Source organism: Rhinolophus sinicus, chromosome 17 (genome assembly GCF_057876585.1).
Source record: "Rhinolophus sinicus isolate RSI-liver-muscle chromosome 17, RSI-T2T, whole genome shotgun sequence".
NCBI lineage: Eukaryota > Metazoa > Chordata > Mammalia > Chiroptera > Rhinolophidae > Rhinolophus > Rhinolophus sinicus.
This window is the reverse complement of record NC_142517.1, coordinates 2,778,748-2,879,720: the sequence shown is the minus strand read 5'-3', so window position 1 is coordinate 2,879,720 and position 100,973 is coordinate 2,778,748. Positions and strand designations below refer to the sequence as shown.

The 100,973-nt window shown below is 51.8% G+C and overlaps 2 protein-coding genes across 15 annotated transcripts; one reads left to right on the top strand and one right to left on the bottom strand.

Moving 5' to 3' along the window:
• Nucleotides 1–3,556: 3,556 nt before the first annotated feature.
• On the bottom strand, nucleotides 3,557–19,743 carry RSPH1 (radial spoke head component 1). 10 transcript variants are annotated; one of them, XM_074324862.2, is made up of 11 exons: nucleotides 19,545–19,633; nucleotides 19,062–19,309; nucleotides 18,516–18,715; nucleotides 18,075–18,188; nucleotides 17,867–17,972; nucleotides 13,644–13,734; nucleotides 13,008–13,146; nucleotides 9,662–9,733; nucleotides 6,369–6,543; nucleotides 5,286–5,441; nucleotides 3,557–3,751 (listed from the first exon to the last, which is right to left on the bottom strand). In XM_074324862.2, the coding sequence occupies exons 3-11, from the start codon at nucleotides 18,573–18,575 to the stop codon at nucleotides 3,699–3,701; spliced, it is 966 nt and encodes a 321-aa protein (XP_074180963.1). In that variant the 5' UTR covers nucleotides 18,576–18,715; nucleotides 19,062–19,309; nucleotides 19,545–19,633; the 3' UTR covers nucleotides 3,557–3,698. The 10 variants fall into 10 exon arrangements, with proteins under 10 accessions (XP_074180963.1, XP_074180974.1, XP_074180969.1 ...); XM_074324873.2 differs by having other exon boundaries at nucleotides 13,008–13,143; nucleotides 19,545–19,627; XM_074324868.2 differs by lacking the exon at nucleotides 19,062–19,309 and having other exon boundaries at nucleotides 19,545–19,680.
• On the top strand, nucleotides 19,515–88,291 carry SLC37A1 (solute carrier family 37 member 1). 5 transcript variants are annotated; one of them, XM_074324860.2, is made up of 23 exons: nucleotides 19,515–19,647; nucleotides 23,469–23,693; nucleotides 25,506–25,597; nucleotides 26,863–26,998; nucleotides 41,590–41,815; nucleotides 48,486–48,567; nucleotides 51,359–51,491; nucleotides 52,153–52,231; nucleotides 55,368–55,503; nucleotides 57,004–57,080; nucleotides 57,983–58,149; nucleotides 61,585–61,622; nucleotides 66,644–66,721; nucleotides 70,310–70,438; nucleotides 72,776–72,866; nucleotides 74,025–74,087; nucleotides 74,568–74,653; nucleotides 75,645–75,693; nucleotides 76,902–76,975; nucleotides 79,657–79,735; nucleotides 84,758–84,855; nucleotides 86,771–86,835; nucleotides 87,325–88,291. In XM_074324860.2, exons 5-23 carry the CDS (start codon nucleotides 41,760–41,762, stop codon nucleotides 87,338–87,340), a joined length of 1,596 nt encoding a protein of 531 aa, XP_074180961.2. In that variant the 5' UTR covers nucleotides 19,515–19,647; nucleotides 23,469–23,693; nucleotides 25,506–25,597; nucleotides 26,863–26,998; nucleotides 41,590–41,759; the 3' UTR covers nucleotides 87,341–88,291. The 5 variants fall into 5 exon arrangements, with proteins under 5 accessions (XP_074180961.2, XP_019601227.2, XP_019601225.2 ...); XM_019745666.3 differs by lacking the exons at nucleotides 19,515–19,647; nucleotides 23,469–23,693; nucleotides 25,506–25,597; nucleotides 26,863–26,998 and adding exons at nucleotides 37,198–37,421; nucleotides 38,130–38,305; XM_019745668.3 differs by lacking the exons at nucleotides 19,515–19,647; nucleotides 23,469–23,693; nucleotides 25,506–25,597; nucleotides 26,863–26,998 and adding an exon at nucleotides 37,184–37,421.
• Nucleotides 88,292–100,973: the final 12,682 nt, after the last annotated feature.

Below are 100,973 nucleotides of genomic sequence, written 5' to 3'. Positions count from 1 at the left end.
CCGTACACGACCTCTCCTGACTCATGTGGCGCTTATTTCAAACATTAAACAAAACTCTGACTCCCCAAAGGGAAAGGCAAGAACACGGGTCGCCCAGATGTCCTCCGGCTCCCAGCCCCGGGACGAACGAGGTCTGTTGACATTTGCTGCAAAGCTCCTCTGTCCCCCACCTCAAGTGCTTCTGGGAACCCCCCCCGGGGGGGCTCACAGTGCTCCAGAAGGAGGCCATTGGACACAGCCCCCGAGCGTCCCCCAGAGTCCATTGCCCTTTCCAGCCCCTTACACAAGAGGGCTCTGGTGGCTTCCCCAACCTGGGGGTGCAAGGCAAGCACCCAGCAGAGTCACCGCCCTCTGCTCCCAGAGCCTCCAGTGTTCTCAAAGCAGACCCAGGCTGGGGGCTCTCCTCCATCTGAGCCACTTTGTCACCTAGTCTCGGGCCTCACAGTCCTACAAACAGCTCTTACTGTTCCCGCCCACTTCTTCAGGGCCCCGAATCAGCCCAAGGAGCCGTGGTGGTGCAGGTGGGAAACAGAGACAACCTCCCCCACCCCCACTCTCCCTCCTGCCGATGCATCGAAAGCCTGTTGTCAGTGTTTGCAGATGCCAGCACCACAAACCTGGAACCTCAAGGAAATCAAACGACATTCTCGTGCCCTGAGAAGAGAATTCAGCCACGTGGCTGAGTTCATGAGTAAAGTTCAGACATCAACAGCGTTTGTTCATGCCAATGTCATCAGGAGATGTGATGACAGAAAATGTGCCATTTCATGGCAATGACAACAAAACACAAGATGCCTAGGAGTGCCATTACAGGAAGTCATGAGAACTTTCCCATCCCATTGGGGGGCACAGAAGAAGACTGGATGGCCGGACAGGCAGCCCATGTTCTCACGTAAAAAGATTCAACATCACAAAGATGACATCTCCCTAAATTAATCCACAAAGTGATCACCATTGAATTAAAATCTTGAGAAATATTCTTTAGGGAAAGATGAGTGGATTCTAAAGTGCATGTGGAAAAACAGACATCCAGGAATAACTAACAAATTCCAAAAAGAAGAACGGGATTATGACACGTTCTAGAGCTACAGCAATTAAAACAGTGTGGCAGTCGCTCTGGATTTTGGACAGAGGCGTCAGAGGTATAAATAGAAACACCAGGAATGGCCCTAAAATGTGTGGGTGTTCACGTGTGGTAAAGCAGGTGATGGAAGGGCTGGGGGAGTTAGATGGTTAAGTCAGTGGTGTTGGGATAATAGTGCCGCCATCTGGGGAATAAGTCAGAATCATTCTTCACTCGTTACACACACACACACACACACACACACACACACACACACACACACACACAATCAAAGATCTAAATGTAAAAAAAAAAAAATGAAATTGTGAAACTACTAGAAGACAGCATGTAAGAATTTCAAAAAATTATCGAGTGGTGGAAGTTCTTTGTAAGCATGACACAGAAACCCTGATCTATAAAAGGAGAAATAGGTACGTTCAACTAAAACAGGTTTAAGTCTGCATTTTACAAAGCACCATAAACAAAGTTTTGAAAGTAAAAGGTAGGTTTGCAAAGCAATGTGTACTCCTACACCCAGTCTAGCCCGCCTCCTCCAGGGAGCTCTCCCAGCTGTCCAGCCCACTGAGCAGTCTGCCTCTGAACCTCCAGGGCAGGTTTGTCTGAAGGACCCCATTGCTCTTAGGCACGTTCCGCCTTGGTCTGCTGTCACTTGTGTGTGTGGACACTGCCTCAGAGGGTTGCAAGAGTGACTATGTGCCAAGTTCACTCACCAGCCTGAGGCCCTTCCAAGACCCTGACATGTGGGCACACACTTACGGGCTTTTGTGTATTTTGCAGACGTGAAGTATTTTAACCATAATCCCCTAAGTGCTCTGTCTCTTTTCTCTCTGACTCATTCAGTCACGTGTCCTCGTGAGGAGTGGCACTAGACTGGGGGCATTTTTAGAATACATTCAAGGGAGCACTGTGTAAGTGGAATTATGAGTAGAGTTAGCGTTTGGGTTGGTTGAATATGTATGTGGTTTGCAGTAACTTCCACACGTAGCCCCCTTATTGCTAGCTGTTCTGGAAGAGCTTCCAGAAATACTCCTGCCATCCGTTTTGATAAGTTACCACCATTTGACAAACAGGTGTGGGGTCAAAGGTCAAATCTCAGCCTGGATTCCCCCCCCCCCCCGATCCAGCACCATAGTGAGTGGGGTGATTTCAATCCTCAGCCAAGTACGGTGTGGGGGCCCCTCCTCGCTGAAGCCCGATCAAGCAGACCATCTCAGCTCGGCAACCTGAGGCGACAACACATCCAATTTCTGATGGGACTCACGAGCAGGAGGACTTACCGGGATGCCTGTGTGCCCTGCACGTCCTGGAGTGGTTTTGTGAGCAGTGGAATGTCAGAGTGTGAAGATAAATGTTTTATGCCGCTCCACAATCAGTAAGCTAAATGATAAGCTAAAGGAACAATCGTAATCATCGTGTTCACCTCCCTGGAGAAAATATTTCAAAATTGTTGGCACAGGAGGAGGCAGGCAAAAGTAGGCTGGAAAAAATGTAGAGAAAGAAGTATAAGGAGCTGTGTTAGGCAGCGAGTTAATAGCAATATTCTGGTGCCTTTCTTCATGGTGTGCGGTTTGTGACTGTGTCACCTTTTTAGTTTGTCGTTTTTAAAAATTTCTTTCTTTATTCTAAATAGATGTTTGAATGTGATTTCCTATTCATGATGCTGTGTGCTTTTCCTTAAAGCAACCCAGAAACTGTGTATGTTCATCACATTTTGTTCTTCGAGAGGCCTCATGCTGAGAGACATAAAAACTGCATGCGCTGCATGACCCAGGGTTGGGCAGACCAGCCACGAAGGACAGTTGGGGGGAATTAAAGTCACTTGCCCTCTGAGTGACTCTGGGGACAGAGGAAGATGGGTAAAGCGGAGGTGGTGAGATGGGAGGCAAGGGCTGCTCCAGGAACTTGTGGCTTTTCAACGCTGGGGACTGAACTTGTGCGGGGGACAGAAGGGAGGGGCCGGGATGGGCCGGTACCCAAGAAATGTGAAGGTGTTCTAGGTGTTAGGTGAAGGTGTTGCCTCCAGCCCACTGGGAGGCCTGAAGAGTGAACACACAGGCCAAAGCCATGCCTGTGGGCAGCCCTGCCCCTCGGCCATCGGCAGAGACCCCCGTCAGGGAGCCCCGAAGTCCTCGCAGACATGCTAAAGCCATGGAAAGGGCCCGCCCTCCAAGGGCAGCTGCTGGTTTCTTACCGGAGCCTGGAGTATATTTATGAAGTTGTGTTTAAGGAGGATTGCACCCAGGAATTCCTGTTGTGGAGGTGTTTTCCTAGCTCTCTTGAGGGAGATTTGAGATGATGTACAGTATCTAATTACTCTGCAAGCTCAGTCAGAAGTCTGCTTCCAGCACCATCTTCTGTAGCGTTGCGGTTGTTTGACAGTTTTCTTTATCCGGCAAAACAGCACTGCAACACCAGAGCCTACAATAACCTGGTAATTTTTCATTTAAAGAACTTGCAGCAGACGCCATCTCGTAAACAAAGGAGAGCAAGACATTTATTTGCAACTGTAAACCATTTTAACAAACAGCGAAATAAGAAAGGTTAGTGGCTGATTAGTGTAACTGTAGCAGGAGAAGGCGTCTGGATGACACGGTCCCGTTCTCTGGGCCCCGACTCACTCTAGAGGATCGAACTGTCTAGTTTCATCTTCTTCAAAATTAATATTTTCTGGGAAGAGAAGGGATACATGAGTATATTTGATATTAATGTTTTTCTATTTTAAAATTCTTTATTTGCTAACAAATCTTTTGCAATAAATCATGGAAATATTAACATTTATCAGGCAAACATGGAATGTTAATTTTTATCTTATACAGACTTTTATAGTTTTTCTTTTGGTACCAGCAATAGACGAAGCAAGGGAAGGCCATCAGACAGGGACCTTGCCCGGCTCCCTACCCTTTCTACCTTCAGATTCTCCTCCTAGTCTGGGTGATACTGCTCTCCTGGTTTCGCCCATTCTGCCACCTCTCAGCCTTCTCAACTCACCTGGAGGTGCCCCCTGTCAGAAATACTTCCCAATGCTGCCCAGGTGAGTCCTGCACCTCTCCTGTGCCCAGTGGTCACACAGCAGGTACATGTGACTACATGGCAGTCAAGTCACTGATGTCCCGTGAGCTTTCTGTCGGTCCCACAGGGGACAGGACATGCCCAGAACTTCCTCGCACGGAGCACCTCTGTGCAGTTTAGGTGTTGCTGGGACGGGAGCCCACCCCGTCCTCACAGAACCCACGGCACTGTGCCTCTGAGGGGTCATCCTCGTCTGCATTATGAAAATGAGGGACGAAGGGAGGGCAGGAGGAGAGGTCACCAGCCGCCAACCAGTGAGGCCAGGTTTCGGGGCGCAGGCCCTCAATCCGAGGCCACACAGCGCTGGACGCACGATTCTTTGGTGTGTTACTACGTACTTAGGACCACACTGCTGACGAAAGCCCAACTCTGTGTGTGCTTAGAGCTTTTAGACAGAAAATGGTTTTACGTGATTCATTTCAGGTACTATTTTCAAAAGAAAGGGAAAAATACTTGCTCTTAGTTTACAGCAGAGACGAACTAAGCTGCACAGGGCCCCATGCCCAGGGACCTCATACGCCAAGTTGTTCCTGGACCACCGGTCACCTCTCCACCAAGGTGTCCGCTTCACATCAGATTCAGGAAATTGTTTGAAAGAAGGGAACCCTCTCTGAGCTTTCTGGCCACACCCTCAGCCTCAGGGAGAGGTTTTTAAAGATTCCAGGACCAGAAGCCCCAAGCAGACTTGAAGTCACACCTCTGTCCCAGGACCAGCAGAGGCAGAAGCTTCTCGATGAATGGTACATTTAAACTCACTTATAAAGGGCTGGTTCTGAACACTGCCAGCTCCTAACACACGCCTGTGATCGGCCACGGTAAACCATGTAATAAAATAAAACCATGCTATCCATTTCTGATGGGATTGTGCAGCCTGAGGCCTGCTCTCCTGGTAGAAATGGAGATTAGCAAAGGGCAGAGGGTGAGAGAGCACACAGGGCACCCACTGTCCTTGTCATCATGGGAGGTTTGCAGGGACAACATTCCTATGACATGAGTGCATAGATGGTCCTCTGAGACTTCCGCCCAGTCCCTCAGACCTGGCCCGAGGCTGGGCTACGTCAAAGGGCAGAGACCATCCCAGTGTGCGTGTGTGTCCTCCCTTCCCTCCTGTTCCCCCAGAGCTCAGGCTCACCCTGGTCTATGGTGTCATAGTGTAACTCCTCTGGAACGTTCTCACGGCTCTCCTGCCCGAAGACATCTCCTTCTTCCTCTCCAGGCCTCAGGAAATCCATCTCCCCCTCTGACACATCCATCAGAGGCTGGACCTCCTCCACAGACTCTTCCCCACCTGAGACGGAACCAAGGAAAATGGCGTTGGGTGGCCCGCGGCCTGTGTGGCAGTGGGAGGCCGCTTCCTCACCTGGGCGGTACCCACTCTCCCTCCTGCTGAAAGCAGCACCCCACTTCTCCCCCACTTCTCCCGCGGGGGGACCCCCCTCGGGGACCCTCCCCCACAGCTGGTCACCCAGCTCCATCCCAGGCCTGGCCAACAGAGTGTCCTGTCCCCAGTCTCAGCGTCTGGTTCAGGGATGGTGACTACTTCCCAAGGGCTCTGGCAGCCACACTGAGAAAGAGAAGCACTCTGTTGCCCAGGGCTCTTGCACTGATTGGGTGACAATCAAGGAAGTCAGTGAGGACTTGTGTCCAACGGGAGGAGAGCAGAGCCAGGGCCCATGAGAGCAGAGACCAGAGGCTGAGGCTGTCTGCGGCCTGAGGCTGTCCCCACCCTGCCCTCTCCAGTTGTGTGAGCCAATGAATTGGCAGTAGCGTTCCTTCACGGAGGCCACTGGAGCTGGCTTTTCAGCCACGTGCACGCAGTGTAGCCTCCTTCGACGTCCCAGGCAGTCTGACTACTCAGGACGACCACTGCGATACGCGTGGACGAGTGCTGTCCAGACCCTTCTTCAGGGAAGGGCTTGTCTGTCACCCAGCTGCTGTCAGCTGCCTTGCCCCGGGTCACGCCCACAGCCAATCACTGACCAAGGTGAGGGGATGCAAGGGACATGTTCGCTCCGGAGCTTCCCATGGAATCAGCCAAGTTTGCTAAGGGCTTAAGTCATGGTGATAACACCCTTTCCACGCTGGGAGGCTCGGACCCCAAAGGTTCCCCCTAATAGCACCCTGCACACGGAGGGACCCAGTGTTGCTTCCCAGGGAGCCGGGCCCACAGCCAGTGCACAGGCTGTGCAGGGCTGGGTCCCCACAGGCGCCTTACCCTCCACGGCAGCGCCCTCCACGGCCGGGGCCTCTTCGGAGCCTGGTCCCTCCGTGGGCGGCAGCTCCTCAGGGAGGGTCGGTGTCCACAAGGCCAATTCGGTGATTTTGGTAGCTCTCCATTTTGGAGTGACGGTTACTAATGTCTCCTCCTCCTCTTCCTCTTCTCCTCTTTCCTATTTCAAGTTTTAAGATGTGAATTTACCAACATGTGTGTGAAGTCCGTGTGGGATACTTAAAGTCAGGGGCGAAAGGGCCAGTCTTCAATTGCATTTGAGCATTTTTGTAACACGACTCCGTGATCAGATCAACTGCCAACTCTCCAGGGGATGAACTAATGACTGAAAGTGGACCTCAAAGGAACGCGGACGAGAAATGAAAAGTGCAGTGGAACGCTGTCCCTGCTGATTCCAGGACAGCATCCGACATGCACTTCCCAGCTGCGGGGACCGGCTAAGAAATGACCGAGATGAAACGCCCGTCTCCCTGGCTCAGCCACATTTTCCCCTGCTCTAAGATTCTTTACACATAAGGAAGCTGATATCAGCATAAGAAAAGGCCTAACCCCGTGCTAAGATGACCCTATAACATATCAGAGGGCATGGATACTAAAGCTCCAGTCCCGAGAATTACTGGGCAAAGAATGGGATTCCAGACCAGCTGCTTCCCAACGCTGCAGCCCACAGGAGGAAATCCCAGCTCATCACGACCCCCCCACCACCCGCCTCACCTGAAGCGAAAGTCACGTGCTTGGCCCTGTTACCAAAATTCACTAGAAATCTCTATTTTATCCCATTTCACTTTTTGAAATGTTTCTCACAATCCACTAAATGAATATTGTGACTTGTGAACAGGTTGCAACCCGTACTTTGAAAAGCATTGTTCTAGAGCTAGCTAACATCAGGACACTCTTCTATCAATTACTTTGGGCTTTGCCGGCCATCCGGTGTCTGCAGCAACCAGTGACCTTGCCGCTATAGTCGGAAACAGCCACAGGTGGTAGGTAAATGAATCAGCGTGGCTGGGCTCCAGTAAAACCTGTCTGCAGCAACAGGAGGGAGAACCGTGTAAAATGGTACAGCTGCTGTGAAAACATCTGTCGGTTCCTCAAAAAGCCAAACATAGAGTATCATATGACCCAGCAATTTCAATTCTAGGTATACGCCCAGAAAAACTGAAAACAGGGACTCAGCCAGATTCTTGTCACCAGTATCCACTGCAGCAATAGTCACAGTAGCCAAAAGGTGGAAACAACCCAAGTCCATCAGTGGAACATTATTCAGCCATAAAAAGAAGGAAATTCTGACACCTGCCACAGCATGGACAAACCTTGAAAACATTATACTAAGTGAAGCAATCCAGATGCAAAAGGACAGATACTGTATGATTCCTCTTATATAAAGTATCCAGGACGGGCAAATTCAGAGATAGAAAGTAGGTCAGACGGTGCCAGGGGCTGGGGTTGGGGGCGATGAGAGCAACTGTTTAATGGGGACAGAGTTTCAGTTTGGGAAGATGGAAAGGGACAGATGGTGGTGATGGTTGCTGAATATCGTGAATGTACTTAACGCCACTGGACTGGACACTTAAAAATGATTAAAATGGCAAATTTTATGTTATATGTATTTTACCACAATTGAACAAAAACAGAACAGGCTGTGGCCAGGTGTGGCCAGCGGGCTACAGTTCCCCACCCCTTCTCTACAGGGCACGTGTTCCCCTTATTGAGCCAAAGAGAACATCCGGGCTTTTCTGTTCCACCACAGTCTGAGCGTCACGCAATGGTGACCGTGCACAAAAGCTCTCAGGCCGTGTGTGTCAGTTCCTGGGTTTACTCCTGACTAGGGACAGTGCTGGGGGCTTCCATCAGTATTGGCCCCTTAGGTGTTATTCGTGTTCCTCGTACCTTCTTCTCATCGCCCTGAAACACTGACTTCCGGTAACTTTGTCCAGGAGAGCCTAAAACTTCCAAATACTTCATGTGTTTTACTTTTCATCACTGCACAAGTGAAAATATTAATAACAGCTCCATCACCAATAAGACCACGAAGGCTAGATTTGTTACTAGTGGCGGTGCGATGAACTTAGCAGACAGTTTCCTTCAGAGTCCCAGGGAGAACCCAGCAAAGGCACCAACTACGTCACTGTCACAGTTAACAAGAAAGCTGGTCGCCATGTGTTAAGTTCTTGACTACGATTGCAGGTGGTTACACACACACACGCTGGGTGTAGAACCGCGTGGGAAGATGACATGTCCCACGTGACTTCTGGGAACCCCCCTCACATTCAGACTAGACAACCCAGGATTCAGGAAGAATTGATGCCCAGGAAAGGGAGGGGCCTTATTTTTAGCAACAAAATCAAGCATTTTGGCCATTTCCTATTTTATGATTGACTGGGAGCATGACCTGACCACGACTCACGTCAGGGGAGCAAAACAAAGCGGAGCAAAGCAGGGGAAAGGTCGAGGGGACGGGTCATGTGAGCCCACGGGAGAGTCTGGTCACAGAGGGTGGACCTCTACTCGAAGACCGTGGGGAATCATGGGCTATTCTGTGGCCAAGTGACAGGAAGGAAGTGGAAAACCACAGGAAAAGAGGGGGGCCCAGGGCCTGCCAGGGCAATGGGGGAGCCCTGCGGTGGCGTCCTGGCGGGAGGTGTCCTGGGGGTGTGGGTGGTGCTGGGCAGGGGGGCCAAGGTATTTTACTAAATTGCCAATTATCTACAGGCCTTGGTCAGACAATAACGACAGGAATACAGACGCAGACATCCCTCCCCAACACCACACACACACACACACACACACACACACACACACACACACACATTTGAATGCCTAATGACAACACAACAGGGTAATTTTAATATTAACCAGGAATATCAATTTAGCACTAATATTAATGTTAAGTATTGTAAAGGAACAAAAAGAGAACATTATAAGAGGTGCAGCCATATTCCTGAAACACTGCGTTATTCAATGAATTTGGTGACAGCATGGTGACAGATTTCAGGTGCCACTTCTGGGACATAACTATTCAGAGCCATCCAGCTCAGTATTAGCTGCTTCCTCTGGACGAAAACTAGGTCGAAACTTCAACAATAACTATAAAATAACATCGTTTAATTCTGGCAATTGAGTTCCAGATCAGCACATGCAAGTGAAGAAATAAAATGAAAATGCAGAAGTCCCCAAGTGCTGGCGTAACTTCTCACCTTGCCAGTCCCTGGCATCCACGTCACTGAGCAGCTCTTTCGCCTACACGTGTAGGAAACCATCTACCTTCTGCCACTTACCACATCTGTAAGACGATACTCCCCGTGCTGCTCACATCCAATATCAAACACGTACTTCCCAGGGCCAAAAGGCTGCAACAGAAGGAAGACCAAGAAGCACGTCACCTTTGAGTGGCAACACCCAACAGAAGGTACAAAATGGTTTAGAAACGTCATCCCCATAAAAACCTACCCACATCATGTAACTGGGGGACGTCCAATATGGACCAAAGAATGCTTTTATGAACTAATGGCTAATGGAATTGCAAAGTGTAGGGCCTATTTTGGGTTTTTTGGGTTTTTTTTTTTTTCACTTTAACTACATTTTACCTCTTTACGAAAGTAACGTATTTGTTACAAAAATGTCACTAAGTCAACACCCTCCAGAAAACTAACTAGAGATAGAGCTATTAGTAACATTTTGATGTGGTCTCTGTAACCTTGTTTCTAGGACAGAAGTTTTTTAATAGAAATCTGATCGTAATCACACATGCTGACTCCTACTCTATTTTTACTTAGAAATATGGCACGAATGACTTCCCATGTTTACAAACATTCTTCCACAATACTGTTGTCAGCTTGGCGTTTTCTTTCATCTGAGAATTACAATCTATTTTACTCATTTACTATTGTTGATATTTGGCATGCTGACACTTTTCTTTGACAAAGACTTCTACAGCAAACACGTATGTTCTGGGTTAAAACTGTATGTACACTCGATATTTTCCTCAGGGTAAATTATCAGAAGTAGAATTTCTGGACAAAAGAAAAAAAAATACACACACACACACACACACACACACACACACACACAGAGGGTGCCAAAAATATGTACACACATTTTAAGAAAGGAAAAACTATTAAAATTATAATATTCAATATATACCGATAACAAAAGATGAATACAAGTCATGTTTAACTTCTGCAATAACAAGAGGTGCTCAAAGTGGTTCCCATCAGCGTAATTTTAATATAGTATTTTCCTTTCTTAAAATGTGTACACATTTGTGGGGCACCCTCTGTATATATAAATAAATATATAAATATAAATATATATGTATATATATATATATATATATATAGAGAGAGAGAGAGAGAGAGAGACACCAGAAGAAGCTTTACTAATTTTTATTCCCATGATAGCATTTTAAGAGTCCTCTTGTCCTCAAACCCTGTTTTTTCTGAGCATTAACATTTTGCTCCATCTTTACATTTTTATATATATATATAAATGAGACCTCATCATTTTAAGTCACATCTTTTAAGTTATTAGGCAGGTTGAATTTCTTTCAACATTTTGACCATTTAAATCACATTGACTGATATAAGTACTTCACATATTAAATGTGGCATATGTCCTAACTCCATTTGTCATGTATTTCTTAAATTTTCTTTATAGTATTTTCTAATCTGTGAGGGATTATTTTTATCAAGCAAAAATATCTTGGTTTTTCCTTTGTATCATATTTCTGTTCAGAAAGTTTATTTCCTCAAAGTTAATAAATATTCACCTATTTTTCTATCTGTGATTTTTTTCTTATTTGCATTTAAACCTTTAGTTCTAGAAAGTATCTTTATCTATATGCTGGAAGGCAAATTCTGATTTTATTTTTCTCCCAAATAGGTACCAAGTTGTCCCTGCCCCATTGCTTGACTTCTTCCCATCATTTCCTCATTAATTTGAAATGACACCGTTATTGCGTGCTAAATTATTACATGCACTTCCACCTGTCTCTAGACTTTCTGTTTCATGGATCTGTATATCTCTATTCCGGTAGCACGTGGTTTTAATTATTGCAGCTTTCTAGTATGTTTGAATAACTTGTCAGCAAGGACGTAAACAGGTCATTCCCTGAGGAAGAAAATCAAACCAGCAGTAAAAGTGTAAAGACACCGGACCTCACTAGGAACCAGGGAAGTGACTATTCAAACAATGACATGACATTTTTTTACCCATCAGATTTGCAAAAAGTGTTAAAGACCAATAATATCTAGTGTTGGTGAGAACATGTGAAAAGAGACTCTGATATTCTGCTAGCCAGGGTATATAAACTGGCATAGCTTTTTAGGACAATCGGCGGTATCAGCCATGATTTAAAATAGCAATATGTGTAGATTCAGCAATTCCGGTATCCAGCCTACGTAAGTGCTCCCAAGTGTACAAAAGGATGGAAGACGTCTCTGTGTGCATGTTTTTGTGTCCTGGTGTAGTGTGTCCTTATTTCTGTAATTAAACCCCCCACACTATAGTTCTATATAAGCTGTATGTGTAAGCACGTGCCTACACGATGCACAGGAAGACGTGGGGGGGGACACACTGCAGGGAGTAGGGAGGCTGGAGCTCGGGGTGGGGGGATTCGAGAGTCTACAGCTGGAATGTACTTGTGTAGTATTTGTATAACTTGAAAGTTTTTACCACTAGCAGAACGAAGCCTCCGCCTGGGCTCTCATTCTTCAGATCAGTCTGGGGTCTCGCTTTCATTGATTCCTCCAAGTTAACTTGTGTCAAATTCACTTTCCCGCCACCCACCTCGTCATGCCGAAAACTATCCCATGAGAATTTAACTGGGAATTATACATACAACGTGTGCATTTGAGGAGAGCATGCTGTTTTACCAAGACGGAAAGGAGAATCTGTAATTAGGGCATGAATTATACACATAAATGAAAACTGAGTTCTTAGAGGGGCCGAGCCTACTTCACTAAAGCAGTTAAGTGTTCCCTGTGCCAACTTCTAACACCTTTAATTCCCTCAGCAAACTCTTTCTTCAGGGAAAGTGTCTGCTAATCCCCTGACCAGGGCTGCAACAAATGCTGGGGTGGTAGGTTCTGAGTTAGTCGGGGTCTCTCTGAATCCTCCCAGGGCTTGGACAAGAAGGACATGGGAAGCCACCGAGTCCTCCCAACAGAGATGACCGACCGTGGGTACCGCAAACTGGGGGCCTCAGACCGGATGCCTCGCCCCGCCCCACACCTGGCCCGGGTGTGGTCTTCCTCCCCGGTGCCCGCCTCGCGCCCCCCAGGGGAAGGAAAGTCAGACCCCCACATCCCTTTCCAGACAAACAAGGACCATGTCTGATTCACCCGTGAGAAGGAGCACACACAACGGAGGTCAAGGCGCCCCCGTGTTAAGAGGACGTGACAGGCCACAGCTGGGAGAGAGGGACTTGACAGATGCAGAGAAACGGGCTCTCTGCCCTCTGTGGGTGTCCGGATGCTGAGAGGGCCAAGCCGCCCCATTTCCCGTATTCCGAGGGGATCGGAGGGTTTCCCTGAGTTTTTAGTGTTTTCTGTTCCCTGGACTACACAGCCCGGGGAGGAGGCGATCATGCGTCTCCCTGGCGAGCACCGCTTCCCCCGGACTTACGTGTTTGTTCACGAACTTGCCCTGGTACCTATGGTTCAGGTGGATGAGCTGGGCTGCGCCCTCCTGCTGTCCGTTCACCCAGGTCCCCACGTACTTGCTGCCGGTCTCCGCGTAGACATAGGTGCCTTGGCCGTGCCTGCTTAAGACAGGGAGCCAAGTGCATTTCCACGCAGCAGGGGAAACCTCCGCGTGTATAAGACAGGCATGTCCACTGAGGGTGGCCTAGGTCGATGCGGGCCCACAAGCCACTGGCTTCTATTGCCGCCCAATCAAAGCACGCCCCCTCTCGGTGTGCCCGGGCAGGGGCGGGCATCGCCTGCGGTGGCCGGGACCTTCCTGCAGACCAGCTGGTTCTCCCCGGGAAGAGGCAGCGCTCCTGGGAGCTGAGGCTCAGTCCCCCAGAAGGTTCTTCTGTGTCCTCACCCCCGGGGCGCAGGGGTAAAGGACCCCGTACCCTCCCGCTGGGGGTCGCCTCCGCCCGGTAGTGCGTCATCCAGCAGGCACATGGGAAAGCCGTGAGGATTTGAACTGCCTGGCAGAGCGGGTTTGTGCACTTTTGTCAGGATTTTGTTTCTCCATGAGACATCGTCATATTATTGCATGAATCAGTCTATAGGACTAAAGAGAGAACCGAACCTTTGGTGAGCAAGCCACTCTCCGGTGTAGGTGTCATTGTTGACGTAGTAGTACACGCCGTGGCCGTGCCTTAGGTCACTCGCCCACTCCCCTGGAAGGGACGACACAACAGCAAGCCCAGGTGAGAAGAAGGGAGGGTGCTTTTCACTGCTGTCTCTCTACTCTGACTTCCCTCTGGCCAGTCGGCAGGGAGTGGTGTGTGTATGGGGGCCACACTCTGCCATGTGTGTCGACAGCAGGTGTCACAGTGGGTCAGCAGCCCAGCGAGGACTCAGACCAGCGCTTGTCTGCCCTATGCCCGCGGTCCCAACGCCACATTTTTGCTTGCGTGTGTTTAGTGATCCAGCCACCACTTCCAGGCTTGATGGGTTGTCCTCAGCCACTTGCCAGCATTCCAGTCCATTCCCCACCTTTCCACCTGGCCCCAATGCACCTTTCCAGCCCAGCCACCCAGCACAGCCCCACCGCACACAGCTTCCTGCCAACGGACGTCGTGACTTTGCCAGCCAGGCCTCTGCGTGGACCCCTCCCTCACCGGACTGTCCTCACACACTCACCTCCACGCGGGGCCCTGCTCACTTCTTGCTGGCTTGATAAGAAATACTGAAATTGGCAAAGCTGTCATAAAATGCATAACATAACAGCGAGTTCATGAATGTTGTCAGTGAAGAGGTATAAACTAGCCATGCACTGAAAACCCAGGATGTCCTCAAATCTCACAGCTCACATATGAAAGAACCTTGATAGAAGTTCCCAAAGTTGACAACTACCCTAAAATTGGAACACTGTGTTGCCAATAAGTTGTTATGCTGAATGACACTTTTCTAGACAATGAAAAATAAAAATAGGAATTTCGATCAATTTGTTGATGAAGGAGAAAAGATAAAGTTCTCTACTTTCTCTATAGAAAATACGACAAAATTGTTGTCAACTAGAGAGACGTTCCATTACTAGCCAACAAAAGTAGGGGAAAGGCTTGTGTCAGACATGAATTTTTAAAAATTCATGTTATTTCCCCAGATTTTGTGATGTTTGTGGTATTTTCAATTTTTTATTTTTTTTGATTTCTCATTACAAATAAAAATCTACTTCTATATCGACTTTGTATTATTTTTCTTAAAGAGCGCCCCCAAACTTGCGTAAACTTCTGACTTATCCAAACACTGGATCTGCTTCTGCATGAAGATAAAGAATACGCAGCATGCTGAGAATATGTTAATTCTCCAAGAAATACGTGTTTACGTGGCTAAGCCCCAAAGTTTGTCCACAAAAGGGAACGTCTACATATTTCCTCCATCGGTGGGTCCTATGAGGGCCTGAGCACTTTGGGAGACAGACAAGCAGTTGTGCAGACAGCGGGGCCGCCAGGACCCCCACTCAGTCTGGGGACGGCAGACACACAGGCATCCACAGAGCTCAGAGTGAGGCAGCAGAAAAAGTGGGCAACAGCCCAGACAAAAGGCCTATTTACCACAAATTCATGGAGAGGAGGTGGCAGCCATTGGTAGCCATTGAGGAAGAGGACGGGGTTCCGTGGTGTGATGTGTGACGGACAACAGGAGCATGAGCCCCACACTGAGCGCGGTCACCGCTGGGCCTCGCCCAGCCGCGAGGGTATGCAGCGTGTGCGGGAGTCCTAGAGGACTTGTCTGGATTTCAGGGGGCAGTGATGTCCTGGTAAATTACCAGTTAAAAAAACAAGTAAGTCGGGGCAGCCAGTAGCTCAGTTGGTTAGAGTATGTTGCTACTAACACTAAGTTTGCCGGTTTGATCCCCGCATGGGCCACTTTGAGCTGCGCCCTCCTTTAAAAAAAAAAAAAGTAAGAAGCAGCCCTGATTTGTAGCACTTGCCAATTTCTGTGATATTAATATCCCCACTGTGGCCAGTGTCCAGTTCTGCATGGAGTTAGGGGACAGACACTGCAGGACTGGCTGTGAGCCATCGCGGGTGACGCCCGCACAGCCCTGGTGCAGACTTCGCTGAAACACATCAGTTGGTGTCTTCCCAACAAAAGACGATGATAAAACGATCACAGCCTCTTCTCTTGACCGCGGGAGCTGATCTCCAGCGTAGTGAGGCAAGAGCAATATATTAAGGAGTCTGTAAAAATTTTTTAAACGTGAAAGAAAAAAATTAAATTGCAAAAAGGCATTAAATTCCAAGCCGGTGAGGACTGGCAAGCAAACTCTGTTAGAAGTCCCAGTTTACTTAACAACTTGTTAGACTCTGCCCAGCAGATTACAATCCGATTATAACTCCTGTAATTACTATAATAATTATCATCAGGTTATTATCCAGGAAGCCGTGCAGAACTGAGGAAGGTACACAGGAGAGAGAAAGGTCACCTCCTGGAGCTGGCCGTCAACGGCCATGAGTCAGATTCTATCTTTTGAAGTAAGTGCCATTTAGAAACTTTATTACTGTTGCTTTAAATTTGCACCTAACTTTTTGTTTTCCAAATCTTTCTACCCCTAATCCTGTACTTTCTCATCATTCTCAATTTTGTCAACTGAAGTTTTTTTCAACTACGTTTATTTTCAACCTGCAGTTGGTGGGTTGGTTAGTTGGTTGGCGGCTGGGTTTGGGTTTTCCTCTGGGAGAGCACCTGTCAGTTACAAAGCTCTGCATATGTGACTCCATCCCATGTTCCTCCCCCTGGCTCTCCGGCTGGCTCTGGGGATTAAAGAACATTGTAAATTAAAAGCCCTAACAAGATGAAGGGGAACAAGATCCTCTCCCCGCATCTAAAACGTGGGTTGGTCACTGGTTTGCTGTGCTGCCCCTCCCCCACTGCTGGCTCAGAGAAACGTGGAAGAGAAGGGAGCTAGCATTTGTGGGGACCCACCAGCTGGGGGCTTTACATCGCCACCTCATGTGGGGTGTGTAATGACCGAAACACGGCTTTACAGACGCAGCACCCAACAACCAGAGAGGACAGGCACAGTGCCCAAGGCCACACAGCGGGACTGAGAAAGAAAACCCCATGTGTCTGGTTCCTCATGATGCTCTCTTCTCCACAAGCACCCCAACAGCCAGGCGTTCATGTCTTCCTCCAGCTCCTGCCATCTGAGAGCTTCCAGAAAAGCCAACTTCAAGTCCTCCCATCTCGTTTCTGCACAACTTCATTGTTAAACATGTTCCATTTGGCAGGCCACAGGGCCAGCATGGAGAGTGATGCTTCGCCGCGCCCCCCCCCCATAGCCCTCATTGGCCCTCCATCTCCCCACTCACCCCTCCAACCTCATCCCCACCCCCTAAGCACCCTTGCTTCCCTGCCTCTGCTCAGGTCGCCCACAAACCCAGGACCGTCCCTCAGCCACTCCCCTCCCCCCCGGCCCATCCCCCCCACCCCCCCCACCCCCCCACCCCACCGCAGCCTCCGCTTGCTCCTGGGCTTCTCAGTCAGACTGGGACACTGTGCTGCACCCTGTGCCTCCGTTGAGCCTGGGCACGCTGGGGACTCGCAGGGAACCACTGGGTGTCCCTTTTTGGAAATCTGATGAAAACTAGATAACTGTCTTCCCAGAAAAGAAGCCCAGGACGTAGAATTTTGCACACAGTTTCCGAAGGCTCACATCCACGGCCCACTTGTCTCTCTTCCCAGGTTCAGAACTTCCTTCTTCCCTTGTTGGGATTAGACTAACACTGTAGGCACACCAGGTGATTAGGTGCCTGGGGCAGCAGTAGGCTTCTTGGAAATAAGGGAACAAGAACCTTCCTGAGACATGACATTGGCATGGAAAGAACTGTGGCAGAGATCAGGACACCGTTTAACAAGGCAGACCGCCTCCCTTACAGGAGGCCATCAGTGGAGGCACCACCAGGTCTAAACAAACAGTGTGCTCATTAAAAAAGAGGCCCGTCAGAAACGGAAACAGCAAGACCAACGTCAAGGAGACAAACGCTACAGAGCATCTAACATCATGGGCGCAACCCACACCCGGAAGCCTGTGCTCGCCCAGCAGCCTCCCTCACATTTGCTGCTCAGTAACGCGGGTCACAGAAGACAAAGCGCTTGTCACAGGGACGTCACACTTCCCATGATCTCCAGGCTTTCTGGCGGCTGCATCAACCCTGTCAATGCTGGAGCAAGGGTTGTGTTGAGTGACTGACTCATCTGGAGAACTTTAAGCTTTCTCCTTTATCTCACTTTCCACAGGTACGTTCAGTCCCGAAAGAAGACCTATGTAACGCAAAAATCCACTTTGTGAGAACATTGTACCTTCGTATCTCGATCCATCTGGGTATATAAAAGTGCCTTGACCGTGCTTTTTGTTTTTAACATATTCTCCAATGTATCGAGCACCATTTTTAAATTTGTAGATCCCCTGAAACACATTGGTTATAGGATTCATATCATTCCTGAAGTTAATACTCACTAATAGACTATTAAATAGAGAAAACTACCCGCTCAAGTCACCCATTCTGACCTGGCCATGTCTTTTACCGTGTTCATAGTCCCCCTCGTATGTGTCCCCATTGGGCAGTCTCGCTTTCCCATGGCCATGCCTTTCACCTGCCTCGTTCCGATCCCCTTCGTATTCCTGGCAAAAGAAGTCAGGATAGTTACAGCTGCTAATTTTTAAGCGCCAACCATACACTAAGCTTCTTACAAATAGCATTCCATCGAATCCTCCCCATCCTCGGCCCAGGCTTACAGGTGACATAGGTAACCACACCTGGGCGACATATCCTTGGGCACTAAAAAGTTACACATCAGTGGAGCCATTTGAGGAGACAAACTAGAAAGCTTACTGGGCAGGTGTGGTAGGTTGGTTTTCCCCAGAAGCAGACCCTGAGCAATTGACTTTTTAAAAAAGGTGCTCCCTTAAAGGAGAAACCAGTAAGTGTAGGCAGGCAGGGAGACAGACATGAAAGTGGAGGCTGCTAAGTGTGAGCGACGTCCGGTGATGTCCCAGATTCGACCTCATGGCTCAGGGAATTCTGGAGTGTGGATCAATGCAGGGTGTCCTGCTGGTTAGCGCTAGCTGCTGGCTGCCTGGAACATGGAGGTCCCGGGCACTTCCGGCTCTCCCTGGTGGCCAGGTGGCTTCAATGCATAGAGGTGCTCCTGGAGTGGCAGAGCAGCAGGAAGAGGCTAGGCTGGGAGACCGAGTCACAGAGCAGTCACAACGGCATCTCTGCCGAGGTACTAGGTTTTCAGTTAATTCTGAAACTATCTCAACTCTGAACCCTGCATACACATAGAGGTGGAGGTTCCACCCTATCTGCCAGGAAATGGTCGCCTCTGACTCAGGGAGGTTAGTGTGGGCAGTGCGTAATGCCCACACCGAGCCCAGCTCACCTCACTGGCTGTGCATCCCCTTGCCTCCTCTCTGCTGTCTAAACCAGGGACTAATTCCAGCAGCCTGGGTCAGTCCCCAACAAGAGTGAAGAAAGCACATGGGATGACACACCTATATGGTAATACCTTCAGGAAGCCGTCATGGAAGCTGAGACTGCCTCAGTATTTCTTGAAGGCTCCCAGGAAGCAGCTTTCCTTCATCCATCAATCCTAAGGAGCCGAGCTCCATTACCGAAATGATTATATGGCATAATATAGTGTGGCAGCTGGGATGACCCAGCCATCCAGGAAAACTGCCCGAACGGAGCGTAACAGCGGGGAGGAGGATGCTTCCGAAGCCTTTGACTTGGAAATCTTTGCCTTTAATGGGAGGCGGGATGGGGAGGGGGCAGAGCGAGAAAGGATGCGGCAAGCCGACGTCATAACGTGTCACCTTTCACCACCAACTTCCAGGACGCAGCGCCCGCGGTGGCCGGCGTGGTCCTCGTCCCTGGCTGGGCCTCCGGGGTGAACTGTGACTCCCCCAACTCGGCAACCGGGGATCCGCCCGCCACCGCGCACCCGGGAAAGACCCTCCCTCACCCGGAGCTCTTACCCCAAGATCGTTCTCTCCCTCCTCCTCTAACTCCTCTGAGCCCAGGTCCGACATGGCCTCGCCCCAGCTTCGATGCCAGCCGCCGCCGACGAGTCTCTAGTGGGTAGGTACTCGCGGCCCGCCCCGCCGCGTCCGCCGTCGCCATGGAAACGCGGCCAGACCCGCCTCATTCCCCCAGGGGGCGGAGGGATGGGAAGGAGCCGGGAGGAGCCCCTGGCAGCCTACGAGTGCTGTCATAGCAACGGGACGCATCCACCAATCACCGCCCGGGAAGAGGAGGCGTGGCCTGGATGTGGGAGAGGCAGGAGGCTTAGGGAGGAGCCCTGGCAGCCTTCGTATGCTGTCATAGCAACGGGAAGGGGCGGAGGTGGGGCCTGGGACGGACTTGGTACCCAGCAGCTCTCCAACCAGGACGCCATGTAGATGGCCGCTAGAAACCCTTTAGTCGGCTGCTGAGTGATGCGTGAACGAGGAGCCACCTTTGTTTGGATCAGGGCCCTAAAGGGGAGGGGCGCAAAAAGAGAGTCAGGCCAGCCCTAGAGAGGGCTTCACCCCTGCGGGATGCTGGGCACTACCACTTCTGACCCCGCCCCTCGGCTTCTGCTGGTGGGGGGGGGGGGGCCTGCCTGCTCCTCCTCACCTTTCTGGGCTCTTCCAACCCTTCTGTCCATAGAGATGTGTCCGCCGAGATCTTTATTGGTGTTTGTAAACATTTCCTCCTTACTCAAGGAGGCAGCTCTGAACTCTTAGGAGATACGTGTCCACAGACAATGCATACACACACTACACATACACGCACACATTCACACTCATTTTCACCCACTAATGGGCCCCTCCTCCTGTCATCTGACAGTCTGTTCTAGACATCTGACACTGCCTACTCATCATCTTCCCAGTTCCTCTGTCATCACCCCCATCCAGGCCTTCTTACTCCCTCCGTAAATGCTGGCAATAGCCCCTAACTTGCCCCTCTGGCTCCAGCTTTTGGCCCTCTTAGCCACCTCACACTCGTCATCCACTTAGAAACCCGGGTGCAGACCTCTCATTCGCTGGCATTCAGTGTCTCCCTGTTCAAGGCCCCAGGCATCTTCTCAGCCTCATGGCCACCATCCCCTTCCTGTACTTGTTACATGCTTCACACAAAACCGAAGCACAGGCGCTGTCCCACTTCTATGCCTCTGCCCGCGCCATACCCTGCCCCTGAAATGCCTTCCTTGTCCCAGCTCTGCCTATCAAAAATCACAGCCATTCTTCAAAGACTGCTAGCGGCCACTTCCCAGAAAAGCTCCAAAGTCCTAAGGGCGCCCTCAGGAAGGGAGAGGAGAATGGGACTTGGAGAAGAAGGAAGGCCTTCAACTCTATGTATCATCTAGCCATCACCCATCTATCTCTATTTTAAAGGTCTGAGGATAACAACATGCAAATTTTAAATCTAAGGGGTGTATCTTATTAGTATATATTAACCACATTTCTCTGTATTTGTAATTTTTTACTCTGCATATTTGACACCTTCCTGCAGCTTCTATGGATCCTCCGAGTTAGATGGGCTGTCTGTCTCTTAACTCCCACAGTTCCTTGCATCACCTTCATCACACACGAGACAAGTTCTGTCTCAGGTCATCTGGGTGGTTCTCTGATGTCTGTATACTCAGTAGCCATGCCTTCCTCATCTCTGTCTCCCCTACAGAACCCAGAAAAGTGTTTACACACAGTATGCTGCTCAACCAAGCCAGCGAAATTCAGTCCATATGGGCCTTTGCATCCTTAGTGAGATGGAAATATGGTCGAGGCCTTTCTTTCTTTATGTCTTTTTTGAAGGAATCTATTTTGTGTGTGGAAATAAATAAATAAAAATCTAAATGAGAACAAGCAATGACTGTCAGCCACCATGATTGCATTTGGCAGAGAGTTGCAGGCAGAAGGGCGGGAAGGCTTCGTAGTGGACAAAGGGACAGCTCTGGGTGAGCCCTGGTTGGAGGCTGTGTCCTGAAGCTGTGGGCTGGTTAGCTGGGGGTGGGGGGCCTGTGTGATCAGTTAGTGTGCAAATTCAGCTTTCTCTGCTCCGTCCTAAGTTGGAACTTCAGACAAAAGTTAGAAAACTCTCAGTTATTAATCAGGTCCTGGCCACTGGAAGCCGGTTGTTACAGGGTTATTGTTTGTTCCCGGATCAGTTGGTGGCGATAGCAGACTGACTTCCTACAAGTCTGATTTACAGCAGGTTGGCTTTCTAGGATGGTTACTGGAGATAACAGGTTGGTTTCCTGGGCAGGTTGCTGCGGACTGTGCCTCAGAGTTCTGTTTTTATATAGGTCTGGCCATCGTACATGTGTATATCCAATTTCTAGTGTGTTTGTGCAAGTTATAAAATTAGATCTAAATATTGTTTGGTGCTTTTAATTGCTTTTGAGATTTAATACCTTCAACAATAAGCATAACCCAATCGTTTTATTTCTTTAAATCTAATATTTAAGTATTCAAAATAATTTATCTAAATGGAGGGAAAGCAGGTCTTAAAGTCAACATTGATTGGTGAAAACAATACTCACCTAGAGCCAGAATGGCCAAGTTTTAATTCTGGGTCCCCATGGCTTATTAGCTTTGGTCACCTCAGCAACCGGTAAGAAGCAGAGTTTGCCACCCAAAACATGCCTGTTTGGGATATTGACTACAGTGAGCTGGTTATTTTTAAGAAACAGAAGACACAGAAAGAAACTTGGATTCTCCCCCTTACCTCCCTAAAGGAATTCAAATAGACATACCTGTTTAAAGGAAGGGAGATCACTTTTGCATAATATGAACTAAATGTGGCAGACGGAGGAACCTGTAAAGTCTGTTTGTGAGTCTCCCCTCTGTGTCCCATTGTTTCTGGGTGGCCCGGCAGGAATTTGTGTACCAAATGTTTGCTCCTCCTTCTCTAACTGTGAATTGCCTACTCTCAGGTCCCATATTCTTAAGGAGCCCCCGTATGTACATATGTAATAAATTTGGTTATTTTCTCCTGTTAATCTGTTCCATGTTAATTTGGTTATTAGACCAGCCAGAACTTAAAAGGGTAGAGAGAAAATTATTTTTCCTCCCCCATATAACTCACCTGCCCTCTGAGTCTGTTTCCTATTCTGTAAACTGGGTAGAGTAAGCCTTACCAATCTTAAAGAGCTTCCACGGGGATCAAGGACGGTATTTTATTAATGTATTGTTATTTATTATGATAACAATGAAGATATTACAAAGAAATCACATATCATTAATAGCAAGTTCCCCTCACACCCACTCCAAGGTTCATTGTTTGTTGTTGCTGAGGGAGATGGGGGAGTGGCTGAAAAACGTAACAGAGTTTGATCCTGCTGGCAGCATTACGGTTGCCAAATCCACAAGGTGAATAATCCACAGATCCTCCTGAACACACATACCACGCAGAACTTCCCTCAGAAACAATTTCATAAAGGAAGGCTCAATCTTAACCAAATCTCAGGCCCAAACACATCACTTACTGAAGAAAGAAACAATTTACAAGCAAATTAAGACACAAGACCTTATAATCATATTTTTTTATTGGTTGCAAAGATAAAAAGACTATAAACACCAAAATTTAACAATTTTTCTTGGGGGGAAAAGTAAGGAGCTTGGAATAGTGGATCATTATTTCCTTCTTTAAACTTGGCATTTGCCACATTTACTATAATTGAGCATGTCTTTATATAATAAAACATCAAAAATATTTTCAATGTGAGAAATCTGGAATGGTAACCAGAACACGCAAATAAATGTTAGCTTTTTGCATATAAAAGCATCAGAAAAGTAACTTTCAAATTTGCTTTAAGGATGACAGTAACTAATGTCTGCTAAGTTTTGACCGTTTTGGTATGTTTTCAGTTTCATATGATTACCTTGCTACATGCTCACAGTCATTTCCCCTTCATACAGCTAAGGAAAGAGACGAAGTCACTGTTCAAGCTCATACAGCCAATGGGATTCAAACCAAGTCTTTTGACTCAAGAGCCCTCACTGTTCCTCACGACCCTCTCCTGCGCCCAGATCGCTGATGTAAAGGAATAATAACTCCAGTTTGCTGGAAGGGGCCGTACACCATCTACCGAGCAGAGAAGCTCTAGCTCAATAAGCCTTAGATCCAAAGGACCAGAAAGAGGCGTAAGCAAACGCTGTTCTAAATCACATCAGTAGCAGCTGGGTGCCCTAAAATTTACAATTTTTGTTATGTCCCACGTAAATTAGTCATAGTTTGTCCCCAAAAACCCTCTCAGTGAACCTACAGTAAATTCCCTGCACTCCAGGGTTAGCAATCGTCCAAATAAAGCAAGACGGGGTCACCAAAAGGACCACTCCCCAGCCTCCCACAGCAGCCACTGGGCCAGATCCCAACTGCGCTTCCAGAAGGAGGCTGCGCCCCAGCTCCCAGCTCAGGTCAGGCACAGAGCCTCACCCGCTCTTTCCCTCTGAGAGACCTGGGGAGTCCCAGCAAGACTCCATCAGGCCAAGTTGATTCCTTGCAGCTCCAGGCTGCCTGACCTCCTACCCCTGGGTGACCCGGAAGTGCTTGGTCATCACAGAGCAGTGCTTTCAAACTCTGAAGGCCCTCAAAACATTCGCTTATCTCATCTTCCTGCTTTCTTCCGGGGAATGAGAGGCAAAAAGGGGAGGATATCACCAGAAGGGTTTCTTCCCTGGAAACAAGGAGGAAATCCTCTCCCACCTCGTAAAAACGTGCACTTCCCATCATCCCCCAGCAGGGATTTCCCATCATCCCCCAGCAGGGATTTCCCATCATCCCCCAGGAGGGATTTCCCATCATCCCCCAGGAGGGATTTCCCATCATCCCCCAGCAGGGCCTCGCGCAGATGCCGCTGTTCATGGAGAAGGGCTGGTGCAGGCGGCAGGGCCCCAGGTGAGTGGGCAGGGTGCGTGCCCACGGTTCCGCCAAGGTCCGTTTCCCCAATGAGAAATTATTTTCTTGCCTTTCTTAACTATGAATGAGAGAGACCCACCTCCCTACCCACGCCTCTGACCCCCAGTACGAAACGAGTCAAGAAGCTCGGTGCTGGCCGGCCGTGGTGCGTCTGCGCAGAGGCCCTGGTGAGGGTGCCTCCTGCTTCTACGATGGGACCCCCCGGGTTCGGAGGTGCCCTGGAAGCCCTCCTGGGGTCCCCTTCCTGTGTGCCACACCTTTGTGCCACACCTCCAAGCTGCAGTCAGGGGCAGCCTGGCAGTTGCCATGGCGACGGCTGAAGGCCTGAGCCCGTCTCTTCTGCGCTTCCCAGGACAGTGCAGAGCAAGGGCCTTTAAGAACTTAGGGAGATCAGAAAAATGCAAACAGCGTGTTTTGTTTTGTTTTTTAAGTTTCTAGCAGCTGCTCAGATACAAAACAGGGACTTGCAACAAAATGAATTCAGGCCCATCTTTCCTGTGGAAATTTGAGATTGTTAAAATATTTGTATTCTTGCAAATTTAACTACTATGTATGTACATGTAATAGGTATATATATAACTAGATATCAAAAAGACAGGAATTACAACTTCTTTTTTAAAAAGTTTTTAGGGTAAAGGGGGTCAAATGTGATGGAAAGAGACTAAACTTTGGGTGATGAGCACACAATGCAGTGTACACATTATGTATTATAATGTTGTACACTTGAAACATAATCTTATTAACCAATATCACCCCGATAAATTTAATGAATTTTTGAAACAGAGTTTTTATGGCATCTAGTGGGTAGGAGTCAGAACCAAGGTTGGAATCCTAGTTCTGTTTACTTCTTTCTGAAGTCAACTTACCCATCTGTAAAATGGAAATCATAGTTAACTGGCGCTGTTGTGAGGTCTACATAAGATATTTATAATGAGCTTAGCCCAGCGCCTGGCGCTTAGTAACTGTTAGCTATTATTATTAATAATTGTACTGTTGTCACTCACATGGTAAGCTAACCACCTTTTGTCTATCAATAGGTCTGTGGGGAACTTTTGACAACGGTTTTGACTCATTTTCAATCGTTATTTCTTCCTGAAGAGGATCAAGCTGCCAAAGATGGTTCAGCCAGGTAACTGTTTGTGACAATCAGAAGTTAGTCTGTGATGAACAGATGATGTTTAATGCTCATGCTTTAAACATTAATACTAATACACATGAGGGTGGGAGGAGACTGAAGTTTCTAGACATATACAGACATGCAGATTCTTAAGTGTAAGTATTTTAACTGTTCAAGGTTATGTCTCTTATAAAAATGGCAACCAACAAGGAGGAAATAACCAGATACACACACACACACCAACCTGAGATATTTGGTTTAATGGAAGGATTGAGAATGCTGTGCTCAAGAGAGAAAAACAAATTCTTTTCCACCCAGGAAGTGGGATTCTTTAGTGATGTATCACACCAGTGGGGTGGACTGGCTGGTGGAGTCAGCCAGGGTGGAGATGAGCTGTCAGGAAATTGGGCAGACTTGAATTTCGTGTTGGACAGCAACCCAAGGGTAGAAACCATCTGTAGCTCACGTGTGCTCCCCTCTCCCACCACATAACACAGTGCCCAGCACATAGTAAGTGCTCAGTTAACGTATGCTCATGAAATTGAATGCTAGATACTATTTATGCAACACGTAAAAAAGAAAAAAAGTGCATGAATTTTTTATTCCTTTATTCTTCTGGTTTACGATCCTGTTTTTTTTATTCTTAAATCATTTTCCATTTTCCAGGGCGCTCTCAGTACATTATCTAAATAACTACAACAGAGTGTGCTGTGTCCTTAGGTCATATACTAGGGGGGGCTATGAGGAAATGAGGAAAAAAACTAAAGACCCATTTGGGATAAATTCAACATTAATCCATACTGTTAAAATAATTACCCAAACTATGATGCCTGATGGCTACATGTTAGTTCCCCATCCTAAAACGGATGTCACTTTCCCCTCCTAGTGCATATGTAAGGTGGGTTCTGCTTTAACATTGCACCTTCCAGAAATGGACCAGGTTCTCCAAGGAAGGGACGGGAGGCGGCTGCAAGCTGACGTGTGCCCTCTTTTCTCAGAATAAGGCTCGCCCTGCCCAACTTGCGGGAAGGTCATGAGGATCAAATGAGATAATGAGGATGTAAATGGTCTGGAAATGCCAGCTGCTATAGAAATGTACTGTATATATTTAACTCGGGTTTTTAAATCATGGTTATATAGTATTTGATGCATGTGGCAGTGATATAGCAAAGTAATGCAGTGGAACACCTGTGAGCCCACTCCCCGGAATACAGACATGAGTGAGCGAATGGAGTGACAGTGAACATCTGATGCATCGATCTCTGCCCTCATCTCAGGTCCAAGTCGAGAGTGCAGTCATACAGACTGAGGAGGTGCTGGGCCGGAGCGGAGCACTAACCACGTACCGCGTGGCCCTAGGACGGCTGCCGCCCGCTCGAGGCCAGTGAGGGACTCCCTGCCGCCTCAACTAGTGTAAGTCCTGTTCCTCCTTGCTAACTTGATGCGCACAGCAGCGTCTCCTGCTGCCTTTACTTTGTATTTCCTTGATTATTTGGAGCATAAGGGCCTTTCCCCACCCTCGCCCCCCACCCAGGTTTATTCTTCATCTACATTCACTACTAGTTACTTAGATCCTTTCCCCTCAGGGCACCCTCATCTCCCTGTGTACGTGGTTCCCCTGTTTTTCTCCCTGCTGAGCAAGTCTTCAACTCTGATACCTTCCCCGGGACACCTGTCCTAACTGCTTCGGGCCCCTTCTTACCATCCCTCTGGTTGTACTTCTGTCGCACTCCTTGCGCATTTGTGACTTGTGTTTCCAGGTTAACCTCCCTAAGCGCCCCCAGGGCTTTGGCCCCCACAGTCTTGCACAGAGCCTGACACTTAGTGAGGCTCACAGTACTGAAATTACTAAATGCCCTTGGCAAGTTAGGAAAATGCAATAAAGTAGAAAGAAGAAAGTGAAGCCCTGTCACCTCACCTCCAGACACAGCCGATGCTGGCATTTTGGTGTGAACCCTTCTAGGCTTTTCAAATGCATATGGACTTGTACTTGGTTTTATTTGTCACTTGCCACGACCACATACCCTTCATTATGTGGTAAACATGTGAAAACTTCTTCAAAAGTGTTTTAAAAGACTGAATAGTGTTTTACCTTAAAGATATACCAGAATTATCTTGACTCTAATCAAGGTTCGATAAAAGAGTGAATGGAAATGTTTAATACAGATTGGGGGGGGGGGCGCATTACTTAAGGATATTCTACTCCAGTATGTTATTAAGAAAACGCTGTTTCAGCTGTCTTTTCTGGGTACCTCATTCAGCGGTACTCTGGGAGGCCCACCTGAAGCCCTTCCCCAGCTCTGGCCCCTCCTCTTATGGCTCCGACATGCCTCTTGTTTGCCGTCTTTCTGTCCTCCCCAGGAGGCTCGAGCTGCTAGGACAAGCCCTTAGTGGTTGTGGACCAACTGCAGCTGGCAGGAGAGCTAAGTGAATCGTTTCCCTCCCTCCTTCCTGACAGCCAGGAAATTTTAAACCAGGCTGGTAGTGTTAGCTTTCCTGGGACTGGCACCTGCGCCATCTGAGCCCTGAGACCTGGCATGGAAAAGAACCAGGCTGGGATCTGCTTTGGGCCAGGCCAGGCCCCTGGCAACCCCCTCCAGGCAATGCCAGAACTCATCAGCGTAGTGCCATTATCTGTCGCACTGGGTACAGGGTCTCCGTGCAGGGACCCTTAAAGTGCCCCCATTGAACGAGAATGGAAATGTGAAAATAGACATTTATAAGCAAGGTCAGTTTGGTGAAAATAATCTCACTTCACCAGTTCATTCCTTTGATTAGTTCCCTTAGTACAGTCAGATGATAGTTTGTCAGCTGCAGATAGCTCAGATTTTATAGGCATATTTGGTTTAAAAACCTCTATTAACTTCCTGCCACCTAACCAAACCTTAACAGGATTTAGATTAGAGATGAGGGGGCAGGGAGTCAAACTCCGTTTTTAGAAGGAAACGGCAAATCAACAAGATAAGCTGACGAAAAGGCTCTCTTAGCCCAGCTCCCGACATGTCCGAGAATCATCACATGATCGGAATAACTTGCTGCGCTTCCCAGGGATTAGAGTAGCCCCAGCCTCTGTGCACTGACTCACAGTCTGAAGGACGTTTGTGACCCGTCACTCGACAGCACAGACTTATTGAGCACCTGCAACGTGCCAGCTTGATTCCAGATGATATGGGCTCACCAGTGCGCAAAGCAGGTAGAACTCTCTGCCCTCGTAGAGGCCACATCCTAACGCATTACCTCTTTCACCCTCACGTCAGTCCCAGGGAGGCACAGTGGGGAAACCAGTGCTCAGGAGAGTAAAGTGACATCCCAGGGTCCCCCACCAGTAAGTGTGGAATCAGGATTTGAACCCACGTCTTCAGATTCCAGATCCCAACCTTTTCTCCTAGACCGCTGTGCACTGTGGACTCGTGACTGGTGTTGAAAAAGGTGACTTTAAGGGACAGTAAAGAAAAAATGCCATAGCCAATAAATCACATCTATTACTGAGTTACACAAGTCTATTTTTAGAAAGGACCGAAAACAAATGGTTTCAACCACAGAAGTTAAACAGTTAGTGAACTAGAAAACATAGCTACTTGGCAGAGTCCTGGGCCCAGCCTACCTGTGGCCACAGTGAGTGCTGAGGTCATTAGGGGGCAGTGGCTTCGTGCACTGTCCGCCCCCTGGTGAGTATGGTGGATTCTGCTGCTTGGGCAAAGAGCCTCACCATGCGAGGCCAGACCTGCCCAGACTCCATGCTGGCTGAGAAAAGATGGGCACCATAGTAAGCAGACCACTAGGTTTGGTGCGAGAACATGAGCAGTGGCTGTTACCACCCACCAGGCTTATTAGTCCGCATATTGTTCCTAATAAAAGTACCTCGTCTTCAGAAATCATCAAATACAGGCCCAGAGGGAGCCTTAAGTACAGCCCCTCAACATAAGCCATATACTTGACCAAACCACGCCTGGGCTGGAGAGTGTTGAGCCTTGCAGAAAACCTTGTAAAACTTCCCGTCATGCTTACCACATTCATCTGCCAAGCTCCACTGAGGGAGTGACTCCTTGGGTGATGGGTCAGCTTCTATTTCCACGTTCCTGACCCGATAACTACCTGGAGGCTGAAAATGAAGGGGCATGTACAGCAGACGGACTCAGGCAGCACATGAGCCCGGAGGGGAGCTTGCCTGGCGGGGATGTAAGTCCCAGTTCAGTGCCAGCCCCTCCAGCAGCCCACAGCCAATTGGCTCCAGTTCCCTGCAAAGGCACTGGGAGGGGGGCCGTCTCAGGGACCATACGCCTTACCCACGTACACAGGAAAGGGAAGAAACATCTCTTCTAGGATCAGGGTCAAGGATCCAGAGCAAGGACATTGGCTCACCCTGTCTTCTGCAGGCAGTTGGCCAAGCCCACCCGTGTAAATGAGCCGTTTCCTCCATATGATTTCAGGACACTTGGAAATGTGTCCCAAACTCAGGTATCGCAGGGTCGACAATCCTACCACCAACAAGCCATTGCCTAAGCTAAGCATAGCCTTCTCTTTTTTTACATTAATTTTTATTTTATTTGACAATGCACACCGGTAGTTTAAAATCAAACAGTACTGAAAGACACAGTTCTGTCCCTTCGTTCCTCATCCTGCAGCCCAGAGGCCACTGCCTTCCACTCTTGGCCTCCCCCCAACCCCCACCCGGGCGCCCCTCCCTATTTCTAAAGACTGAGCACGCTGACTTTTTGGTGGGTTCAGACCTCTTGTTGTGGAGATGAGCCCTAGCTCTCTGACACCCCCTCCCACTCCTGACCCAGTGGGACCAGCTGATGTAGCCAGGGAGACTCTCTAATCCTCTCTAACTGTGTTCAAGGCACCTGCCTGGGCCCTTCCCTTCCCCACCCAGGAGGGGAGCCCTTGGGGGAGACGGAGCTCCCATACATGAGCCAGTCAGGCTGGTGCAGCCTGAGGAGCCAGCAGGCCTGGACAGCTCCTCTCTGGGCTTGCGCAGGACCCGGCAGGCCCACGCCTCACAATCGATGGGGCCCCAGCTCCCTGGCACATGGACTCCGGTCTGCCTGGAACGTGGGCCACGCTTCACAGCGGGATGCTCTTCATTCTGTTGTTACCAGCAGCATTGAACAGAGCTCTCCCGGCTCAGCGGTTAGCGCCCACACTGCTGCAACTCTTGCTTTTCTATCCGTGGAGAAAATTATCCACATTAAGCAAACAGGTTCTGATTTCACCTTTCCTTATCTCTCAAATAATGGGTGATGCGTTTGTGCTTTCCAAGCTTGAGGCATTTTCTCGGGCTCTGAGGCCCACGGTCCTCCAAGCTCCCGATAGGCAGGGCCTACCCTTGCGCCCACCTTGGCCCGGCTGGAGCTTCTGTCCTCTCCTGGACGGCCTCTTCGCCACACCTCGCGGTTTCCCCGGAGAGGCCGAGCTCCTGCACAGACGTCCTTTTCAAAACTCATTTCTCATCACAACCCTGGCTCCTAGCACAGGGCTTCTTTTGCACTTAGAAGGTTCTAGCTCTTAGAGCTTCTCTCACATGAATGACCAAGCTTTCCAGTAGGTGTCACATTGCCTCTTGCTTAAGAGCAGGGAAAAGGAGTGAGTCTTCACTGCAAGTTGGGCGGATGGCAAAGCCTCCCTTCCGGTGGGTTCTGCCCACCCGTTTGTCCAGCACCCACTTGGGCTCCCAGACACACACACCGTCACACAGATCGGCGCCAATAGAAATTCACTCGTTTCCTTCCAGCTCATCGCCTGGCAACAGCTGCTGTCCTCTCGTTAGGGTTCCCAGTGGTTACCCTCATTCCTCCAGATTTCCGCAAACACCAGAGGTCACTTCCTCCCTCTTCACTTTCAGCGACAGTCTTCACCTTCTGTGACAACGAGAACACAGATGAGAGCTCTCACCTGGGGCCTTCCGCCTCTAAAATGCCTCTGCCTAAGCACTGTCCCTTCTCCATCCTCAGCTCGTTTCTCCACACACGCTTTGGATCCCTTGTCTTTCTGCCTGTGAAGGGACATGTGTCCTTGAGTGAGAGCCTCTCTCCTGTACGTACCAACTCCTGTCCTCTCCTGCTTCTTCAGGACCTGGCCTCCTAGGAAAGACGGCTGCTTCCAGGTCTGGGGCAGGAACTGGGTGAGATGAGCTCAGAATAGCTTGTCACACTAGAAAGCAGTGACACTCAAAGGTGCCAGGGTCGTGTCAGAAGGACTCCAGACCCTGAGAAGAGGCTCCCACTGGCCAAAGGCAGGCAAATGAGATTCAGTAAGAAGCGTACTCAGTGGGTCACCACCCACCAGCTGTGACTCAGTCCCCAGTGCATGTAGCAAAACACACTGATGACTTTTGAAGAATACTAGAAAACCAACTCATTTCGAAAAGTGACAAAGGAAGGCATTATTCCGAATTTATCCTGCCTTTCCTGTACAAACTACCTCAGAGTAAACTAGATACATGACAAAGGGAAGTTTCTTGTTACAGAAGTACGCTGGTAAAGACGGGAGAGTGGAATTAGGCCACCACAATTTCCCTTCTGTGAGTTCTGACTTCTAAAGAATCAGTGAACTTAGAGAAGGAACACTCAGACCGCAGGACGAGATGCCCAGACGCTGTGTGCCTGCCTCGAACCTACCAAATCTGATCAGGTCTCTACACCTCACTGCCAACTTCAGGAAGTGCTGGGGGCAAAAGAACGTTTAGACCACAGCATGAAGGCGGAGTCTGCACAAGGCAGCGTGTAGAAAACAGACAAGTGACCTGCCTCCATAACAACAACGGCAACCAGCAGCTGGGGCAGAGAGAGACAGGCCGGGAAGTTTCCAGATGAGGAGACATGTCAAACAACACACCTGTGGACTGTCTGGATCCCCGTTTAAAACAAACAAAACCAAGAGCCAGAACACTTATAGGACAGTCAGGGAAGTGAGGACACAGGCTGGACACTTGATGCTGTCATGGATTGTTCTGGTTTGGCACAGCCATGACGATGGTTTTGTGGTTGTGTTTAAAACCATATCTTTTACAGATACAGATAAAACTTTACAGAAGAGATACTATGTCTGTCATGTGCTGCCAAATGATCCTGGGGCAGGAAGTGAAGTCAAAACAGAGGAAACAAAATCAGCCGTGTGTTGATAATTGATGCAGCTGGGTTATGGGTACATGCGTTTCACTGCAGCGTTCTCTCACCTGCTGCATAGGCTTGAAAATGCCCGTGTTTTACAAATACCCTTCTCCTTCCCAAGACCCTCTCCAGCTTTGGGCCCTGCTGTCTCTTCCCTTCCTGAAATGGTGCTCTGCTCCGTGCTGCCTCGTCTTCCTCACTCCCTACTCAATCCTCACCCACAGCAGTCTGCCCGCCCACCCCACCCGCATGGAAGTGTCAGCCATGAGCTTCTGGGTGAAGCCAGCAAACACTGACATCTTCGCAGCATCTGATTCTGTGGACCGCTCTCTCCCCTTCTGGAAACACTGCTTTCCTTGGGCTTCTGGGACAACACATTCTCCTGGCTTTTCCCACCAATCCATCCCTGGCTTCCAGCCCCTCCTCCCTGCCTGGCCCTGAAATGTTAGCACTCTGGGGTTCAGTCTAGTCTCCTGCCCAGGCAAGCTTTCTACTCCCTGGCTGTCAATTGCTGTCCATAGCAGGCCTCGCTCGCCGGCCTAGGATTCTTTCAGACTCCAGACCACACATCCAGCCCCGGTCAACAGCTCCACTGAGAGGCCCCCCAGGAACCCCACACTCAACAAGAGCAAGTAAAGTCCTCGCCTCAGCCCACCCCCCAGTCTGGTTGGCCTTTGCGTGTTCCCTCTCTCCATGAAGACGCCCCCATCCACTTAGCTACCCAAGCCGGGCGCCTGGGGGTCGTCCTGGCTCCTCCCTCTCCCTTGCCTCCTTTCTCTCACCTCCTAGACCTGTCTCCAGTCGGTGCTCCCCATGGCCGAAATCTCGGGCTGTATTGTCCTCCCCTCATCCCCTCTGCGCCCTCTCATTACCTGCACCATCTCTGACACCCAATCTGGCCTTCGGCTTCTGTTGTGACAACATGCTGTGTCCCCTCCCTTCTGTGCCCTTGGCCAGTTCCTCGTATGCTCCTGAGATGTCACTTGCCATGACCAGCTAGCCTGGGTCAGGTGACCCTCTCTTGCACCCCGTGTGTCTTCTGTTGTAACATGTAACACAGTGCTGGGCTTGCTGGCTACCTGTCTGCGGTCTTCACTTACGGGGAGGGCCACACCTGTCCTAGTGCCTCCTGGGGCCACAGTGTGGCCCCTGGGCCTCCACCTGTCTTGGGTTGGGTCAGGGGAGGGCAGGAGGAGAGGTGGGGTTGTTTACCTGCACCCCTTCCCTGCTGGGCTGTAATGTGAAGGCAGCTGCATTCCTACCAAAGCCCCTTCTGTCTAGCAGTGCCCTCTGCAGCCTGAGGCTTAGGGTGCTAATGACTTAACAACTTCCTGGTGTTGCCAGCCTGGAGTGCACTTTTGTTAATTTCCCTGCACCCTGCTAAAACTTACGCAGTGGCCCTTTATTGGGTTAAATAGTGCCCCACCCCCCAAAAGAAAACAAAAAAATCCATTTCTTTCCCAGAACTTGAGAATGTGATCGTCTTTGGAAATAGGGTAGTTAGTTGCAGATGTAATTAGTGAAGTTGAAGGCTTTTGGAGTAGAGTGCACCCCAAGTCCACTGTGACTGTGTCTCATGAGGGGGAGACATGGCTGGAGACACACCGATGGAAGACGATGTGAAGACACAGGAAGAAGGCCACGTGAGGACAGGCGGATTGGAGCGATGCACCGACAAGCCAACGAGCATCAGGATTGCCAGCAACACCAGTAGCTAAGGGAAGACTGTAGCGGGTTGTTCCCGGGGCCATCGGAGGGAGCGGGGCCGGCCAGCTTCTTGAGCTCAGGTTTCTGGCCTCCTGACCCGTCAATTGCCAGTGTTTTAAGCCACCTGGTTTGAAGGCCTTTGAGAGAGCAGCCCTAGGAAATGAATATAGCCCCTTCCTGACCTTCACATCAGTTTCCATTTGAGTGGACCACCTATTCCTGCCACCTGCGTCTTGCACTGTGAACTCTGCAAAGGCAAGGTCCCTTGTTGACTCCGCAAGGCATCCAGGCTGGCATAGGGCTGGCCTCTAGAGGCACCCAATGAATATTTGTTGGATAAGAGTGTGCGTGCCTCTGATTTCAGCTGTTCCTCTCTTACTGAAATAAAATCAAAACAAATCCAAAGCCAGCATGGAAGTTTGGTGTTGAAGCAGGGTCCCGCCCAGGCAGTGCGAGTCTGGGCATCTGGCCTCATCTCTCTGGAGCCCTGGCCGGATCTGAGTCAGCGGCAGCCCAAGGACACACCTCCCTGGGCCTGGCATGCTTGGTCGTGATTTAAAGTACTGGATGTGAAGTTTAGCTGGATTGGAAATGCATTCGACTCTCACAAGAAATTTCAATCTTACATGTCAGTGAAAGAAAAGGAAGGCTTGTTAGATTCTTTAAATATCATTTCAACTGTTGTAAAATTTGTGTGATTATGAAAAATGGCTTTAAAGTTATCATTAGTTGCAGGAACAAAGTGTCTCAATCTTGGCGTCCCAGTTGCCCTCTCTGGCCTGAACTTGTGTGCTATCGTTTCAAGCACAAAACTTGATGTGTTCATCAGAGCAATCAGTTTTTCACTTCAGAATGTGAGCTGTTTTATTTGGGAGTTTTACACAAATTTACTAGCTCCTCCAACACATTTTAAATGTTTCTTACAATCATATAAGAGATTAATATAAAATTAACATTTTATAGAAGATTAATATTTTTAAGCAAATATGATAAGTCCCTTCTGGTTTTCCCTAGGGTGCCATACAAAGATTATCATTTTCTCCGTGAAAAAATGTGAAAAATGTTGGGATACCCTGTACTGTCACACCACATCCATTCATGCAGTTTGCAAACGTGGATCAGTGCCCTCGGAGTGGTCATGACCTCGAGAAGGCCTCCAACCCATGTCTAGGGGCCAGGAGATGGGTTTAGAGATAACTAGTCCTAACTCATTGTGATATGTCAGGATCCGGAGGTGTCTGCCGCGCCCCAAAAATGCAGTGAAGACTGCCTGAGAGAACAGGGAAATATTTGACCTGGGCCCCCAAGTTTGAGCTCACTATGCCAGGCTGGGGTCAGGAGGACCAAGGCAGAAATACCAATGTAGGAGAAAGCACGCATCTTGGAAACCAGCAGCCATGGGCAGAAAGACGCACGGGTGGGTTAGGCCTTTAGAAGGGCGGTGTGAGACAGCCAGAGAGTGGGTTGCATGAGGGAGAGCTTGGAACTGGGGAGGCTGATGCCCCAGGTTAGTGAGAGAGGAGCCCTGAGCAGTTTCTGCAGGGCCCCAAAGGAGGGGGCTGGGGGCCGACTGGACTGGTTTGGGGCTCACCAGGAATGGAGTGTTAGGAAAGGGAGGAGAAGGAACCGGCAGACAGGAGGTCGGCAGAAAGAGACCACCCCAAAGGGAGAGAAGCCCAGAGGCCTGGACCAGCTCCCTTGCAGGATGAGGGGACCCCGCAGGTGTCCTGTGGCTGCACATTAGGGCCACAGTGAGGCTGGCAGCTTACCTTTCTGCATGGAGAACACTTCTCGAAAGCCTGAGAGGTGTACTTGATGCAACCCAATTCAGCAAACGGAAAAAGATGCCAAGGTGTTCTGGAAACACAACAGCCCCCGGGGCAAACTGTAGGGCCTGGCAGGGAGGGGGCAGCCTTCCCAGGCTGGCGTGAGGGGAGTGCTGGGCAGCGTAGGGCGTGGTGCCCGCCAGAGGCCCAGGTCACTGTCCGCACAGACATTTCTGGGCATCTATGGCCCGGCCTTGGATTGGTTTTAGCCTTAAGAATTGTTTAAACTAGGGGCAGCCTTCCTTCTGGAATTTCATTTGTCAAATGTACTTTCTGCTTCGTTTGGCTTTTCTTGAAAGGTGCTCTCCTGGGGGCTGGGCTCCTGGCTTGAGTTTGGATGCCGTGTGTCTACTATGAGGGTTCTGCAGGTTCTCCTAGGCCGGTCTCAATTCGGGCCTTTCTCCCAGGCTGCCCGAGGTCAAATTTGGGCCAGAAGTGAGCATGGGATTCAGAGAGCGATTGTTCCTGGTGACATGGGAACTGTCTGTGAGGGCACCAGCGATGCTGGGTGACTGGGCCAAGTGACGGGGCCAGGCTGGGCTTCCCCAGCACAGCCGTGTGAGCTGCGTGTGTCACGCGTGCACACAGGTGTGATAAAAGATGGTTCAACGTAGCCTCGTGGTCCCCATTGTCACCGAACAGAATGCTAGTTTCGTGATTCTCACCCTGGAGATGGGGCGGTAGGAAGGGAGGTGGGTGGCCGAAGCAGGCAGGCCCTCTTTAGCACTGGTCCTTCCTGGGGGACGCCTGGCTTTGTTCCTGTTGGTAAGACCTACCTCGAGGACAAAGGGCCCGTGGGGAGCTCGGGCGTGGCCTGTGGAGAACGTATCAGTAAATGCCGTGCGCCCGCTGGGCGGCAGGTGCAAGGCACAGGATGGCCGCGAAGAATCCTGAGCGGACCAATGACCGCGGCCTCAACAGCTGGCAGGCAGGCGGGCAGGCGGCGCCACTCCGCGCGGGGGCGCCCCCATGGCCGTTTGGGACCCTAGCGCGCTCCGGGGCCTGCGGGAGAACCGGGGAGCGGAGGAGCGGGAAGGGGAGGGGCCGAGCCGCCCGCCGGGCGCCCCGCGGCCACAGGAAAGTGAAAGGGCCGCGGGGCCTCCGCGCCGCCCCAGGAAGTCGAGAGCAGGAAGAGCCCACGGAGGCCCGGCCACCCGGCCAGGCTGCGTTGCGTGGGCCTGGGCGGCACAGGTGAGACGCGGGGACGGGGACTGGCGCTGGGAAGTGTCACAAGGACCCCTCCCCACCGCCCGCACCTGTGGGGAATCCGGACTCTGCTGGCGCAGCCTCGCGGCACCTGCCACCGTGAGCGACAGGCGGGGGCGCCCGCTGCCCGTGCTGGAGGGTACAGTGCCCGTCCGGGCCGGGTCCCTGCGCGCTGCTCCCCCTCCGCCCGTCTTTGTTTTTGTCTTTGGCCGGGGCCAGGCGGTGTCGAGCTCTCCCAGCTTTAGGGAAGTCTTCCGAATGAAGGGTCTAGAGCAGTAGCGGACGCCCCTGCCGGCGTCCGGCACCGGGTGGCACGGCATTCCCAGGAAGTGGAGGCAGGGGAGCGGGGCTGGGCTGGCAGCGCCCACTGGAGCCCGGGCAGGGACGAGCTGAGCTGTCCTGCCAGGTCCCCTCCCCACCCACCCCACCGGCCGTGACAGCCGGGGGTCTAGGGATCCCGCAGGAGGAGACCCGCGCACTGTCCGCCGCGTGATGTGGCTGTGGGCATGCCCGCCGGGTCCTCCTCCTCCGCGGATCAGTCGCTGGGGAGGAGCCAGCACAAAAAGCCACCCGGGAGGCTGGCACGTCAGCACCCTGGGCCTTCGGGTTGTTTGTCTGTTGAGCAGCTGGTTCCCGGAGCCCTTGAGCCTCCTAGCCAACGCGAGCGATGCCTGTGACCTTCTGTATTTGTAGGTCTTAAAGCCCAGGAAAGTCCACCAGTCGCCGGCCACCACCTTTGGGCTCGTTTTACCTCTAGCTGCCATCATCCTGCCCTCCCAGCCTCTTGCTGCTTATGCTGGTGACCGGGTGAACCATCAGGATTTGCATTTGAATGGAGTGCACTGGAGAGCCCCTTACCCCACCCCCAGGTTTGAATTTCTAAAGGTGGAATCCTAAGGCAATCTTTCCTTCAGTCTCCCAGAGCTCACTGCCTGGAAAGTGCCCGCCTGCCCTTGAACTTAAATTGTGTGAGGTGGTTTGAAAACGTGGGAAACTAGCTTAGATTCCTGCCCGGCCCGCCCTCACCCCCCGCCCGGGGCTCTGGCGTTAACCTCCTCTGAGATCAAGCTTGAAGTCCTGGCCTCCAGCCCCCGAGTTTCCCCCACAGTGTGTTGGAACTGCATTGGCAGGTGCTGGTTGGTGCAGACGCCTCTGAGGTCCTGATTGTTGGTGGTGCGGAGGGAGGACTCCCTTTCGTATTGAAGCCGAGGGGAAGAGAGAGTGGCCACTGGCATGCATCCTAAATATTGAATAGAGCCTTCAAAGCACTAGCCATAGAAAGCGGGTGTGTTTGTTTCCTGGAAAGGAAGTTGTTTCCTCTTTCTCAGAAGACATGCATTTCCCACCCACCTTTGCCTTGAAATAAGATCCACTTTTAAAACTTGGTCTTTAAGTAGATGATTTAAAATATGCCTGGGGCTGCTTTGATTATTTACAACAAATGCTTAGTTGTGCTTAGTTGTGGAAAGGCCCTTTCAGTAATACTCTGGCCATTACTTACTTTTGAGTCTCATTATTTTTGTCTCTGAAGAGTATGCGGAACTTTCTAGGCTGCACAGATCACCCTGTGTGGAGTTGGAGGGTGGGGCTCGAGAGTGCATATTTCCCTCGGGTCATTCTGTCATGGGTGACTAGGTTGGGCTGTGGCGGAAGGTTTTCTTAGAGATGCTCTGAAGGGCTGGTTCCCAAGTCGCCTCTCTGACAGTAGAATGAAACCCGATATTCTGACGCTTTTCCTTGTAGGTTCCAGGGGCGCCTATTAACAGACATTTAAAAAAAAAAAAGTATATCTTCTTATGTACTTGGGCTGTGTGCCCCGAACAAGGTTTAAACCACGTGATTTGATCCAGTTCTGCTGCCGTGTGTGGTGGGGGTGGGCGGGAGGAGGGGACAGAGGGAAACTGGACGAACCTGAATTGTCCCCGCAGCGTCCGCTTGCCAGGGGCCAGCCACTGACCTCATTGTTCTGCCCAGAAGTGAGCACGCTGCCTCTCCCAGGGTGGCCGTGGGCTCACGCGAGGCACGGAGTCCTCCCTGAGGACCTCAGAGGTCTGCACCAGCTCTCACGGGATGGTTTCCAAAGCACGGCCTGGCTTTGCAGGGGGAGGCCTCATTACACTGAGCTCCGAACATCCCACGTGTAAAATCACGATCTGTGCACGTCTTAATTGTACTTTGAGAATTTATAGCACTTGCTCTCACCTGTTTCACAGGCAGAAGAGCCCACACTGTTTTAAAAGAAAATTGAGTTTTCTTTCATGCTGATTTTCCAGTGCCTTCTGGATTTTTGCTGTTTCGGGTTTTGCCAGAATTGAATTGAGGTTGATTGATGGATTCCTTAGATGGCAGGAGACTATTTCCAGACAAGCTGAGAGAAGCAGTGTGTTCACTCAGGAAGATGTTGCATTCTGGCCTTCCGTTGTAAAAGTTAAACCAAATCCTTTACTCTGAAGTCATTGTCGCAGACTTGTTTCTTGAAGTATATTTAAGCCCAAACAGAAGTCCACTCATTTGGAGCAGAACTTTACTAACATTTTTTAAATATAGAGATTTGAGCAAAAACGATTTTGAAAAATTGTGGAAATTCATTCCCCACATCTCTTGAGCACTTGCTGTGTGCTGGGTTCTGACCCAGGGGATGGGACACAGCAGTCCCCTGCAGTCCCTTCCTCTCCTGAATTTACCGTGAGAATAACACCAGCGGCTGTTTACTGACCCTCTGCTAAGTGCCAGGCTGCTGCTGAGTGCTTTCCTCGGGTTCTCATTTCCTCCTATAACAGCCCTAAAACGTAGGTGTCATCCTCCCTGTTTTTTAGCTGCAGAAGGTGAGGGAGCCCAAGGTCAGCTGTGGGGCCAGGTGACGCTCCAGGAGAAATGAGCAGCTGAGGCTGTGTAATACAGTGAAGGCCCTGGTGGGCTCTGGAGCCAGGCTGGTGGGGACAGAGATGTCGCTCCGGCTGGAGCACAGGGGGCTTCTCCACTGCCTCCCTGAGACAAGATGGAGGGGGAGGGTTTCTGGGATCAGCGTTCACCAAAGATTTAAAATTTTTTTCCAAAAGTGGTATAAAGAAAAGTCATTGAAACAGCTCACTCTGGAGGGAGGACAGGAATGAAGTGGGGGAGGGAATCCCTTCTAATTGGGAAGACACGGGCACTTGTGAATAGAGTTTCAGCCCTCTACATCTGAACTATGTGCTGTGACGTCTGTTATCGCACGGAAGTTGTTTGAAGACATTAAATAAATGTCAGCTTCTTAAATCAAGATTAATGTTTACTCAAAAGTAGCTTTCTTTTTAAAAAGTGTATAACCTGTGAATTTTAAATAAGTGTAAGACAGGACAATCCACGGTCCTGTATACACTGGGAATGGTCTTATTTAACTCATTGGTCCAAAAGATTCCTGCTACCACGTGTAGAAGAACAACTGAAAAATAAGACAAGCTGTGACGTCGGCCTTGGGGCAGGAAAGCAGGCCTGTGTGCCAGGCCCCTTGCGGGGCTCAGGCCTCCCTGCCGATTCTTTCCTGTCTTGCTCCGCCTGTAGCCCTGACTTCACAATGGGGTCATTTCCCGTGGCCTCTGAAGTGACCACAGGAGATGAGAAATGAAGAAGCAGGTAGGCGCCGAAGTTCACTCCCACAGCATTCGATGCATTTCAGTTCAGTTGCACAGCCACAGTTACATGATTGATTTGATGACCTGCCATCTGGCCCAGGCCTACGTTCCTCTCTGTGACAGTGGCTCCAATGTGGCCTGGTCCTCGTGGATGGGCCTGAACACGTCTGGAGTCCCAGCTGCTTTGGAAGTTGAGCACATGCTGTGAGCACTGGGCACGCAGTAGTGCTTCGTGGGAACGGCAGTGTTAGTTCAGTCGTGTTGCGGGCAAGGGCGATGGCTTCCTCCGTGGAAGCCTTCCAGATGGAGAGGAGCTAAGTGGCTCTTTTCTACCTCATCAGAGCATCCTGTGCAAATCATTTCAGGGCTCTTTGAACAGATGCCCCCAGGGCAGACGCTCTCCTGCCACCTAGAGCCCCTCGTCAGGGAAGGCTTTGATCTGGGCTGGGTAGCAGCCATCCAGGGAGTTATTTCTGCCAGGGACTCCATGGCGCCATTATCAGAACACCTGAATTCTCAACTCCTCCTTCTTCTTGTAGAGAGCTGAGCCTCTGCGAGAAGGAAGAGAGGACTCCTGCTAGACCTAAGAGGACGTCTCGCTTTCCAGGCTGTGTGAGTCCAGGGGCAACAGAGGACCACTTGGAACCAGGTTTAACAGCCTCTATATGAAGGACGGATTCCGTGACTGGAGCGCACGGTCTGTGTGTAAATGGCTCCACTCCCCACTGGCATCCGCTTCCTGGTCTCATTCTCCCGGGATCAGTGGTAAGTCCCAGCAACTTTGGTCTCCGGGTGGTGCCACGTGCAGGTGGGGACCACCATGTGGCCAGCTGTCTCCCCAGCTTCACGGTAAAACACACATGGATACTGGCCTCCCCGGAACTGTTGGATTGCTTGTTGGAAGCTATGACCAGGAACACCGCCGAGTTGCCCTCTGTCTTTGGTTCTGGCAGTGACAGATAGTGTTTGGACCCTTCGTGGTCTTCAGTGGTTTCTGTAATAATCATGGTTCCCACCAAGAAATGACCGCTGACTACTGGAGGGATTATAAAATAGCTGTGGGTAAAATAAGTATATTCACTCGGAGCTCCAGTGAGTGGCCTCACTGGGGCAGATCTTCCAGAGAGGAAATGAAATACGCAGACCAGAGCAGCACTGTATTCCTGAGCAGCTCTGAGATTCCTTCTCACGTTGCTCATGAATCCCACGCTTCTGGGCAGAAGCGTGAGGGCAGAGTCTGGAGCCCAGCTCTCTGGCCTCTAACCCACACTCTCAGTGGTTTCTCTCCTTTGCTGATCTCGGTGGGGAAGGAAAAAGTTTTCCTCTACCCTCTTAGGTTCAGTAATTGGGGCATGCAAATTAAACTGATCACATATGTATGGAAGCTCACAGAAAAATGTGACTCAAAGGGGCTGTTAGAATTTGGGGCTTAGAGACCCTCTTAATGGAGTGGGGGGACTTGTGGGAAAACAGATGACTTTTTAGAAAAGTAGGTGCACCCTTAGGGGAATAGATGTGAGATATGATAGTGTTGTGACAGTGTCTGTTTAGGTACGGTGTGCACAATTCTCATTTCTGATAAGAAGAGTCCATCTCCCCTCATCGCTCCCAGGAAGAAAGTTACAACTGAGTTCTTTCGGGAGGCTCTGCTTTTGGGCAGAAAAGAAATTTCAGGAACTCAAATGCTTTCTGCTCAAAATAATTTTTATGCCATAGTGGCCTTTCCGGACCATCACATCAACCCACTTGTGGCCTCCACACCTTTGCAGCCTGTCGGGCCCCTGCTGGTTGGTAGAGCCCCCACCAGGTCTCAGGTGTGACCTCAGACGCCTCCTTCTTTCCAGAGCAGTCCCTCGTTCATTCATTTCAGGTCTACTGCTAATCTAGCCACAAGTGTTTAAACACTTACCTTGTATTTTGGGGGTGTTTAGCTTCTTTATTTTGATACAATTTTAAAACACAGAAGAAAATTATAAGAATGCTACACAGAACTGTATGTCACAAATTCTTTTTTTTTAAGGTTGAGACCTACAAAGGTAGAGCACTGCTTCTCAAACTGCCTTGTGTGTGAATCACCCCAAGAACTTGTTAAAATGCAGATTCTGACTCAGTAGTTTGGGCGGGCGCCTGAGAGTCTGCATTTCCCTGGTGATGCTGTCAGAGCATTGGCCACACTTTGGGAGGCCAGGCTATAGAGTGTTTTCCTTAATTCTGTTCCATCTCTGCCTCCAACTTGCTCTTTGGCCTTTAAGAGTTATATAACCTTTCTTAGCTGTGAGAGAAGAGATTGGCTTTAACATTCCTGCAAAGTTTGTTTTTCTGTCCAGCACACCTGCCTGTTTCTAGCAGCACTTTGATTTCCGTTTGGGAACTGACTTTCCTCCTTTGGGTGCAGTTGGGATAAGTAGGTGAGTCTCAGGACTTCCTGTCCCATCATGGCGGCTGACAGAGGCCTCGAGGTCCATTCCCATGAGCTTCCTGGACCGCGCAGGCCCAGCAGGAGGCAGGATGGGACCTCAGGCCATTTCCTGGTGTCTCCTGGGACTTTGCATCTTGAGTAGAGTGGGCCTAGGGCAGAGGGACTGTTACAATGCGCCTCGTCTTGCTGTGGGGCCTGGGCTCACCTGGCCGACAGCTTCTTATCATTGCGTCTCATTGGTTTCTCCAGGTGTGTGTGTGTGTGTGTGTGTGTGTGTGTGTGTGTGTACGTGTGTATATGTGTATGTATGTGTGCGTGTGTGTACGTGTGTGTACATGTGTGTGCGCGTGTGCATGTGTGTACATGTGTGTACGTATGTGTGCGTGTGTATGTGTGTGTGTACGTGTGCGTGTGTGTACGTATGTGTGCGTGTGTGTGCATGTGTGTACATGTGTACACATTTTTTTCCTGAACCATTTGAGTGTACGCTGCTGATCTCACGCCCTTCTATTTCTAAACACTTCAGTGTGCATTTCCTGTGAATAAGCTGTTCTCATGTAACTACACACAAGATGAAAGTCAGGAAATTTAACACTGATCCAGTGCTATTGTCTAATCCACGGTCCGTGTTCAAAACTGTGTCAGATGTCCAGTGTGTGCTAGCTTTGCCCTGGCCCAGGACCCAGTCCGAGATCAGATGTTGCACTTAGTTGTCCTGTGGGTTTAGTCTCCTTTCATCTGGAAATGTTTCTTGGCCTTTCTTTGTCTTTTCTGACCTTGATGTTTTTGAAGGGCATAAGCCATTTTTTTATAGACTGTCTTTTGTTTTGGGGGTGTCTAGTATTTCCTTGTGATTCGATTCTGATTATGCATTTTTGTCAGGAATATCCCAGAAGGGAGACCGCTTCTCACTGATGGTGAAGGAGTTACAAATATGGGGGTGGGGCTGAATGGACCGTGTGGTATTGGATTGGAACTAAAGAGATCAAGGACTGGAGGGCAAGCAGGGGGAAGGAGGTATGTATAGTTGTGTGTGGTATGTGACGTGTGTGTATGTTGTGTGTGCGTGTGTGTGCGTGCGTGTGCGTGCGTGCGTGTGTGTGTGTAAAATGCCCCATCCCTACCCACCACGAGGTCCTGGGAGCAACAACACCCCACAGCCGTGAGCACCCCTGTGCCGGTCAGGCTTCCTCGTTCCGTTTCTCGCTGAACAAACCCGGCATCTTCAGAGCCTGGGTTGATGTCAGCACCAGGGCAGGGAAAGTAGGAGCCTGGGACATCTGGTGCCAGAAAATAAGGACGTGCTTTAAAATGAGGGCTTCTCACTGTCCAAACCTGAGGTGATGGGAGATTTAAAATAAGCGATACCAGTAATGGATCATAGCCCGCTGGATAAATCAGAACCAAGGGAGTCCATGCGGCTGTAACTCAGTACGTGCCTGAGCAGGAGACAGGAGACAGCCCAGCTCCTCCCACAGCAGAGCGCCAGCTCGCCATCCTGTCACCATCAGCAGTGCCGCGTCATCAGGGGACACACACTTGGGGGAAAGTGGGAGGAGCCGGTTCCCTACGTCATCTCAGCGTTTCCAGCTGTTCCTTGGTGGTTCCTGATAGAGCAGCCTTCCTGGGGGTGATGTGGAGGTAACCCCTCAGCAGGGTGCTCCCTGGGGACTCGCATCGCAGCCACGTGGTGTCGTCGTCTCGGAGCTAAGGCTGTCTGTGGCTAACTTCTGTGCCAGCTCATACTGCTCAGAAACTGCCACCTAAAGCCTGTGTGTTTTCCTGATTCACATGTGACAGAGATGAACAGCACTCAAATGAGGAAATATTCTGCACGAGTCTCAGCTCGGAGCAGCTGCTGCTCACTGGGTAACATGCCACATTCGCGACCACTTCTGAGGAGGCCTCCAAGGAGCACATTGCCCCACGCTGTCGTTGCCGAGATGGAAACGTGGGGTTAGCCCAGGCGCCGCTGTTGTAGTGTGTAGTGGTAGACACAAGCAATGCAACAGGTAGACAGAACTGCCAAGAGGAAGTGGAACACTGACGAAGGAAAGGATTGGAAAATTCATTTGTAATTGTATTTGTTTAGTATTCAGAAGCCTAAATGTCACACAAAACGCCGCAAGTAGTGGGTGCTATTAGTTTGCTAGGGCTGCTGTAACAGAGTCTGCGTGTGTGAGCAGGGACTGGTTCTGACTGCTGGGGATGCCGGAGTCTGAGGTGGAGGTGTCGTAGGGCCGGGCTCCCACTGGGCTCCGGGGAAAGGCGCTTCCTGGCCTTCGCAGCCTCTGGTGCTCCCTGGCCGTCCTCGTCTGGCTGTGCCTCTGTCACATGGCCTGCCTCCCGGTCTGTCCCTGTGTCCTCACGTGGCCTTTACGAGGGCATCAGTCCCTGGATTTCGCATCTCATTGATTTGAGGTCGTGCGCGAGTTAAGTAGGACCGCAGCTTCCCTGGTCACGTCTAAATAAGGTCACATTCTGAGACTCGGAGATAGGTGTGAATGTGGGAGGGCAGTATTCTACCTGTGGGAGATGGATGAACGGACATAAGCCCCGTCTGAAATCCTGGCATCATAAGTGATAAAGGAAGAAAGAAAAGGAGAAGAGAATCACAAAGTGGGCAGAGGATTCGGGAAGGTCGTTTAGGACGTTAGAGCCTTGACCCGGGATAATCCCGCAGGAGTAAAAGGTCCTTAGACCATCCTGGCAACCTGTGGGCAGTCACCTTCCCCAAAGGGTGGGTGCATCAGGGTATTCCACTTCCGCACAAAACCGAGCTGACAATTCAGTGGAGCCCAGAAACATGTTGTACCCTCTGTGGCCCACGGTGCTCAGGGGGCATCCCCCAGCCAGGCAGTCCTGGGGCCACCTGTGCCCACTGGGGAGCGCCACTGCCCAACTGCTGGATAGAGGAGGGGGCCAGGCTGGGAGGGGGCCGGCCAGGGAGGGGGTGGAGGCCCAGGGAGGGGGGCAGGCAGGGAGGGGCGGAGACCCTGGGATGGCCACTAGATTCTGATAACCTGGACAGCCTCGAGCATCTAAGAAGGCAGGTATGTTAGGGCCCCCGGGCTCTGCAGACATAGTTTACGGAGGGTTATGTATTTCTGGGTTATTTATTCTATTTTATAAATGCTAATATATTTAATAAAAATAGAACATTTATAGAGTGGTCTATTTATGTGTGGGTACAGAGTAGAGAGCAGAACCAAGGGCCATTTAAGCAGAGCCACGTTCTCAAAATCTTCCTTAGCTGGGTAATTGCGACATTCAGATCCTCCTGGTCAATTGCACACCTGTCAGAGGTGGTATGTGGCGTTCTCGAGGGCTCCGCCTTCTCTTCAGCTGATTGGGAGCTGTGGGGGTAACTCAGTCTGAGAACTTTTTCAAAATACTCCCTTATGGAGATTGGAAAAAGGGGCCCTGTACCCACTGGGGGCAGTCAGGGCCCCCCACAGACTGCACTCGCCCTAGTCATTTATGTCCAGTGAGGATGTGAGTGACCAGCGAATCTCCCTGTGGGCTGGGAGTTTGGATATTGAGGGCTCACAGCGTTCCAGTGGCCTAGAAGCTTCCTGTGCCGGCAACTTACGGCGCATAGGAGCTTCTGTTCTCCACCTGACAGTTTTCAGAAACACCAGGACGGAGGCTGGACTTCATAACAAACCCACGGTACCTGCGTGACCTTTGTTCTTTGGCATAAATTACACACTCGTTTTTCTATGGGTTCACTTTTTTCCTATCTGGTCTTTGGCAGCTTGGAAAACAGAGTCCTAGAAAGGTGTGTGTCTCCTTGATGAAGAGGAGAGCATGGGGGCATTTCTTCAGTCGTTTCCCACGCAGGTACTGAGTGCCTGGAAGTCGGTTGGTGTTTTCCTTTCCCTCAGGCACGGTTATCCTGGTGGTTGGCTGTAGGTTTCAGCCCCATGGTCCCACCACCCCTTTTTTCTCCACCTTAAATAGCATCTTGATTTTTTTTTAATCTGGAAATATTTGTTTGACCACTAATGTCCAGAGAAATAGCCCCCCCCCCCCGGGATTCTTTGTGTTATTCATGGAAGGCTGCCCTTGAAGAGGAAACCACAACATTGAAAATGTAACGGTGAGACCGGAGGAGGGTCCCAGTGTCACCAAGGGCCCGGGGAACTTGGGCCAGCCTTTCTCTGTTCTAACCAGCAGCCTCTGCCTTGAGGAATTACCACTGGAGCCACCACTCAGCTTAAAAGCCAAAGTCTTTCCAGGATGTGGGGCTGGGCCCCCCCACACCGAGGATGCGGGGCTGGGCCCCCCACACCGAGGACCGCCTTTCTCGTGGGAGTCCTGTCTTCATCTCTTGCCAAATACTTTTTCCTCCTGACCTATTTTCTTCCCTTAAGAAATGTCTCTGTAACGTGGTTCAAACTTCTAGCCTGGAACGAACTTTTATCTTCTTATTCAAGTATCTTCTTTCCTTTAGACTCCCACATATTTCAGCACTTCCCCCTTGCACTGCTTGTCTCATAAGCCAGAAAGAGCAGCAGGGCTTCGGGCCAGTGTTTTTATGTCATCGGCCTTACTCATAGCTTGTCAGCATCACGGAGTTTTCCTCACGGGGTCAGTGAGGTATTTATGCTTCTTCCTGGCTTGTGTCCTTCTGAAAAGTTACACAGAAGCTGAAAAGTAAAAAATAAATACGATCTTAGATGCCCAGGATAGCAGACTTACAAGAAACTTGCCCTTAATTTTGTTTCAAACTAAATCTTCCTTTTCGTGTGCTTTGTAAACATGCGTTCATCTTCTGAGTCCCAGATTTTCTTTGATTATAATTTTTTTTAGTGAATGTTTAAATAGTTTCGATTTGGGCAGCAAAAGTGGCAAGTTTTTTTTAATGTAATATTGTAGCAATATTATAAATAGGGTTGATAATTGACAGGACTGAATGAATACTGCACAGCATAAGGAAATTTAAGAATATAGTCATATTCTTCATGCGTCTCATTATTGGGTACCATTTCCTACCACTGCTTTGTGTTTCAGGTATAGAGCCTTCACGTTTATTCTGACATTTTTGCTGTATGCAAGTTTCCACTTATCTCGAAAGCCTATCAGCATAGTTAAGGTAAGAATCATAAAACACGTCATTTCCTATCCTGCCTGTAATCTCTGCAAGGACTAGCTGTTAAGGGGCAGTTTGGGGGAGGGAGAGTGAGGGGCTAAGAACAAAGGAGGAAATGGATTGTATAGAAGGAAGTTATTTTGCTGCTTTGGATTTTAGTTATTCTTTCCTGAAATTAAAATCTTTAAAATGTTTTTAGGATTTGTAATTTTAGAGGTAGTATACTTTCAGTCACATTAGTTGACAGTTTCGGCATTCTGAAGCTTAATTAAATATTTATTCTGTCTTGTGTGAATGTTCCCTCCAAAATATCCAACCTTAAATTGTTCCCAAATTGCTTCTACGATGATTTGATTTGCTTCTGAGTCTGTCTGTGGTGGTGGTTCTCCCTTATCCCTGGAACACAGACTTTCCGGGCAGGAAGCTGTTGAGCAGGCATTTACCTAGACTTTGCGTAAAGACGAGTACAGCGGACAGGCCAGCGTACCAGCCGGGTAGAACGTGGGGAAAAGCAGGAGAGTTTTCTGACTCTGACATCATTTTGTCTATAGACTGTCAACAGGCTTGAATGGCTTTTGACTCTATTGTAGGAAGAGCAAGGAGTTGCCCAGGGCCAAAGACAGCTCATTTATAGCTTATGGCCCCTCCCTCACTCTCTAGTCACTGGCAAGGACACAGGTCTAGGACTGTAACTGCTGACCATGACTCCTGTGAGTGGCTGGGCGCTGGTCATCTGCCCCTAAGTCTCAGGCTGGGGGGAGAGGCGACGCCAAGGCTGTCCCTTCTGTGGACAGGCCCTGCTCCCTCCCTCCAGTAACTCCCGGGGATGGCAGGCGTCATGCGTGTACTCAGCAGCCTCTGAAATTCCTCTGACTCCTAGGAAGCAGGAAATTGCCATGCCCTTCAAGGCGCTTGCGAAGGTCTCACTTTTTTGCCATACCAAGTTTTAATAGCAAGTTTGCAGACCTTTTGAAATACGGGTTTTAAAAAGAAGATAAGGACGAGAAAAGCGACAGTGGGCCTTAACACTCCTCCCCCTGGCCCGTGACTCTAAAGTGAGGACCAGTGAGCAGCCACCGTAGATTTAAACCCAGTACTTGTCCTCCTGGTTGGGGAAATACACACAGAGCTGAAGATGAGGCAGCTCATAAAAACGGAAGAGGCTGTGGAAGAGCCTCAGGAGCGCGTGGCATTAAAGGAACAAGAGTCCTCGGAGCCTCCTGGGGGTTCAGGATTGATCTTGGAAGCTTGGAGCATTAGCTTCACCGTGAAGCCACCAGCCCGGGGCCGGAGGGCCGGTGTTGGGACAGAGGCAGTGTGGTGAGACTGTGACAGGTCGTCTCTGTGGCAGCGCTGGGCTGGCCGCACTGTACCGGCTGCATAACCAATGGGCGGGAGTTCACATGACTTGGCCGAGGTCGGAAGCAGCACAGGGCGTCAGGTTCCCAGCTCAGAGCCCGAGTCCACGACCAGGAGGCTAGGCTGCCTCTTCTCATAGCATTAAACAAAACAAAGGCTTTGCTGCTTCTTTACGAAACAAAAAGAGATCAGCTCTAATCTCCTATATTTCCCATGGATGGTTCCTCCCTGGGAGTATTAGGTGATGAGACAGGATGTCACATTTTGTTTGATGCAGTGTCTGCAACACTGCTTTTCCCTCACTTCTGTGTGTGATGTGTGTGGGCTGCCCGGCTCACTCCAGCCTGGCTTGTGGGCCCCTCTCAGCCTGGGCAGGTCCTCTCCCGTCTGCCTGTGGCTTTCTTAGTAGGGCTGAGCAGGGTGGTCCCAGTGTGCCCCAGGTCTGGCCAGCTGGGCTTCCATGAGCAGCAGCAGGAAAGGTGAGCATAGACACCTGACTTCTGAAGGCAGAGGAGGAAGTATAAAATCAGGTGAATGGGGAAATACTGGAAATGCCAGCTGTATGCCCATAGGAAGGGCCGCGAGCCCTGCCCAGCATCCCTGCCTTGAGCTCAGGGTCAGCCTGGTGGAGTGTGAGCTGAGCACAGGCAGGGGCAGACGGGGCCACTCACCACACCACAAAGCCCCCGCTGGGAGGACCAGCTCTGAGCTATTCTGAATTTATAAAGCAGAGCCATTGGCTAGGCTTTTAGGGTGATGTTTAAATGACAGCAGAACAGCTCAGCGGTGGTGACACAGCCATTTGACCACAGAGCGGCCGAGTCCCGGGTGCCATGCCAGGACAAATATTTAGATGCTCACCCAGGAAATGATCACCTGGGTTGAGGTCTTGCCCCTTTCCAGCTCCCAGCAGGCTCCTCTTGCCCTGTCTCCCCATCCTTACCCTCCTCCAGCTGACTGTGCTTCTCACCAAGGTCACCACGGATTCACTTCCCTGGTCTTGACCCTCCTAAGTGGAATCCTGCCGTGGTTGCTCCTTTGTGAGGCTTGTTTTGTTTCTGAGAGTCGTCGTCGCTGTCACACAGACCTGAGACTTGCTCTCTTGTATTGCTGTGCAGTCGTCAGCTGTATAAATCCAGCAAGATGCCCCCATTCGTCCGCCCTGGGCAGGTGGTCTGAGGACGACGGCAGTCAGCTTTCGGCTACAGAGCTGCTCTGAGCAGTTTCTTGGGCGGCTCTGCGTGTGCTTGTGTGTGCTATGTGTGTGCTCAGGTGTGGGGCTGCCAGAGAGCCCGGCAGGCACGGTGGGGCCTGTGCACAGGCTGCCCTGGGGAGGCTACAGGAGGGGCCGCTTACTCTGCTGACCCTTCTTCCTCTGCGACCGTCACCTGAGTGTGCTTCTCTCTGACTTCTGTCCTCCCCATGGATGTTGCAGGGTGAGCTGCACAGGTACTGTGCTTCTGCAAACGAGGGTGAACTCAGGTTCAACAGCCAGAGCCAAAAAGCCAGTGACACGCCCCCTCCCCAGCTCCCAGGCAATGAGACTGACTGCGGCTGGGCCCCGTTCGGTGAGTTCTCCATCAGTCCACCCGTGACTGTCCAGTCACTGAAGTGGGCGGCCCCTGCGGGCTTCTCCCACGGCCTCGCGGGACTCTTCCAGCCTTGCCAGTTTCTGCGGCAGTGATGACGTCCTCGAGTGTAACTGCCCGGGTACAGCTCTCCTGCCACAGTGCTCACAGCTCAGCCGCTGTGTCTGCAGGGCCTGTGTGTAGGGCTCTTGCCACCTGGACAGAGATTCTCCTGGCGGGGAGATCTGCTGAAGACAATTTGCATTTCACATTAGAGCTGGAAGTCAAGGCTTGCAGAGCAGAAACGGGGCCGGGGGTGGGAAGGAGAGAGACCACAGAGGCCTGGTGGGGGCTGGCCTACACAGGGCGCGGAGGAAAAGCCAGTTTAACATGCAACAGAATAAAGAAACCCGTGCTCTCCGTGGGTTTTATCAATCGAATAAGGTAGGTTTCCTGACTGCCTGACTGAGTGCAGTGGCTTCCTGTCCCTTTGCTGAGAAGTGAACAGAAGACGTGCGCCGTGCTTCTGTGTACCTGCTCGTGAGCACACGGCCGCACTCAGAGGGCAGATGTCTCGTGTTTTGCTGCCCGCTCCAGACCGTACCCTGACGTCTAGTGAACACAGCACCACTCACCGTCGCCTGTCGCTTTTCACCTGCAGACCAGGACAACTACCAGCAGCTGCTCGGGGCCCTGGACTACTCCTTCCTGTGTGCGTACGCCATCGGCATGTACCTGAGGTGGGTCTGCTTCGTGTGCGAGCCCCTCGCCAGCGCGGAGGGCTCCGGGCCCGGGCGCGTGGGATGGGGCCCACCGGCAGTCTCTTCTCAGAGGCGGGATAAATGCGAGCCCACATGTGGTGCTTGTCTGTGCAGGCGGGACTGCGGCCCCGAAGCAGCGCAGTTACACGACCCGGGTAGGCCGCTGAGCAGGGTGCCATCCCTGGATGGCTCTCCTGGCCCCGGGGTTTGGGATGCACTGTGAACCCTGCCAGGCTGTGGTCACTCAGGGACGGTCCTGGCAGCTCCCATGATGCTCAGCCGAGCGCATCCTCGTCTCTGGTCCCAGGGCTGCCATCTGCTTGCGTGTGCCATGCTGGACGTGTCCACCTGGACGTCCTGCTCGGCCCACGCAGAGCTCCTCACCTGACTGCGCAGGCTGTGCGGCTGGTGGCTGGGGCGTGGCTGCAGACACACTGCTGGGATCTGAATCCCGGTCCCCACAACCTGCTCGTGTGGCCGGGGCAGCTCACTGTACTGCTTTGGACCTCAGTTTTCCCTTTGCAAATGGGGGTAATAGTAATTCCCACCCCATGGGCTTGTGGTGGGGATTAAATGCGTGAGTGCACACAGGACGCTTGGCACGGTGCCGGCATGTGGCCCCCGCCCAGCATCTGTTACGTGTGCTTGTTCCCGGCCCTTCCTGATCCTGGTCTTGAACTGACGGGGGAAGGTAGTAAGTGTGATGTGGGTAACAGCACATACTGTTGGCAGATCAAATACTGGTACTGTGTCAGTCCAGCCAGGTTTAAAACAAAAAGCAAAATAATAGAGACTAAGCCCTTCGGCCTAAGAGGGTTTTGCTCAGATGGAGATCTTTAGAGATTCCAGAAGCTTGGGGATCCTGTGACTGTTCAGCCTCTTTCCTGAGACCATTCCCCCGCCCCCCCCCCCCGAGTGTGGCATCATCCAGACCTGGGCCCCACCCCAGCCCAGTGCCGTGTGTGTGTGTGTGTGTGTGTGTGTGTGTGTGTGTGTGTGTGTTGCCCAGCCAGGCAGTTCTGCGGATGGAGACGATGGTTTCCCTTCGTTGTAGCTGCATACTTGCGTACTGCTACAGCACTTGTCTGAGTGCACGCACATGGATGATACTGGACTCAGGAGCCCGAGGCATGTGGCGCATGACAGAACGTGAGCCCGAGTGAAGACAAGCATGGCCTAGCCTGAGGCTTCTAGGGCGTGGCTGGCAACCTGGCCACTAGCTGCGTGCCAGCCTGAGGAGTAAGACTTACGTTCTAAACGCTGTGTTCTCACTGGACACCAGTAACCTGTAGCACAGAAAGACCCAAGTGTTGGAGTATGTTTCTCTCGTTACTAGAAAACAGTATTAAATGTTGTTCTCAGCTGGGAGTGATTTTGTCCCCCTAAGAAATAGGGAATGATATCTAGAGACATTTTTGGTTGTCATCACTGGAGAAGGGGTGGCCCTGGCATCTGGTGGGCAGAGACCGGGGAGCTGCTAAGTACGCTGCCGCCCACAGGACAGCCCCGCACCACAGAGAACCCAGCCGGATGTCAGGAGTGGTTTTAGTGTTGCCTATTTAGAAGGTTTCATGCAGCTCGCCAGCGGGGGTTCTGAAATCCTGTCTGCTGTGAAAGCCACACTCAACTCCTGACTGTAACAAGGGCATGCGCTGCTCCTTCCGTGGCCTTTTAGTGACATCATGACACACGGGTTAAACTAGAGCCTGTGGGCACCTTCCTTAGTCCAGATCGCTCCTGGCAGGTCCCAGCAGGTGCGGTGTGGCCTTTAGAGGCTGAGTCTGATACAGTGTGGAAGGGTGTCCATTGCATCAGGCTTTTCTTTTAAAACTCGTAAGTAGAGACCAGATTGGGACCCAGTGTTGTACAGCAAGCAGGAAACGCACAGGAGAGCGCTTCTCAGCCCTAGCCCATGGCACTAGCTCTCAAGAGGCCCATCTGACTCTGCCACTTGTTCTGTGACCTTGGGCAGGTCAGCCAGCCCCTCTGGGACATGTGTCCTCATCTCAGAAGTGAGCACGTGGGAGGAGATAACTCGTTTCTCTCCAGAATGCTCTGCTTGAGTTTGTATGTGATCAGCTTCTACTCAGCTTAAAATGTGACCTGAATGTTACTTGTAATTTTCAAGGGGTTCCTCTGTTTTAGTGCTTAAAAGGTCATGTGTGTGATAGCAGGCCGATCTTTTTTATTTGGTGAATTCAGAAAGAGAAGTTCTCTGGCTCTTGAAAACCAGAAATTTGGAGATGGTTCCCGAGTGCTGTTCATGGGCAGACAGGTTTCATTCTGCATGATGCTTGGTGTTTATCTGACTCCTAGAAGGATATGTAGAAGAAAATGAGACCTGTAGAGTTTTTAATGATTGCAAAAGGCTCGCGATCACTTGTGATTTCTTTATTCATTAGTAAGTTGCAAGGTCAAGTTGCTCCACACTGGCATTTCCCATAAGGCAGTCCAGCATGTACTCCCTATGGCACTGGGGGCCGTGGGGTGTAAAAGCCTGTTAAGTATGCGCTCTAGTAGGAAACACGACTTTTCCTCCTCACCAGCACCACCATGGACCTGGACGTAACCCACACTGGTCTCAGGTTGAGCCCCCAGGCAGCTTAGGAGGGAATTCTCCCAAGATGCCGACTCTGTATCGAGTCGTGTTGCTGTTCAAAAGGAGCACGGCGGCGCTACCCCCGTACTTCAGACCTTACCCTAAAGGAAATCCCATCTTTAAACCAGATCCCAGTTCTGTGGCCGGGGGTAGCTGGCAGAGCTCAGCCAGCTCACGTGCTAATGTGGTGACTTAATGACAGTGTGGGGACCCGGTGGCTTGTTCATGGTCACAGGTGATCCCTCCTCCCGGCAGGAAAAGGTTTTGTGTGGAACCCGCGGTGTTTGAGGTTCATTATTTGATAGTTAGTGACTTTTACTAGAAATAGAAAGTCTTAAAAGATGTTGCCAGTTGCCAATTTCTGGCTAATAAATGCTCTAGTGGGAAATAGTCATGATTAGATCTTCTTAGAAACTGTGGTGTTTGGAATTCTAACTGGAAAGAAGCCGCGGGGTCATGTACATTGTGGGTGTGTTTGTTTTTTCATATTTGTCTTTCTTTTTTCTGTGTCCTCAGTGGCATAATAGGGGAGCGCCTGCCGATTAGGTATTACCTGACATTTGGGATGCTGGCCAGTGGCGCCTTCACTGCCCTCTTTGGGTTAGGGTATTTCTACAATATCCATAGTTTTGGATTCTACGTGGTAACTCAGGTAAGGTCTGGGTCCGTGGCTCAGCACATACGGGGTTTCCGTGATGAGTTGGAATGGGTGTTTATGTCACAGACCCCTGACTCTGCCAAGGGAGAAGGTAGCCGGTGATGGGAGCGGGCGGGAGGGGGCAGACCTGTGTCCTGGCCAACGTCAGGGTCAGCGCTGGCATGTAATTCACGGCTGCTGGAATTTCCGAGGAGAGAGCACTCCTCTCTTCTCGGAAATTCCAGCAGCCACGAGGTTTCCCTTAGCTTCAGGAGTTGCCTCCTAAAGAGTCTTAGTTTGAGATGTTCTGTCCTGTGACAGATCGGACCACTCAGGAGGGATGTGGGGTGTCGCGAGGGCAGGAGGAAGGGAGGACTTGGGCGTCGTCAGCAGTGGGACGGAGTTGGAGGTGGTCAGTGGGAGGAAAGGGGGGCCTGAGGGTGCTGGAAGGTGGGGGTGAAGGCCCAGACGGGCCCTGTGTCTTCGCCCTTCCAGCTGGGCCTCGCTCTTACTAGAACGCTCAGCCACTCTGCGTCCCAGCAGCTCTGTGGATAAATATTGACCAGAAATGGAAAATCCCTTGAAATAATGAGTCCAACTTCTGAGGCACTCCAGATAGCCTAGGGGGGTGTTGCATGGAATTCACTTTGAAAAATGTTGCCATAGGACTTGAAAAAGTTTGGTTGTTTTAATTACCAAAGTGATTCACACTTCATAGAAAATTAGAAGGAAGGGGAAAAATCGATTTCCTAGAATCCCAGCATGTTCCTGGAGGGGAGGCCACGCCTGGCCGGCCCTGAGGCCAGACCAGCGGCGCCCCCGACAGTCTCCTGGAGAGCTGGTCCATCCCTGGGGGTGGGGGTGGGGGGGTAGGAGGCGCTAGGCTGGACCTTGTTTCATGGTGCCTTGTAAGCTTGCCCCTGACACAAACCCACTGGCCAACACACTTCCTAAGTCTCTTCCTAAATCGTAAGCTCAGGGTCCTCTAGAAAAGTGGAGAAACGGTTTTTCCAGGCGCTAGGCCAAGGCCAAGTTGGTTCAGAGGTTAACCAACAATAGGACCTTCCTCAGGACATAAGCAGTGAAAGCGTGCAATTTACAAGCCATACTTACGGTACAATCTTAGTTCTATAAAAAGAAACGTTTTCTCTTTTTATGAAGTTTTAGATTAGAAAGAGACTGAAAAGCGTGACCCCAAGCTGTTAACAGTAGTTCATCTCCTAACAAGTGATTTTCTTTCCTCTGCTTATTCTAAAATTTTCACAATAGCTATGTATTACATTTGTAATTATATATACGAGTATATGTATATGTACTCGTATGTAGTTTAAAATACATCCTTGGCTGTTGAGGCTCACATCAAATAGGGCCTGCCCTTCTTTTTGTGAGAGTCCCAGCTGTGCTCACACACGTCCCAAGCAGCGAGCAGAGGGAGCTTCTGGGAGCCCCGCTGAGGGCAGGCTCTGGCTGTGAGTGTTCCTGCCGGTGAGCCCTCCCTTTTGTCCTCTGACACAGATCATCAACGGACTGGTGCAGACCACCGGCTGGCCCAGCGTCGTCACCTGCCTCGGCAACTGGTTTGGAAAAGGCAGGTGAGAAAAGGCGGCCCTGTTTCCAGCAGCATTGATTTTTTAAAATATTTTTTAAAAGACTTTAGTTTTTCTTTAGATTTATTGCAGAACAAAAAAAGCACTTTAACTAGTTTATTCTATGAAATGAGATGATTGAAATTTCTAGGACTTGATATTCTGAAATTCCGGTAGCTTTGTCCTGGGAGATGCCCTCCCTGCAGCGAGCAGGGTCGAGGCTGTGACCTTCTGTGCAGCTGACTGGCAGTGGCCTTGCCTGGCCTCCCGGGAACTGGGGAAGTGTGGAGGTCAGACGCCCGCCCCAGGCCTTTTGACTCAGAAGCTACATTAAAAACAAGACTTAGAGGCACACGAAGTGGGGGGCAGAGGTGCACCCAGCCTCTGGTGACCTGACTGCAGGCCAGATGCCGTTGTAAGGTCTGTGTGACACTCAGCCCTGGGCCAGGCCCAAGGCTCAGAAGCGTGGGAGACGCTAACCACGATGCAGAGACGGACGCGAGGACCAGCCCCCGAAGCCTGGGCAGCTGCTGTCCTGCATTCATTCCTCCAGCGGGCCAGCCCGAGCTTTGGTTAATGGGGTATTTCATCAAAGGATCGAATTTAGATTACAGAGGCACAGATTTAAGTTTGGGGCCTTCCCAGAATTTCAGGAAAGGGCCTCCTTCCTCGTTTTAATCACAAATACAGACGTTCCGAGGTGTGTGATGACACACACCTCCCAGGTGAAGGGAAGCCCAGCTCCCTTGTCAGCACATCCAGTCCTGCCTCCATCGTGCGGAAGTGGCCGCCTCACCCCTGAAGTCCTGGACTAGCTCCTACGTGTTGCTCTCACTGGTGTGTGCTACACAACTGGCCGTTTAAGCTTCTCGACATCATCTGCTGCCTTGTGTCTTGTTGTGTTGCAGGCGAGGTTTGATTATGGGGGTCTGGAATTCCCACACCTCCGTGGGAAACATTTTGGGGTCCTTGATTGCTGGCTACTGGGTGTCCACGTGCTGGGGCCTGTCCTTCATCGTGCCTGGGGCCATCGTGGCCGCCATGGGGATCGTGTGCTTTCTTTTTCTCATCGAACGTGAGTACCCGGGGCCTGGGAGAAGGGCCCCGAGGGCTTTGGGGTGAGTTGTGAAGGGGCCGGGCTCTGCTGCGTCCTGGGCAGGTGTGGTGGCGCGGGGTCCCCCTCACCAGGCAGACTACCTTCTGCAGGTGTAGACTCCCCTGGCTGTGCTGTACTTGCGGCCGTTTCCTGATTTCTAGAGTAACCGCTGTTGACATTCCTTCCACCCTGTGCTCCCAGGCGTGTGGTTGTCCGGGTTTGGGCGTGTCAGACTCAGGCCTGCCACGTCGCACATGTCCAGGGCCATGGACCTGGCACCCGCTCGCCCGTGTCTTGCTGCCGCCCATTGAAATGTGATTGTCAGCTTGTTTGCTTTCTGATAAGTATACCTGGGACAGCGTTGTAAAAGCACGGCGTAACCGAAGAGCATGTGTCTTGATTAGCTGGCGAGTGTTCTGTGAGAAAATCAAATCACTGGTTCCGGTCTAGACTCAATACCAAACTTTTGTTTGAATTGAATTTGGAATTAACTTTTAAAACAGAGCTCCAACAGGACAAGGATTCTCAGTTATGCTGAAGACAGAGAAGTGGGGCCGTGCCGGGGCCTCCCAGCCCCGCCGGCTCTGGGCTTTATTGGCATTTACATCTTTGATTTGGCTGAAAGCAAGACAAAGTCATCGGTGCGAGGTGGCTGCCTCCTGTGGACTCCAGGGAAGGCTACCCACAAGGCCGCTAGCCCGTCGTGCTGGTCAGTGGAGCGCAGCTGAGCTGCACGTTCAAGCTGCCAGCTTCATCGTCCACGAAGTGAAGGCATATTCAGTTCCTCACTTCGTTTTCCCATTGCTAAAGTGAAGCTTTTGATTTTTTAAATGCTCCCCTTCTCGCCAAGCAGATAGGAGGCTCTCGGGCCGGCCTGGTCTGCGGTGAGATGGAAGTCAGCCTCCAGGAATTCCGACGCCCACTGCAGGGACGGAGCTGCTGCTCCCTCCCCTGTTCTCCAGGGCCAGTCAGCTTTTAGCAATGTCTCAAAATGGCCAAAACAAGTGAATTGCTAAACAGAAGGGGATGCGGTGGTATTTTGACTCCCTTACCAACGTGCCAACCTGTGGCATTTAACTGTAGCTTGAGTGTCACCAGAGTTCTGGGAAAGGTCACCGTGTCACCTGTTTTCCTCCAGGCTGGCTCCCCAGCACCTGGAGCTTTGTCACCTGGGCTCTCCAGGGTGCTCCTTACACACGAGTCACCTGGACAACAACACACGTGCTCTTCCCCAGTGCAGGGGCCCCTGGGTACGGTCTGCCCTAGGTCTAGAGTCCACAGGGCCTATTATTCTCTTCCTCAAGTGCTAAGAGGCGGGTTGTGGGGGAGGAGCAAGTGGAGGGAGTGCAGTGACGTGGGATGTGTGCAGTGGGCACGAGCTGGCTTGCTGGCCTGCTCGGGGTCTCAGTGCCCGTCCCCTCAGCTCCGTCATGCTCACGGGCCTGTGCCTGCTCGGGGCAGGCTTTCCCAGAACAAGGAAGCTGTGTTTGGTCTTTCGGAATGAAACGAGAGCCTCCTTCCCGCTGAGCCCCCGCCCCAGCCCACCCCGTGGCTTCTGAGGGGCGTGGGGGGCGCTGCCGAGGGGCTGGGAGAACTCTTCTTTAAGAAGCATCTGAGAAGCACCATGCACTGTGTCTTCTGGGCCACTGTCACCGGTTACAGGAGCCTTTCCCGCCCTGTTTCCTCCTGATTAAATGGACAGGGAGCCAGTCCTCATGGGCACGGGCTCTGGGCCGAGGTCTGAGGGGTTCTCGCACATGGCTTTGACGGGGCTCCCGTGTGCTCCCCGGTATGTTAGGCCTCTGAGGTGGCCCCTCCGGCCACTCTCAGCAGAAGAGGCGGAAGTGTCCTATAGCCCTGACTTGACCTCATGCTGGGCCCTGTATCCATGAGTCTCTGGGGGCAGAGTGAGCCTGGTTTGCAGGCTCTGGACCCGCTTTGGCCGCTCGTGTCAGTGAGGCCTCTCTCCGTGGTCCACTGGCACCTGCCAGCCCAAGTGCAGTGTGGACACAGGGCATGTCCATCTGAGGGTGACTTGCTGTCCTCCACAGCAGAACAAAACTCAGACCATCAGACCCTCTGCTGAGGGACTCGCTGTCACATTCATTCCCCTTGTGACAGGGAGGCAACAAGTATGAATGACGAAAGCCAGCTGTGAGTAATGACAAGCAAATGCTGTGTCCGAGAGCAGAAGTCCCTTTGCAGACAGGGGAGACACGTTCCGCGTGCTTCTTGCTGCTTTATTTCTGCTCCCTTGCCATCCCTGCTCGCTGACCATGGGTGGGCAGCGAAGGCTTCAGGTGCTGTCCCCTTGTGACCAGCAGCGAGGTGTGGGGGGACTGGCCACGCCTCAGCAGGGAGGCCTCCTGACTGACCCTTGGGGGTCTGCGTGGCTGGAGAAGACCACATGGGTGGGCAGCTGCCATCACTTTAAGGGGTGACCGCATGTCTCAAGTGAGCCATTGGGGCCACCAGTGCTGTCCCTGCCGCCCCTCACAGGCTGGGCGTGGAGGGGCCTCCAGTCCGGTAGCAAGTACTCAGCGAGGCCGTCCACGGGGGTCACCCTCTGTGTCACACCGGAAGGAGCTCAGCTGTGGGGAGTTTGTTTCAAGGCAGTTAAACTGTTTTATCAAAAGTTATATAAAGACCAGGATCTGGGTGGTGGGGAGGGAATAAAGCTGTTTAAAGGCGGCTCTGGGTTCTGCAGCAGAAGTGGGGTTGCTTCCCCCCGCTCCTCGTGGGCGTGAGTGTGGCCGTTGGTGCCCAATTCACACTAGAGTAATTTTTAAGTAATAAGACGGAAGGAGCCCAGCTTCTGATCTTGTTACTCTTCACGTATCCTTCCTTCCTTGCATTTAGATAAAAGGCGTTTTGTTCTATAGCAAGGTAGCCGTTTTATCCGCAGTCGTTTTTTATTTCTAATTCCATAACATTAAACAACTCATCGCAAATGCTATTCGTAACCTTACTCTAATACACTTTTTCTGTTTATATGTTTCCTTCTGCTACCTCGTCAAATGTATTTTACATGGCTTGTCACTGTAGTGTGTACGTGCTCGGCTTATTTCTGTGTCACACGTAACTTCCCCATATTGCGGTCTTCACGTGCCTGACGACCTGGGTTTCTGGGTGGCAGTTTCCTGCCTTCCCCACCATGCCCCCCACAGTCCACGGGGACTAAACATTCCTGGGGACTGAGGGAGGGAGGGGCGCTGTGGGTTCTTAGTGGGATGACCGCGCTATCCCTCAGTCCAAGAGACATGCCTCCTCGGGCCTTGTCTTTTTTCTTAAATTGCTGCTAATGGAGCACAACTATCAGATGGGTCTTGATGGGTCTTGTTCTAGTTTAACTTCTTGTGTTGGTGGAATCACCCAGCCCTGGGTTCACACGTTGCTGCACTTTTGGTGTTTCAGATCCGAAGGACGTCGCCTGCTCGTCCAGCCTGGTGGCGGTAAGGACTCGCTCTCTGCTTCCTGTGTCTTCTTGGATGGTGGGTCATCTGCCACGTGGCTAATGACTGTCACTAGCCTGGTCCTGTCTGTGCAGTAAGGGGTAACAAAGTGTGGACATGGTCCCACCCTCAAAATATCGGCAGTTTTAGAAAAGGCCTAATGACTGCAGTCTGGTTGGGGACTTCCTGTGCAAGGGGGTCCAGAGGCTGCGGGCTGGCCCAGCCTCACGAGGACTGGGGCCTTCCTGGCTTTCCCCTGGACAGATGACACTGTGTGACTGCAGAAAGATGCAAAGGTGAGCTGGCTGATGTCACTTTAAACTGCTACCCACACGTGTCGGTGGGCCATCAGCACCGCTCAGCACACTGGCCACCTTTCCCCTGGTCAGTGCCCACTGCCACCTCTCCTCTCACCTATGTTCGTGCTCAGCTGACGAATGACCCTGCGGTCTGGGTCGTTGAGCAGATCAGCGGCCACAAAGGGCACATACCCGCCGGCATCCACAGCCGGCTCTGCCTTTCCCCCATCACTCAGTGAGATGCCCTGCCCAGCCGGCCAGCCCTCCCCCGTCAGGGCCGTGGGACCGTGCTCCTGCAGTCAGTCCCCCTGTCCTGGGTCACTCCAGCACATGGCGTCACCCACCTTGGAGGAAGCCTCTGTTACCTTCATACCTGTGTCCCTGCTTACCTGCTCACCTTAGAGCTGATCCCACGAGCTATTCCCTCCCTGACTTCCCTTGCATGGCTCCTCAGCCCTCCCCAGGCCTCCACCGTTCCACCGAAACAGCAGCAGCATCCGGCCACATGTCGTCAGTGCTCTGGCCTTACCCCACTTGACCTGTCAGCAGCATGAGACAGGGCAGCTGCCCCTCCCTCCCCGAGATGCTCTTTCTTGGCCTTCTAGACACCACAATGGCCATGCCTGCACAGGGCTTTGCTGGCCCCCTCCTCTGCCAGGCCCCCAGATGTGGGACACCCTGGCCTGGGGCCCGGCCCCCTCTTCCTCATCCATTCTTTCATGTCAGAGATCTCGTCCAGCCCCGTGTGGGTTCATGTTGAGTGTCCCACTGATGTGCCAGCCTGGCCCTCGCCCCTGGGCTCCACGCTCGTAGATCCCACACCCACCTGACAACCCCACAGAGACATCTGTTTGTTCTCTAACTTAACACAACCAGAATAGGTCTCTTTATTTCACCCCAGAAACGTGGTAGGTCCCTGGCATCCCCGTCTCAGGGAGCCCTGTCCACCCCATGGACAAGCCAGTCTGGAGCAGTCATCCCAGCCCCTCCTTCCTTCAGCCCGTCCATGTACTGCCAGAACCATCATTTCTGTGTGTGTGTGTGTGTGTGTGTGTGTGTGTGTGTGTGTATATATATGTGTGTGTGTGTGTCTGTGCGTGTTGGCGGTGTGGGGATGGGATACAAACCCTCTCGTCACCTCCACTGCTCTGATCCAGGTTGCCATCATCTCTCCCTGAGCCACTAGTCAGTCTACTAAAACAATCCTCTTTTGTTTCTCTAAAATCTGTTCTTCACACTTCACCTGGAAACATTTTCCTGAAACAGAAGTCAGAGCATGGCACTGCCTTGCTTACAGACTCCGGCAGCTCCCCAGTTTCCTCAGCGTAAAATCCAGTTTGCCTCTTACCGCTGTCTCCCCTTCTAGCGGGTGAGAGAGTTCTGAGGGCAGGACTCCATCGGGCTCTCTGCCAAATGCCCAGCTGCTCCCAAAACAGCACCTGCCATTGTGCCAGAGAGGAAGTCCAAGGGTTCTGGTTGGATCCATTTGTTAACACTTTGAACTTTTGAATACAATTAACTTGAAGGATTCTGGTACCTTACAAAAATAAGGAAACAAAATCAATTCTGAAAATCACTGCCTTTAGGAAGATTAACATCATATGATTCTTTTTAATTCTAGTTGATATTTCTAAATGTTTTAAAAGCCATTTTCCTGCCATGAGCATGAATTTCAATGTCTGCTTATCCAATTTTCTGTCGTGCTGTAGAATAGCTTAGAGATGCAAGGACCAACCACCTCTGGAACTGGGGAGAACTTCAGCGCTCACCTGCCACCCTGGGACGACATCTGGGCATGGACATAGGCACTGAGTGTGCAGGGGCTTTGGGGAGAGAGCGAATCTTCAGAAGTACCGGAGAGCAGACCGGCCCACTGAGCTCTGTGGTCCCCAAGTGCCCCGCAGAAGTGTCTCCTCTTCCTCTTTTCTCTCCCCGCTTAGCTAGACTGATCAAGAAAAAGACAGTGGACTCAAATTACCAAAGTCTGGAATGAGAGAGGAGACATCACTACCAATTTTACAGAAATAAAAACAATGATAAGGGACAGCTGTATGCTAATAAATTAGATAACTCAGAAAAATGGAAAAATTCCTGGAAAGACATAAACTACCCAGAATGACTCAAGAAAAGAGAAAATCTGAATAGACCTATAACAAGGAAAGAATTGAATTATGCCTTTAAAAATTTAATACAAAAGCCCAGGACCCGATGGTTTCATTGATGAATTCTTCCAAACATTTAAAGAAGAATTAGTACCAATTATTCACAGACTCTTCCAAAAAATAAAAGAGAACACTTTCCACTCATAACGTATTATTCTGATAGCAAAAGAAGACAAAGACATCCAAAGAAATCAAAACGATAGACCAGTATCTCTTATGAATAAGATGTAAAATTCCTCAACAAAATACTAGCGAACCTCATCCAGAAACATATAAAATGGATATATGCCATGATCGAATGGGATTTATCCAAGGAACACATAATTGTTTTAACATCTGAAAAATCAATCAATGCAATACACCAGGTGAGTAGATTAAAGGACAGAAATGTGATCATCTCAATAGAAGCAGAAAAAGCATTTGACAAAATCAAACATCCTTTGTGATAAAACACTCAACAAACTAGGCGTAGAGGAGAACTGCCTCAATAAGATAAAGGACGTCTGTAAAACCCCGCAGCGGATATCACACTTGATGGTGAAAGACTGGATGCTTCTTCCTAAGATCAGGAATGAGACAAGGGTACTTGCTCTTGCCATGTCTATTTAACGTTGCACAGGAGGTTCTAGCCAGGCAGTTAGGCAAGAAAATGAAATAAAAGGCAGGCAGATTGGATGAGAAGAAATAAAAGTACCTCTGTTTGCAGATAACATGATCTTTAAAAAGCCTAAATAGTCCACAAAAAAACTATTAGAGCTAATTAACAAGTCAGCAAGGTTGCAGGATAAAGATAAGTATACAGAAATCAACTGTATTTCTAGGGGCGGCCAGATGGCTCAGTCGGTTAGAGTGCAAGCTCTCAACAACAAAGGTGCCAGTTCAATTCTCACATGGGATGGTTGGCTGCGCCCCCTGCAACTAAAGACTGAAAACGGCGACTGGACTTGGAGCTGAGCTGCACCATCCACAACTAAATTGAAGGACAACGACTTGGAGCTGATTGGGCCCTAGAAAAACACACTGTTCCCCAATATTCCCCAATTTAAAAAAAAAAAAAAAAAAAAACTAAGTTTAAAAAAAAGAAATCCACTGTATTTCTATACATTAACAATGAACAATCTGAAAATGAAGTTAAGAAAATCTCATTTGCAATAGCATTAAAAAGAATAAGATACTTAGGAATAAATTTAATTGAGGAAGTGCAAGACTTATACGTTGAGAACTACAAAACATTGTTGAAAGAAATTAAAGACCTAAATCAATGAAAAAAAATCCCATGTTCACTGATTGAAGGACAATATTAAGATGGGAATATTCCCGAAATTGACTATAGATTCAGTACAATCTGTGTCAAAACCATAGCTGGCGTGACAGAAATTGACAAGCTGATCGTAGAATTCTTATGGAAATTCAAGGGATCCAGAACAGCCAAAACAATCTTGAAAAAGAACAAAGTTGAAGGACTCACACTTCCTGATTTCAAAACTTACTACAAAGCTACAGTGATTGAGATTGTGTTACTGTCATAATGGTGGACATACAGACCAATGAGAGAGAACTGAGAGTCCAGAAGTAAACATTCCATTATGGTCAGTTGATTTTTGACAAGGGTGCCAAGACCACTCAGTTGGGAAAGGATAATCTTTTCACCTATAGTGCTGGAACAACTGGATATCCCCATACAAAGAATGTATTTAGACCCCTTCTTAGCACTCATGAAAAGTAAGATGGATCAAAGATCTAAATGTAAAAGCTAAAACTATAAAACTCTTAGAAGAAAATGTAGGCGTATATCTTCATGACTTTGAATTAGGTCAAGGCTTCTTAGATTTGCTACCAAAAGCACAAGGCATGGAAGAAAAAATACATAAATTGGACTTCATCTGGATTTAAAACTTTTATGCTTCCAAGGACACCATCAAGAAAGTGAAAAGACAACCCACAGATGGGATAAAATAGTCCAAATCATATGTCTGATAAGGGACTTGTATCTAGACTATACAAAGAGCTCTTACAACTCAGTAATAAAAAGACAACAATAAATAGGAATGAAGCGCTGACCCCCACTACAGCACGGATGAACCGTGAAACACAGCTGAGTAAAAGAAGCCAGTCATGAAAGGTCACGTGGTATGATTCCACTTGTATGACATGTCCAGAGCAGGAAAACCGAGTCAGAAAGCACATTTACTGGTTTCCAGGGCTGGGTGCACGTGAGAGGAAAGAGGAGTGCGTGCTGATGTGGATGGTTTCTTTTCCAAGGATGACCAGAATGTTATAGAACTGGTGACGGTCACGGGACTGGGAACTAAAAACCGCTGACCGTACACCTGGGTCTGGATTATTCTTCAAGGAAGAGTTTTATTTTCACCTTCTGTTACCTGATAGTCTGGAGCTTTAAGATTAAATTCATTAGCCCTTTGTTTTATTTTAATCATTTGTCTTTTTTCCCTTGGTACCTTTTTGGGGAAGATAGTTAAGTATCCTTGCTGTAGTGAAGTTTGGTGTGATTTCTGGCTGTTGATTCAGTAATTGCTCTAATTAAATTCTCTCCTTCCAGCACTCAAAAAGCTACGAGAATGGCATGCACAGGTTTAGACTGCAGAAGCAAGCCTTACCCTCCGAGAAGAAGCCCCTGGTGAGTCTCACAGATACCGCGCAGCAGGAAGTCAGGGTCCTCTGTCCTCATGAAATGGGGTCTGGTGTTTCTTTAGTAAAACCTGAGTTTACCCTTGTTAGCTTTCTTTGGATGGTAGGCGCAGCTTACTTTAAACTTTTCATCAAATTTAAGTCATTCATTCATTCATTCACTCATTCATTCAAAGCTGTTTGCAGCACTCAGTGTGGCAGGCGCTGCTCCAGGCTGGGCTGCGCTGTCAGTCCCATCATGCCTACAGGGGAGCCCACCTGGGAGGGGGTGGACAGACAGAAAACAAGCCGCCTGCAGCTGCTAAATGCCAGGAAGACAGAGCCCGCTGAGAGAGGGGTACGTAGGCACTAGTTCAGGCCTGGTGTTGGGAGCCCCCTCAAAGCAGGTGGCACTGATTAGAGCTGTGAAGAAGGTGAGCAGCGAGTCTGCACGTACCTGAGCCAAGGGGCTTTCAGGTAGAGGGAGTGCAGGGCATATGAGGTGGGACCAAGTGATAACATAAAGTCATCTTTCAGCCTTCCACCGTTTCTCTCCTGGTTTACAGAGGAAATTGAGGCACTGGGATGCTGAGTTACCTGCCTGGCCCCTCTGGGAAGTGGGGAGGCTGCGATGCAGCCTAGTGGTCACCGCTGGTGCCTGGGTCTTCACCCCCCTTTTTCAGGAGACCCCTAGACATTCCTCACATCACTTCTGCTTGGCTGCCACACCGAGGCACGGGCGTTTTAGATTTGGTTTTAAGCATCGAAACTATACGCTGTTTTCTTTTCAAATCAAATAGCTTAAAGGAAAAATGTACTAAACAGACTTACATTTTTTTTCTTCTTTATTGCCTAAGGAAATTTATTTGTGGTGGTTGAAATAATGGAAGATGGAAAAATAATGTCTCGTGCATCTTGTTCCTTAGATTTTAGGGCGAGTGTAGGTAGGAGTAATTCAACTGAAATGTGTTAAAACCTGCTCACTTCTGAGTTTATGTTGAAAAAGATCAGGTGTCTTAGTTTGGGTTGCTATAACAATAATACCGTAGACTAGGGGGCTTACCCAAAAACCATCTGTTTCTCCCATTTCAGACACTTCCTTGGGGAGGCTGGGAAGTCTAAGGTCAAAGTACCCCGCAGACCTGGATCTGGTTAGGGCCCCTCCCTGGCTCGCAGATGGCAGGAGGGCAGAGAGAGGGCCAGCTCCCTGCTGTCTCTCGTGGTGGGGCAGTAACCCCACCAAGAGGGCTCCACTAGCAGGACCGAAGGCCCCACCTCCAAATACCATCACAGTAGAGATTGGGGTTCAACATGTGAATTTTGGAGGAACAAAAATATTCTGCCCAGAGCATCAGGTGTTAACCAGAGTCCAAGTGGCTATAATTCCTCTCCCATTACTATTGAAGACTTGCTTTTTCCTTTGAGGCAACAGCGGCCATCTTAATGCTGAAGGTTGTGCCACCTTTCAGACCAGCGGGATGCCCTGGAATTCCTGTGGGAAGAGGGCCTTTCCACAGTGTAGCTGCAGAAGCACCAGGGCAGGTGTGGACGCGTGGTTAGGTGGGAGCAGTCCATCCCACGGTGGTGCTAGGACCGTGTGGAGCCCGTCTGCTCTTCGAAAGTGTAAGCCTGAGAGTGGGCTGCCTGGCTGAAGCGACTCCAGCCCCTCGAGGGCTGATGCGTCAGAGCCCGTGGGGGCACCAGACACAGCATCCGTGTCTGTCCACTGGGTGCTCTGCTGTTAGCTGTATAAGGAGGAGGCACCCGTGCTTCCTGGTTTGTTTTGGAAACCCTGCCATGACCTCCCCTCTCCCCATCTCCTCCAGACACTGCAAACGACTGGAATTGGGTGGCTGGGAGCCCCCGGACTGTGCATAAGAGATGAGTGGGGGTGGGCAGGAGGCCTGTTCTCTACATGGAGAGTTCCCACCGTATGGTGGAGTGGCTCCTCACTGGTTACAGAGCAGAGGGTGGGTCTGCACGTTAACCCCGCCCAGTGGTCCCGGAAGCACCTTACAAAACAGGGAGGGCCGAGGGGGTGGCCCAGGGGTGTGACCACACAGGTTCCTATGCGGGACCTGCAATGCCTGTCTCAGTCAGAGGCACTCCCCTGGCTAAGCAGAAGTTTTTCACTCTACTTATTCTCTATCTGGCTGCATTTCATCCACTTAGACAGGTCAGCCTACTTAGTGTTAACAACTTTGTGAGGTCCTGCAGTTCTCAGCCTTGACCCTGGCTTGGCCTCTTGGGGGCCTGCCCAGGGACTGCTGTGCTGGGTCCGGGGTACAGCCTGGCCACCCCGGTTGCTCCCAGTCCCAGGAGACTCCAGGGTTGAGAACTATTCATTTAGTCTCCTAACTGGACAGCTAGTGTGATTCAGGAGAGAAAGGTTTCTTTCCAAACTCAAATCGTTGTCCCCGTTCTCATGCCCTTGTGTGGAGTTAGCATTGGGGAGGGGGAGGCTGTCCGTGAGTGCATTCCTCCCCAGGCCAGCCCCCCCCACCCACCCCCACCCCCACCCCGCGGCCTCTCAGTGCTGGGGACCTCCTGCCTGTGCAGGGCTGCCCTTGCTGTCGCCACCACCCGCTTTCCCAAAGTTCTGTTTTCACCGGAAGGGCATTCTAAATTTCGAGAGACAGGTATGACAATGCATTACCATTTTCTTTTTCTTTTTTTGATTTAACTGCATTTTGAATCCAACCACATACACCGCAAAGAGATGAATGCAATAAAAGCTGTTTGATTTGGGGGAAGGTCTGAAACACACAAACATTTCTTTGTAAACCCTTGAACTTCACAGTTCACTCATGAGGAACATTCTAGATCATCCTTGCTCTGACTTGGAACCCCACCCCGAGCTGGGTCCACTGTTTTTACTTTAATAATGCAAACGTCCTTTGGGAACGTCCAGGATCAGAATTTACAAAGTGTCAGAATTGGTTTATGAATCTTAAAATAATCTTTTTTCTGATAACATATGTTCCTTTTGAACTCAAAAAGTACAGATCATGTAAAGAATGTACTGACATTTTCATAAAAGTTACACCTAATTCCACAGCTTGGCAATAATCATTCCCAGTTTAGAATTCAGCTTCTTTATTGCTATAACTACGTCCTGTGGTTACCTGGCTACTCAGATACCGACGTCAACCTTCCTTGCCATCATGATGAAAACGCAGTTTTGAGTGGTTTTATTATTTAACGTGTCAGAAGCATTTTTCCATGTCATTCAAATCTACAAATTGTTTTTAACTCCTGCAAGATATGTCATTTATATGAATGTACTTTACCGATTTTCCTCAGTGGTGGTGTGACATGCATTCTATTGTATAAGTAGTTCTTCATTTTTCAAATTATTTTTGCAAATAGATCCTAGAATTGCTGGGTCAAAGGGTTTTGCATGTTCAGTTAGCATTTCCTAAAACCATGTGGATGTAATGATGCTAAAGCGATGACCACGGTGAGAATATTGCCCAGGACAGCATGTCCCCAGGACTTGTGGTGGGGCAACTTTGTCGTTAGGAATTCTGGCCTCGCTTCAACCCGTGAACTGGTGACCTTTTCTCTTCTTTCTTCTTTTCAATGGTCCTCGCCCCAGGATCCGGAGATGCAGTGCTTGCTGTTGCCAGATGGAAAGCGGCCCGCCCATCAGAACCACGCTGTCCTCCCGGCCGATGGCGGCAGTGGCATGGCTGCCATCAGCTTCACTGGGGCCTTGAAAATTCCCGTGAGTACATGTGCCTGGGAAGAGTTTCCAGAGGGGTCCTCTGTGCGTCCCCTGTGAAAGGAAGCTGGCGTGTGGGTAACCAAGTTTAAAAAGAGCCGTCATGATTGTGTGATGCGTGCGTCAGGAATTTACAGCAGGAACCGAGGCTGCGTGCAGGCAGCACTGAGCGAGGCTGCAGCTTCTGTTCGCCTCATACTATGTTTAAAAGGTTTTGAAATTGGCTGTCTCCGTTTAGAAATTCAGAAATTTCATAGACAAATCAGCCTCCCATCTGCACCTGCAAAACCGGAAAAGCTGGCTCCTCTGGCCTCGCGCCCTGGGGCTCAGGCCTCCCCGCTGCGCTCCCTGCCTGGCCCGAGGGTGAGCCCCCGGGAGGCACTGTCCTCCTCACTGTGTCACTGTCACCTCCTTGTGTTCTGTGGCCTGGGGGAGCCTGCTCCATTCTCTGTACCCTTTAAAGTGCTTTTAGGAGCACCAACCTGGTCTGTTTGGCCTCCGGTGCTCACGGAAGGAGGGTGTGCAGGGACCCAGGGAAAGGACAACGGGCCACCGGTGGAGACAGAAAGGCAACAGTCCACAGAACCCGGGCTTGTTCTTTATTTAAAATCAGGTGTGCTGGGGCGTGGTGAAGCAGCTGGCCCTGACTCTGAGCTACCAGGCCTGTGTCGTGCCTGCTGGCCGGGCCACCTGTATGTGACAGGATGTGAAGGAGATCAGGGAGAAGATTATTTAAGACAGGGCCGGTGGGTGGCGGGGAGTGTGCAGTGATGAGAGCTCTTCCTGCTTTAGCGTTTCCTTGTGTTAAATTCCTGGGCTCCCGCAGACAGAATCTGGGCAGCTGGAGGGGGAAGAGCAAGCCGTGCCCACGTGGGTAGGACAGCCAGGCCTGTGCAGCACGCTGGCACCCATCTGGGCTCTGGGCCGGGGGTGCTCACACTCCCAGGAGCAGGTGTGGCGCTCACACAGACAGCCCCGTCTCGCTGAGGGGTCCCCGTGAGGAGGCACAGCGGGGCCCCGACCCAGAGGCCCCTTTGGGATTGTGTGGGCTGGGACGTAAACACTGCACCCAGAACCCACAGAACAGATCACAAATGAAGGAGGTCAGGAGAGCTGCTGTAGAACAGGAAGTGCTGCCAGCGCCCCTGAGACCAGGGCTGCTACCCGCCTGGAGCTGCCGAGCCCAGGCCTGGTAACCAGAGTCCTTGAAGAGCTCTGTGGGCTGGCCTGTAGGATGCTGGTTTTAAATAGAAAGTTATTTTTAAATTGTGTTATTAATAACTACTAGTAACCTTTCTGTTGTATCTTAGTGTGTAGCTGCCCCAAATACTTTTGCTGAGAGTAGGGTGCACACTGGTTATGAAAGTACAAGTGAGGTTGTGGGGAGAAGAAGCTCAGAGCCCTGGCCTGGCTCGTCCAGGTCCTGCCACAGACGAGCTGTGTGTCCCGGACAAGTGTGTGAGCCACTCTGAACCTCCTTTCCTGGGTCCGCAATACGGGCCAATGGCTGGCGTCATCTTTACTGTTGTTCTGAGGATTGAATGAGACACTTAGTCATGGGCCCAGGAAGGCACACACATCCTCATGCTGGGGGGCCCACCGTGGGGACACTGACGCGGGTGTCTCAGAGGCACTCAGTGGAGTGGCGTGTTCTTCACCCCGTGACGGGAGTCCCTGTGCACGTACAATGCGATTTGGGGAGAGGGGAAGGGGGACCAGGACTCAGTGGGACCAGTTTGTCACTCAGACTGCCCAGGTGGTACCTGGAATTGCCTCACAAGTGCCACTGCCCTCTGAAACCCAGCCTAACGTGGACACTGACAGGCACGTCACAGCAGCCACACACTCAACGTTGGGCTCCTCAGCCAGCCCTGTACCGTTTTCCCAGCACCCACATTGTTAGTCGCAGGCAGGGTGCCCTGGCCTGTATGTCTCCCAGAATGGTCAGAATTGTTGGTTCTATGTGTTTCCGGTCACTGTCATTTGCAGTGTTTTCTGTTTCAGGGCAGAAAGAAACAGCCATTATATACAGCAACCAGACGCCTGTCCCCTACTGCCAGAGGTCTTTAGTAGCTAAGTTTTCAGCCATGGTGTGAGAATCAGAGCAGTGCATACTTACTGACCAATCTGAAGGAAGGACGCTGGGTTTCAATCTTATAAGGTAGCCATGTGCTCTGACAGTCTATTGGGCAGTTGTCCGGTGACCTCACGCCGTGCGCCACATGTCCCCTCTGCCACATCTGGAGGTGCTAATGGCAGACCAGAGCTGCAGGCCGTTTCTGAAATCAGTTCGTTGGAGATTCTCGCATGTTTACGTAAACCGGTGACTCTCTCTTTCAGGGGGTGATAGAGTTCTCCCTGTGTTTGCTCTTCGCGAAGCTCGTCAGCTACACGTTCCTCTTTTGGCTCCCTCTCTACATCACAAATGTCGGTGAGTGTCTGTCGCGAAGTACAGATGCTCAGTTCTGGGCAGTGGCTGGAGCGAATGCCCTTTCACCTGCTGGTTTCCATAGTCTTTGAAAGAGAAAGCACGCGTGATGCCAGGCACTTTAAGAGACACACTTTTGAATCAAACGACATGATTAGTCGAAATGTATAGACAAAAAGCGAATTCAGATATGCACGTTTTGTTGCCATGATAGCAGCCCTGATGGCTTTAAAGGTCCGACATGTTATATCCCGGCTGTGGTTACCAGTTCCATGAGGGTCTCGCTATTCTGGGGCAGCCTGCCTTTAAATTTAGGCTACACTGGACTTTGGGTCACAGCAGCTGGTGAGCAGAAATGGAGGCCTTGGGGATCTGAGAAAATAAAGGCTTCATAATCTGACCTGCAAATTGCTTCTTGGAGATGAGCTCTAATTCTAGTGAGTTTGTCCTATTTCCAAAGTCCAGCAGGGCTGAAGCCATAGGTTGTGACCGGATGTGCCAGCTCAGTAGTCGTGTGCACTGCCGTACGTGCTGCGTGATGACAGAACGACGAGGAGGGCCCAGCAGTTCCTGAGTGCAGGGGCCACAGCCTCGGCTGAAAGGGGCAGGGGGTGGGCAGGATGGGGGATGGTCAAGGAGCCTCTGGGTGTCCCCTGAGATGGGGTCTCTGGTGACTGCGACAGAGGAGAAATGTGGAATGTAGGGTTTGCAGAGTACAGGCCACGTGTTCCCAGCAGTGACATCAGGATAAGCGCGGGGGGGGGGGGGGCTGAATTTCACAGGGACGGAAGTTGGAGAGGCAGCAAGGGGACAGTCCATGTTAGCAGGGACAGGGCCTGTGGAGGGGGAGGGAAGGGGAGGCAGGAAGGAGTTGTGGGGGCTCTGAGCGTCCTCCCCTGCCAGTCACCGCACTTCTGTCCTGTGCAGCGTGTACCTCTGGCTACACTGAGTCAAAGGTCAGGTACTAGTTAGACTCGGCGGGCACGTCCCCTTTGGGGCTAAGAGTGTTTCGTTTTCATCCTTCCTGTTGTCTCCCCGTGCTGGACTGCTTGTTTTCTGTCCGTCTGAGTTCTCTAGTTGCTGCTCAGTTTAAATCATGCTTATGGAACAAGGATGTGGAGTGAGATCGTCCCCACAGTGACACTCTGGTCGTTTCCGTAGATCACCTGGATGCCAAGAAGGCGGGGGAGCTGTCCACCTTGTTTGACGTGGGCGGGATCTTCGGTGAGCCCACCCCCGCCCGTCCTCCACCACAAAACACTAAGGATGGCGTCCGAACACCTGGGGCCCGGCATCTCTTAGAGGTGACATATTCCTGAGAGGCGGATATGTGCCCCAGGATGTCATGTCACCTGAGTGGACATCCCTTTTCCCCTGCATCCTGGGCCCTGATTCTGAACGCGCCAGAGTCAGGTGCACACCTCACAGTAGGCGACAGACTAGCTGTGGGACCCGCCTAAAACCAGACCCAAGACTCCCCGCTGTCTCACTGGGAGCTGCCCTCCGGGTCACTCACGTCTGACCACAGCCTCATAGGCGTGTTCAGTCGTCAGGCGTTGCTGAGGCAGCTTCCTGCTAATGGGGATGTGGGAAGGGACTGGACAAGGAGCCCCTTTCTTCTTGCTGCGGTAACTGTTCTGCTTCCTCTCCGTGAGGCGTTGCCGGGGATGCGAGCACCTCAGGACCCACCCCTCTGCATTGTAGGTGGGATCCTGGCAGGCGTCATCTCAGATCGACTGAAGAAGAGGGCCTCCACCTGCGGCCTCATGCTGCTGCTCGCAGCGCCCACGGTGAGCCTGCCCCCCCCCCCCCAGGAACAGCCACGCCCCTCCCCGCCAGCAAACGCTCGCCCGCCTGTCCGCCCGGCCCCGGCTGCTCCGTGCATGGCTCATGGCCTCAAAATACCCCGTCGCACACCGCGCGAGTCTGCAGAACCCCAGCTTCCCCGTGAGGTCGCCAACTGCCCTCCGCCTCTCATTCAGCCTGGGCCCCCACCTGCCTCACCCCTGCCCCCTTCGCTCCCCCAACAGCCTCCTGCTGATCTGTGGGGTCCTGGCATCTTCCCAGCCTCCCCGCCCATCATGACCATCAGTGGGCTCATCCTGCTTTGCAGTTTAGTAGTGCATGGCTCAGGCAGGTGGCCTTCCCTCTGTGCCTCAGTTTCCTTGTCCAGAAATGTGAGCATTAAGTGAAGCATTGTTACGTCATTGCTGTTTTTACAACAATTCACACATATTATTACTCATTGACTTGCATTTGCCCGTTTGCCACTCCACTGGGCTGTGACTGTCCCCAAAACCAGGCCTGCTTTTCAGTCATTGTGGAGGCATGGGTGTTGCCCACTATAGACACCCAAAGAACCTTTGCCAAAGAGCTGACTGTGTGTGGCCCCCATGCCTCGTGACCCCCATGTCCTTGGGCACAGCTGTGGAAGCGGATGGCCTGAGCAGGAAGCGGTTAGACTCCAAGCTCAGGGAGCACTGCCCCCCCCCCCCAGCGCTTCTGCCGGAGCTCAGAGAGGAGGGTGCCCGCGGGGTCCCCAGCCATTGAGCAGAACCAGGCCCCGCGTGTCTGGGACAAGGCCACAGCCTCTGGGCTGGCCACACCATGGACACCTGTCTTCAGCCCACCTACCTAGGGCAGCGTGGCCTTCGTTGTGTTTTAGAGCTGTCCCCTCTCTGGTTGGCTGCCTAGGAGTCACCTCCTGGCTTTTCAGAAATACAGATTCCCGGGCAGCCTTCCAGCTACTTGTAGTAAACCACTGTTTTCACCTGTTCACAGCTCTACGTATTCTCCACTGTCAGCAAAATGGGTCTGGAGGCCACCATAGGTGAGTCCACGAGGCCTTTCCCTCTTTTCTCTCACATGCTTTTTGACCGCATGACTTAGTGAAATGAAATAAAAAATTAGCAAAGGAGCATTTAGCTGGTGTAACTGGAGCATATGGAGTGTTAAATTAAAATAGTCCCGTGTCCCTCTTTGGGTGGGGCCCATGGGAACTCCTGCTCTGGGCATAAGGCCTGACCATCTGCAGGTGTGGGAGGGTACAGGCCAGCTGGTCTGGGGCAGTGAGAAGCCTTGTGTGCCCAGTGGCAAGGAGCCACTCGCGGATGCCAGATGTCACCTGGAAGGCAGCAGGCTGCACCCTTGGCAGGTGAGAGCTGGGCAGAGCTGGGCGGGTCAGGCTCCCAGCCCGTCCCCGCCCCACGGGCTCCTGTTGCCCGCCATTGGGGCGGTTACATAATACTGCAGGGCTATTTTTAACTTCCTGCAGTCAGCACTCTCACACTATGGCTCTCATGCCCAGTAAATACCGTCTCTGTCCCAACAAGCCAGCAGTGGGGATGAGAAGGGGTGGACGCTGTGTGTGATCCCACTGAGAGTTACCCCGAACGCAGGTTGCTGACGGGGGGATCACTGAGTTTTCTGTGACCTCTCAGTCCAAAAGCTTCTGCGCAGAGGAATGTCAACCCAGAAGATCGTTTAGGAAAGGGAGCCTAGAGGACAGTCTAGGAAAGCAACTGTGAGTTTCAGAAGTAGGTGTGGTTGTCCTGCCTGGGGGAACTCGGCTGTGCCGGGGCTCCAGGCTTCCCTGGGGGCCACCGGCAGCGGCTGTGGGTGTCGAGAGGAGGTCCTTAACGCTGCACAGAGGGCTGTGGCTGCTGAGGGCCGACACAGACGGCAGGGAGCATTTGCTCACCCGGGTCACGTCTGCACTCGTACGCCAGGTTTCTCGCCCCTTCTCCGTGTGTCAGCAGCTGCTGCCCACTGAGTGGAGGAAACGGAGTTCCAGGTCCGAACACGGCCTGAATCGTTGGGGAGGTGTGGCTGGGCTCACAAAACACATCTCAGGGCGAGTCTAAAGAAAGGCATGTATGACGCTCGCCCGGGCAGTTGCCAGCTGAGGGATGTGTGCTCCGCCCTCCCAGCACCTGCCCACATCCAGCTCAGGCCAGGACCCGTGCGTGACACCAGGGTGCCCTCCTAGGGCTTGCCGAGGTTCTGCTCACTAAACCCCTCTGGTTTCCGTTCCCACAGCCATGCTGCTGCTCAGCGGCGCCCTGGTCAGTGGGCCGTACGCGCTCATCACCACCGCTGTCTCCGCCGACCTGGTGAGTGACTGCTCGTCTCGGCGCAGAGCCAGGGGCCAAATGCTGGCCGTGCGGGTCACCTCTTCCATTCGTGACAGTGATGGTCTCTATTAGGAAGATGCATGTTTATATAAGCACTTTTTTTTTAAGATGACTGGTATTTATGCTGTTTAGAGTTTTCTAAGCAAATACAGGGAGGAGATGGCAGCCACATTCGATAAGCAAGGGCTGAGGTGAGATGGAAGGGCTCGTCTGAGGTCTCAGGCCAGTGCTCTGGCTCGCTCCTCTGTGCTGCCCTCACGTGGCCCCATGGGCTGGTGGCCATACACCTGAGGGTCTGCCCCAGGCCACGACAGAGTGAGTTGGCTCCTCCCTGTGTCCCCCACTCTGGACCCGGCCCCCTGCTGGTGTGGGGACTGCAGATGAGCCAGATGGGGTCCCGACCCTGGGAGGCCATGTTCCCAAGAGGAAGCCATGTGGTACAGAAATAGTTAATGTGCAGGATGGTAAATGCCACTCCATGGTGGCAGGAATCACCCATGGCCTTGGGGCCCACAGGGATGGCTGACCATTCTTCCTGGAGGAAGGGGCTGCTCTACTGACAAGGGGCCACGTGACTCCCGAGCACAGAGACCCCAGTCCAACCCCAGAGGAGGCAGCCCACTCTCATCTACCTGACAGGAAAGACAGGTCACACGGCAGCTATGGGTATCTGAAGGGAACATGACACTAAAATACAAAATCCCCTTTTAAGAAGTAGTGTCCATAAATAATGGAGAGAAGAGTCGTTTCCTGAACAGAAGAAGTTATGCAGATGCTGTGCCCTCCAGGAGGGGAGTGCGCCTCCCGTTCCTCAGCTGGGGGCTGTGCGTGTCACCTCCTTCCACAGAGGACAGTGTGGAGGGGGAAGGGAAGTGTAGCATGGAGAAACCTGCCAGACACGACCTCTGCCAGGTGGTCAAGGTCAACACCAACAGTGATGAGTCGTGTTTATATACGTGCTCTTGGTATGACGTGACCAAAATGGCACTTCATCTCTAGTTTTTCTCCCCAAAACCCACACCCCCATCTAATCATGAGAAAAGCATCAGACAAATTCCAGTAAAGGAACATTCTACTCCTCAAACTGTCAAGGTCATCAGAAACAAGGAAAGTCTGGGAAACCGTCACAGCCGAGCAGAGCCTAAGGAGACTCAGTGACTAAATGTCATGTGGTGTTCTGGATGGCGTCCTGGGACAGACATTAGATTAAAACCAAGGGAGTCTGAATAAAGTGTAGATTTTAGTTAATGCTGCATCCCTATTGGGTATTTAGTTACAACTAATACAGCATAACAATGTGAATTAACACAGGGAAGTGGGTAACTTTTCTGTGAATCTGGGCCTGTCTAACATTCCTAGGTCATTTAAAACCAAAAGCACTTCCCCGGAAGTTGACACTCGTGGGCAGGATGGCTGGGCCAGCTCCTGAGTCCCGGGAACCTTCCTGCTGGCTCCAACGGCCCTGCCCTCTTCTAGAATCGTGCCAGCACCACAGCCTCCAGCTCATTCTCCTGGTTAGAAAGCACAGTAAGCCCGGCCTGCAGCCCCGCACCTGCCCTCAGGGCCACACCTGTGGCTACCTGACAGCCCTAGGCACCTCGGGGACCCAGTGGCCCTGTCCCCAGCTCAGCAGAGAGAAGCAGAGCAAAGGGGCACTAAGGGTGAGCTCTTGTCACCTTCGTCTGCCCCAGCGCACCCCCTGCCCACCAGGCCCTCCTTGGTGTAGAGAGAGGGCTCTTCAGACCGCCGTTACGAAGCATGTCCATGCTGCTGTCTGCGTGAGCACAGAACGTCCCAGAAAGGTCCACAGCAGACCAGTAGAAGTGGTCTGCCCCGTGGGGTCAGAGGGCAGAGGAGCAGCTTTCACTTCCTTCCCAGACTCCAGAAAATGTGGATTATGGATGATTATCGCTTTGCGTGTATGCTTTAGTTCATATTATACACGTAGGTACGTGTTCTCAGTATTTACTTTGAAAAGCTTTGATTTGTTTTGTCATTTTAGGCGTCCAGGCACTAATTCCTGATTCATCTTTTTTTCCTTTTATTGTCCTCAGTTTGTGATTTTCTCCCCACCTTATATGGGTGGCTTTTTGCAAACCAGAGCTCCTGTTGACCTATCACTTGGACTTGAGCCCCTGCGTTGGTCTCTTGGGTCCTGCCCTCTTCCCCATTCTCCCTGGCACTGGCCATGAGTCGGCTGGTTTTCGATACTGCAGAGCCATCTGGCACGAGTCACAGAAATCCCTAGAATCCAGAAACGGGGAAGTGGACATTAATTAACGCTGGCACAGTTTAGGGATGGGGCACCAGTGCCGTTCATCTTTTTATCTTCCGTGTTGGTTGGTGTGGTGCCTCGGGGAAGGTGTTCATTGTGCTGAATATTTGTTTATTTGGAGAGAATTCTAAGAGTTCTTTAAACTAGAATACGCTTCAACAGTGTTTCTGATGATTTTTGACTTTTAAAAACCCCTGACACTTTGCCTGCTTTTGCAAGATAAGTTTGGGATGGAGTGGAGTTTAAATTTTCTAATGGAATGTATCCCACATTTTGAATTGCTTTGCAAAGTTATTTGCATTAATTGTCAAGTGGAAGGTGTAGGTTTACTTGTTGCACTGATGCTGCTGGGACATGCTTCACACTTGTTTTTCCCTGTCTTCAGGGGACTCATAAAAGTCTAAAAGGAAACTCCCACGCCCTCTCCACCGTGACCGCCATCATCGACGGGACTGGGTCTGTAGGTACGTGCATAGTTTTAGCTCTACAGGTTAATTGCGGTCATGAGGGAACCACATTGTCCCGTCCTAATTAACAAATGCCACGGGTTCCAATTGCTTTGGTGGTTTTAGGATCAGCTGGCCTTCTTAAAATATGTGGGTCAGAAGCACATGCAAACCCAGGGGATGTGGGTGTGTGGCACTCAATCCTCTTTGGTGAGATGGTTCCAGAGATGATATGGGCGTGTGGCTGGTTGGAACTAGTTTCCATCTGAAAGAACGCAGGTTTTCATTTAAGATGTCAGTTGGCAAACGATGACCCATGGTGCACCGGTTCAGTGACTGTTTATCACTGTCATCTCAAGGACAGGCTCTTATTTAAATCTAGATGACAGGAAAACTAATGGGTCCCAAAGCACACAGGACTCTGAGTGCTACCGGCCTCATTAAGGTTCTTGGACAGAATTCAGTAGCATATCCTGGAGGAAAGCAAGGCGCTAACATAGCAGCTCATCCCTCAGAGGTGCACAGGCGGGAACTGGTAACCCGCCAAGCCTAGTCTCCCCAGCCCGTCGGAAGGCTGACAGCAAAGCCCTTGACCTTTCTGGAGCCTTTGTGCAAGGAGCACGCGCACTGATGGCTCCCTGCCCAAAGATCTTGCAGCTACCTAGGCTGCATGACCTCGAACCTCCTGGCTGCTCTGAGCCACCTGGACTCGCAGGCGGGACCAGGCAGTGAGGGGAGGGCTCAGAGAGACTGGCTACCTGCCCTCAGCCTGCAGCTTCTCCCAGGGGCTCCAGCAGCTGCTTACTGGCAATCCCTGCTTATTCAGAGACACACCAGGCCTGGTCCGTTGTGCAGAAGGCCAGGCCCAAGCTTGTTGCATTCTGCAAAGCCATGCCTGCCCCACTTTTGTCTTCATTGGTTCCTTCATTTTGCTGGATCCAGGGGTGACTTTGAATTTGCTGGATGGCATTAGGGGTCACATCTGATGTTTATGTAAAAGTGAGACCATTCCCCTCGGGTACCTCTTGGGGCCTGCAGTCATGTCTAGGAAAAGGGAGGCGGGTGCTGTGCCCCATGACGGGCATCTGCGGGGTGGCATGGCTGCCACTCTCCCGGCTCACGCAGCACTCAGGGAAACTTCCCAGCCTGGAAGGCTCTCTCAGTCAGAAGTCAGGACTGCTGGGCAGAGCGCTTCCCATGAACTGGGACTGAACAGCCGCTCTGCCTGCTGCCCCGGAGGCCCTTGTGAGTCAGGCCAGCTCCCAGTGTGAAGCACCAAGCAGGCGGTGGGAGCTGGAAAAGAGGGCAGGTGCGAATTAGGCGGAGAAACATACTCCTCTTGATCTTCTCTCAGAACGAGGGAAGTACCTGGCTGAGGGGGCGATGCTACACCTGTAAAGGGGCGGGGAGCCCTGAGCTGCGTAGGAGAAACCACAGCACGGCTCTGAGTGCCGTCCCCTCACGGAGGACTCTTCACTGAGCATGCTACGTGCTGACCGCGGTGGGCGTCACACCCACACCCAGAGGCCTGACAGGGACTTGGAATTGCAGGCCCTGCTGCTCCCGTTCGCTGGGGCCCCAGGAAGCAGTCGCCATGGAAACGGCACACGCTTGCCCACCACTGCTCTCCATCATTATTTCTCTCCGTCAATGCTACCCAACTAGACAGAAACAGAAAGGCCTGAGTGGAAATGCACACTGTCTAGCAAAACATCCGCTCACCAGACAGCTTCCTGGATGTTTATTAAATGCTGTAAATACTGGTTTCTGTGGACGCAAAGCTGGACTGACTGTACCTATGTCGGTATCCGCCCCCCCCACAGTGGCCACACGGTTCCAATGACAAGTTCAACTGTTCCGTGCTTAGAATCGCATCCCAGTGGGAGCGTGGCTTGTCCCTTCTGCCTGGTTTATGCAGAGAAGTTAGAGCCCTGAATTTGTTCAAGTTAATTTTTGTTTTATCAAAGAAAAGCATACCGTAACTTTAGAAGCTGAATAGGCCTGCCCTATGCAAATAGCGGTGCCCGCAGCCTCGCTTTCAGCAGTCCTTGCTGACCCTCCCTGCACGCACATTCACGTTTCTTCATTCATTCGTTTTGGGACAGAGTCTACTGTCCCCCTGTAGGAAAGATGGGGAGTAGGGGCTTCTTTTACACCCCACATACTCCCTCTCCCAGCCTCAACAATTACCCGGCTGTGTTACTGTCGTGCCCGCTTGAGCCAAGAAATGGCTTTAATTATACACCCCTAATATGCAAATTTTTGTTTTCCCCCAAACTAACGAATGCCTCGTTTGTCCTTGTGTTTAAGTTGCTATTGCAGTTGTCACCGTTCTCCACTATTGCCCACGAGACCCCCTCTGTCGTGGCACCTTTCCATGGTCAGCCTGTGCACACACCTCCCTGTGCTCCAGGCTCCCAACAGCTTTCAGCACCTCCTGTGGGCAGACAGACACGTCTCTCTCTTCTCCTGCCCACATCGCGCTGCTTTCTAGATCCCGTGTTTACCTCTCCTCGCTGGAAGAAGTCTTCTAGTAGCTTCCTGAGCAGTGGCTCATGGGAGGGGGGTTTTGAGAACTGGAAAGTCTGTGGTGTCTGGATTCTGCTCTCACTTGATGGATAGTTTGTCGATACAGAATTCGAGGTTGACAGCCCTTTTCCTTCCAGTTTGCAGCACCTTCTAGCTTCCCTTGTCAAGTGGAGAAGCCCACTGGGGGCCTTGGCCCGGGCCTTCCTCTCTGACCTCTGGTTTTCCCTTGGAAACCTCCTCCCCCCCCACCCCTATGTCCTGGGACCACTCAGTCTGGACACACATGTCCTCATCTCTGAGAAACTGGGCTCTGTTTTTTGGTTTGTTTTTTATATATATATATAAGTTTCCCCTACTATTATCTCTGTATTTTCTTCCTGGAAAACTTATCATTCAGATGTTGAACTTTCTGGATTAATCCTTCAATTTTCTTTTTTCCCTTCCTACCTGTATCTGTTCTACTTTCTCAGAGATGTTCCTGACTTTCCAAGCTTTGCACTGAACTTTTCATTTTGGCTCTCATCATTGAGTCTTCATTAGGGTTTTTCTGCCCGTTAGTGCATCCCACTCCTGTTTCCTGGCTGCAGTGTGTGTTAGACTGAGTCCAGCGTGACTGCTGATACTGAATTGGTTTTCAGATACAAAGCAGGAGTTTCCGTGGTCCAACTTAGTCTTCTGTTAGTTCTCTGGGAATTTCCTTGTCCCCAGTTTCTTTATTCCCCGCAGGTTCCCCTCCTTGCAGCTTACTGAGCCTCCCTCAGACACAGCTGGATCTTGGTTGTCCCTCATATATTCACAGTTAAGAATGGGCCACAATGCACATATCAGAAGCCCTTTCCGTATGGGAGGGTGTGTGAACTGCTGGTCTTCAGGTAGTGGGATCCTCCTGGGGTCTAGAGGAGACGCCCCCAGTGCCCACGGGGGTGTGGGCCTGGCTGCCTGCATTCTGTCATCGTGTGGGCAGGCGGACAGGTGGGCGGCTGCTGGGCGGGAGCTGGTGGCCTCCTGCTTCCCTGGGCTCAGCTGGGGCCTCATGCTTGCCCTACACTGTCCTTGGTGTCCCCGGGCCCAGAGCTCTGGTTCAGATTCTCCAGAAGTTAAGCTGCTGCTCTCCTAGGGCGGGGAGGGGGCCACCAGAGTAGTGACGTTGAGGAGGAGAAACCTGGCATCAGAGGAGGGTGCAGGGACGACAGGGAACAGTGCCTTATACAAGGCTCACCACCCACTCCCCTTCTCCCTCCCCACCTCCCCTGCCTCCTGCGCTTGGGCAGCCGGCTCTGAGCAGGGAGACCCTGCGTCCCCCTCTAGAGCAAGGAAACTGGTACCTGTATCAGCTGTCGTGCCCTTCAAATTCCATCCTCCAGGACGGTGCCTTCTCTCATCTGCCCTTCTCTTTGTGGGTTTATAATTGTCCAGTTCAATTAGGGTCCATTTTGTGGTGTTTGAGAGGCATAGAGCAATCTGCCACGTTTACCTCAAAATTCTTCTGAGACTTAACCATACAGTTGCTTCTCAGGTTATAAAAGTAGTAAGTGCTCTTTGTAAATACTTGAAAGAACATCAGTACGTAAAGTAGGAAAGCCCGGGAACCCTTCTGTCTGAGCTCAAACCTCAGTTCATGCTTTGGTGTGAATGCTTCCTGCTTCCCACGCCAAACAATCAGCCACCGACACACGGATCACAACTTGCTCCAGGCGCGTGTAGGAAAAGATTCCGCCAGACAAGCGGCAGGCACGCTTCACGGGCACCTTTGGGCATCTTGCGGAGTATTTGCTTTCTTCTGTTTTTACAGTTCTTTACAATTATTTTGACATAAACAGTTATTTTGACAAAAATTATTTTCACATAATTTCAGTCTTAAGAAAAGCTGCAAACAAGTACAAAGTATTCACATTTACTGTATTTGTTTTACTATCTGCCTTTCTGTCACACACACATATTTGTAACACACACACATAAGCACACATTTGTACACTATACATGTTTTTCCTGAGCCTCTTAGGAGTACATTGCAGACACGCTGCCCATTTTCCAATAAAGATGGCGTGAGTAGGTGTTCCCTAAAAACAAGGAATTCCCTGACATAACCACAGGACAGTGAGCAGAATCAGGAAATTAACGCCGATACAGTACTAGAACGTACAAACCTTACCCACACTTTCCCAAATAATATTTTATAGCATTAGATTCAGATCTTCATAATAAAAAATTTTAATGAGATTATTGGATCAAAAGCATGTGCTCTTTATAATTATTTTAATGTCAATAAATACTGTTAGATTTGCTTCTAGAAAAAGGTGCCAGTCATGCCCTCAGCGCTGCCTACAACTGTTAAGTTTTATACCCCCGACCCACCTGATGGGTGGGAATGAGATGTCACTGTTTTCCTGTGCTTTTCCTTATGAGTGAGGGCGTGAGCACCGTTCTGCGTAGCCTTTGGGCGTGGGTACTTGAGTCACGTTGCAGACTTCTCCTCACACAGCACCCTGTGTGCCGCTTGCCTCATTTCAGGTGCGGCCCTGGGCCCTTTGCTCGCCGGGCTCATCTCCCCGTCTGGATGGAACAACGTGTTCTACATGCTCATGTTTGCAGACGCCTGCGCCTTACTGGTAAGTCGTCTGGCTTCTCATCCAAGTGACCTTTCATGAGCATCTCTGGTGGCACCTTTTCCCAGGGACTCCTGCTGCCCGCAGGGAGTTGGGCCTGGGACATATGCCAACTTGTGTAAATGGTCCAGTCCAAGACCCTTTCTCGTTCTGGCTTAACAGAGGTCCAAAGCAAAGCAGGTCCCTCCATGGCTCGAGTTGCTGGCAGGATGGTAGAGACCAGGGGCAGGAGCCCCTGACTTGTCCCCGGGGGGGCTGTGGGCCTGGCCGTGGCACCAGTGGTCTTGCTCACATCCAAGGCCTAGCCTCTCCAGCTCACGTCACACCGGGCCCCAGCCATTGGCCAATGCCTATCGCTGGCAGGTCCCTCCGTTGGGAACCGTGTGCACAGACCAGAACTGTTGTCTCGTTTTAGAAGTTGATGTTTGTCCTGACGCAGAATTTCTGCTGCTGTTTACAACTTACGCCATCCCCGCAGGTGGCACGGCAGATAATTGCTCCTCTTTTCTCTTAACGATGTGCTCTTTATAATCATAGGCATCTTCCTACTAACACTTTCCACATCTGGGACCTGGTAGAATTCATGTTCATGAGATACCACCTCAAACTCAGCAGGCCATGCTTGTAGTTGAAGGTGGGGTTCAAATTCACAGGGCTCGATTTATCTAACAAAAATGCCACTGTTGCCGCCAACACTACCTTGGGCACCTGACATGTCCCACGTGCTGCCTTTATCACTGCACCTGTGGGAACACTCCCCCGGGTCAGGCAGAGTGGCTGGCACGCGTCTTACCTGCAGGAGAAATACCTGTTCTCCTTAGCCTGCGCTCATAGGTGGGGTTCGAGGGACTTTGAAGCTCCTACTTGAACCTTCAGCATCTGAGAAAATGAGCATGTCTGCTTCGAGGGTTCTCACTGAGGCTCGGTCCCACGTAGCTGCCCGGGTTTTAAGTCGGCCCTGAAAACCCTCCTCCAGCAACCCCCTCACCCCCCCGCCAAGGACCTCCTGGGCCACAGGTCCCTCCTGGGATGGAGGCCCCCGGCCTCTAAGACGTGGGCCCCCAGAACCAGGGCTTTCCTCAGGAACCCGTTTCAAAGCCCCAGGGCATTGCCTTCCGTGGGGGGGGGGGCACTTTTCTGGGGGGCCGGTGTCACGGTTGGGGAAAGACTAGATTCACAGCCTCAAACACACAAAAGCAGATAAATTTAGGGTGGCACTCAGTCATCAGTCTGGACTTGCGAACTGGTTCTGAGCCCTTTTAGCATGAAAAGGACCGTGAAGAGGAGCTCAACCAGGGGACCTGCAGTTAGTTGTCCCTGGGTGAGCCCGACAGCGGCTCAGTGACTCCGGGTTCGGCGGGGCCAGGCGCTCTCTAGACGCTTCCTCGTAAAACACGGCTGTTCCAGTGACAGCCTGGTCGGCTCCCAGCGCTGATGGCTGATGAAGCTGACCCGACTCTCAGTCACCTGGCAGCTCCCCAGTCCTCCCCACCACGTCACCGTGGTTGTGGGTCACCTTGTCTTTATTTTCTGTCTGTTTCCAGTCTGGACATGTTAGGACAGGACTTATTTCGTTTTAACCATGACTTGCAGCGGGGGTCATTCAGGCTGAAGTCTGTCCTGACAGCCTGTTTCCGGGAGCCCGTCCTCCGTAGTGACTCAGGGCCAGGCCTCAGGCTGGCTGTGCCAGCTTGGGGGGCGGGGAGGGGGCTCCCGCTGCTCTTCTTTAGGCAAGTCTTTTATGTTCTGAAGAAGTGTCTCCGTGGGGCAGACCCCTGGTGTGTGCTGTGGGGGAGCCACAGGCAGGTGGGTTTCAGTGGGGGAAGGGCTGGGGTCTTCACGGTGATAGCAGGCGTGTCCCCATCACTCAGCGTGCCTGCTGCAGTCACAGGTGGTCTTGTCTTTGTTCTGGGTGCAGTTCCTGATCCGCCTCATACACAAGGAGCTGAGCTGCTCAGGGTTGGCGACGGGGGACCAAGTTCCGTAAGTCCCCCAGGGGCCCCTCTCCCCGTAATTAAAGTGCAGCTTGAGAATGTCGCTCTGGCTTATTTGCCTTCTGCACCTGCTGTTCCTAAAAGAAGGAAGGAAAGACGGCTCGGCTCGTGGCTGCCCCTCACTGCCTGTCTGCTCACACTCCTGTTTCCCTTCCTAGTGACTTCCTGGGGGTGTGCTCGTGGCCACCTCTCCTCAGTGTCTGAGTGGGAGACTGAGGGACTGGCCCCCTTTGTTCTCCATGAGCTCGGCTTTCCTCCAGATCATAGCCCCAGAGCTTTGCCTGGCCTCCTGTCCCCTCCTGTCTCCTCTGCTCTCCCCTCGGTCCCCTCGAAGCTGTGGGGTGGGGTCAGGGAGACCCTGGCATAAGGGAGGGGGGCTGGCGCTCTGTGGGGTTTGTGCATTTGGCGGAGATTCAGTATCTGTCCTCTGCTGGCTGCTGGCTGTGTAAGCAGCTGCCATTCTGTCCTTTTCTTTCAGGTTTAAGGAACACTGACCCCTGGGGTCCTGTGGAGGGAGGCTGGGCCCGTCCTTCACAAACTGTCTTTCAAGGGAAAGTTCAAATAAAGGATCCTGTGTTAAAAAGAATGATTTACTCTTGCCTTTCGCACCTACCTAGAAGACACAGAAGACACCTTGAGAGCTCCCGGTACTAGTTAGCGCCGTGGGGCCAGGGTAGCAGTGAGAAGTCCTGGGACGTGCTTTCGGCCGTGGGCGCGCCCGGGCTGACGAGCAGGCGCCTGGCAGGGCACTGGCAGCTGCCCCCGGCCTGTGGGGGCGACTGGGCCGCTGTGAGGCGTGCAGGTGCCCTCGGCATCTCAGGTACTTCAGCATCGAGTGCTAGCACCGGGTGAGGGCGGCTCGGTGGGGACCCTGATGTCGTCTGAACGCGCCGTGTGGAAGACAGTGTACGGCAGCGCGTGTGACATAGCAGCCAGCTAACAGCCAGGCTCCCAAAGGACAAGAGAGCTGACAGCTGGATCAGAAACGCAGAGGCCCTGGACTTGTCACGTCACCTGAAGACTGCTGGCGCTTCCTCCCCCTACCCGGGCCCAGGGAAACCACTGTGAGAGTGCGTGGTGGTGAAGCCGTCTCGGCCTGCGTGGGTCGCGGGCACCGGAAGGCCAGCCCCAGAACACCCCGATATTCCTGTGGTCCCTGCTCCAAGGGCCATGACGCTGCTGGTGCCTGGGGGGGGGGGGGGCTGGGAGTGGACGGTCCCCAGTGTGGAATGTGTTGCACTCCCTGACACGCAGACACCTGGGCCCATCCTTAGCTGCGCGGCAGTGTGCATTGTTTGTTTAGGATGTGTGCGATGTTGCCGAAGGGTAGCAACAGACCGGCGTTTGGTTATTTATTAAGACAGAGCCATTGTTCTCTGGCCACCGTCCCCTCAGTTGCTGCCTAGCAAACATCCACCCTTTGAAATAAAATGTAAAAAACTCAAGCAGAATGGTGATTACTCCTGCTCATGTTTCCATTATTTTAAAAAAAGAAAACTTCTGGATAGAACTGCGTGTTCTTGGTTTTCTGGAGTGGGACACAGTCAGTGGTTTTGCAGCCGGAAGCTGAGACCGGTTCCAGCAGAGAAGGGCTGCCCTTCCCGGAACCGGGCCCCCCAGGTGGCCACCGAGGCTGAGCCCAGGCCCCAGCAACACAGCATCTGCCGATTTTGCAAATCATGTCATTCAACGAATATCCCAAGGTCTGTCCTTGACCACAAATGTCAAACACGGGAGGAGCAGGGCTGCACTTGAAATCGCACAGTGGAGAGCGGGCTTTCAAACTTGTTAGAAACAAGCGTCTTCAAAGTCTGCATGATGCACATTTTTCTGGGAGCCAAATGCCGTGTGAACACTTTCTGTGTGCTGAGAGAGTCCTGCTGTCCCCCTTCACCGCGCAGGAAGGGCAGTGGTCCGGCCTGCGGCCGCAGCCCCCTCACTCCCACCAGGGCTCTTGCGCCTCTCTAGGGAAGGGCCACAGGAGGCAGGTCTGGCTGGCAGTTGTCCTCACAAGCAGGCTTGCTGTTTCCTTAGTAACAGAAGTTACTGACACATTTACAGCTTTTTACACACTTCATCCAGCTCCCAGGTTGCTGCTTTGCATCCCGTGTTTGCTTGCCTTTGTTCGCGAGGGCAGCCCTCCGTTTTCCTGCCCCTGGCTTTCAGCACCCCTCCCGCCCAGCCCCAGGGGTCAAAGCTGCAGGCCCCTAGCTCACCACGCAGCCTCCATCCTAGGTGTTCCCTTGGCAAATTAAATCGTGTCAACAAAGGGAGGGTAGTGCACAGTGTTCCTTTAGTAAATGTTTGGAGTCCGCTGTGCCCTGGGGCCCGAACGCTCAGATGCCCAGGGCAGGAGTTAGTAGATCCACTTCATTTTGCGCCTTCCCCAAAGAATAGCCACCATGTCCTGTGGTTTAGCGACAGGCAGTTTGAGGTGGTTGGTGATTGTCGTTTTCCCCAAATGGGGACTAAAGAAGGCAATCTCCCACGCCCTTGCACAGGGACAGGCTGCCAGGAGCCTGCTGTGGGGACCCTGCTGTGGGGACCCTGAGGAGACGCTGAAGGACCAAGGGCGCCCTTAGAAGTGGGGAGTTGACCCTCTTTGAAAATGAGTACACACAGCTGTTTTTTACAGCCATTTAGCTGAAGCACATTCTTGATCCGTGAATGGAAGATTTCATCATGACCTATGATTTGAATATAAAAACACTTCATTTCATCCGGAGCAGTAGCTGAGATTCTTGCATTCATATGGAAATTTGACTTTGCCTCTCATGAATTTGTGTGTCACTAAGACTTTCCTACTGAAATCAGGACAAAATGCCCAGGATGATTGAAATGCAAGCTGGTGACAGGACCAGTGAAAGAGCTAAGGTGGGACCACAGCCCTCCAATCACAAAGGAACAAAACATTGTCCCGGAAACAGCTCGGGTAATGAGAAGCACCCTCAAAGTGAAAAACCCGGAACCACCCCTCCAACTGCCAACTATAAAATCCAATAAAAATAAATTGCTAGGAAAAAGGAACTGAAAAACAAACACAAGTCCTAATTTTTTATTGTTAGATTCAAGAAAAGCCCTGCCAGCTTGCCGTAGGAGTTGGCAGGTGCTCCAGTCTGCCTACCTGCTCATGAGGTAACAGGAGCCTCGGCAGCTGACTTCCGGGCCCAGGGGCCTGGCAGTCCGTCTGTCCGTCTGTCCGCAGGCTTGTTTCTGCACCAGGGCCCAGAGCCAAATGGAAACGTGGGCCCCTCCTTCAAAACGCAGGGGAAAGTGCTGTTCAAGGTACTGAAATATAAAATGTGTTCCTTTCTCCCGCTGGAGGAGGCAGAAGGAGGCAGGATCACAGGGGAGCTGGGGCTCTGTCCCCCCCCCCCCGCCCCCCGCAATGCTCCACTGTCCCACCAACTTCACTGACAAAGCACAAGTGCAAGGCTGATGTTCAACTCGGCAACTGCAGAGCATTCAGTCCCCAGACGGGACTGCTCTGGTCGTGTCCCGTGAGGCAGTCCTGCTGGCCAGACAGGGCTGGGCTGGAGGGCTGGCGTGGGGGAGGATGGGCCACCTGGTCGCCTTGCCTGGTAGGGCCCCCCCATACTCTGCAGCCAGTTTAGGGGAACTGCCAGGTGGACTTCCTTGTGCAGTGTGTTCCAGAGTGGCCCACCCACTAAAGAACAAGTGCGTGTTTCTGAGCTCCCCCTTCAAAGCCGTCTGAAAGCAGGGCCAGCCCCGCTGTCTGACTCCAGCCATCAATTCCTTTAGGTTATCCTTTCACCAGTCAGCTTGGTGTCATTGTCCCCTGAAGGCTCATACTGTCTGATATGCTTCGAAGGAACTGTGGGTAAGGACAGCTGGCCTTGTCCCCACCCCGGGCCGTTCCTCCCGGCCACTGCAGAGGGATGCTAACCGAGGGAGAGCCCCTTTGCCAGGTCCCTCTGAGAAGACGTCCTGAGCGCAGTGGGAACCTTCAGCTGGGAGCCAGACTCTGTCACACACAAAACAGAATGAAGGAGCTGGCATGTGTGACAGACATGAAGCCCAACCCTGAAACAGTGACAGCCATGGCCATCTAAAGCGATCCACAACAGGGCAGGAGCGCCGCCCTCAGAACTCGCTGGGAGCCAGCTCGGTGGGCACTGCACACACTGTGGACAGCAGTCGGCAGCCGAGACGGCGGGAGCAGGCGTCCTGGGACAGGGCTGGGCTGGGCAGCTCGGCTCCACAGCAATCCCAGGGGAAGAGGGGACGGAGCTCGTGCCCACACAGAACCCCCTGACCTCTGCACGGTCCCAGCCTCCTCCCGGACACACTGACACTACGGTCACACCCGGAGCAAGGCACGAGGGGGAGTTGTGGGAGGCTCAGCTGCCGTCCAGGAGGGTCAGTGAGCCGGACGTCATGACTGTTAATGACAGCTGACTGGGCATGGCAGAGCCTGGGATCCTGTCGCCTTCCTCCTGAGTGTCAATGACCAAGGAGGCCCTGCCCCTCGTGGAAGTTCTCCCATGAGCCCAAATTAGATATTCTGTAATTTGTTAGAAGCCGCACCCCGTCCTCGCAGGCGCTTGGGGTTTGATGCACATGGAGCGGAGCCCAGAAAAATCCAATGTGCTTCTATGAAGTCACTGTGCCCGAGGCCTGAGGACATGCAGGGTCTGCAGCAGTGGCACCCACTCCCCAAAATGTCCTCGAGGCCGTCAGAAGGCGTTGGGTGGCCCCGGAAGCCATGCAGCTGCTCCTGCTCTCGAGTGCTTTATGTTTTCACTGAGGTAAAATGTACACAGCATGTCCTTAACTGTTTTCAAGTGTACATGACAGTGGCATTTAGTGCAGTCACAGTGCTGTGCAAACGCCACCTCTCTCTGGTCCCCGAGGGACACCTGTACCCATGAAGTAACTTTGTTTTGTAATAAGTAGAAAGAGGCCACTCTAAAGCAACCATAAGTATAGTATAGACACGTCGGCTGTGTCTGCACCAGGAAACCTGGGTGCTCAGGTGACCCTGAGAAGCAGCGACCTGCTCAAAGGGCAGGAACCACAGTACTGACTCAATCGCCGTGTGCGACCCCAAGACAGTGCTGGGGTGGTATCCTCTCCACACGTCCCTGAGCCAGGTCCTGGCCCAGGAGCCCCCTGTAGCCTCTGTGTACAGTTCAGAAACTGTGTAACCGGTGTCGGGGCAAGAGAGACTGTACCAGCCCCCCAGAAGTAGTCCCGGGCCTCCCTGCCCTTAGAAGTAAACACATTCTGACCTTGATGGGTTCATCTAATGCAGCCAGGGAGGGCGAGTGACTCCCGGGGCCTGTCGGCCACGCGGGTCCCCTCTTCCTGCCATCCTCTTTACAGTCTCTGCCCATTTCCTACTGGGCCGCTGGTCTTCTCTCGGGTTTGCAGAGAACCTTCCGGGCTTTGTTCATGTCTGTGATGGGGAGTTTTCTGTCAGCTTGGCTGGGCTGTCGTGCCCAGGTGTAGAGTCAAACACGACTCCAGGTGTGACTCAGAGGCACCTGGTCGCCGTGGTGACCGCCCACCCTCAATCATCTGACCAAGTGAAGGCGATGGATTATCTTTGCTGCCCTGGGTGGGCCTGGCTCAGTCAGTGAGGCCCTCAGAGCAGAACCGAGGTTTCCCTGAGGAGGAGGAGCTGCCCGCGGACCCCAGAGCAGGCCCTGCCCCAGAGGTGGCCCCCCGGGGATGTCAGTCCCGCCTGCGGCGGCAGCTGCGTACCGGAGTCCGGGGACGCGTGTGTGAGATTCCCCTACCGGCTGTTTCTCTCTTAGAACCCTGGCTTATAAACACCCCCATATTGGTTACATGTCTTACACTAGACAGGCCTCACTTTTAAAAGCAGGGGGTCATGCTAGGAAGCAGAGAAGCACTCTATGCACGGTTGCTGTTTGCTGGGATGGTTGTGCTTTGAGTACATTTTCTAGGAGATGACGCAGTGGCTCCGTGAATGCAGCCCTGCTGCCACACCCTCAGTGACATCAGGTGTCACCAGCTCTACAAGGCCCTGCCCTTGAAGCCCACGAAGACACCTGTCAGGTGCCTGGAGTCAACGATTTCAAATCTGACTGGTGGACTGGTGTCACTCATTCAGCATCACACCTGTGGCCCAGCAGTGACAGGTGAGCAGCCCCTGCCCTCCTGCGGCAACAGACGGAAACAAGCTACAAGCAAGCAGGCCGTTTCAAGGAGGCCAGTCCTGGGGAGAAACAAGCAGAACAAGCGAAGGGCAGGGCATTTTATACAAGGCGGCCTCCCGGAGGGGACACCACGCAGAGGACTCGGGGACACGGTGGTGCAGACCACGCAGGGGAAGTCCTTGCCGAGCCAGGGATTTTAACAAGACTGGGGTTCTCCTGACAAGCAGAGCCACAGGGAGGAGGGACGATGGAGGGCGGGAGAGGCCAGGAGCGCCACGCTGGATCCGAGGTGGGTGCAGAGGTCCGTGATGGGCTCAGGGATGGGGGTGGTGCTGGGCAGGGCCCTCGGAGCAGAGGCTCTGGTGCAGATACTGGAAGCGGGGGGTGGCGTGAAGCTGGGGAATTGTTGAACAGGCGACAGCAGCCTCAGAAATGAGAGGGTCAGCAGGAAAGCCAGTTCTGGGTGGAACAGTAACAGGTTCAGTTTTGGTCAGATAATCACAATGTCAGAGCTGACGGCGACTTCAGAGGTCACTTGACAGTTGAGGAAACTGAGGCCCAAAGCGAGAGGCACAGGGGAGCCCAGACACAGGTGTGTTGGCCACCGGTCTGTGCTTTCCGCCCCATCCTGTGCGAGCGCCCACGCCAGGCACGCTATAGGTGCCCCTGGTCTCTGCAGTGCTGCTCGCAGCCACCGCGTGCCTCGTGCCCTGCAGCACAGGCGGCCAGCCTCGCTCTGTGACCAGTGCCATCGCTGCAGACCCTGCGGTGGGCACCGTGGTGCCGCAGTGTCCAGCCGGGGTCTGCACCATAGTCTGCGGAAAACCCGGGGCCCCGCAGTCGGAGGGTGGTGGCCTCAGGGGAGGCCAACTGCCTGGGGGTCTGAAAGGCTGAGTCCCTGCTTTTGTTTCCCTTTGTTCTGCAGCCTAGATTCTTCCTTTGCTGCCACAAGAGGGCTTCCGAGCGCCGGTTCACAGGAGGAAGGGGGGGGGTGGCACGCCCAGCTCCAGGGACGTGCTCTGCTGGGAGGAGCTGGCCCGCTCCGATGTGCCCCCGTCCCACGCCTGGGCACCCAGGCCCAGCAGGCCCCCTGGGGTCCCCCTCAGGGTTGGGCTGTCAGAGGGTCCGATTGTTTCTCATTGAATTTAACGTGGTACAAGGAACTGAAGGGCAGGCTCTTTGTGTCAGCTCAGCACCTAGGCAAGGGGACACGTGGGGAACCAGAGGGAGCTGGGGAAGGGGACCGACCCGAGCATGGAGGGAGGATGACCCCCCCCCCCCCGATATTTGACCAGCTCCAACATGGGGAAGCTCCTTCACACTCAGTCACCACCCATTCTCCCCGTTGCTTCTTGTGAAGCCTGTCACCCCTCCTTTTAATAAAGAAACAAAGGCCCTCAGGTCCATCCAGGGAGGTCACCAGGCTCGAGCCCCCTCGACCTTTTGTGTCTGAGCAAGGTCAGCCTCGGCCCGAGTCTGCCGCTCACCGTCCATCTGTCCTTTCCCCCGCCAGGCGAGGAGGCCCAGCTCTGACCCGAGAGGCCCGAGCAAGCCAGGTTCCCTTGTCATTTTGTTTTGTGGGGTTTCTACACTTATGATGGGAATTTTCATGCATATGCAGAAATAGACACGGTAACGTGTTACGCGCCACACGCCTGTCACCTGACTCCGCGGTTAGCAGCCTGTGCCATCCCCATTTCATCTCTACCTGCCGCTGCAGTCTCGTTTTCCTCTTATAATGTTGTGTGTTTTTAAGCAAATTCTAAAATCCTGTCGTTGCACCCCAAACTACTTCCCTGCCTGGACCTGCCTCATTCTGTGGGAGCAAACAGCAAACTGTTCTCCACCGGCCAGGCGAAGACATCAAAGCCCCCAAGAGGTCAGCGACTCCACAGAGCCGTCTCGCCAGAAGCAGAGCTGGGCGCCTCCTGGGCCACGGGCCTGCCTGGGACCGAGCCCACGAGGGGAAGGAGAGAGCCCCACCTTGGCCGCTCACCCCACCTGTGTGCCACCGGGACCGACACAGAGGCTGTGCGTGAGTGACAGGAAGGACCCAGGTCACCTCGACCTTCACGCATGTCCTCAGCACAGGATTGGGCAGATCCAGTCGCCTGGTGTTGGAAGGGAAGAGAAATGAGTAAGAACTCAAGTTGCTGCTAACTTTATTTACAGAAACTTCAGTATGACGCGAGAAGTGGGTGTCTCTAGAATAGCAAGGAGGGGAAACGATAAACCAGTGCCTCCAGATGATGTGAAATGCAAGAAAACCGTCCCAGTGCCTGTGACTCGAAGCACCGGGGGCGGGATTTGATGGGGACCAGGACCCACTGGAGGGCTTTCAACTCGGTGACAAACTGATCACGTTATTGACACCCTCCGGGACAGACCCAGCTCTCCTCCAAAGGTGCCCAAACCATTTGTAAGCGCTGTGTGGGGAGCAGCGGAGATTGAGCATTTCCAGGGCTTCCAAATGAAGCTGGAACAAAAACCCAGGACCTGTTCCTGGAATTAGGACGCGCAGAGGGTGGCAGAGGGAGCGCAAAGGGCTTTCGGGTTCACGACCAGGTGTGTGCCAAGGTTCGGGGTCTCACAGTCCCATCGTGTGCAGCCAGCATGAGCCAGAGCAGGGACCGACCTGACCATCTTGGCAAGCCCGCTCGGCGGGGCTTCTCATCTGGGCCCCGGGTGCTGCAAACCGGCTGAGAATGCGCCCATTCCCTGAGCCCCTCCGAAGTCCTCCCATTTCTCGTCCTCTGCAGTGGTCATTAGCGTTTTCTGCCAATTATTGCCAGCTCATGACCCTTCTCAGCACAAGCAGCGATGGCACTGCCAGCCCCCTGCCTCGTCTGGCCAACATACTATGAGTGGGGTGACGTGTATCCCTTCTGGGATGGAAGATTTCCCAGTCGTGACCCTCCAGAGCTCTTCTCCCTCGACCATGGCGGCTGGCAACGTGTGAAAAGCTGATTGCTCGGTGAGTCTGGCTTAGATGTGAAGCAGAGTCGCTGCCCGTCCCTACGATTCCCGACGGTCCCCAGTGGTCCCAGCCATGTAACCTCCAAGACAGAAGGACTGGTGGGAGGGCAGTGAGGAAACTTATCAGAGACCGGAAGATGGTGGCTCTCGGGAGGCAGTGGTGACGCATTTAGTAGCACTGTGACCTGTGAGTCCGTGGGAGGCAGCTCTTCTTATGCCTCAGGAAACTAGCTCTGGGGGAAGTGGCGGGAAGCTGGGTTTAGGAGTGTGTGTTGGATTCTGTTGGCAAGATGTTATGAGAAAAAGATGAGCTCAGAGAATAATTCTCTGGCTTATAAGCAGGGATGAAAGGGGATACAGAGCTAACAAATTCAGGAGCTTGCAGGATTAGAAAGAAGCTTCTCCAACACCAACCGCAAAGAGAGAAAACGGAGGCTCGCCCAAAGCAGTGGTTGCCAACTAACCCAGCCATTTTCAAGAATGAAATCAAGCCGTGGCCTCATCCATTTCCGAAACCTCTCACTGGATCAGGGCGGCACCCAGGGAATCATTTCAGGTGGACGCAGGGAGAGAGGCTGGGGCGAGGGCTGCCCCGTCTACGCGTTGCAGGCTCGCGCGGCCCGTAGTTCTCGCGCCCGTAACTGCAGTCAGGAGCCAACTGTGTTTTTAACAGGATGGCACCACCAAGAAACAGAACACCTGCAAGAAACCAGTCAGCTCCCCTTGTCTGCAGTGCTTGTGTGTGATGAAGAATGCGGAATTAGCCAGCCTGAGTGCGGCTCCCAGGGGAAGTACAGGGTTACGTCTTTGCAAGTCTGGTCAAAGCTTTCTAAAAAGTTCTGACACTTAAGTACAGGCTTATCCAGAACTCCAAGTAGGTCGCGTCCCAAAGTTCATCTGTGAGTGACTTCTCTGGAGTTCAGAGTGTGTGTCCCAAACAGGACAGGACAGCCCTCAAGAGCCCCGCGTGCGCCCAAGCACCGAGGCCGCGGGAGGGGTCTGAGGTCTGGGTCGTGGCATCAGGGCTGCAGGCGGGAGAACTACAGGAGGAGGCCGTGGCATGTGCCTGCCTCCGTACCGTCTGCCTTCGGCACTTGCCTGCCCCTCTCTGTGTTCTGAGCACTGGCCTCCAGGCACCCTGTGCCTCCCTGGGGTCCCCACTGCCCATGGGACAGTCTCATCCAGCCTGTCCCCAGTTCATCTCATCATCCTCCATGATGATAAAATCTCAAATTCCTTCTTTGCAGGCCACCTCAGCTCAGAGGTGAGGACAGGAGGAAGCTGCTATGACCAGTACACACCATCACCCTGCCCACTTGTGCTTCGCGTTTCCGCAGAGGCACCGGTTGTGACCGATGAGTCCATTAGCTCAGGCAGCAGAGGTGGCAGTGGAGGCAAAGCCTGCAGGGAAAGCTGGTGAAGCGACCTGGGGGAGAGAGTACACGAAGGTCACTGAGGAGTCTGTACTTGGTTCCGTCCTGCCTGCCCACCTCCAATTCTGCATCCGAGGAATCTCTCAAGTTCCAAGTCTGGATAGTTTTCCACCGGCTCTGGGGTGGAGTGGCGTCGGTGTTGTGTCAGGAGGGACCAGTGACGGGAGACGGGGGACAGGCAAGGACAGGGGCTGCCATTCACTCCTGGACTACTTGTATTTACGAGTATTTATAAACTGGCGTCTGTGAGGCAGGGGCTCTCTGGCCTCATATATTTTAAAATCTTTGCCTGAATCACGTATGTGCAGGTTTTACAGAACTGCTGCTTTTCTCTTTCCTTTTTTATTATCAGTTGCAAAACAAAGTCAAGTTTGCATTCCTTGCAGGATTCGGTTGCCCACGCATTCCTTTCACAGACAATTCCGTTGTGCTGTTTTTCTACAAAACAGAAAAGCTTCCGAGTTTGTTGTAGTCACAAGAGGAGCCCATGTAATGAAAGGGGTCAGGGTCAGAGCAATTCCGCTCCTCACAGAGAGCTGAGCTGGGCTCCCACACCCCTGCGCGGTCAGTGCGGCTTTCCCCAATTCCCAAGTGAAGAAAGCAGGCTCACAGAAGCGGGAGTCCTGGCAGGGTCCCAGGCTGCCAGCCCAGGGCCACCGGTCCAAGTCCGGCCCGCCCCTGGGCACTGCCTGCTCTTCTGTGGGAAACCCCGTTCCTGGCTGTAGAAAGCGATATTCACCAAGGGTCTTGTCTTGGACAACCAGGCTTTGGAATTTTTCTTTTCCCAAAAGGGACTTCTCTGGGCTTTACAGGGATGAGGATACATTTGATATTTATGACCCTCTGCAGATCTGGACAAAGTTTCTCCCTGACGGTTTGGCTTCTGAACACAGCTTGGCAGACTCCACAGGCGTCCAGAAGGATGGTGTCACATGGACAGAGGGCAGGTTCAGGCACTGACCTTGTCTGTCCTCACTCACAGGGCAGGCTCCGCACCTATGCCCGGACCAGCCCTTCCACAGCAAAAGCTTGTCCTACCCCTGCGGGTCACAGAAACTGAGACCTGGGCTGAAAGGGAATTTAGGCACCTCAGCTGCAAAAGCTGACTCAGCGATTTGCCCAGAAGTCGAAGGAAGTAGGGAGCAGAGCCCAGACGAGACCTCCTGGGGCCCTCCCTGCACCCCCTTCCGTCCCCCTCCCTGGCTCCCTGTCCCAGAGCCGGGCTTGATCCCTCATACACACACGCATGCATGTACACGCATGGGCACACACAGCCAAGCTCGACTTTGCACTGGTCACTAATAATGTTTCTAGTTGCTCAGGGAACATTCTCTGCGCGTCCCCGGTGGTCCTGCAGTGTGACAGGCAGCAGGCGTCTGCTTCCACACGGCATGGGCGCACAAGAAATGAAACTGTTTTGTGAATGAGAAGCAGCAAAGCTCCCTACAGGGCAGCCGTGAAAGGAACAGAATGACAGAGACTTAGCGGAAAGAAAAGGCTCCGTGAATCAGACGGACACTGAGAGGCGTGGAGGCCTTGCCAGCTGCCTGCAAGCGTAGAATTTCCAAACTTCTCCTTAACCTTTTCCGGTTGATCGATAAAGGATGACGTCACGTCGTGCTTTCCTGGGGCTGTGTGGGCTCCCTGGTGAGGCCAGCGGGGGTGTTTCCACTTGGTCACTGCCCACGGACACTGCTTACTCCCAGCCCCCGCCCCAGCTCTGCAGAGTTCGTCTACTGATCGGAAAGACCTCTTTCCATTGCAAATATTTAAAAGTCTTTGGTGACTTTTTCTAGGAATCCCAGAAACGCACCCATGAGGGGACACCATAAGGGTGGTGGCCGTCCTTGGCTTGGCGGGGCTGACGTTGGGTGGCGCCCTTTCAGCCATCGGCTCCGCGGCAATAATAGGAAAGAGGTGATGCTGACAACAGGATCCCAGAGAAACAGGCCAGGTGGCAGCAACTCCTCATGCCAGCAGACCACCGGGCAGAGAGGCACCGAGCCGGCAGGAATAACTGCCCCTGCTCGTCTGGAGGCGTAGGGCTGGTGACACACGTGAGGGGAGGAGTGTTTGGCACCCATGGGATACCCTGGGGCATCACGTTTCTCCCACGCCCAGTGTCACTGTAAATCGACAAGTACAGCAAACACAGGCTGGTGAGGACAGTCACCCGCGAGGATGAAGCTGGGGGGCTGCCTGGAGGTGGCATGTGGGCGTGTGGCCCTTACCCAGAGGGCTGCAGGAGCCGTGTAAGGATAGGGCTGCAGTGAGGACAGTGTGTCCAGAGGTGGCTGTGCCACGAGGGCGAGTATCTGAATTCATTAAAGAGGTTTCTGTCACCGAGGAGTCTTCTTGCGATTGACTGTTTTTGTCCTCAGAAAGAGGGAAGCTGCCACGTCTGTTAAAAGACAAGAAACGGACTATGTCCCAAACTGCTATCCACGCGCAAATCATGGCCTGTTTTACACACGATGCCCCCTCTCGCAACTCTCCGGCAGCTCATTACTTTCAGAGCATGAAGGCCTGCGTGTTCCACAAGACACTACCCCTCAAAGAACTTTCACAAAGGACACTGAAGGACTTAAGTGGCAAACTACAGTGGGTTTGCCCACCGGGAACCTACCTGGAGAGCCTGCAGGGGCTGCAAGACCCGTCCGCGGGGGGAGTACCCTCCACGCCCACAGACCAGCTCTCGCTCTGCTCAGCTCACTTCTCGCCATGTGGGTCCAGGAAAAACACCATTTAGAGTCATTTTAAGTGCTTGTCTTTGAAACAGCAGGGCCTCCTACCCAGTACGGAATTCAGTGTCTGTAAGCAAAACCCTCAAGTGGGCCCATTTACTCACTCAGACTTCTGAAATCAGGGGAAACTGCGCCTGAGCCTCCAAGGACTGGCCCTACCTTGTCCCCGCTGCCAGAGGTCCACACCGTCTATTGTTCTCGTAGGAACAGCGCTGGGACGCGGCCTGTTGTCACAGTGGGTGGCCTGTGGTGGGAGTGCCCAACGTGAACATGATTCATTCAAAGCAGATATTCTAGAAAGCCCTCATCTTTGTCCAGAGGAGTCTAAAGGTGAAGACGGATGAGGCCGTGCCCACCAGAGTGATTGGCAACTTGAGTTGAGAAGTGTTAGCGCGAAACCTCCCTGAAAATCGTGCTGTAGGACACGGCCGTGCCCTTGAGTCAAATCGTCTTTTCTATTTCCGTACTTTTGTGTTCTGTGTCATGACTGACAGATGGACCTGCCTCCTGACTTCAGAAAGGTGACAAGGCGCTGGTTCTGGCAGCAGAAAGCAGCTGGAAAAACCAAATCTCAGGGGCAAATGTGGAAACCTCTTTTCCAAGGCACCAGCCTCCAGACGGACAAGTTTAAGCACCTCCACGTTTTAGACCACCCTCTTTTGTATTCGTTTTCCAATGAAATGCAATTCAAAGCTAAAAATAAGAAACTGTCTGCCGTTGAAGCACAAAGACATTTAAAAAGGCAGCTGCACGTGTCCCAGCCTAAGACGCGCGGCCGGGGTATGACGCTCCCCCGAGGACCCACAATCGACTGGGCACCTAGTTGTA

Bases quoted from the DNA above. Each gene is read 5' to 3' on its own strand.
- RSPH1 (XM_074324868.2), bottom strand. From the start codon at position 18,575: ATGAGGTCGAATCTGGGACATCACCGGACGTCGCTCACACTTAGCAGC. The intron at 17,973-18,074 runs GTCAGAATGGGT...AATGTGTTTCAG, and splicing joins ACGGTAAAAGACATGGCCAG to GGGATCTACAAATTTAAAAA. The intron at 9,734-13,007 runs GTAAGTCCGGGG...CTTCTGTTGCAG, and splicing joins GCAAGTTCGTGAACAAACAC to CCTTTTGGCCCTGGGAAGTA.
- SLC37A1 (XM_074324860.2), top strand. From the start codon at position 41,760: ATGGCTCCACTCCCCACTGGCATCCGCTTCCTGGTCTCATTCTCCCGG. The intron at 58,150-61,584 runs GTGAGTACCCGG...TTGGTGTTTCAG, and splicing joins CTTTCTTTTTCTCATCGAAC to ATCCGAAGGACGTCGCCTGC. The intron at 75,694-76,901 runs GTGAGTCCACGA...CCGTTCCCACAG, and splicing joins GGGTCTGGAGGCCACCATAG to CCATGCTGCTGCTCAGCGGC.